We start from the raw sequence: 129,302 nt of genomic DNA on the forward strand, positions 1-129,302 counted from the left end.
TATTTTCTATATCTTTGGGATAGGAAGCTACGGCCTAATGTTGTGTTATATTCTTTGTCCTTGGGATAGGAAGGTAAGCTTAATATTGTGTTATATTCTATGTCCTGGGGATAGGAAGGTAAGGCCTTATGTTGTGTTATATTCTAGGTCCTGGGGATTGGAAGGTAAGACGTAATCTTGTGATATATTCTATGTCAGCGGGATAGAAAGGTAAGGCCTAATATTGTGTTATATTCTATGTCCTGGGGATTGGAAGGTAAGGCGTAATGTTGTGATATATTCTATGTCCTAAGGATCTGAGGGTAAGACCTAATGTTGTGTTCTATTCTATGTACTTGGGAATGGAAGGTTAGGCATAATGTTGTGATATATTCTATGTCCTTGTCCTTGGGAATGGAAGGTAAGGCCTAATGTTGTGATATATTCTATGTCCTGGGGATTGGAAGGTAAGGCGTAATGTTGTGATATATTCTATGTCCTAAGGATCTGAGGGTAAGACCTAATGTTGTGTTCTATTCTATGTACTTGGGAATGGAAGGTTAGGCATAATGTTGTGCGATATTCTATGTCCTTGGGATGGGAGGGTAAGGCCTAATATCTTGTTATATTCTATGTCCTAGGGATGGGAAGGTAAGGCCTAATATTGTGTTTTAATTCTTTGTCCTCGGGATGGGAGGGTAAGGCCTAATGTTGTGCTATATTCTATGTCTTCGGGATGGGAGGGTAAGGACTAATGTTGTGCTATATTCTATGTCATCGGGATGGGAGTGTAAGGCCAATTGTTGGGTTATATTGTATGTCTCGGGATGGGATTGTAAGGCCTTATGATTTGTTATATTCTATGTCCTAGGGATGGGAACGTAAGGCCTTATGTTGTGTTATATTCTATGTCCTTGGAATAGAAAAGTAAGGCCTAATATTGTGCTATATTCTATATCCTGATGGTGGGAAGTTAAGGCCTAATGTTGTGATATATTCTATCTCCTAGGGATAGGAAGGTAAGGCCTTATGTTGTGTTATATTCTATCTCCTAGGGATAGGAAGGTAAAGCCTTATGTTGTGTTATATTCTATCTCCTAGGGATAGGAAGGTAAGGCCTTATGTTGTGTTATATTCTATCTCCTAGGGATAGGAAGGTAAGGCCTTATGTTGTGTTATATTCTATGTCCTAGGGATAGGAAGGTAAGACCTAATGTTGTGTTATATTCTATCTCCTAGGGATAGGAAGGTAAGGCCTTATGTTGTGTTATATTCTATGTCCTGGGGATAGGAAGGTAAGGCCTTATGTTGTGTTATATTCTATGTCCTGGGGATGGGAAGGTAAGGCCTAATGTTGTGTTATATTCTATGTCCTGGGGATAGGAAGGTAAGGCCTTATGTTGTGTTATATTCTATCTCCTAGGGATAGGAAGGTAAGGCCTTATGTTGTGTTATATTCTATCTCCTAGGGATAGGAAGGTAAGGCCTTATGTTGTGTTATATTCTATCTCCTAGGGATAGGAAGGTAAGGCCTTATGTTGTGTTATATTCTATCTCCTAGGGATAGGAAGGTAAGGCGTAATCTCGTGATATATTCTATGTCCGCGGGATAGAAAGGTAAGACCTAATATGTTGTGTTATATTCTATGTCCTGGGGATAGGAAGGTAAGGCCTAATGTTGTGTTATATTCTATGTCCTGGGGATGGGAAGGTAAGGCCTAATGTTGTGCTATATTCTATGTCCTCGGGATGGAAGGTAAGGCCTAATTATTGTGTTATATTCTATGATCCTCGGGATGGGAAGGTAAGGCCTTATGATTGTGTTATATTCTATGTCCTAGGGATGGGAAGGTAAGGCCTTATGTTGTGTTATATTCTATGTCCTGGATGAAAGGTAAGGCCTAATATTGTGTTATATTCTATGTCCTGGGGATGGGAAGGTAAGGCCTAATGTTGTGTTATATTCTATTCCTAGGGATGGGAAGGTAAGGCCTTATGTTTGTGTTATATTCTATCTCCTAGGGATAGGAAGGTAAGGCCTTATGTTGTGTTATATTCTATCTCCTAGGGATAGGAAGGTAAGGCCTTATGTTGTGTTATATTCTATCTCCTAGGGATAGGGAAGGTAAGGCCTTAATGTTGTGTTATATTCTATGTCCTAGGGATAGGAAGGTAAGGCCTAATGTTGTGTTTATATTCTATGTCCTGGGATAGGAAGGTAAGGCCTAATATTGTGTTATATTCTATGTCCTAGGAATGGGAGGGTAAGGCCTAATATTGTGTTATATTCTATGTCCTTGGAATAGAAGGTAAGGCCTAATATTGTGCTATATTCTATATCCTGATGATAGGGAAGTTAAGGCCTAATGTTGTGTTATATTCTATCTCCTAGGGATAGGAAGGTAAGGCCTAATGTTGTGTTATATTCTATCTCCTAGGGATAGGAAGGTAAAGCCTTATGTTGTGTTATATTCTATCTCCTAGGGATAGGAAGGTAAGGCCTTATGTTGTGTTATATTCTATCTCCTATGGATAGGAAGGTTAAGGCCTTATGTTGTGTTATATTCTATGTCCTAAGGGATAGGAAGGTAAGGCCTTATGTTGTGTTATATTCTATCTCCTAGGGATAGGAAGGTAAGGCCTTATGTTGTGTTATATTCTATCTCCTAGGGATAGGAAGGTAAGGCCTTATGTTGTTTTATATTCTATGTCCTAGGGATGGGAAGGTAAGGCCTAATGTTGTGTTATATTCAATGTCTTATGGGACGGGAAGGTAAAGGCCTATGTTGTATATTGTGTTATAGTATCACTATTCAATGTCTTATGATATGATAGGATAGAAGGAAGGTACGAGGCCATATTCCTGTGTGTTATATTCTATTGTCCTGGGGATGGGAAGGTAAGGCCTAATGTTGTGTTATATTCTATGTCCTCGGGATGGGAAGGTAAGGCCTAATGTTGTGCTATATTCTATGTCCTCGGGATGGGAGGGTAAGGCCTAATGTTGTGTTATATTCTATGTCCTAGGGATGGTTGGGTAACGCCTAATGTTGGGTTATATTGTATGTCTTCAGGATGGGAAGGTAAGGCCTTATGATTTGTTAAATTCTGTGTCCTAGGGATGGGAAAGCAAGGCCTTATGTTGTGTTATATTCTATGTCCTAGGGATGGTTGGGTAAGGCCTAATGTTGTGTTATATTCTATGTCCTAGGGATGGGAAGGTAAGGCCTTATGTTGTGTTATATTCTATGTCCTAGGGATGGGAAAGTAAGGCCTTATGTTGTGTTATATTCTATGTCCTAGGGATGGGAAGGTAAGGCCTAATGTTGTGTTATATTCTATGTCCTAGGGATGGGAAGGTAAGGCCTTATGTTGTGTTATATTCTATGTCCTTGGGATGGGAAGGTAAGGCCTTATGTTGTTTTATATTCTATGTCCTAGGGATGGGAAGGTAAGGCCTTATGTTGTTTTATATTCTATGTCCTAGGGATGGGAAGGTAAGGCCTAATGTTGTGTTATATTCTATGTCCTAGGGATGGGAAGGTAAGGCCTAATGTTGTGTTATATTCTATGTCCTAGGGATGGGAAGGTAAGGCCTTATGTTGTGTTATATTCTATGTCCTAGGGATGGGAAGGTAAGGCCTTATGTTGTGTTATATTCTATGTCCTAGGGATGGGAAGGTAAGGCCTAATGTTGTGTTATATTCTATGTCCTAGGGATGGGAAGGTAAGGCCTTATGATTTGTTAAATTCTATGAAATAGGGATGGGAAAGCAAGGCCTTATGTTGTGTTATATTCAATGTCCTTTGGATAGGAAGGTAAGGCCTAATGTTGTGTTATATTCTATGTCCTGGAGATAGGAAGGTAAGACCTAATGTTGTGAAATATTCTATGCACTGGGGGTGGGGACGTAAGGCCTCATGTTGTAATCTATTATATGCCCTCGGGATGGGAAGTAAGGCCTTATGTTGTGTTATAATACATATCCTAGTATGGAAGGGTAAGGCCTAATGTTGTGTTATATTCTATGTCCTCGGGATAGGAGGGTAAGGGCTAACGTTGTGTTTTATTCTATGTCCTCGGGATGGGAGGGTAAGGCCTTATGTTGTGTTATATTCTATGTACTGTGGATTGGAAGGTAAAGCCAAATTTTGTGTTATATTCTTTGTCCTCGGAATTGGAAGGTAAGGCCTTATGTTGTGTTATATTCTATGTCCTAGGGATGGGAAGGTAAAGCCAAATTTTGTGTTATATTCTTTGTCCTCGGAATTGGAAGGTAAGGCCTTATGTTGTGTTATATTCTATGTCCTAGGGATGGGAAGGTAAAGCCAAATTTTGTGTTATATTCTTTGTCCTCGGGATTGGAAGGAAAGACCCAATATTGTGTTATATTCAATGTCCTCGGAATGGGAAGGTAAGTCCTCATGTTAAGTTGTATTCTATGTCCTGGGGATGGGAAGGCAAGGCCTTATGTTTTGTTATATTATATGTCCTAGAGATGGGAATGTTAGGCCTAATGTTGTGTTATATTGTATGTCATGGGGATGGGAATGTAAGGCCTAATATTGTTTTATATTCTATGTCCTAGGGATGGGAAGGTAATGCCTAATGTTGTTTTATATTCAATATCCTCGGGATGGGAAGGTAAGGCCTTATGTTGTGTTATATTCTATGTCCTTGGGATGGGAAGGTAAAGCCTAATGTTTTGTTATATTCAATATCCTTGGGATAGGAAATAAGGCCTATGTTATGGTATATTCCATGTCCTTGGGATGGAAAGGTAATGTCTTATGATATGTTATATTCAATGTCCTTGGGATGGGAAGGTTAGGCCTAAATTGTGTTATATTCAATGTCCTAATGGTGGGAAGGTAAGGCCTATTGTTGTGATATATTTTATGTTCTCGGGATAGCAAGGTAAGTCCCTATGTTATGTAATATTCTATTTTCTAGGGATAGGAAGGTAAGGCATATGATATGTTAAATTCTATGTCCTTTGGATAGGAAGGTAAGGCCTTATGTTGTGTTATATTTAATGTCCTCGGGATGGGAAGGTAAGGCCTAATGTTGTGTTATAGTCAATATCCTTGGGATAGGAGATAAGGCCTATGTTGTGGTATATTCCATGTCCTGATGATGGGAAGGTAAAGCCTAATGTTGTGTTATATTCTATATCCTTCGGATGGGAGGGTAAGGCCTAATGTTGTGTTATATTGTATGTCCTCGGGATGGGAAGGTAAGACCTTATGATTTGTTAAATTCTATGTCCTAGGGATGGGAAAGCAAGGCCTTATGTTGTGTTATATTCTATGTCCTTGGAATGGAAAGGTAATGCCTTATAATGTGTTTTATTCTATGTCCTAGGGACGGAAGGATTAGGCCTTATGTTGTGTTATATTCTATGTCTTAGGACGGGAATTTTAGGCCTAATATTATGTTATATTCAATGTCCTAGGGATGGGAAGGTAAAGCCTTTTGTTGTGTTATATTCTATGTCCTATGGATGGGAAGATAAGGCCTTATGTTGTGTTGTATTCAATGTCCTCGGGATGGGAATGTAAGGCCTAATGTTGTGTTATATTCTATATCCTTGTGATAGGAATGTAAGGCCTATGATTTGTTAAATTCTATGTCCTTTGGATAGGAAGGTAAGGCCTTATGTTGTGTTATATTTAATGTCCTCGGGATGGGAAGGTAAGGCCTTATGTTGTGTTATATTTAATGTCCTCGGGATGGGAAGGTAAGGCCTTATGTTGTGTTATATTTAATGTCCTCGGGATGGGAAGGTAAGGCCTACTGTTGTGTTATATTCAATGTCCTCGGGATGGGAAGGTAAGGCCTAATGTTGTGTTATATTCAATGTCCTCGGGATGGGAAGGTAAGGCCTACTGTTGTGTTATATTCTATATCCTTGTGATAGGAAGATAAGGCCTATTTTTTATATTCTATATCCTTGTGCTAGAAAGGTAAGGCCTATAATTTGCTATATTCTATGTCCTTTGGATAGGAAGGTAAGGCCTTATGTTGTTTTATATTCTATATCATGGGATGGAAAGGTAAGGCCTAATGTTGTGTTATATTCTATATCATGGGATGGAAAGGTAAGGCCTAATGTTGTGTTATATTCTATATCATGGGATGGAAAGGTAAGGCCTAATGTTGTGTTATATTCTATGTCCTGGAGATAGGAAGGTACGGCCTACAGTTGTGTTATATTGTATGCCATGGGGATGGGAAGGTAAAGCCTAATATTGTGTTATATTCAATATTCTTGGGATAGGAGATAAAGCCTTTGTTGTGGTATATTCCATGTCCTTGGGATGGAAAGGTAATGCCTTATGATATGTTATATTCAATGTCCTTGGGATGGGAATGTAAGGCCTAAGTTGTGTTCTATAAAAATGTCCTCAGGATAGCAAGGTAAGGCCTAATATTGTGATATATTTTATGTCCTGATGATGGGAAGGTAAAGCCTAATGTTGTGTTATATTGTATGTCCTCGGGATGGGAAGGTAAGACCTCATGATTTGTTATATTCTATGTCCTGGGGTGGGAAAGTAAGGCCTAATGTGGGGTTATATTGTATGTCCTCGGGATGGGAAGGTAAGACCTCATGATTTGTTATATTCTATGTCCTGGGGTGGGAAAGTAAGACCTTATGTTATGTGATATTCATGTCCTTGGGATTGGAAAGTAAGGCGTAATCTTGTGATATATTCTATGTCCTCGGGATAGGAAGGGAAGGCCTAATGTTGTATTATATTCTATGTCATAGGGATGGTTGGGTAAGGCCTAATGTTGTGTTATATTGTATATCAAGGGGATGGGAATGTAAGGCCTAATGTTGTTTTATATCCTATGTCCTAGGGATGGGAAGGTAAGGCCTAATGTTGATTTATATTCAATGTCCTCGGGATGGGAAGGTAAGGCTTTATGTTGTGGTATATTCCATGTCCTTGGGATGGAAAGGTAATGCCTTATGATATGTTATATTCAAAGTCCTTGGGATGGGAAGGTAAGGCCTAAGTTGTGTTATATTCAATGTCCTCCGGATGGGAAGGTAAAGCCTTTTGTTGTGTTATATTCTATGTCCTATGGATGGGAAGGTAAGGCCTTATGTTGTGTTATATTCTATATCCTTGTGATAGAAAGGTAAGGCCTATGATTTGTTATATCCTATGTCCTTTGGATAGGAAGGTAAGGCCTAATGTTGTGTTATATTCTATATCATGGGGATGGAAAGGTAAGGCCTACAGTTGTGTTATATTGTATGTCATGGGGATGGGAATGTACGGCCTACAGTTGTGTTATATTCTCGCACCTCGGTCAGGGAAATCTCACATGATACCCGGTGCTAGATTTTTCTATCTCGTCCGATCTGTCTGGTACCTTTACGCGAATTTTGGCGGAATTTTACGCCATTCATGTAACAGTCCGCGCTTGTGACGTCAAACTTTTGAACCGGTGACGTCACAAGCGTCAGATAGTCAATATTATTAGAAATATGTGCATTCAGTGATTTACCATGCATTGTTTGGTTGTTGTTTTTAATTATGAAACAGTGTGTACCGATTGATCATCGTTTGTCTTTGATATAATCGAACTATAGTTTTATGCGGAATGATTGCCAAATCGAAGCGCAAATGTAATGGTTCATCGGCTTTGAACCAGGAGGCCCATGACGGGATAGTTTTACATTCGGAACGCGTATATAGATGGGTTTTGTTATATCTTAGAGGCGCGAGAAAAAAAATCTATTACCTTTAAGTGATCGAGATCGGGTTATCTCAGTCTCGGGCTAAGATTTTGTAACATCCCAACCTCTGCTAACGCCTCGGTTGGGATTATGTTACAAAATCTTAGCCCTCGACTGAGATAACCCAATCTCGTTCACTTACAGGTAACAGATTTTATTATTCTATGCCCTGAGGATGGGAAGGTAAGACCTAATGTTGTGAAATATTCTATGTACTGGGGGTGGGGACGTAAGGCCTTATGTTGTGTTCTATTATATGCCCTCGGGATGGGAAAGTAAGGCCTTATGTTGTGTTATATTCTATATCCTTGGAATACGAAGGTAAGGTCTAATGTTGTGTTATATTCTATATCCTAGTATGGAAAAGTAAGGCCTTATGTTGTGCTTTATTCTTTGTCCTCGGGATTAAAAGGTAAGACCTAATGTTGTGTTATATTATATGTCCTAGAGATGGGAATGTAAGGCCTAATGTTGTTTTATTTTCTATGTCCTGGGGATGGGAAGGTAAGGTCAAGTGTTGTGTTATATTCTATGTCCTCGGAATAGGAAGGTAAGGCCTAATGTTGTGCTATATTCTATGTCCTAGGGATGGGAGGGTAAGGCCTAATGTTGTGCTGTATTCTATGTCCTCGGGATGGGAAGGTAAGGCCTAATGTTGCGCTATATTCTCTGTCCTAGGGATGGGAGGGTAAGGCTTAATTTTGTGTTATATAGTATGTCTTAGGGATGGGAAGGTAAGGCATTATGATGTGTTATATTCTATGTCCTCGAGATAGGAAGGAAAGGCCTAATATTGTGTTATATTCAATGTCCTGAGGTGGGAAGGAAAGGCCTAATAGTTGTGTTATATTCTATGTCCTGATGGTGGGAAGTCAAGGCCTGATGTTGTGTTATATTCAATGTCCTGATGGGGTCAAGGCGTGATGTTGTGTTATATTCTATGTCCTGATGGACAATATATATTTAACTCACATTTATACTTATCAATATATATTTAACTCACATTTATACTTATCAATATATATTTAACTCACATTTATACTTATCAATATATATTTAATCTCACATTAATACTTATCAATATATCTTAAATCTCACATTAATACTTATCAGTATATCTTAAAACTCACTTTAACTTATCAATATATCTTAAATTTCACATTAATACTTATCAGTATATCTTAAAACTCACATATACTTATCAATATATACTAAAACTCACATATACGTATCCATATATACTAAAACTCACATATACGTATCAATATATACTAAAACTCACATATACGTATCAATGTATATTTAAACTCACATATACGTATCAATTTATCTTAAAACTCACACATACTTATCAATATATTACAATCTAATACATGTACAAACACTCAAATGACTTAATTAGATAGAATGGCGATAACAAAGAAAGAAAACAAATGACTAGTTTAACGAAACGTTATTGCGACGACAAGACGTGCAGTTTGTCAATTATTGTCATGTTTCATGACATCTGCATATATATGAAATACTTTTTAACAAATAGTCTTGTTTTCCTAACTGCCTTTTGAGATGTCCATCGTCACTAATATCAAGTGGATCTATATATTGTTCCAATATTGTTAACCTGGTGTCAAATATCCCTTGAACTTTTCCATTGCGAATATTTGGTTTACATAATTTATTCAGTTTCAAGCACGAAAGCAACTTAAATGATGGGAGTCTTACAATGTCAACTTTTACCCACCTAACTACTAAGTCGGATTTCTGAGGTTCTGCAGTTGATTTTTCAAACATGAATTCAACATTAATGATATTTAATCTGGATTATATGAACTCTTGTTATATACTTTGGTAGACACATACATCCAGTATCTCTCTAAAGATAGGGTTTCAATGAGGCCGTCAGTTTTCAAACATGAAGACGACATTGACAAAGTTTGATTCTGAGTCATAGATGAGGTTGACGTTGTTGACAACGATTTTGATTTCCTCGCCGACGTCTAGGTAGTAATAAAGCGGACCTGTTTGGCTGGGAATCACCATGGCTCGTCCCAGAGTGGTTTTGTTGAAAATGAGGGTCTTTTGACTGCCGAATCTGTACAGCTTGATACCATGGTAGGCCACTAGTGGCCTGTGAGGGCGGTGACGTGCCGAGTACGAGTCAAACAAGATGGCTGAGAAAATGGAGTAGTAACCAGCCTGGTGGATTCGGATTCGGCCATTGTCGGTGAGTTCGATATTTCCGCGGATGTAGTGGTCGCGGCTTGCGTTTCTCCATCCCAGATGACCTTCTGTAACACATAAGATGCGGATTGTAGTACTCTTAGGGGTGATAGACAAGACCGTACAAGTGTTTGTGTCGGTCAAATAATACATTTAGCACACGCCTTAAAGTGATCTTGATATACATATATAAAGGTGCGGTGATTAAAATCAGACAACCTTTTTATTACTTAAATGCAGGTCAACGAGTTGAAAGATAGGTCACATGCCATCTACAACCTTATTCTAATTAGTTTGTGATTTAAAACGTAGACACATGGATTTATTTTTGTCCAAATCAACTTTAGGCGCTGTGGCGATTTTAACACGTTAGCGCAATTACGATTCCGCTCCATCGTTATATAATGGTTATATACACGACGTATAGGGTGTATAGAAAATATGTTTTATCTATTAAAATTCAGCATATTAGACACGAAATGCGCTAAATAAAACTACCCCTTAAAATACAGGTTTAAACAAGTAGAAATTCGAAACAACAACATTACGATTTTGTTTAGAAAAACATAGATGTACCTTTCCAATATGTATACATGTGCAACATTTGTTACGAACAAATTAGAGTAAATGCACTTTATTTATTAATCATGTTTCAGTCTTAAATGTTTTAGAAACTATGAAACCTACCTGTACTTTCAACAAGGTCAAGCTCAAGGAAAATGGCCGGAGTCTCACTTCGTGGAAGGTTGGAATGGTCTGTAAAAATAAAGCAATTTTCATAAGAAATGGAGGAAAATGTTTTACAATCGAAATAATAATTATACATCAATGGCTTTGTTCAGAGAGATTGCATATGTGTTCAATTTGTTTATTAAAATACGTAGTACATCGAAAACAAATGGTTTAGTAAACCCAACATCATATTGTGTCAGAGAGGAATATCAAATCTTAAATGATTATATGCTGCTTTTAGAGTAGACTTTATAGGATGAGATTGATAATTATAGAGGCGCAAAAGTTATTGGCTTACCGTTATCACTACGAATGAGTCGAATACCCTGTATTCCTCGAACTAATGATATGCCCCCTTGATGTTCGAGTTATAGGGGTTTTATTGTAATAGTTTTCATAACTGGAATGGTGAGACGGCAAACAGACAAATTAATCTTCCATGTTAACATATATTACTCAGGGAATCCTGCATTTGTTTGGTATTGTCACCTTAGGCCATCGAAATAAATTTTCTGGCGATACAAAAGAACGTTAAACTAACAAAACCAAATGTCTGAGGACCGTAGTGGGCCTTGTGACCTATGTCTATGAAGCTTTGTTTTAAAAAATGTGAACATCGCTGCCTTTAATTCTATATGTCTAGTAGTGTTTACTTCATGCAGTGAATCCATTACATAAAAAGTTATGCTCAAGTTTTGTATATTTTACGCCGAACAAAGGTTATGTGGAGGAGTGAACCGGATGAAGACAACACATTTTACTATCAAAAGGTCAAAGATTGGTAATCGACTTTGACGTACATTGTACCTTGAAACATTTTTGTCCGTCATTTTAAAATCGCCATTCCTGGTAAATGACAATGAATTTGTCTTTATTCAGAAACAAACTGACACCTTTAGGGAGACAACGTTTTATCTAGTACCAAATATACCCAGTGAACTTTTAATGAAATATTAGTGAAATGATTCGACGGCAATCAAAGGATGCTTTTTAGAAACTCTTGGACAAATAATTAACATTCTCTGTTCGGCATGTAATCAGTATCTGCATTTTTGGATAGATAAGATTTGGAATGTTTGTTCCATATTCCTTTCCTAGGTTATTTTAAAATGTTATCGTGAATATTTCTTTTCCACGTAAAAACGAGAACCTGATAATTAAAGAATCATTTGAATCATTGATGTGGAAGGCAAAACTAGTAAATCATCCTATCATTAGATGAGTGCTCATTTCATAATAATTATTGTTTAATTATTTTCATACTAAATCTTCATCGGGGTATGAAAGAAATTTTGATTGCAAACTGTGTGAATCCGCGAACCGGATTATCACAAAAAAAACACATAACATGCATTTAAACGTATTTTCCATTGACTATTAATTAAAAAATAAATTTTATTTGCAAACTTTTGCGAGAATTCGCTACGCGGATTCAGACAGTTTGCAAACAAAATTTCATTCATACTCCGATGAAGTTTAAAAAAAATAGTGACATCAATGCCTAAATAATTAATTTTTCTTTGTTTTCATACCAAATCTGACCTTTTGGTTGGCCTATTATTTTTTCATACCACTATGAAAATAAATCCGAGAATGGCGTTACAATAGAGATATCGACTTTGCGTATTGATTTGGAAAAATAACCCCTTGGGAAATCAACGGAATCGTACGAATAAACGTATTTTTATTTCATCTAGTAGTGTGAATAAAAAATGAACGTAATTATAAGTATTAATGTCACTATATTTAAATTTCACCTTAATGAGAATCTGCTATATCATTGCTAAACGAGATTTCCTGAAACGAAAATTTTATTTTTGTGAGCCTTTTCTTTTTTTTTCCTATAAACTTTTATCACTTATCTACAACAACCTACATTTCGGAGAAATCTATCAGAGATCGCCTCTTTGCCACGACTTCCTCGAATTTTGACGTCACGTCATCGTTACTTGACGTCAACCCATAAGTATACATAATATTTATATTTAGTTCCATAAGAGTTCAAAGGTGAATAGCCCACTTACCTTTTTGAAAATCGTTATTAGGTACCGTTTCGTGACGATTTGTGATTGGACTAGCCGATATCTACAACAAATACATAAACATTTGAATTATAAGTATGGTTAAATGTAATGTTGGATGTTGATTTACTTTGTTTTTTGTCTAAACAAGATGTTAATACGGTAGTCTATAGGTTTGCGTACAACAACATTGAATATACTTGTAGTAAATAATTTAATTGTTCTTGAACTGCAAATGGTTTGTTTGAGTTTGCATTCCCAAGTTTTTTGCAGACATTTTATAAATTGTCGTCATTTGCATCTATTTCCCACGATAAGGGGTTTATTCATTTTGCCTGCTACTAACATGCCTTATAGCCTAACTATAAACGTTACATGATTCCTACCAACCACTATGGTTAATGGACACTCGCGACAATATATCACATTACAATCTATATTGTAAGGTAGTCATTTAACACACTGGTGCACTGGGAAAACCCAAAGCAAATCATTGAAAAATTTAGCGACATTTCCTTACCGTATAACCTTTAACTGTGTAAGTGTTGTAATTGCGATTTACCTTTACACATATGCAGGTAGCCAGTGACAGAATTAACACTGTTAAATGCCTGTCAACATACATACTTAAGTCTGAACGTCAGGAAATCTGATATGTTGTATTAAAACAATTACATGCACTGTATTATTCTGATAAAGATGTAGGACACAGACGATATTAACCAAGTGTAATGCCCATATGAAATGATTTTGTCACCTGGATATGTGGTTTATATATATAGACGAAGTGTAGGCGTAATTCGGTAAAAATATGGATGTCGTAACCAAATTTCCATTCACACACCTTGGTATTTCGTTATAGATTGCAATATCATCAAATTCTTACGGGTCCAGTCAAGTTTGAACAAGAGAGCAATAAAACCAGCCATGCATATCTGGAGACAACCACAATACGGTCCCAATAGAGAGATGAGGCATTGTTCACATAACATTACATGTACCTAATGAATGTCTATCTAATGACACTGGAAATATAAATATATATTATCTACACGGGTAGGAATACGTTCCTAACCCCATGTATATAGCGTATGGGTATAATTAAGTATTCTACAACATCTGTAATAATGACTTTATTCTATATGTATAACGGAAAGACAAAAACATCTATTACCTTATCGGTATTTTTCATATAAATTAACATGCTTGACTGAGCAATGGACGCTTTTTTTTATTATTATTTGTTTTGGTTGCAATTTTCATACTCACGAATCAAGTAGATAATGTGTGATTCGGCAACCAAAGTTATTAACAGTTTGAGAATTACAATACAAATGTGTACTCACAATGCATAGGTTTTAATTTTACATGTACGAATATGAGCTAAAAATCATTCCTTATTCATTAATCAGTATAAACGGTCAAACCATGAAACCAGGTTGCGGTCTAAAATTTCATTTCACCAGACTTGGCCCCCGCTTTACAGACAGTAAAGTGAAGTACCTCAGGCTCTTACATGATAATGCGCCAGCACACAAGGAGTTTTTGAAGGCAGAAAAGGTCACTGTCCTCCCCCCACCCTGCATATTCACCAGACTTGGCCCCCTGTGACTTTTTCTTGTTCCCCAAACTAAAATTTCACCTGTCTGGAACAAAATATAAATCAAGAAATGCCCCTGGCTCTGCCATTTACCAGTATATTATGAGTATATCAAGAGTACGAAAACTGTTTCCAAAAGTGGATCGATCGGTTGAAACGATGCATAAATGCAGAGGGGGAGTAATTCGAGGGACAGGGCAAAGTAAAATGATCAGAATTACTTCTATCAAAGAGAAATCACCAAAGTAACAATAATTTTGGAACACCACTCGTAATTAGTAACTGTAAAGTGATTAAAAAGGTTGATTTTCATCTAAACCTAGAACCATAAATAAAATAAAAGTGAACAGTGAATAAAATTTGTTAATAAGACATCATTCACGTTTGTCTATCCATTCCAATAATGTTCACAGTTTATTCATCAAATCTTATGGTTTGCGACAGATTATTGAAGAAAAAATAACATATCAAAATTGTAGCCCAGTTGGCAAACATAACTTTAAGGTAAAAGTAAGACCCCGTTTGAACTAGTGATTTTTTGTACGTCTACATATCACTTCTTAGGTGTACTGGATCATAACTTAGTTGATATTAAGTGTCCATGCATCCGTCCTAACCTTAGATATCACTGTTGACTTATAGAGTGTTATCTTGTTTGTAAATTTTGGCAAAAATTGTGTTAACTAGTGTTTATAGTATGTAGTGGGAGCGCTGGTATGACTGGATTCAACTTTACAAAGACATACACATCGAGTCCTTTATGATCTTGTCAGGAAGATGGCGACTGTAGACTTAATATTTTACTGCAATGACCGGCACGTTGATATCAGTCAGTTTACTACGTACATGTATATTAACTGTTTCCACTGATCGGTATCACCAGACAGGATTTAGATACATACATGTAATATTACCCAAAACCTGCTAATGTGATGAATGGACAATTGGCGAAGTATCTTCATGATGGAATAACGGGATGGACATTTTGAGTAGTATCGTAATGATGGAATAAATTGATGGACATTTTGAGTAGTATCGTAATGATGGAATAAATGGATGGACATTTTGAGTATTTACGTAATGATGGAATGAATGTATTGACAGTTTGAGTGGTATCGCAATGGTGGAATAAAGTGATCGAGTTTGAGTAGTGTCTTAATGATGGAAGATTAGATTCTAATCGTCTGTTACGTCAAATACTTGATGACTTTCCGATTCGCACCCGTACATAGTCATGCACGTTGTCAGAGTGAAATTTTACAGCTTTAGCATACAAAAGGAGCAAAACACGTGACAAACACAATGATGAAGAGTTGTAATTAACTAATTAGTTAGGTTTTAGAACCTGTTTTTATATCACTTTTCGTGAAAACGGCGCTTGTAAATTATATAATGCAAATATAGGAAGTCATTTCAATCCTCACTATCATATACCTTTAGGAAAACTGAACACGAATACTAGTTTTGAGGAAAAAATGTTTAAGTAACTGCTTTTAATGAGGCAAAACACGCGGAGTTGTTGAAATGCACTTAAACTCTTAAATTAAACATTATTTCTTAAAACAATATTCCCACTATGTTCAGATGCCATTATAACATTAAATATGTACATTAGTATCAATATGGATGTCCCATATATACCATATTTGCATGTTTTAATCTACATCGCCAGCCTCCTAACAAAGTCAAAAAGGCCTTGATGTATATGCCTTTGTAAAGTTGAATCCGGTCAAATCGTCACATCATGGTAATTTGGCGAAAGAAATATATACCGAACCCCATAGACTTAAACGTACAATTCTTTGATTCATATCAATGCATGAGAAAACGGGTACCATGGTTTTCCAGGACCCGATTGGGATATTTTTGTGTCATTTTTGTTGAAACATAACTGATATCGTCTTAGTAATGGTACTTTATATAGTTGTGTATGATGATTTTAAAAGAACAAAATATCGCTTTTCAAACTTTAGTAATTATTTATGTGAAGACTTGATTTTAGCCGCTAAAGCTTAGTGGGTATAAGTTTTGTGTCGGGGAGCTTTCCATCCTTTACGTGTAGAGTAAGTAGAATATGATTTTAATGATTTTGTTTTAGACCCCTAAAACATCTAAAACTGGTCAATGGCAACTCTAGTGGGTCCATACTTTTATGTACTATAACTATTTTCAGATCTCTGTCCTAGGCGATCTCCGTAACAAATTACCAATACGACTTCAATGGAAAAAGCTACAAAATTAAAAAAAAACGAATAAAAAAAATAACCAAAAACTAGGCGATAGGTGTGTGTGTGGGATAGTGTGTGTGTATGGAATAGTGTGTGTGTATGGGATAGTGTGTGTGTGTCATGGTGATGATGATCATGATCATGATGATAAACCATGGTTGTGATGACAACTGTAAAAAGATCATGATGATAATAAACTATGATGTGATAACAACTGTAAAAAAGATCATGATGATAAACCATGATGTGATAACAACTGTAAAAGATCATGATGATATAACCATGTGTGTGATGACAACTGTAAAAGATCATTGATGATAAACCATTGTGTGATAACAACTGTAAAAGGATCATGATGATAAACCATGATGTGGAGTGACAACTATAAAAGATCATGATGATAAACCATGGTGTGATGAAAAGCTGTAAAATGATCACGATGATAAACCATGGTGTGTGATAAAATGTAAAAGGTCATGATGATAAACCATAATAAGATAACAATTGTAAAAGATCATGATGATATACAATGATGTGATAACAACTGTAAAGATCATGATGATAAACCATGGTTTGATAACAACTGGAAAAAAATCATGATGATAAACCATGGTGTGATAACAAAATTTTTAAATATCATGATGATAAAACCATGGTGTGATGACAACTGTAAAAGGTCATGATGATAAACCATGTTGTCATGACAACTGTAAAAGATCATGATAATAAAACTATGGTGTGATAACAACTGAAAAGATCATGATGATAAACCATGATGTGTTAACAACTGTAAACAGATCATGATGATAAACCATGGGTGTGATGACAACTGGAAAAGATCATGATGATAAATCATGGTGTGATAACAACTGTATAAAAAGATCATGATGATGATAAACCATGATGTGATGACAACTGTAAAAGAGCATGATGATAAACCATGATGTGATGACAACTGTAAAAGATCATGATGATGAAACAATGGTGTGATGACACTGTAAAAGATCATGATGATAAACCATGGTTGATAACAACTGTAAAAGATCATGATGATAAAACCATGACGTGATAACAACTGTAAAAGATCATGATGATAAACCATGGTGTGATGACAACTGTAAAAGATCATGATGATAAACCATGGTGTGATGACAACTGTAAAAGATCATGATGATAAACCATGTATGATAACAACTGTAAAAAAGATCATGATGATAACAACCAATCTGTAATGATCATGATGATAACATGGTGTGATGACAAATAAAAGATCATGATGATAAACCATGGTGTGATAACAACTGTAAAAGATCATGATGATAAACCATGCTATGAATAACAACTGTAAAAGATCATGATGATAAACCATGATGTGATAACAACTGTAAAAGATCATCATGATGATAAACCATGGATGTGATGACAACTGTAAAAGATCATGATGATAAACCATGGTGTGATAACAACTGTAAAAGATCATGATGATAAACCATGGTGTAATAATAACTGTAAAAGGTCATGATGATTAAACCATGTGTGATGACAACTGTAAAAGATCATGATGATAAACCATGATGTGATGAAGGTGTTAAAGATCATAATGATGAAACATGGTGTGATAATAACTGTAAAAGATCATGATGATAAACCATGGTGTGATAAACTGTAAAAGATCATGATGATAAACCATGTGTGATAAACATGATGATAAACCATGGTGTGATAACAACTGTAAAAGATCATGATGTTAAACCATGATGTGATGACAACTGTTAAAAGATCATGATGATAAACATGGTGTGATGACAACTGTAAAAGGTCATGATGATAAACCATGTTGTGATGACAACTGTAAAAGATCATGATGATAAACCATGATGTGATGAACAACTGTAAAAGATCATGATGATAAACCATGTGTGTGATGACAACTGTAAAAGAATCATGATGATAAAACCATGCTATGATAAAAACTGTTAAGGTCATGATAAAACCTTGGTATGAATGACACTGTAAAAGATCATGATGATTATAAACCATGATATGATGACAACTGGAAAAAATCATGATGATAAACCATGATGTGATGACAACTGTAAGAGATCATGATTATAAACCATGGTATGATGACAACTGTAAAAGATCATGATGATAATCCATGATGTAATAACAACTGTAAAAGATCATGATGATAAAATATGATGTGATAACAACTGTAAAATATCATGATGATAAACCATGGTGTGATAACAACTTTAAAAGGTCATGATGATAAACCATGATGTGATAACAACTGTAAAAGATCATGATGATAAACCATGATGTGATAACAACTGTAAAAGATCATGATGATAAACCATGGTGTGATAACAACTGTAAAAGATCATGATGATAAACCATGGTGTGATAACAACTGTAAAAGATCATGATGATAAACCATGGTGTGATAACAACTGTAAAAGATCATGATGATAAACCATGATGTGATAAAGGTGTTAAAGATCATAATGATAAACATGGTGTAATAATAACTGTAAAAAGATCATGATGATAAACCATGGTGTGATAACAACTGTAAAAGATCATGATGATAAACCATGATGTGATGAAACTGTAAAAGATCATGATGATAAACCATGGTGTGATAACAACTGTAAAAGATCATGATGATAAACCATGATGTGATGACAACTGTAAAAGATCATGATGATAAACCATGGTGTGATAACAACTGTAAAAGGTCATGATGATAAACCATGTTGTGATGACAACTGTAAAAGATCATGATGATAAACCATGATGTGATGAAACTGTAAAAGATCATGATGATAAACCATGATGTGATGACAACTGTAAAAGATCATGATGATAAACCATGGTGTGATGACAACTGTAAAAGATCATGATGATAAACCATGGTGTGATAACAACTGTAAAAGATCATGATGATAAACCATGATGTGATGACAACTGTAAAAAGATCATGATGATAAACCATGGTGTGATAACAACTGTAAAAGATCATGATGATAAACCATGGTGTGATAACAACTGTAAAAGATCATGATGATAAACCATGGTGTAATGACAGTGTTAAAGATACAAAAAGTCGATGATAACCATGGTGTGATGACAACTGTAAAAGATCATGATGATAAACCATGGTGTCATGATAACAACTGTAAAATATAATGATGATAAACCATGTGTGATGACAACTGTAAAAGATCATGATGATAAACCATGTTGTGATGACAACTGTAAAAGATCATGATGATAAACCATGAGTGTAATGACAACTGTAAAAGATCATGATGATAAACCATGGTGTGATGACAACTGAAAAAGATCATGATGATACACCATGGTGTTATAACAACTGTAAAATATAATGATGATGCACCATAGTGTGATAACAACTGTAAAAGATCATGATGATAAACCATGTTGTCATGACAACTGTAAAAGATCATGATGATAAACCATGTTGTCATGACAACTGTAAAAGGTTATGATGATAAACCATGGTGTGATGACAACTGTAAAAGATCATGATGATAAACCATGATTTGATGACAACCATGGTGTGATAACAACTGTAAAAGTTCATGATGATAAACCATGATGTGATGACAACTGTAAAATATCATGATGATAAACCATGGTGTAATAACAACTGTAAAAGATCAGGATGATAAACCATGATATGATAACAACTGTAAAAGATCATGATGATAAACAATAATGTGATGACAGCTGTAAAAATCAGGATGATAAACCATGATATGATGACAAGTGTTAAAGATCATAATGATGAACCATGGTGTGATGACAACTGTAACAGATCATGATGATAAACCATGGTGTGATGACAACTGGAAAAGATCATGATAATAAACCATGATGTGATAACAACTGTAAAAGATCATGATGATAAACAATAATGTGATGACAGCTGTAAAAATCAGGTGATAAACCATGGTGTGATGACAGCTTTAAAAGATCACGATGATAAACCATGGTGTCATGAAAACTGTAAAATATCATGATGATAAAACATGGTGCGATAACAACTGTAAAAGATAATGATGATAAACCATGACGTGATAACAACTGTAACAGATCATGATGATAAACCATGGTGTGATGAACAACTGTAAAAGATCATGATTATAAACCATGGTGTGATAAACTGTAAAAGATCATGATGATAAACTATGGTGTGATAACAACAGTAAACGATCATGATGATAAACCATGGTGTGATAACAACTGTAATGGATCATGATGATAAACCATGGTGTCATGACAACTGTAATGGATTATGATTATAAACCATGGTGTGATGACATCTGTAAAAGATCATGATGATAAACCATGTTGTGATGACAACTGTAAAAGATCATGATGATAAGCACTATGATGTGATAACAACTGTAAAAGATCATGATGATAAACCATGATGTGATGACAACTGTAAAAGATCATGATGATAAACCATGTTGTCATGACAGCGGTAAAAGATCTTGATGATAAACCATTGTGTGATGACAACTGTAAAAGGTCATGATGATTAACCATGATGTGATGACAACTATAAAAGATCATGATGATAAACCATGGTGTGATGAAAGCTGTAAAAGATCATTATGATAAACCATGGTGTGATAAACTGTAAAAGGTCATGCTGATAAAACATAATGTGATAACAATTGTAAAAGATCATGATGATAAACCATTGTGTGATGACAACTGTAAAAGGTCATGATGATAAACCATTGTGTGATGACAACTGTAAAAGATCATGATGATAAACCATGGTGTGATGACACCTGTAAAAGATCATGATGATAAAAAATGATGTGATGAAAGCTCTAAAAGATCACGATGATAAACCATTGTGTAATAAAATGTAAAAGGTCATGATGATAAACCATAATAAGATAACAATTGTAAAAGATCATGATGATATACATGATGTGATAACAACTGTAAAAGATCATGATGATAAACCATGGTTTGATGACAACTGGAAAAAATCGTGTGATGATAAACCATGATGATAACATGATGTGACAAATTGTTAAATATCATGATGATAAACCATGGTGTGATGACAACTGTAAAAGATCATGATGATAAACCATGTTGTCATGACAACTGTAAAAGATCATGATAATAAAATGTATGGATGACAACTGTAAAAGATCATGATGATAAACCATGATGTGATAACAACTGTAAAAGATCATGATGATAAACCATGATGTGATAACAACTGTAAAAGATCATGATGATAAACCATGGTGTGATAACAACTGTAAAAGATCATGATGATAAACCATGGTATGATAACAACTGTAAAAGATCATGATGATAAACCATGATATGATAACAACTGTAAAAGATCATGATTATAAACCATGGTATGATGACAACTGGAAAAAATCATGATGATAAACCATGATGTGATGACAACTGTAAGAGATCATGATGATAAACCATGGTGTGATAACAACTGTAAAAGATCATGATGATAAACCATGGTGGATAACAACTGTAAAAGATCATGATGATAAACCATGTGTGATAACAACTGTAAAAGATCATGATGATAAACCATGGTGTGATGACAACTGTAAAAGATCATGATGATAAACCATGGTGTGATGACAACTGTAAAAGATCATGATGATAAACCATGATGTGATAACAACTGTAAAAGATCATGATGATAAACCATGTGTGATAACAACTGTAAAAGATCATGATGATAAACCATGGTGTGATAACAACTGTAAAAGATCATGATGATAAACCATGATTGATAACAACTGTAAAAGATCATGATGATAAACCATGGTGTGATGACAACTGAAAAGATCATGATGATAAACCATGATGTGATAACAACTGTAAAAGATCATGATGATAAACCACTATGTGATGACAACTGTAAAAGATCATGATGATAAACCATGTATGATGAACAACTGTAAAAGATCATGATGATAAACCATGATGATGTGTGATGACAACTGTAAAAGATCATGATGATAAACCATGATGTGATGACAACTGTAAAAGATCATGATGATAAACCATGGTGTGATAACAACTGTAAAAGGTCATGATGATAAACCATGGTGTGATGACAACTGTAAAAGATCATGATGATAAACCATGATGTGATAACAACTGTAAAAGATCATGATGATAACATGTTGATATGTAAAAGATCATGATGATAAACCATGGTATGTGATAACAACTGTAAAAGATCATGATGAATAACCATGGTGTGATGACAAAAAAACTGTAAAAGATCATGATGATAAACCATGGTGTGTGATAACAACTGTAAAAGATCATGATGATAAACCATGGTGTGATAACAACTGTAAAAGATCATGATGATAAACCATGGTGTGATAACAACTGTAAAAGATCATGATGATAAACCATGTGTGATGACAACTGTAAAAGATCATGATGATAAACCATGGTGTGATAACAACTGTAAAAGATCATGATGATAAACCATGGTGTGATAACAACTGTAAAAGATCATGATGATAAAACCATGGTGTGATAACAACTGTAAAAGATCATGATGATTAACCATGATGTGATGACAACTGTAAAAGATCATGATGATAAACCATGGTGTGATAATAACTGTAAAAGATCATGATGATAAACCATGGTGTGATAAACTGTAAAAGATCATGATGATAAACCATGATGTGATAAACTGTAAAAGATCATGATGATAAACCATGATGTGATAAACTGTAAAAGATCATGATGATAAACCATGGTGTGATAACAACTGTAAAAGATCATGATGATAAACCATGATGTGATGAAAGGTGTTAAAGATCATGATGATAAACCATGGTGTGATAACAACTGTAAAAGGTTATGATGATAAACCATGTTGTGATGACAAATGTAAAAGATCATGATGATAAACCATGATGTGATGACAACTGTAAAAGATCATGATGATAAACCATGATGTGATGACAACTGTAAAAGATCATGATGATAAACCATGGTGTGATAAACTGTAAAAGGTCATGATGATAAAACCATGGTGTGATAACAACTGTAAAAGATCATGATGATAAAACCATGGTGTGATGACAACTGTAAAAGATCATGATGATAAACCATGATGTGATGACAACTGTAAAAGATCATGATGATAAACCATGGTGTGATAACAACTGTAAAAGATCATGATGATAAACCATGGTGTGATAACAACTGTAAAAGATCATGATGATAAACCATGGTGTGATAACAACTGTAAAAGATCATGATGATAAACCATTGTGTGATGACAAATAAAAGATCATGATGATAAACCATGATGTGATGACAACTGTAAAAGATCATGATGATAAACCATGATGTGATGACAACTGTAAAAGATCATGATGATAAACCATGGTGTGATGACAACTGTAAAAGATCATGATGATAAACCATGGTGTGATGACAACTGTAAAAGATCATGATGATAAACCATGATGTGATAACAACTGTAAAAGATCATGATGATAAACCATGGTGTGATAACAACTGTAAAAGATCATGATGATAAACCATGGTGTAATAACAACTGTAAAAGATCATGATGATAAACCATGATGTGATGACAACTGTAAAAGATCATGATGATAAACCATGATGTGATGACAACTGTAAAAGATCATGATGATAAACCATGATGTGATAACAACTGTAAAAGATCATGATGATAAACCATGGTGTGATAACAACTGTAAAAGATCATGATGATAAACCATGGTGTGATGACAACTGTAAAAGATCATGATGATAAACCATGATGTGATAACAACTGTAAAAGATCATGATGATAAAATATGATGTGATAACAACTGTAAAATATCATGATGATAAACCATGATGTGATAACAACTGTAAAAGATCATGATGATAAACCATGATGTGATGACAACTGTAAAAGATCATGATGATAAACCATGGTGTGATAACAACTGTAAAAGATCATGATGATAAACCATGGTGTGATGACAACTGTAAAAGATCATGATGATAAACCATGATGTGATGACAACTGTAAAAGATCATGATGATAAACCATGGTGTGATGACAACTGTAAAAGATCATGATGATAAACCATGGTGTGATAACAACTGTAAAAGATCATGATGATAAACCATGGTGTGATAACAACTGTAAAAGATCATGATGATAAACCATGGTGTGATAACAACTGTAAAAGATCATGATGATGATATGAAACCATGGTGTGATGACAACTGTAAAAGATCATGATGATAAACCATGATGTGATGACAACTGTAAAAGATCATGATGATAAACCATGGTGTGATAACAACTGTAAAAGATCATGATGATAAACCATGATGTGATAACAACTGTAAAAGATCATGATGATAAACCATGGTGTGATGACAACTGTAAAAGATCATGATGATAAACCATGCTATGATAACAACTGTAAAAGATCATGATGATAAACCATGCTATGATAACAACTGTAAAAGATCATGATGATAAACCATGGTGTGATGACAACTGGAAAAGATCATGATAATAAACCATGATGTGATAACAACTGTAAAAGATCATGATGATAAACAATAATGTGATGACAGCTGTAAAAATCAGGTGATAAACCATGGTGTGATGACAGCTTTAAAAGATCACGATGATAAACCATGGTGTCATGAAAACTGTAAAATATCATGATGATAAAACATGGTGCGATAACAACTGTAAAAGATAATGATGATAAACCATGACGTGATAACAACTGTAACAGATCATGATGATAAACCATGGTGTGATGACAACTGTAAAAGATCATGATTATAAACCATGGTGTGATAAACTGTAAAAGATCATGATGATAAACTATGGTGTGATAACAACAGTAAACGATCATGATGATAAACCATGGTGTGATAACAACTGTAATGGATCATGATGATAAACCATGGTGTCATGACAACTGTAATGGATTATGATTATAAACCATGGTGTGATGACATCTGTAAAAGATCATGATGATAAACCATGTTGTGATGACAACTGTAAAAGATCATGATGATAAGCACTATGATGTGATAACAACTGTAAAAGATCATGATGATAAACCATGATGTGATGACAACTGTAAAAGATCATGATGATAAACCATGTTGTCATGACAGCGGTAAAAGATCTTGATGATAAACCATTGTGTGATGACAACTGTAAAAGGTCATGATGATTAACCATGATGTGATGACAACTATAAAAGATCATGATGATAAACCATGGTGTGATGAAAGCTGTAAAAGATCATTATGATAAACCATGGTGTGATAAACTGTAAAAGGTCATGCTGATAAAACATAATGTGATAACAATTGTAAAAGATCATGATGATAAACCATTGTGTGATGACAACTGTAAAAGGTCATGATGATAAACCATTGTGTGATGACAACTGTAAAAGATCATGATGATAAACCATGGTGTGATGACACCTGTAAAAGATCATGATGATAAAAAATGATGTGATGAAAGCTCTAAAAGATCACGATGATAAACCATGGTGTAATAAAATGTAAAAGGTCATGATGATAAACCATAATAAGATAACAATTGTAAAAGATCATGATGATATACAATGATGTGATAACAACTGTAAAAGATCATGATGATAAACCATGGTTTGATAACAACTGGAAAAAATCATGATGATAAACCATGGTGTGATAACAAATTTTAAATATCATGATGATAAACCATGGTGTGATGACAACTGTAAAAGGTCATGATGATAAACCATGTTGTCATGACAACTGTAAAAGATCATGATAATAAACTATGGTGTAATAACAACTGAAAAAGATCATGATGATAAACCATGATGTGATAACAACTGTAACAGATCATGATGATAAACCATGGTGTGATGACAACTGGAAAAGATCATGATGATAAATCATGGTGTGATAACAACTGTAAAAGATCATGATGATAAACCACGATGTGATGACAACTGTAAAAGATCATGATGATAAACCATGATGTGATGACAACTGTAAAAGATCATGATGATGAACAATGGTGTGATGACACCTGTAAAAGATCATGATGATAAACCATGGTGCGATAACAACTGTAAAAGATAATGATGATAAACCATGACGTGATAACAACTGTAAAAGATCATGATTATAAACCATGGTGTGATAAACTGTAAAAGATCATGATGATAAACTATGGTGTGATAACAACAGTAAACGATCATGATGATAAACCATGGTGTGATAACAACTGTAATGGATCATGATGATAAACCATGGTGTCATGACAACTGTAATGGATTATGATTATAAACCATGGTGTGATGACATCTGTAAAAGATCATGATGATAAACCATGGTGTGATAAGAACTGTAACAAAAATCATGATGATAAACACTATGATGTGATAACAACTGTAAAAAATCATGATGATAAGCACTATGATGTGATGACAACTGTAAAAGATCATGATGATAAACCATGTTGTCATGACAGCTGTAAAAGATCTTGATGATAAACCATTGTGTGATGACAACTGTAAAAGGTCATGATGATTAACCATGATGTGATGACAACTATAAAAGATCATGATGATAAACCATGATGTGATGAAAGCTGTAAAAGATCATTATGATAAACCATGGTGTGATAAACTGTAAAAGGTCATGCTGATAAAACATAATGTGATAACAATTGTAAAAGATCATGATGATAAACCATTGTGTGATGACAACTGTAAAAGGTCATGATGATTAACCATTGTGTGATGACAACTGTAAAAGTTCATGATGATAAAACATAATGTGATAACAATTGTAATATATCATGATGATAAACCATGGTGTGATAACAACTGTAAAATATCATGATGATAAACCATTGTGTGATGACAACTGTAAAAGATCATGATGATAAACCATGGTGTGATGACAACTGTAAAAGATCATGATGATAAAAAATGATGTGATGAAAGCTCTAAAAGATCACGATGATAAACCATGGTGTAATAAAATGTAAAAGGTCATGATGATAAACCATAATAAGATAACAATTGTAAAAGATCATGATGATATACAATGATGTGATAACAACTGTAAAAGATCATGATGATAAACCATGGTTTGATAACAACTGGAAAAAATCATGATGATAAACCATGGTGTGATAACAAATTTTAAATATCATGATGATAAACCATGGTGTGATGACAACTGTAAAAGGTCATGATGATAAACCATGTTGTCATGACAACTGTAAAAGATCATGATAATAAACTATGGTGTAATAACAACTGAAAAAGATCATGATGATAAACCATGATGTGATAACAACTGTAACAGATCATGATGATAAACCATGGTGTGATGACAACTGGAAAAGATCATGATGATAAATCATGGTGTGATAACAACTGTAAAAGATCATGATGATAAACCACGATGTGATGACAACTGTAAAAGATCATGATGATAAACCATGATGTGATGACAACTGTAAAAGATAATGATGATAAATCATGATGTGATGACAACTGTAAAAGATCATGATGATGAACAATGATGTGATAACAACAGTAAACGATCATGATGATAAACCATGGTGTGATAACAACTGTAAAAGATCATGATGATAAACCATGCTATGATAACAACTGTAAAAGATCATGATGATAAACCATGGTGTCATGAAAGGTGTTGAAGATCATAATGATGAATCATGGTGTGATTAACTTTAAAAGATCATGATGATAAACCATGATGTGATAACAACTGTAAAAGATTATGATTATAAACCATGGTGTGATAATAACTGTAAAAGATCATGATGATAAACCATGGTGTGATAAGAACTGTAAAAAAATCATGATGATAAACACTATGATGTGATAACAACTGTAAAAAATCATGATGATAAGCACTATGATGTGATGACAACTGTAAAAGATCATGATGATAAACCATGTTGTCATGACAGCTGTAAAAGATCTTGATGATAAACCATTGTGTGATGACAACTGTAAAAGGTCATGATGATTAACCATGATGTGATGACAACTATAAAAGATCATGATGATAAACCATGATGTGATGAAAGCTGTAAAAGATCATTATGATAAACCATGGTGTGATAAACTGTAAAAGGTCATGCTGATAAAACATAATGTGATAACAATTGTAAAAGATCATGATGATAAACCATTGTGTGATGACAACTGTAAAAGGTCATGATGATTAACCATTGTGTGATGACAACTGTAAAAGATCATGATGATTAACCATGCTATGATAACAACTGTAATATATCATGATGATAAACCATTTTGTGATGACAACTATAAAAGATCATGATGATAAACCATTGTGTGATGACAACTGTAAAAGATCATGATGATAAAAAATGATGTGATGAAAGCTCTAAAAGATCACGATGATAAACCATGGTGTAATAAAATGTAAAAGGTCATGATGATAAACCATAATAAGATAACAATTGTAAAAGATCATGATGATATACAATGATGTGATAACAACTGTAAAAGATCATGATGATAAACCATGGTTTGATAACAACTGGAAAAAATCATGATGATAAACCATGGTGTCATGACAACTGTAAAAGGTCATGATGATAAACCATGTTGTCATGACAACTGTAAAAGATCATGATAATAAACTATGGTGTAATAACAACTGAAAAAGATCATGATGATAAACCATGATGTGATAACAACTGTAAAAGATCATGATGATAAACCATGGTGTGATAACAACTGTAAAAGATCATGATGATAAACCATGATGTGATGACAACTGTAAAAGATCATGATGATAAACCATGATGTGATGACAACTGTAAAAGATCATGATGATAAACCATGGTGTGATGACAACTGTAAAAGATCATGATGATGAACAATGGTGTGATGACACCTGTAAAAGATCATGATGATAAATCATGATGTGATGACAACTGTAAAAGATCATGATGATGAACAATGGTGTGATGACACCTGTAAAAGATCATGATGATAAACCATGGTGCGATAACAACTGTAAAAGATAATGATGATAAACCATGACGTGATAACAACTGTAAAAGATCATGATTATAAACCATGGTGTGATAAACTTTAAAAGATCATGATGATAAACTATGGTGTGATAACAACAGTAAACGATCATGATGATAAACCATGGTGTGATAACAACTGTAATGGATCATGATGATAAACCATGGTGTCATGACAACTGTAATGGATCATGATGATAAACCATGGTGTCATGACAACTGTAATGGATTATGATTATAAACCATGGTGTGATGACATCTGTAAAAGATCATGATGATAAACCATGGTGTGATAAGAACTGTAAAAAAATCATGATGATAAACACTATGATGTGATAACAACTGTAAAAAATCATGATGATAAGCACTATGATGTGATAACAATTGTAATATATCATGATGATAAACCATGATGTGATAACAACTGTAAAAAATCATGATGATAAACCATGTTGTCATGACAGCTGTAAAAGATCTTGATGATAAACCATTGTGTGATGACAACTGTAAAAGGTCATGATGATTAACCATGATGTGATGACAACTATAAAAGATCATGATGATAAACCATGATGTGATGAAAGCTGTAAAAGATCATTATGATAAACCATGGTGTGATAAACTGTAAAAGGTCATGCTGATAAAACATAATGTGATAACAATTGTAAAAGATCATGATTATAAACCATTGTGTGATGACAACTGTAAAAGGTCATGATGATTAACCATTGTGTGATGACAACTGTAAAAGTTCATGATGATAAAACATAATGTCATAACAATTGTAATATATCATGATTATAAACCATGGTGTGATAAACTGTAAAAGGTCATGCTGATAAAACATAATGTGATAACAATTGTAAAAGATCATGATGATAAACCATTGTGTGATGACAACTGTAAAAGGTCATGATGATAAACCATTGTGTGATGACAACTGTAAAAGATCATGATGATAAACCATGGTGTAATAATAACTGTAAAAGATCATGATGATAAACCATGGTGTCATGACAACTGTAAAAGATCATGATGATAAAAAATGATGTGATGAAAGCTCTAAAAGATCACGATGATAAACCATGGTGTAATAAAATGTAAAAGGTCATGATGATAAACCATAATAAGATAACAACTGTAAAAGATCATGATGATATACAATGATGTGATAACAACTGTAAAAGATCATGATGATAAACCATGGTTTGATAACAACTGGAAAAAATCATGATGATAAACCATGGTGTGATAACAAATTTTAAATATCATGATGATAAACCATGGTGTGATGACAACTGTAAAAGGTCATGATGATAAACCATGTTGTCATGACAACTGTAAAAGATCATGATAATAAACTATGGTGTAATAACAACTGAAAAAGATCATGATGATAAACCATGATGTGATAACAACTGTAACAGATCATGATGATAAACCATGGTGTGATGACAACTGGAAAAGATCATGATGATAAATCATGGTGTGATAACAACTGTAAAAGATCATGATGATAAACCACGATGTGATGACAACTGTAAAAGATCATGATGATAAACCACGATGTGATAACAATTGTAAAAGATCATGATGATAAACCATGATGTGATGACAACTGTAAAAGATCATGATGATAAACCATGATGTGATGACAACTGTAAAAGATCATGATGATGAACAATGGTGTGATGACACCTGTAAAAGATCATGATGATAAACCATGGTGTGATGACAACTGTAAAAGATCATGATGATAAACCATGGTGTGATGACAACTGTAAAAGATCATGATGATAAACCATGGTGTGATGACAACTGTAAAAGATCATGATGATAAACCATGGTGTGATGACAACTGTAAAAGATCATGATGATAAACCATGATGTGATGACAACTGTAAAAGATCATGATGATAAACCATGGTGTGATGACAACTGTAAAAGATCATGATGATAAACCATGGTGTGATGACAACTGTAAAAGATCATGATGATAAACCATGGTGTGATGACAACTGTAAAAGATCATGATGATAAACCATGATGTGATGACAACTGTAAAAGATCAAGGTGATAAACCATGGTGTGATGACAACTGTAAAAGATCATGATGATAAACCATGGTGTGATGACAACTGTAAAAGATCATGATGATAAACCATGGTGCGATAACAACTGTAAAAGATCATGATGATAAACCATGGTGTGATAACAACTGTAAAAGATCATGATGATAAACCATGGTGTGATGACAACTGTAAAAGATCATGATGATAAACCATGATGTGATGACAACTGTAAAAGATCATGATGATAAACCATGGTGTGATGACAACTGTAAAAGGTCATGATGATTAACCATGATGTGATGACAACTGTAAAAGATCATGATGATAAACCATGATGTGATGAAAGGTGTTAAAGATCATAATGATGAAACATGGTGTGATAATAACTGTAAAAGATCATGATGATAAACCATGGTGTGATAAACTGTAAAAGATCATGATGATAAACCATGATGTGATAACAACTGTAAAAGATCATGATGATTAACCATGATGTGATGACAACTGTAAAAGATCATGATGATAAACCATGGTGTGATGACAACTTTTTCCACCTAAATATACAAAAACAAATAACAAATATAAAATCTTTCGTTCTCACTTTCTCACTTAGAATATTTGATATACATAATTATTTTGATGGCGTTGGTTTCAATCAACAGTAGACAATTTCAACCAACAATATTTACATGAGTGGTATTGTAGGTATTTGTTACATGTTTGTAAAATCTTTCAAATATTTTTTTGTATTAAAAATACTGGACTCTGATTTACTAGTGATGCCAACATGACTATATTCAAAATATGTCGAATTATATTATCATTCTACGTCAATATGATATTTCTTCTTTAAATTTTTTAAATATTGAAATTATATCTTAAACTGTCGCATATATATTTTCTCTCCATATTACCTAGTAGACCTACCCAGAATTATAAATGGATTGATCAATATCAATTATCATTTGAAATAGTTGAGTTGTACATCTGAGATATTTTCAGTGCAAAGATAATATTGAATCCACATTGCTTCAACCTTGGCTACGCCTCTGATGGTATTTCGTAGATTAAATAAACTGAAAATGTCCAATTATATTCATTGTTATTGAAGAGAAACATTTAATAATTATATACAATCCATGTACATTGCTTGTATGTAGGATACTGAAATCGGCCGAGGTTTACCGAAGGAAATAAGTTCTACTAATTTAGCCGGGAGCAGCCGATCTTAGTAGGGCTATATAAGATGGTAAGACCGATTGAATCGGTAAATTTGCATTATATCATTTATAGATAAAAAGTGGAAATGACAGTTTTATGTCTTGTTAATGGTAAAACATTTCATAGTCAAACTAATATGTTTGCAATTTTAGTAATACTCTGACGTCTAAATATTTTGAAATAAATTAGTATGTCCAAACAAGAGGCCCGAGGGCCTTAACGGTCATCAGACTACCTTGGCAATAATCATATAGGAAATAAATTAGATATAGTGTCATGGTCTTCGATTTGGGATCAACCAGAGATGTAACAACACTTTGTCGGGACCATGTTAGGATCATTTCATGCAAGTTTCAGCCGAATCGCACCGGTAGAACTTGAGAAGAAGTTCAAAATGTGTTTTCAAGATGGCGGTTGTGACGGCCATCTTGGATATCGGATCGACCTGAAAAATAACAACACTTTGTCGGGATTATGTGAGGATCATTTCATGCAAGTTTCAGCCAAATCGCACCGGTCAAAATGTGTTTTCAAGATGGTGGCTCTGGCGGCCATCTTGGATTTCGTATCGACCCGAAAAATAGCAAAACTTTGTCGGGACCATGTGAGGATCATTTCATGTAAGTTTTAACTAAATCGAACAGGTAGAACTTGAGAAGAAGTTCAAAATGTGAAAAGTTCACGCACGGCGGACGGCGGACGGCGGACGACGACGGACGAAACATGACGATTATTATAGGTCATCTTGACCGGACCTAAAAATGAGAGGCAAACTATTTGCCGGATCTTAGCCGTTTGACGGAGATATTATATTCTTTTAAAATATTTTCATATCCCTATTGTATGTGTTTATTTTAACGTCGTTGTGCTCAGCGTTGTTATACACAGAGACTTGGAAATTAGAGAAATTACATGTACGTAGAACTTTACAATTTACTTTTATACTATATACAAAATATATTTGGCATGCTTTTACCAGTAACATGCTGAATATAAGGATATGCCAAAATGTTAGTGCATGCACATGTACTAATTTTCTTAAGATATTATGACATGTAGATAAGCATGCATTATCGAAATTTCTTTGGGCGAACTTCCAAAAATGTTTTTTTTTTATATCATTATTAACATTGAAGATCGAATTTCGGGCCATGCCATGAGGAAAAGAAGACTTTAAAGATGTTCTTATCTGTTAAAGACAATCTTGTTGAAAATATATAATTAATTAATTAACCTTTGTTTATCTAAAGAACTGCTAAGGTAAATATGTAGAGATTTCCGATGAAATCATGTTTTTCATTGTTTCAATAGTGAAATTTCCTAATGTTTTCATTGACGTGTGCAGGTAGGGCGTTAGAATTGTACCTGCTGCCCCTATTGTATGATCGTAAAAGGCGACTAAATTTAGGATCTTTTCTGTTCTTCCTAACTGACTTCATCTTTCCTAATGCCTCCCTTGGCACCGCCTCACTTTTAGCCTCGAGTTGAGCGTTCGCCGCCCCTATGAGGAAGGCTCTGGGTCCTGTCTCCTGGCCGAGATACACCAAAGTCTATAAAAGTGGTAGTTTTTGCTCCTGCTTAGCGCTCAGCATAGCGGGAGTGGGACGACTGATTCGCCCGTTGTCCGTATAATGTGACCGGGTGGGGTGTGTTGCTTGGTGTCTTCGCCGGCATGCTTCAGTGATATAGCACTATAAAAAAGGCAACAGTTCCATTATACAAGAAGACACAACATGAATATACCGCAGTCTCCCAGGACACCCACCTCGCACAACATACACGTAACACAACGCATACATTGGGAGGCCGTCCTTACATGACCATCGCTGTTAATAGGACGTTAATAAATCAAACAAACAAACATCATTGACCTGCAGCTTTCGAATCCCTGAGGATCTCCCTCCTCAGTTATAACACCATGGAATAGCAGATCGATCTACACATGTGAACAGTTTCATTATTCATTCCCCCTTGGCTACTTTTGATCTATCGAATTCGCCCCTGTCTGACAGTCTCTATGTCCATACCATAGTACACACTGTAATACACAGATAATATGTTGTGCATTGTTAATTACATTTGAGGTCCAAAAAAGTATCAGTAATTATAAATAGTGTCCTTTTGATGGTTTTCCATTAGGATTTCAAAGTCCTTCGTGGTTTCTGCGTTCACGACCGAATCTGGCAAACCGTTCCAGACATTACCAACCATATTTATCATCCTATTCTTGGTGAATATTGGTGTCTTTGGTGTATTATTTAATTGTTTAATTATCTTTACTATCACTAATTTATATTTCACTAAATTCAGATTTCTGTGTGACGAAATGCGGTTTGGTGTACATGTATATACATTCAATTTGATGTGTGATGATTCGTACATGTACTTCGAGGATACTTTTTCCTCTTGAAACAGTTTATGATACATGTAAATCAAGGTTTTGAGTTAACTCTCCCTACATCATATATAAGTACAAGAAAATATAATCATGTCAGCATTGTAACAAGCCAAACTATCAGGTACCTGTTTAATCCATTGTTGCCGCTATCGGTGGCGATAATTACAGAGGTTAGTAGTAGTAATCTCTAGTATCGCAAGGGTATAATACATATATAATAGAAAAAAATCAGAGTTACCGGGATTGCATTCACAGAGAAATAATATAAAATGAAAAATATCCCAACTCCACTTTGTAAGTGATGTTATAAATCCATGTTAATTTATGAATGTTCTAAACCTATTTCAATGTGTTCTGTTAAATAGTTAAACGTTAATTTGGGCAGAAATGCAAAGATATATATATATTAAAAAAATATTATTTAGAAAAATCGATTTCAGTTGCTATATATATTGAAGATCAATGTTTGATGTTATATTTCTTTTTTTCTTTCAAACACAGGTACATAATGTACCAAGGTGTAATCAAAGCTCCCCTAAACCCTGATTGGCCTTCCCGTTTGATTGCCCTGACGTAAATGTAGAGTGTTACCGCACTTACATCTACGTCTGTCTGTTTCTTTCGTTAGTGGGTGGCTCGGAGGTCCCGTACATGCTATGGCCAGGCTACTTCTCAAAGGATACACATACCAGCGATTGTTTCATTGGGTGTCCAGTTTTGGTTGTAGTATGCGTGACGAGTCGACGGTGAACTGACGACTATTGACGAGAGAGTTTGAAAGGTGATGCTAAAGTGAGTGAGTCAGTTATAAAGAGGGGATACTGGTGTGCAATGAGCCAGTGAGAGAGTGTCTGATGAGTAGGAAAATGCAGTCGTATGATGTCTAATGTATAGACTATTTTGAAAATATAACTGTTGTTAAATACTGTACAATACCTGTGTTATCAACGTTTATTTCTTTACGAATAGCTATGCTAAAGCACGAATTAAATCATTTCTGAATACACCTACAATACTAAAAGTGTCCAGATATGCAGGGACCGGAATCCAGATTTTCAGTATTAATTACGATTTTATAAACTGTCTCATTTTAAAATGTATCAAAAGCCGAGTCGTAGAAATTTGATCCGGTTTCCTACACTGTTTGCACTGTTCCGGGACAAGTTGTTTTGGAGGGGATACGACAGGAATAATATTGCATCCACATCGTTTCAATTCCTGACTGCGCCCCTGGTTTTCCTCAAGCCCTAGGTGGAGGCCTCCACCTCTGGAGATCGCGAGTTCAAATCCAGTGATCCCATGTGGGGAAGTTCCTAGGTACAGACCACTGGTCGGTGGTTTTTCTCCAGGTTCTATGACTTACCTCCAACCTCTAAACCTGACACTCGCGACACGATAGTTTCGCGTAATTACGCCAATTCTAATGGTCTTGGCTGTTAATAGAACAAATTTCAAAATCAAAAGAAACCCAATCTGTACGATGTATATTTATTAGATATTTTCATCTCTACTTTGTGTAGGTTCGTTGGAACAATAAGGCAGCATCGTGTTAATTAGCTATCACACGCCTTTGTCTGGACATTACACAGGATTATAAATATCTTGTATATACATGTACATACTTAATATGTACTAAATCCATACTGTCAACACTTGGTGTCTGTGCCACATTGTATTTACAAATTACTCACTTTGACTCTATTTTAACTCATTTTAGAGACAAGTTGCCTTAAAAACAGACATTGAATTATCAACAAACATTAAATACATGTGTCAGTATCAGAATTGAATTCATAATCATTAAAAAATTCTACTTGAATCTTAATATGAACACTTGACTGAAGACTATACTGGCATATACATCTAAATATTTTTAAATCCTAATTTTAACATATTAAACGTGTGTATCATTGTTTATACAATGTATTTAATATGTTGATCGTTATGAACTAATGCTTGTCTTATTGTACATATGTAGTAACAAGAGAAGAGGCAGTACCTCAATCTGATCTAAGATCCATATCGTCAATAGGTATATTATTATATAATTACACATTGAAGATCTAAAGATTTTTAATCAGATTGGATATACCAACTTTAATATTGTAGTTGGCATAGGATTTTTTCGTTTCCCTCAAACACGATTCTGTCGAGAGTATTCTGGTCTATGAGGAGGTCATTCTGAACTCTCAGAGTTACTTCCCTTTACTTGACACTGCAGTAAACCGAGGCGAAGTAACTCCGATAGCTCATCAGAATGTTTAGTGTAGGTTTTGACTAATGTTACGGATTGATTACAACATAACCAAGATTAAATCAATCACTGAATGTTGATCATTTTCATACCATATAAATATTGCAACCAGAGTGAACAGAAACTGGCACAAATACATTAAATAATTACTTAAAGTGAATAGTCGGGCAAAGAAAACCAGTCTAAATGCGTTCATTGGCATTCCAAAAGTTCTCACATATTAATACGACGGTCAAGTTCTGCTTAGTTTCCCAGTTCTGACCATTAAGGTAAAGAAAAGTTGAAAGCATTGAAAGCGAGGCTGCGTGGAAATGTAACCACGGACATAGTGAGCCGGGAGGACAATTTAGAATTTCCATACTTTAAATTTATTTCTTCGTACGCAGACAGAATTTGACGAGAGGTTTTATTTTTCCATTTCATAAGAAATTATACTGGATACATTCACACCATTTTTACCGACTTTAGCCATCCTTGCCCGACTGTTCACTTTGTAAAAATAATATCTACAAACTTTTATTGTAAAAGAAAAAGCTTCATCAAAAGGCATTACATATTTCACATGGATTTCACACAATAAACTTATAACAGATGGATGCTTTCAATGCATTATTTAATGAAATATAAATTTGTACTTTCACAGAAAAACATGAGACATAAAACTACCATTATTTCTATCAAAGGCCCGCTACCTGTCCGAAAAAACAACAAGAACATAAGAAAATGTATAATTTGTATATTAATGGCCTAAGATGAGGTTACGATACCAAATAAATGCAAGATTCTGTCCATAATCCATTTTAACAATGAACATTCATTTCGCTATTTTGTCGTCTAGCGCAGGTAGAGTCAACTATAATGTGGTAATTAGGACAAATGCGGGAAACATAAGATGACCTGCGTTATGAAAATAAACATTTGATTTATTTAAATTGAATTGTTCAGCAGTATCGATGATAATAATCTTATAACTTTTGTGATTCTACAAAATTATCAATCTCTTTTTACATTTCCATTTTAAAAATTAAAGCCGTTTTGAAAAGGTAGTGGCCCTTTAAGATATCCATATTAGTAAATGATTTCCAAATTTAGCCTGAAATACAAAATTCCTTTATTTAAAAGTGATGCTGAATTGTACATCATTCCCAAGATGATTAGGGGTGAGCGTTTGACTAGAGGTAACACAGGAAACCCTGCAGATGTTTGCTATAGTTCTGATAGTCTCTAACATGTCCAATTTATACATATGAAATATTTTGTTAAATGAACAAAATGGATTAAAAAAGAGCCTTCTGTAATTACTTGGTTTATGAAGCATGAGCAATGTTATATACAATTATACCAATAATAATACATAATGAATGGATGGAACTCCTTTGTGTTCAATTACAAAGTGATATATATTTAAAGAAATGTTACTGAAAATTGTATATACAATGATGGCAAAAGAAAATTATAAAATATACGTCTGAGCATGATTTGCATTTCAGGCCATCCTGACCTTTGGAATGTGTGTGTGTGTTTTTTTTTTTTATTGAATATTGCTTCTAATTATCTAATGAATAACAAAGCACCTTCAGAGAAAAAAGTACATTTTCAAAGAAATGTACAATGCATCACAATATCAAACACGTGTTGTTTTACATATATTATAATGTATTTATACCCATCACCCCTGAATTCTCAAAATGAACTGTTTCTGCCTTGGAACATGAAGAGTTTAAGTTGTTTTATGGGGGGTTAGCAGAGCTATGACTGATCTCTCAGAGTTACTTCCCTTCTTTTCCATTACTTGCCAACATAAACCGACATAATCATAAAATTGTTAAAATCAAACTACAGATAAAGCCACAATTGTCATGTAGTTTTCAATTCTTGTTGGGATTAAAAAAAATTCACATTTTCCACAAAATTTTCCTGAATCAAATCTACAGCAAGCATATATGCATTGGTCTTATGCTTGCAATTTTGATATAATTTTAAAATTTTCAATGTATATACCTGAAGATTATTTTGAGAATAATCCAAAACCTTAATTACCATATATGAAAAATATCCATTGCTTAAAGGGTAAATTTTAATTGATTCTAAATCTTTTATTAGAGTCAGTAAAGTATTTTATCTATGTACAATAATTAAAACATGAGCAATAAAGTCTCTTTTTTGTAACACGGAGACATTTTGTTCATTAAAATCACAACAATTAAAATCACATTTCATACTTATATAGTTTTACGATAACGAAAATACATAGGTATAATATAAAAAACTTCATGCAGTGAAGTATGAACTAAAAGCATTCCAACAGCAATGAAACTTCAACAATCATAAAAAAGAATGATGGAAGCTGTCAAGGCCATTATAAAAATCACTTTCTCATTAAAGGTAAGAAGGTTTAAATGACCATCATAATGAACACTTTGTATTATAACATTTACCCCTGCAATTCCAAAATGGACTATTCCAGCCTTTGAACTAGCAGAATCTAAATGCATCTTTAGGATTGAATGGGTTGGTATTCATATTCATATTGAAAGAATAATGATTTTTTTCTTGTTTTGAATTTCTAATGGTAATTTAATAGCTGCTCAGTCAATTAGATTTCAAATGTCCAAAATTTTCAAACAGTAAAAAATGAAAGAGTATTCAAAACTGGAGGCAACATCCTAATGTAAAATTGAATGACCATGTATTATTATTAGCAGCCTAGTGTTGACTTCACCACACATCGAGATACCAGTTTACATACAACGTAAATACATTCAACACTAAATATCCTCTCATCCATTGCTAAAATTCTATCACTAAAATATTTAATTTCAAATCTAAAATAAATTTTTAAATCCTACTTTATAAAAGTAGCACCTTCATAAATGTCAAATAATTTCACAATATAAGAGTGTTGTCCAGGTAATATAATGTTTTACCTGTCAACATATCAAAAGCTAACAATTTGCATTAAGCTGGTATTTAATTGGTACTGAGCACAATGGTACCCATGGACATCCCACCTCTGGCAAAATGTACTCATGGACATCCCACCTCTGTCACCAAATGTAACAAGCACAATGTAGCCATGGACATCCCACCATTGTCACCAAATGTAACAGGCATAATGTAGCCATGGACATCCCACCATTGTCACCAAATGTAACAGGCACAATGTAACCATGGACATCCCACCACTGTCACCAAATGTAACAGGCACAATGTACCTTGGACATCCCACCACTGTCACCAAATGTAACAAGCACAATGTAGCCATTGACATCCCACCACTGTCACCAAATGTAACAGGCACAATGTACCCATGGATCCCACCACTGTCACCAAATGTAACAAGCACAATGTAGCCATGGACATCCCACCACTGTCACCAAATGTAACAGGCACAATGTAGCCATGGACATCCCACCATTGTCACCAAATGTAACAAGCACAATGTACCCATGGACATCCCACCATTGTCACCAAATGTAACAAGCACAATGTACCCATGGACATCCCACCACTGTCACCAAATGTAACAGGCACAATGTACCCATGGACATCCCACCACTGTCACCAAATGTAACAGGCACAATGTACCCATGGACATCCCACCACTGTCACCAAATGTAACAGGCACAATGTACCCATGGACATCCCACCACTGTCACCAAATGTAACAAGCACAATGTAGCCATGAGCATCCCACCATTGTCACATAATGTAACAGGCACAATGTAGCCATGGACATCCCACCATTGTCACCAAATGTAACAGGCACAATGTAGCCATGGACATCCCACCATTGTCACCAAATGTAACAAGCATAATGTAGCCATGGACATCCCACCATTGTCACCAAATGTAACAGGCACAATGTACCCATGAGCATCCCACCATTGTCACCAAATGTAACAGGCACAATGTAGCCATGGACATCCCACCACTGTCACCAAATGTAACAGGCACAATGTACCCATGGACATCCCACCACTGTCACCAAATGTAACAGGCACAATGTACCCATGGACATCCCACCACTGTCACCAAATGTAACAGGCACAATGTACCCATGGACATCCCACCACTGTCACCAAATGTAACCGGCACAATGTACCCATGAGCATCCCACCATTGTCACCAAATGTAACCGGCACAATGTAACCATGGACATCCCACCACTGTCACCAAATGTAACAGGCACAATGTACCTTGGACATCCCACCACTGTCACCAAATGTAACAGGCACAATGTACCAATGGACATCCCACCATTGTAACCAAATGTAACAGGCACAATGTAGCCATGGACATCCCACCTCTGTCACCAAATGTAAAAGGCACAATGTACCATGGACATCCCATCTGTCACCAAATGTAACAGGCACAATGTACCCATGGATCCCACTGCTGTCACCCAATATAACAGGCACAATGTACCAATGGACATCCCACCTCTGTCACCAAATGTAATATGCACAATATACCCATTGACATCCCACCACAATTACCAAATGTAACAAGCACAATGTACCCATGGTTCCCACCTCTGTCACCAAATGTAACAGACACAATGTACCCATGGACATCCCACAACTGTCATCAAACGTAACAAGCACAATGTACCCATGGTTCCCACCTCTGTCACCAAATGTAACAGACACAATGTACCCATGGACATCCCACAACTGTCATCAAATGTAACAGGCACAATGTACCCATGGACATCCCACCTTTGTCACATTAAAGGTCAAACTCTTTATACAAAGCCTCTTCTTAGTTCATAGAGGATCTGACAACATTACAGTAGGGGTTCAAATTATACTACATGTACTCTCTCCATCTGACCACATAACTATGAAGAACATTTCGTCACAGCATATATAGGCATTTTGCTGCAACGTGTTCTATGGGCATAAATAACTACATGCAAGAAAAGGATTTTAACAGCTTTGTAAACCATTTCATCCTTGCTAAGAAATTCATTTAACCATTTCATCCTCGCCAAAAAATTCATTTAAAATTTGATTTGACAAACCAAAAGGTCACTAGAACGTGACCCATAATGGGATTTTGTCAGATCCCTTTAAAGGCTTTATATTGAGAGTAAGGATTTGGATGTTAATCAACAATGATGATCATCATATATGGCAGTTATAATATTGGACAAGACTACTACTGTAAATTGGGATATTTTGAATGTGGTCGTATTATGGCTTGTTTGGCGTTTGGCACCAAAGTGCCAAAATTTAACACACTAAAATTTGGCTAGGTATTTATTTGTTTTTATATAACGATCAATACATCTACATTCCATTTATTAGGCATGTGAACATGCACTCTTGGAGAAATTACTTGATCACGTGATATAAACATACATTTAAGATAAGTTAAATCTTCAGAATTTTTATCTTTCAATCATATTAAATTATACGCCAAAATTAAGATGGCATATATAGTGTGTAGGGAAAAGCCAAATTTAAATGCACCAAAATTTAACTAATCTTTTTTAATGCAAAGACACCAAAATTTATTGACGCCAAAATACAGTCAAACCTCGATGTATCGACGTTGAAGGGACCGTCAGAAAAACTTCGAAACATCAAGACTTCGAATTATTCGTGGTTGAAATTAGACCAATTTTTTTATTACCATGACCAACTGTGGTAGTTGTATACATGTCGTCTCCGTTTCGTAAACTTTATAATCATTGTACCACAAGCAAAACAAAATAAAAACAAAGTATGCAATTAATCACATGTATTGCTATCGTTAGCAATTTTAGAATCTACAAAACGTAGATTGTAGATTCTAAAAGATCGATATTCTTGGTTTGATATAGGAGAAACTAATTGCTATCGTCAGCAATACATACGTATATTATAAACAAGACTTACGTGTACTAGGCCTAACCCATGTACAAGTGTTCGTTTGGTGACTATTTAAGCGATGGTTAATATTACGCAATGAATATAAAAACGAAAACACGTTGTAAAAACGAAACTAAAAAGGAGGAACCGAAAGAGCTACAACACCTACAAAATACTTTGATTTAGAATGATCGATTTACTCCAGTATTTATGCCAAAGTTGTGCAATGTAACAGTTTTGAGTATGAGTTACTAATAATGTGGCTCGCTATTTACTGTTCCGTAAATTCTACAAACCGCTACCAATGGCGGCGGCGAACATCAAAAACGACTAACTGTATCTTTGCCATACTAATGATTTAATAACGCAGCTTGTAAAAACAAAGCACCGGGTATCGGCCTGATTAGTGATATTAATTATCTTGATGATATCAAGCTAGCAACACAAGCTGTCATAATCCCTATTGTCCGGCGAAGGGCCGTCGCGAGACAGCTAGGTGCGACAGCATGCCGCGGGGTATCGGCGAACACCTGATCTGTATAGGTAAATTTTTATTCGAATCATCGAGTGTCAGTTACCTATGATTCTATAACAAATGGTCCATGAAAAAAGTTCGATACATCGAGAAATTCGATTCATAAAACTTCGATTCATACATGGGTTAGTTAGTAATGTTATATAGTGAAGAAATTCGGGACCAGACAAAAAGTTCGATACAGCGAGAAATTCGATTCATCGAAGTTCGAATCATCGAGGTTTGACTGTATTCCAATTTACGGTATATGATAGTAATAAACTGAATCAGATGTAATTCAATAAATTGAACAAGCTACATTATATGTAGTATTTCATTAACAAGAAATTCATAATATCAATATACAATATATATATGCATATAAAAACTAAGCTTACTGATCCAGCAGAAAAATCTACAACAATCAAAAAATCTGTATAATAAGTATACAACATTAATAAAAATACAGATTTTGATACTCCTCTCCTTACTGTAAATTTGGTTTTATATATTGCTTGTATTCAGTGTTGATCTGCTCTAGTTAACAGTATAGCTAGAACACCCCCACATCCGCTGCCTCTTATAGCCATGGTAACTAACAGGTCCTCCATTATGTTTCCATGGTAACCATTATTAAACATGCAATTCGTCAAATTATAGATATCCATGACTGAACAGAATTGATCTAGAAGTTATTTGTCATTTCATAAAACCTGTGTATATACCTTGTTACCATGACAACCAAAACTTTTAGAAAAAGAAAACCTGTCATGTATATTTATACATGGTCCACTTACAAAATAACTGTGTAGTTTCATAGAAATTGACCCAGTAGTGAGGAGGTTAATTTGTTTCTACAGACAGACAAGCTGATTATAGCCACTAACGTTGGTGAGGGTGGCTGGGGTACAACAACACTGTTATCTATCAGTCAATGATCAATATCGTACTCAGACATATCTCTTTACATGGCATTTAATGAGTTGTCTCCCTTCCATCATTTGGTATAATATCTGTGTTGAGAGGAGTCTACATATTAGGTAACTTATTGACATATATTGGTGGTAAATAAGACAAGTAATATAAGTCAGCTGATGATACAAGTAACAAACATCTCTCATACTTAACTATATAAACTTTATAATTAATTCATTAAAATAAAACTCAAATACTTCAATAAAGCATATACTGTATACGTACTAATTTCAATTTTATTTTAGCGTTTTTCGCTTTGTCTTTTGAAGAGCTGATTTAGTTTAAATATATTTTATTGCCATATTAGCAACAGAATTGGACACAAGTTAATTCAAACTTACAAACACCCTCTCCTTATAACGCTAAGTAAAAGGGTATTTTGGTATTGAACCATCGAATTGCACTAATTTATATCCATGCTAAAGTAAGTACGTATAAAGTATACCAGACTAGCTATAAGCACAACTTAATCCACAGAATGATGTACATTACAATAACTTTGCAACCTTCCAAAAAACATTAAACAATGAATATCATTTGAATTTTCCAAATGAAATTCAACTTCGTTCTTTAGAATAAAACAATTTAACAAAAGCATTCAGCCAAGCCTGCTAAAATACCCTAACTAATAAATGTACACTAGTGAATGAAGCTTGGTACATAGTCTACATAGATCTTCACAGAGTATTCATTTCAAATGAAATCACATGAATGGATAATTAAGTGTTGAGAACTCCTAATGAGCAACAATGAAAACAAGTTCCGTGATATTTTCATATGGAATAAACACACAGATGTCACTACTGAAGGTAAACCAACTAATTTTCATGGCTTCTTCATGTCTATAGAATGACTTTTTTGCATCAACTTAAATTTGTGATTTCACCGTCTGTTCTACGCATTGTACCTTTGTTTGAAACTTCTTTCACATGAATATAAGTAAACAGTATATAGTAGAAATCTATCATAACCAGCAGAAACTGTAAACACTAATAAACTTCATGTAGACAGGAATTTTTAAAATCTTAACATTATGCAACATGATTATGATGACCTCAATCATATAGAACCAAATCTACAGACCAAACTGTCTTCCCTCTCGCTTTACAAGCTGTTTCTCTTTTATAATTATCTCAAGTCTAGAATGCCTATGTGTCTTTTAATCTGTTGTTGATCCACAGCGACAGTCAGTTCATTGGTCCGCCTCTGTGTCCTTGTTGTCCACAGCGACGGTCAGTTCATTGGTCCGCCTCTGTGTCATTGGTCCGCCTCTGTGTCCTTGTTGTCCACAGCGACGGTCAGTTCATTGGTCCGCCTCTGTGTCCTTGTTGTCCACAGCGACTTTCAGTTCATTGGTCCGCCTCTGTGTCCTTGTTGTCCACAGTGACGGTCAGTTCATTGGTCCGCCTCTGTGTCCTTGTTGTCCACAGCGACGGTCAGTTCATTGGTCCGCCTCTGTGTCCTTGTTGTCCACAGCGACGGTTAGTTCATTGGTCCGCCTCTGTGTCCTTGTTGTCCACGGTGATGGTCAGTTCCACACCCTTACCTGGTGGCCCAGTGCGACCAAGACATTTCTGGACCAAAGGGATGAAGTAAAGCATAAAGCCACTGACTGCTACCACTGACCCACATAACTGGAAAGATACGTCATAACTTCCTGTCGCATCATACAACCAACCTACAACAAAATCCACGATCAGCAAACTTATATAACTAACAAGAGGCCCAGAGGGCTTGTATCGGTCACCTGGTTTGTAATGCCAAGTAATGTTCTGAATACAGGTTCATTGTTTCTTTTCAGAAGGAATTTTAATATTAACCTCTAAATCCCCTATTGGGCCCCACCCTTCCCGCCCCCAGGGGGTCAGAGCCAAAATTTATACAAGTTCTGTTCCCCTTCCCCAAAGGATGTTTATGGCCAAATTTGGTCACAATCCAAGCAAAACTCTAGGACAAGAAGTGATTTATAGGATTTACCTCTATTTCCCCTATTGGGCCCCACCCGTCCTGACCTCGGGGGGCCAGAGTCAAAATTTATACAAGTTCTGTTCCCCTTCCCCCAAGGATGTTTGTGGCCAAATTTGGTTACAATCCATGCAGAACTCTATGACTAGTAGCGATTTAAAGGATTTACCTCTATTTCCCCTATTGGGCCCCGCCCCTCCTGCCCCCGGGGGGTCAGAGCCAAAATTTATACAAGTTCTGTTCCCCTTCCCCAAAGGATGCTTGTGGCCAAATTTGGTTACATTCCATTCAGAACTCTATGACTAGTAGCGATTTAAAGGATTTACCTCTATTTCCCCTATCGGGTCCCGCCCCTCCTGCCCCTGGGGGATCAGAGCCAAAATTTATACAAGTTCTGTTCCCCTTCCCCCAAGGATGTTTGTGGCCAAATTTAGTTACATTCCATTCAGAACTCTATGACTAGTAGCGATTTAAAGGATTTACCTCTATTTCCCCTATTGGGCCCCGCCCCTCCTGCCCCCGGGGGACCAGAGCCAAAATTTATACAAGGTCTGTTCCCCTTACCCCAAGGATGTTTGTGGCCAAATTTGGTTACATTCCATTCAGAACTCTGACTAGTAGCGATTTAAAGGATTTACCTCTATTTCCCTTATTGGGCCCTGCCCCTCCTGCCCCCAGGGGGTCAGAGCCAAAATTTATACAAGTTCTGTTCCCCTTCCCCAAAGGATGCTTGTGGCCAAATTTGGTTACATTCCATTCAGAACTCTATGACTAGTAGCGATTTGAAGGATTTACCTCTATTTCCCCTATTGGGCCCCGCCCCTCCTGCCCCTGGGGCATCAGAGCCAAAATTTATACAAGTTCTGTTCCCCTTCCCCCAAGGATGTTTGTGGCCAAATTTGGTTACATTCCATTCAGAACTCTATGACTAGTAGCGATTTAAAGGATTCACCTCTATTTCCCCTATTGGGCCCCGCCCCTCCTGCCCCCGGGGGACCAGAGCCAAAATTTATACAAGTTCTGTTCCCCTTCCCCCAAGGATGTTTGTGGCCAAATTTGGTTACAATTCATGTAGAACTCTATGACTAGTAGCGATTTAAAGGATTTACCTCTATTTCCCCTATTGGGCCCCGCCCCTCCTGCCCCCGGGGGACCAGAGCCAAAATTTATACAAGTTCTGTTCCCCTTCCCCAAAGGATGTTTGTGGCCAAATTTGGTTACATTCCATTCAGAGCTCTATGACAAGTAGCGATTTAAAGGATTTACCTCTATTACCCCTATTGGGCCCCGCCCCTCCTGCCCCCGGGGGGTCAGAGCCAAAATTTATACAAGTTCTGTTCCCCTTCCCCCAAGGATGTTTGTGGCCAAATTTGGTTACATTCCATTCAGAACTCTATGACTTGTAGCGATTTAAAGGATTTACCTCTATTTCCCCTGAGGGGCTCCGCCCCTCCTGCCCCCGGGGGATCAGAGCCAAAATTTATACAAGTTCTGTTCCCCTTCCCCCAAGGATGTTTGTGGCTAATTTTGGTTACAATCCATGCAGAACTCTAGGACAAGTAGCGATTTAAAGGATTTACCTCTATTACCCCTATTGGGCCCCGCCCCTCCTGCCCCTGGGGGACCAGAGCCAAAATTTATACAAGTTCTGTTTCCCCTCCCCCAAGGATGTTTGTGGTCAAATTTAGTTACAATCAATGCAGAACTCTAGGACAAGTAGTGATTTATAGGATTTACCTCTATTTCCCCTATTGGGCCCCGCCCCTCCTGCCCCGGGGGGGACAGAGCCAAAATTTATTCAAGTTCTGTTCCCCCTCCCCCAAGGATGTTTGTGGCCAAATTTGGTTACAATCCATGCAGAACTCTATGACTAGTAGCGATTTAAAGGAAATGTTGACGGACGGACGGACGGACGGACGGACGGACGACGGACGCCGCGCCATGACATAAGCTCACCGGCCCTTCGGGCCAGGTGAGCTAAAAATGTGTGAAAATGAAAGAATACAATGTTTATATTTTAGCCCACCATCTCACATAAACAATTTTTGCTACCACTATTTCTCAAATAGAAGGCCACCTTTTGGTAACATAACTTTGTACTCGTTATTTCGTTATTTCTAAAACATACCATGCACCTTCATAAAAAGATTCCTCTTAAGCCCTAGTTACGCCTTTGGCATATTCCAACTCATCCAAAATCAAGATGGCCGCTTGTTGTTTGTATATATGTGTTTTTAATGTCAGGGAAGCTTAAAGAACACCAGGCAAAAAATGTGATGGAAGGCTGGAATACCAAAAGAACAAGTTACAAGCCACTGTGTCAGTACTGTCAATATCTGGTAGACATTAAATATGACAAATTCAATCATTACATGTAAATACTTTACCAGCAATTGGTGGGCCTATCAGCGTGGCTACTCCCTGAAACATGAGCAGCAATCCAAAGGAGTTGGTTAGCTTGTCCAAGCCAAGTAAATCCACCAATACTACCGATGTAAGTCCAACGTAAACCCCTACATCAACAACAGTACACATTATAACTACACCCCTACATCAACAACAGTACACATTATAACTACACCCCTACATCAACAACAGTATACATTATAAATCATTATAACGTAACCCCTCAGTACATCAACAACAGTATACATTATAACGTACACTAGCTACTACATCAACAACAGTACACATTATAACTACACCCCTACATCAACAACAGTATACATTATAAATCATTATAACGTAACCCCTCAGTACATCAACAACAGTATACATTATAACGTACACTAGCTACTACATCAACAACAGTATACATTATAATCATTACACCCCTACATCAACAACAGTACACATTATAACTACACCCCTACATCAACAACAGTATACATTATAAATCATTATAACGTAACCCCTCAGTACATCAACAACAGTATACATTATAACGTACACTAGCTACTACATCAACAACAGTACACATTATAACTACACCCCTACATCAACAACAGTATACATTATAAATCATTATAACGTAACCCCTCAGTACATCAACAACAGTATACATTATAACGTACACTAGCTACTACATCAACAACAGTATACATTATAAATCATTATAACGTAACCCCTCAGTACATCAACAACAGTATACATTATAACGTACACTAGCTACTACATCAACAACAGTATACATGTACATTATAAATCATTATAACATTGGGTTTTTTTTCTCACAAATGTTCGGAAACTACTTAGTATCATAGAATCCTAATATTTTAAATTTCTGAGTGAAAAGAACAATAGCTGAATTACCTGACTTCCAATTACATCTACTTTAATCAAATGAGCTGCTTTTTTTTTTTTTTTTTTAAATTAAAACCTTTCAAATGTTTCTTTTTCATATCTTATGACAGAGTCACAATACATTACCCAAGGTTTACACTGACATACAGTAGATTTTATTCATAAATTTTTAAATCTATGTTTGAAAATTTCTTATTTCTTAATGTTCTATAAAAATTGTCTTTCTGCTAATCAATTTATTTGTTTTAATTCGTGCTTGTTGTTAACAATATTAAGTAAAATCAATGTTTTTCTGCTCATTTGTCCGCTAAATAAGCTACATCTTTAGTAAATGCTTTTAGAAAACTTCTTGTCTATTCAACTTATGACTATTCTTCTTAAAATTATAATATCGGAATGAATCATCAATGCATCACCATCACTCATTCACACATATAGACATATAAGTATGTAACATGAAAAGTAAGGGGCAATTTTTGACCTAACAATATCAGTGACAAGCTGGTAGCCTACATACCATATAAATCAGTCAATAAATAGTTACATTTTACAATTACAGTGGAACTGGAATGATACGAACTCGGATAATTCGACAACCAGGCTTAATACGAAGTAATTTGCTAGTCCCGGCCGAATTCCCTCTTTATCTTTGTTTAAAGAACTCGGATAATTCGAATTCGGAAAACTCGAAGAACTTGGATAATAGGAAGTAACTTTTGGGTCCGAATGACAAAAATCATACATAAAATGTTCTTATAACTCGAAATGAGATTTTTTGGACAACGAGTTCGCCGAAAATGCCGATTTTCTTTTTCATAAATGTGCTGTCGAACAGCATTTCAAAATATGTATCTCGGTTTTCTTTTTATAATTTTGCAACTACCATCGGCGATTTTGACATCTCTCTTGTTCACATCATTTTACGACATGGAACTAGTCTAGATCTACCAAGTAAAGATATCGTCAGTAGACATGAGAACTCGCTTAATTCGAACACTCGGATAACTCGAAGTTTTATCTCGGTCCCTTCGAGTTCGTATTAACCGAGTTCCACTGTATCTCTAATGTTGACCTATAGAAGTACATTAGGTCGTAATCAGTCAACACTGTTATCGCTAATAACCTCAATATTATCATATCAAATTGTCTTGACCACTCTTAGATCTAGACTTAAACCATCAGTATACATATATATATAACTATGTAACGACCATTTAGTTCTAGACTTAAACTATCACTATACATATATGTAACTATATAACGACCATTTAGTTCTCAACTTATACCATCATAACAAATGTAACAATCTTTAAGTTCTAGACTAATTAATCTTTGACTGTATCATTTATCTTTGACTGCATAATGTATTTTTGACTGTTTACTTTATCTTTGACTGTATACTTTATCTTTGACTGTATACTTTATCTTTGACTGTATACTTTATCTTTGACTGTATACTTTATCTTTAACTGTATACTTTATCTTTGACTGTATACTTTAACTTTGCCTGTAATACTTTATCTTTGACTGTATAATTTATCTTTGACTGTACACTTTATCTTTGACTGTAATATTTTATCTTTGACTGTATACTTTATCTTTGACAGTATTATTTATCTTTGACTGTATACTTTATCTTTGACAGTATTATTTATCCTTGACTATACTTTATCTTTGACAGTATTATTTATCCTTGACTGTATACTTTATCTTTGACTGTATAATTCATCTTTGATTGTATCCTTTATCTTTGACTGTAAAACTTTATCTTTGACCGTATTATTTATCCTTCACTGTATACTTTATCTTTGATAGCAATATTTATTCTTGACTGTATACTTTATCTTTGACTGTATGATTTATCTTTGACTGTATACTTTATCTTTGACTGTATACTTTATCTTTGATTGTATACTTTATCTTTGACTGTATACTTTATCTTTGACAGTATACTTTATCTTTGATTGTATACTTTATCTTTGACTGTATACTTTAACTTTGACTGCAACACTTTATCTTTGACAGTATAATTTAACTTTGACTGTATACTTTATCGTTGACAGTATTATTTATCCTTGACTGTATACTTTATCTTTGATTGTATACTTTATCTTTAACTGTATACTTTAACTTTGACTGCAATACTTTATCTTTGACAGTATAATTTAACTTTGACTGTATAATTTATCGTTGACAGTATTATTTATCCTTGACTGTATACTTTATCTTTGACTGTATACTTTAACTTTGACTGTAAAACTTTATCTTTGACAGTATAATTTAACTTTGACTGTATAATTTATCTTTGACAGTTTTATTTATCCTTGACTGTATACTTTATCTTTGACTGTATACTTTATCTTTGACAGTATTATTTATCTTTGACTGTATACTTTATTTTTGATTGTATACTTTATCTGTGATTGTATGATTTATCTTTGACTGTATACATTAACTTTGACTGTATAATTTATCTTTCACGGTTTAATTTATCTTTGACTTTATACTTTATCTTTAACTGTATAATTTATCCTTAACGTAAAATTTATCTTTAACAGTATACTTCACTTTGACTGTATACGTTATATTTGACTGTATATTTTAACTTTGACTGTATACTTTATCTTTAAGTGTATACTTTATCTTTGACTGTATCCTTTAACTTTGCCTGTATACTTTATCTTTGACTGTATAATTTATCTTTGACTGTATACTTTATCTTTGACTGTAATACCTTATCTTTGACTGTAATACTTTATCTTAGACAGTATTATTTATCCTTGATTGTATACTTTATCTTTGACTGTATAATTTATCTTTGACTGTATACTTTATCTTTGACTGTATACTTTAACTTTGACTGTAACACTTTATCTTTGACAGTATTATTTATCCTTGACTGTATACTTTATCTTTGACAAGTATTATTTATCCTTTACTCTATACTTTATCTTTGACAGTATTATTTATCCTTGACTGTATACTTTATCTTTGACAAGTATTATTTATCCTTGACTCTATACTTTATCTTTGACAGTATTATTTATCCTTGACTGTATAATTTATCTTTGACTGTATACTGTATCTTTGACTGTATGATTTATCTTTCACTGTATACTTTATCTTTGACTGTATTATTTATCTTTGACTGTATACTTTATCTTTGACTGTATTCTTTAACTTTGACTGTAATACTTTATCTTTGACATTATTATTTATCCTTGACTGTATACTTTATCTCTGACAGTATTATTTATCCTTGACTGTATACTTTATCTTTGTATAATTAATCCTTGACTGTGTAATTTATTTTTGACTGTATAGTTTATCTTTGATTGTATACTTTATCTTTGACTGTATAATTTATCTTTAACTGTATACTTTATCTTTGACTGTATACTTTAACTTTGCCTGTAATACTTTATCTTTGACTGTATAATTTATCTTTGACTGTATACTTTATCTTTGACTGTAATACTTTATCTTTGACTGTAATACTTTATCTTTGACAGTATAATCTATCTTTGACTGTATACTTTATCTTTGACAGTATTATTTATCCTTGACTGTATACTTTATCTTTGACTGTATAATTTATCTTTGACTGTATAATTATCTTTGACTGTATACTTTAACTTTGATTGTAACACTTTATCTTTGACAGTTTTATTTATCTTTGACTGTATACTTTATCTTTAACTGTATACTTTATCTTTGACAGTATAATCTATCTTTGACTGTATACTTTATCTTTGACAGTATTATTTATCCTTGACTGTATACTTTATCTTTGACAGTATTATTCATCCTTGACTGTAAACTTTATCTTTGACTGTATAATTATCTTTGACTGTATACTTTAACTTTGATTGTAACACTTTATCTTTGACAGTATTATTTATCCTTGACTGTATACTTTATCTTTGACAGTAATATTTATCCTTGATTGTATACTTTATCTTTGACTGTATACTTTATCTTTGACTGTATAATTTATCTTTGACTGTATACGTTATCTTTGACTGTATAATTTATCTTTGACTGTGTACGTTATCTTTGACTGTATACTTTAATTTGACTGTTATACTTTATCTTTGACAGTATTATTTATCCTTGGCTGTATACTTTATCTTTGACTGTATGATTTATCTTTGACTGTATACTTTATCTTTGACTGTATTATTCATCTTTGACTGTATACTTTATCTTTGACTGTATTCTTTAACTTTGACTGTAATACTTTATTTTTGACAGTATTATTTATCCTTGACTGTATACTTTATCTTTGACAGTTTTATTTATCCTTGACTGTAAACTTTATCTTTGACAGTATAATTTATCCTTGACTGTATAATTTATCTTTGACTGTATAATTTATCCTTGACTGTATAATTTATTTTTGACTGTATAATTTATCTTTGATTGTATACTTTATCTTTGACTGTATAATTTATCTTTGACTGTATACTTTATCTTTGACTGTATGATTTATCTTTGACTGTATACTTTATCTTTGACTGTATACTTTATCTTTGACTGTATACTTTAACTTTGACTGTAATACTTTATTTTTGACAGTATTATTTATCCTTGACTGTATACTTTATCTCTGACAGTAATATTTATCCTTGACTGTATACTTTATCTTTGACTGTATACTTTATCTTTGACTGTATAATTTATCTTTGACTGTATACGTTATCTTTGACTGTATAATTTATCTTTGACTGTATACGTAATCTTTGACTGTATACTTTAATTTGACTGTAATACTTTATCTTTGACAGTATTATTTATCCTTGACTGTATACTTTATCTTTGACTGTATACTTTATCTTTGACTGTATGATTTATCTTTGACTGTATACTTTATCTTTGACTGTATTATTTATCTTTGACTGTATACTTTATCTTTGACTGTATTCTTTAACTTTGACTGTAATACTTTATTTTTGACAGTATTATTTATCCTTGACTGTATACTTTATCTTTGACAGTTTTATTTATCCTTGACTGTATACTTTATCTTTGACAGTTTTATTTATCCTTGACTGTATAATTTATCTTTGACTGTATAATTTATTCTTGACTGTATAATTTATTTTTGACTGTATAATTTATCTTTGATTGTATACTTTATTTTTGACTGTATAATTTATTTTGACTGTATACTTTATCTTTGACTGTATACTTTAACTTTGACTGTAATACTTTATCTTTGACAGTATTATTTATCCTTGACTGTATACTTTATCCTTGACTGTATACTTTATCTTTGACAGTATAATTTATCTTTGACTGTATACTTTATCTTTGACTGTATGATTTATCTTTGACTGTATACTTTATCTTTGACTGTATAATTTATCTTTGACTGTATACTTTATCTTTGACTGTATACTTTAACTTTGACTGTAATACTTTATTTTTGACAGTATTATTTATCCTTGAATATATACTTTATCTTTGACTATATACTTTAACTTTGACTGTAATACTTTATCTTTGACAGTATAATTTATTCTTGACTGTATACTTTATCTTTGACAGTAATATTTATCCTTGACTGTATACTTTATCTTTGACTGTATAATTTTTCCTTGACTGTATAATTTATCTTCGACTGTATATTTTATCTTTGACTGTATACTTTAACTTTGACTGTATACTTTATCTTTGACAGTATTATTTTTCCTTGACTGTATACTTTATCTTTGACTGTATACTTTAACTTTGACTGTAATACTTTATTTTTGACAGTATAATTTATCTTTGACTGTATACTTTAACTTTGACAGTATAATTTATCTTTGACTGTATACTTTATCTTTGACAGTATTATTTATCTTTGACAGTATAATTTATCTTTGACTGTATACTTTATCTTTGACAGTATTATTTATCCTTGACTGTATACTTTATCTTTGACTGTATAATTTTTCCTTGACTGTATAATTTATCTTCGACTGTAATAATTTATCTTTGACAGTATAATTTATCTTTGACTGTATACTTTATCTTTGACAGTATTATTATTCCTTGACTGTATACTTTATCTTTGACTGTATACTTTAACTTTGACTGTAATAATTTATCTTTGACAGTATAATTTATCTTTGACTGTATACTTTATCTTTGACAGTATTATTTTTCCTTGACTGTATACTTTATCTTTGACTATATACTTTAACTTTGACTGTAATACTTTATCTTTGACAGTATAATTTATCTTTGACTATATACTTTATCTTTGACAGTATAATTTATCTTTGACTATATACTTTATCTTTGACAGTATAATTTATCTTTGACTATATACTTTATCTTTGACAGTAATATTTATCCTTGACTGTATACTTTATCTTTGACTGTATGATTTATCTTTGACTGTATACTTTATCTTTGTATGATTTATCTTTGACTGTATACTTTATCTTTGTATAATTTCTCCTTAACTGGTATATAAAAACAATTGGTAACAAAAGTCAAGAGCTTAGTCCTTATGAATATATTTATACGAGGTCAGCAACCCAGAATGATTCACAATTTCACCATACAATCATATTTGGTTATCTGCCACCAAGGAAATATTTCTTGAACACTATTTCTATTTCAGACAATGATTCTCACACTTGATAAAGGCTTTAAGAGGTTGGAATAGGGAAAACAATATGTATGATAATGAGATTTCTTTTCTTTAGTTTGGAATATATTTTATGAAACTGTAAAAAAATCAATAAACAAAACAAACCCAGCAAAATTTCTCTATTAGAAGTTTCTGGCTATTATTTTGTGCCTACAAAAGTGTCATCACTGTTAGAATTTGTAGGATTAGGTACAGTTTGATTTATAAACAGCTGTTTATGAAATACCTAGGAAATCTCTCGCCATTACCAAGAAACAACAGAGTATATCATATCAAATCAACTATGTGTAAAAAGTCAGTAGCCTGCAGGTTTGTTGCACAGGTTAGATCTTCAACACCACAGGAATTACATGATCTTAGAGATCAAATCTACAGTGACATAATTCATAGAATACCTGAGATGATGAAGACAGTCAAGTATTCTCAGAATTTGTTTTGTTTTCTTATAAACCCTCATACGGAATAAAGGGCCACTATATATATATATACAGTATTTCCAAAATAAAAATGAAAAGTTTATTGATAACAAGTATTAGAATGCCTGTATATAGATTCCATGTGTAGTCAACAGTTAAATCATATTAGGTCTAAAATGAACTGACAGTGTAGAATAAATGATAAACTATTGATTTGTGGGATGTAAACTTTACACAATTAAACTATTTAGATATGTTTCACAGTTACATCTCAAAAATCAAAAGCCAATTTAAAGTACAAAATATATGTTTAAGTAGGCATACATGTATATATGTTACCTTAAAAGATAAATAAAAAAAAAAAAAAAAAATAAGAAAAAAAGCAAATAAGATCTTGAGAGATTAAGAAGTGGATGGGAAAGCTTATACAGTGAAACTTCCCCGAACCCAACATGGTCAGTGCAAAGAATTTATCCCGTTAAGAGAGTGTTCTGTTTAGAGAAGTGAACCAAATATCGATCATTACCATTCAGATTTATTAGATGGGAAGTGGTTTTCTACACTATACTGTAATGCCTGTATGTCAAGTGTTCATTAAAACTGACTGATATTAATTGTTAATGTTATCACAAAACAGAGAATCATATTAGTTGCGTGAATGTTCCTTGGGATGTTCTCGTCTGCACTAGCCAATACATACGGCTGATCGCTTTGGGTTACGTCAGGAATCGGATTAAATATGGTCTAATTGCACAAGGATCAGTCGATGTCGGTCCTTATATGACATGGTCATTTTCTAAAACATGGCTTCCATTTCTTAATACAGATAATTTACATTATCCGACAACTAAATAAATAACCTGTGTGCGGCGCTCAAAATTTAATAAGAAACTTAATTTCTCTTTACTAGATCTGCTTGTTTTCCTACAGTAAACAAACCGTGTGCACGTAGTCACAGGGACCTGGCACAATTTTTTTTAACTAACAGTATGTTCATTTTTCTCTCGGAACACTTCTCGAGTTTAACCACAAGCACAACATTATATAATTTGCATAATGTAGTCACGATATGTAAAGTCGAGAAGCGTTCCGAGATAAAAATGAACATGGCGGTGACAGTTAAAGTAAGTGAGCTACACGATGTTTAAATGGAGTTTCTACAAAGTACGGGTCATGACACCTCCAAAGGAGATTGTGGATGAACACAGTTATGGGTACTGTTTACCACCACAAGCGTAGATTTTGTGATTTTGGCTTGGTTTTTGAGGTGCCCATTAGAGCCGAGGCCACATTTCGACCGGACAGGGAAATGTCTACCTGGCATATTTTTCGTAAATTTCCCCATTCATCAAGCCATAACTTTGTCAATACTTGGCCAATTTTGTTCATCAAGCACTCAATGGAAAGATAAATTATTTCTCTTTAAGGTAAGATATCCGTCAATGTTGTATAGAACCCATTCATTAAAATAATCACGGTTTTAAAAAAATAGGTCCGTTTCTCTCGACCGCCGAGTTCATACCCTTGATACTATAATATATATATATGTATACTATTGGTTAAAAAATTTCGTGCCAGGTCCCTGTGCACGTGGAAGACCTTCGCTAAATATCTAAACAATAGGCATGATTAAATAATTACACCACTATCTCTGGTGTAATTACTGTGAACATATACCTATAGCCTTCACACCTATATACATGACCAAAGACATGGCAATTGTACGTGACAACTATGGACACTGGTACGTGTGTATTTCACAGTTGGTTGATCAATCCTCAATGCAAACTATCGGTGTCCCTCAGGTAAGGCCAGTTTTCAGAAGTGTATGTTAGTTACATTTGATTATTCCGATCTCACAATCGGTCCAGTATTCGGAAGTGGGAGGGATCGGTTTTGGGAAGTTTTATATACTATTAATAAAGAGGAATTCATTCCGTACATGACATCCATGTTTGGTTTCTAGAGGTGATCGGTTTTGAGAAGGTTCAGTTTCGGGAAGTTACACTGTACAAATTCTTATTTTAGATGCAATGACCTTGAGTTTTCATGCCATGATATTTCACTATCTATTGATATATATCTATAATCGGATATATTTATCAAAAGTAAACAAGCTTGTGTAGAGTATATCAATACAGTTATCGCTGCTTACACGACATAATTAACATAAGTGTACCATTTTATTCAGTAATTTAAATAGCATTTTCAGCAGTTATAAATTGTGACTGACTTGTAATGATCATGATTCATTGACTATATATCGCTATGACAATTGTCTTTAAAAAACAATATCATAAATTTTCCTCAAATCCTTTTTTTCCAGCCATCTCTCATCATAATTAATCATTTTGAAATTAGGATAATCTAACATACTAATAACATACTTCTTCTTTCAAAAACCTCTTTAATCAACCATTATGTGGAAAATGTGAATTTCAGAATGTTTTCTTCAAAGCATTAAGATGAAAAAGAATCTGCCAATCAGAAAGTCTGATTTAATATGAAAACAAATCAAATCTAATTATCATAAGATGTTCAAAATTTGGTTTAATTCTCACCAGTTTGACAGACAATGACCAGTACAGCAAATGGTCACCTTGGTCATTTGAACCAGGTGACTTAAATTCAGTCCATCTCTAATATCATAAAATAAAATAAAAAAGTTTACCTATGAATGCTCCAAATATTGCTGCATAACACACGAGGAACTCAAAGCTGTTATGAAGGGGACTGAGAGCCGTGGCTACACCACAAATTGTCAGGGCCGTGTTATATAGCATCAAACGGTTCACCCACTTCTGGTCCGCCATCCACCCAAACACGACTCGACCAATCGTATTAGCTATTCCAATCACCGACACTAGTAATGCTGCATCTGTCTTTGAAATGCCTGATTCTAATGCCCTGTCTGGTAGGTAGATGTATGGCATATTGAAGCCTATACTTGTGAAGAAATTAGACACGACAAACATAAGAAAGATGGGATCCTTCAGCAGAGAGAAATCCAGCATTTGTCTAACGGCATCGCGTACTTCTGGAGACAGATTCAAACATCGGAAGATGTACCAGTCATCCTCATTGGCTACTTGTTCGGGGATGGAGAGAACACTGGTGACATAGAGATCCGGATTAGACTTATACTGAGGAATGTTGATCAAACTGCCACTGTAAAAAATGTCTTTACGAGACAACGGAGTCAGGTGGCTGGCCGACGACATGGTGGAATGTTGACGTCGGAATGTTCCTGAGCGAAGGACAACAGGAGCCACATTACTTGTGGGAGAATGCGGCGGAGACAGAGAATAATCACTGAGTTTATGAAGAGCACCATCACTTCTTACCATTTGAGCTATTCCATTCTCCTCCACTTTTAAACGGGTGAGAATTTTATTGGTATCAAATGCTACCAATGATGATGGAGAGTTTGGCTCAGTGGTTAATGTCACGGACGGAATGCGTAGGGCAGAGTTTTTCTTGCTTTCTCCATTCTCTTTCACTAGAGCCTCTGTTTCACTTTTACCATTTGCTTCAACATCATATTTTGCTTTTGATCTTTTTGAAGGTAATAAAGGCCTAAATAGAATTCCAAAAATGATACAATTAAGAATTATTCCGGCTTCAATAAGAGTAGCACCACGCCAAGTATACTCATCCAGTAGAAACTTGGACAGAGGAGCAAAAATAAACGTCCCCACTCCAGACCCACACACAGCGATTCCTGTCGCAAAGGCACGCTTCTTCTCAAAGTAGTGTCCCACACTGACGATGGCTGGTAAGTACATCAGGCCAAACCCAAGGCCTGCAACAGAATCATCATACTACTGACAGAATAGGAGAAGTAACATAGACTATCATACCCGTCCCATAATATCAACAGATATATTGACATACTGGTAATATTTATACATAGATTGACATACCAGTAATATTTATACATAGATTGACATACTGGTGATATTTATACATAGATTGACATACTGGTAATATTTATACATAGATTGACATACCGGTAATATTTATACATAGATTGAAATACTGGTAATATTTATACACAGACTGACATAACGGTAATATTTATACATAGATTGACATACCGGTAATATTTATACATAGATTGAAATACTGGAAATATTTATTGATAGATTGACATACTGGAAATATTTATATATAGATTGACATACCGGTAATATTTATACATAGATTGACATACTGGTGATATTTATACATAGATTGACATACTGGTAATATTTATACATAGATTGACATACCGGTAATATTTATACATAGATTGACATACTGGTAATATTTATACATAGATTGACATACTGGTAATATTTATACATAGATTGACATACCGGTAATATTTATACATAGATTGAAATACTGGTAATATTTATACATAGATTGACATACTGGTAATATTTATACATAGATTGACATACTGGTAATATTTATACACAGACTGACATACTGGTAATATTTATTGATAGATTGACAATCTGGAAATATTTATAGATAGAATGACATATACTGGTAGTATCTATAGATAAATTGTCATACTGGTAATATTTATACATAGATTGACATACTGTAAATTTTTGTAGATAGAATGACATATACCTGTAGTATATACTTGAAATATTTATTGATATATTGACATACTGGTAATATTTATACATAGATTGAAATACTGGTAATATTTATACATAGATTGACATAACGGTAATATTTATACATGGATTGAAATACTGGTAATATTTATACATAGATTGACATACTGGAAATATTTATTGATAGAATGACAACCCATGTAATAATTTCAATGCATAAAGACTCACCAGACATGATGCCAAATGAGAAATAGAGGTAGTAGATGTTTGGGGCGAAGAGACTTAAGATGAATCCTAGGGAAGCGAGCAAGGCACCAGCTATCGTCACCACTCGGCAACCGTAGCGATTTGTAAGGGCACTTGCTATAGGTCCTGGAATCGAGAACATTATAATGTTAATTGCTTGTGAAATACAACGTAATGTAGACAAATATTGAAACCATCTAACAATTTAAGGTTTAGTTATTATTATCTAGTTATATAGCAATAGCTAAATTGACCCCTTTTGACCCCGCTCCTCAGGCCCTCGGGGGGGTCAGCCCCATCATTTGTACAATTTTGAATCCCCACCCTATAAGGATTCTACCATTGCATTATGAGTGCTATCCCATGCTTAGTTTCAGAGAAGAAATTGTTTATTTGGAAATAGCCAAAATTGACCCTTTTTGACCCTGCCTCTCAGGCCCTCGGGAGGTCAGCCTCATCATTTGTACAACTTTGAATCTCCATCCTATAAGGATACCACCATTGCATTATGAGTGCATATATCCCATGCTCAGTTTCAGAGAAGAAGTTGTTTATATGGAAATAGCCAAATGAACCACTTTTGACCCCGTCCCTCAGGCCCCCGGTTGGTCAGCCCCATCATTTGTACAATTTTGAATCCCCATCCAATAAGGATGCTACCACTGCATTATGAGTGCTATCCCATAATTAAGTTTCAGAGAAGAAGTCGTTAATATGGAAATAGCCAAATTAACCCCTTTTGACCCCGCCCCTCAGGCCCCCAGGGGGTCAGCCCCATCATTTGTACAATTTTAAATTCACACATCCTATAAGGATGCTACCATTGCATTATGAGTGCTATCACATAATTAAGTTTCAGAGAAGAAGTTGTTTCTATTGAAATAGTCTAATTGACCCCTTTTGGCCCTGCCCCATAGGCCCCTGGGGGGTCAGCCCCATCATTTGTACAATTTTGAATCCCCATCCTATAAGGATGCTACCACTGCATTATGAGTGCTACCCCATATTAAGTTTCAGAAAAGAAGTTGTTTCTATTGAAATAGTCTAATTGACCCCTTTTGACCCTGCCCCATAGGCCCCTGGGGGGTCAGCCCCATCATTTGTACAATTTTGAATCCCCACCCTATAAGGATGCTACCATTGCATTATGAGTGTTCGCCTATGCTCAGTTGCAGAGAAGAAATTGTTTATATAGCAATAGCTAAATTGACCCCTTTTGACCCCCCCCCCTCAGGCCCTCGGGGGGTCAGCCCCATCATTACTACCATTTCATTATGAGTGATATTCCATGCTTAGTTTCAGAGAAGAAATTGTTTATATGGAAATAGCCAAATTGACCCCTTCTGACCCCGCCCCTCAGGCCCCCAGGAGGTCAGTCTCATCATTTGTACAATATTGAATCCCCACCCTATAAAGGTACTACTATTGCATTTTGAGTGCTATCCCATGCTTACTTTCAGAGAAGAAGTTGTTTATATGGAAATAGCCAAATTGACAACTTTTTACCCCGTCCTTCAGGCCCCCAGGGGATCAGCCTTATCGTTGTGGATTTTGAATCCCCATTCTACATGTATAAGGATGCTACCATTGCGTTATGGGTGCTATCCTATGCTTAGTTTCAGAGAAGAAGTCGTTTATATAGATATAGCCAAATTGACCCCTTTTGGCCCCGCCCCTCAGGCCCCTGGGGGGTCAGCCCCATCATTTGTACAATTTTCAGTCAGTTACCCATAAGGATGCTACCAATCAAATTTTGCAGAATTCTGACCAGCAGTTATTGAGAAGAAGTGGATTGTTGACCGACGGAGGCCGGAAGTCGGACGCCACGGTATGGCATAATCTAACAAATGATTTGTAAACATGGATATTAATTTTTCCTGTTTAATCAAAATATCAGTCTACTTTAGTGAATAAAAAGACAACATGTAATGTTTATAATCACATCTGAGATACAGGTGTGGCTCTGACTGATTGATCTATCTTGTAGATATATTTGCTTGTCATACATGACCTTTGAGTTTTTATCTTTAGTTAACCTACAGAGCAGTTATGGTGACATATGTTCACTGAGAAAAGCTAAGAATTCTCGTCTGACTTGATGGCAATGACAGGCCTATTGTGTGGAGGCAGCCTACGTGTAACATCAGCACATTAGGTAACATCTGTGATTGCACTGTACATCGATTGGTCACAGATCACTTCACACCAAACCTCTGAGGCCAATAAGTACATGATGCGATCAAACCCCCCCCCGGTGGTACTGATTGGACAAACATCGAAGGTGTAATGACATCTGTTAGGGTCAGACAATACAGATTTTAATTATTGTCCCCCATTTCTGTATATCTATACTTACAGGCAAGGCAGGGTATAGTATCTGTAATTTTAAAATTAATTACTGCTTGATATATTAATTGTTAATTGATACTAAGTTATCTAGAGCAGAAGTACAGGGAAACCTGTCTTAACAATCATATGTATAAAGACGATCTGTATATTAAGACCACCTGCACCTGTATATTAAGACCACCTGAATATTAAGACTACATGTTTATTTAGACCACTTGTATATTAAGACATGTGTATATTAAGACCCATGTATATTAAGACCCATGTATATTAAGAGTTTAGACCCATTATATTAAGATCCATTTATATTAAAACCCATGTATATCAAGATCACCTGTATATTAAGACCCATGTATATAAGGACCAACTTATATTAGAACCCATTTATATTAAGACCAACTTATATTAGAACCCATTTATATTAAGACCAGTGTATATTAAGACCTACTTATTAAGACTACTCGATATTAACTATATTAAGACCACCTGTATGTTAAGACCACCTGTATATTAAGACCCATTTATGTTTAGACCACCTGTATATTCAGACCACCTGTTTATTAAGACCATTTGTTTTTTAAGACCACCTGTATGTTAAGACCACCTGGGTATTAAGACCATTTGTTTTTAAGACCACCTGTATGTTAAGACCACCTGTATATTAAGACCCATGTATGTTAAGACCACTTGTAAGTTTAGACCACCTGTATATTAAGACCCATGTATGATAAGACTAATGTATTTAAGACCACCTGTAAATTAAGACTACCTGTATATTTAAAGACCAATGTAAGTTAAGACCACTTGTATATTAAGACCACCTGTACATCAAGACCCATGTATGTTATGATCCAAGCATATTAAGACCACTTTCTTAGGGTCCCAATGGTTTATTATAATACAATCTGATCTGTGTATAAAGGTCACTTAGCTACAGAGATCACTTTTCCCTTGTCCCTTTGTGGTCTTTATAGACAGGTTTGCCTTTTCTTTGGATGACTTTTATAGACAGGTTTGGCTGTCCTTTGAGTGTATAGACAGGTTTGATTTTACAGTACTTACCCACTGTGAGTGTTACTCCTGGAACAAGGGAGCCAACCCATGACGTCTCACCTTTACCACCTTTGAAATACTCCAGGAAGTCAATATAGAACACTCCGAAGGAGTAGACGATTCCATCAGCGATGATGTGGAGGGCAAAAGATCCGAGAACCACCATCCAACCCCAGCCTCCATCTGGGGGAACAGGAACCTCTTCTAGTGGCTCATGCTCTTTGTCAGGGTTCTTTCCTTTTCCCATTTTTATTTCACTTGAATCTTTTCTCAACTATTCAGAACTGTCACTTTTATAAAATACTGATTGTACTTATAAACATACAATCAGAAATTTCAGAGATTTGTTGTTGAGGAGTTTTGTATAAATCCTCCTCTTATATGGGCAGTTTATGAAATAACACTTTCACAGCTTGTGAATTTTCAAAATAACGTTGAATGAAATATCAATATAAAATATTGCCAATGTAATTTGATGAATGTTTGTTTTGATTGATTTAAATGACTAATTATAAATGCTACTTTGATTGAAAAAGAAACAAACACGTGTATAAAATGACCATAAAAATTTGACTGGACTGTAAATTGCGCCAGTTTATGATTCAACTTCCTTGTCTTTTTCTCTCCAGAGAAACAGTGTGTTTGATGACGTCAATAACAAAACAAGCTAAAACTCTATAAGCTTGTGTCACACAGAGTATTTATGCAATAGATGGCCCAGCAGGGCCCTAAGAAAACCTTGACGGATTACCCGCCAGCTAGTCGGAAATAATCGTCAGTGGTCCTTCCTATGCCACAAGACTGGATTATTATAATTCTAGGATAGCCGAGAGTTGTCATGAGTCTGCAGAGGGTAGCAAGGTATTCAGTCTTCAAAGAGTAAGAGCCCTCCTCAACCAGCTTCTAGTTCAGCTGTTCATAGTGACCACTGGTAAATGTGTCTGAAATTAATAAAATCAATACATTAATTATAGACATATTTAATTAATATCAAATTAATAAAACAATACATTGATTACAGACATATTTAATTAATATCAAATTAATAAAATCAATACATTGATTACAGACATATTTAATTAATATCAAATTAATAAAATCAATACATTAATTATGGACATATTAAATTAATATCAAATTAATAAAATCATTTGATTAATTATGGATCATGTATTTAAATTAATGTCAATATGTATGTGAAGCTTCATTAATATTTCCTGTTTGTGTTAATGTTGATATATCATCAACAGATGATTAAAAGTCCTACAAATTGTTACATAAAAATATTTATCAGATTTGTAAGCCAATATATTGCCAGCTAAAATTGCCCACAACACAACTTATATAATTATAAGACTGTGACAATAGAATGCTGCCCACACCTAATACAGTCTGTGATGCTAAATTTTTTTCGCTGCTAGTCATTTGGACTAGGAAATCCCAAAATTTTACTAGCCGATTATTTAATCGCTAGTCCAAATTAAATATACAGCCGTCTTGCTTCAGCACAGCAAATTTAAGTCATGATCCGGTGAGCTTATGTCATGGCGCGGCGTCCGTCGTACGTCCGTCGTCTGTCCGTCAACATTTTCTTTAAATTGCTACTAGTCATAGAGTTCTGCATGGATTGTAACCAAATTTGGCCACAAACATCCTTGGAGGAGGGGAACAGAACAGAACAGAACAATAGGGAAAATAAAGGTAAATCCTACAAGGACATAGTCATTCAGATCCCTCGCCAATGGAGATATCAAAGCTGAAGTAAGTTTGATTGTAGAGACTTATGTGTATGAAAACAACAGGAAAAAGGAAGTTGAGCTAAAGAAAGATGGAGTATAATTCAAGTAGAGCGGGGCTGCAATTGTTGAATCAGGTATACAGCCTTGACATTTATATTAGACTATATACACAAAGATGGGTGGAGTTTTGCAAAGTAACATTTGCCATTTACCATGATATTTTCAGCAATGTTTCCATGGTAACGGAAAAAGTGCAAAAAATGAAAACCTAAAAATAGCAAAAGGTACTACTAGACCATAAAAAGAATGTGTCTATGAAGTTTCGTGGAAATATCTCTGCTGGTTTTAGAGTTATGCTCCGGAAATGAACCTGCTACAAAAATATGATATTTTCAGCAATGTTTCTATGGTTACAGAAAAAAAAGCACAAAAAGTGAAAACCTAAAAATAGCAAAAGGCACTACTAGACCATAAGAACAATGTGTCTATGAAGTTTCATGGAAATATCTCTGCCGGTTTTAGAGTTGTGCTCCGGAAACGATTCTTACACAACAATCTGCCATTTTCAGCAATGTTTCCATGGTTACAGAAAAAAGTACGAAAAGTGAAAACCTTAAAATAGCAAAAGGCACTAATAGACCATAAGACTAATGTGCCTATGGAGTTCCGTGCGTATATCTCAACCGGTTTTCCAGTTATGCTGCGGAAACGAACCTGGTACAAAAATATGATATTTTCAGCAATGTTTTTTTCCATGGTTACGAAAAAAATGCAAAAAATGAAAACCTTAAAATAGCAAAAGGCACTACTAGACCATAAGAACAATGTGTGTATGAAGTTTCGTGGAAACATCTCTACTGGTTTTAGAGTTACGCTCCGGAAACCATTCGTACGGACGGACGGACGGACGGAACCCATTTGTATTATCCCCCGCCAACTTCGTTGGGCGGGGGATAATAAAACGCTACTTGTCCTAGAGTTCTGCATCGATTGTAACCAAATTTGGCCACAAATATCCTTGATTGAAGGGGAACAGAACTTGTATAAATTTTTGGCTCTGACCCCCTGGGGGTGCCTAATATTAAGTCTCTCAGTCACTTTGTAACCATGCAAGCCTTGCTTATGTTATCAATGGAAGAGACACTTTAGCCACTTTAAAAAGATTTAGTGGTTTTAGAAAAGAAGTCGAGATCAAGCTAAGCTAGTATATATATATTTATCACATTTGTCTGAAATCCAGTGATTTCGCCCGTGTAATATTTTTGCATATGTCACTAGTGTAATATGACCTGTAGTGATTTTCCTTGGCTAGAAATTCATTATGACGTCAGACAGAAACAATAAAATGACATAAGGAAAAAAGGCGTGACGTCAGGATAATGAGGACGGCGTGACAAAATGGCAGTCTCTGCTGTATTTTCGGAACACATTTAAGCATTGAACGTCTTTCAGTTGGTATTCATAGCCAATATGAATGCCAACTGGACAAAGGCAAATTCCATGAAGCAAGCTATGAATGACAACTTAAAGACGGTCAATGCTTATATATTTACATTTATTTGTTGACTGGCCGAGAGTGCAGGAAAACTAACCGGGGTACGGATGCAAAATATCAACCAGACATAAAAATAGGATTATAAATAGCAATCACAAATTAATAAACACCTCATGCACAATATCTTGGGTCCTGTCAGTTGGTATTTTTGACACGTGGCCCACTTTCATTGTCGTAAGTGACAGTGGGGTTGAGCCAGAGGTTTCGTCTGCTAGGCCTATTTAATTTGTTAAGTATACATGTAGTATGTTTCATTTTCAAACATCTTTGACAATTTATATAGGCCTCATGTATTTGCATTTTACCATAATTTCTGCATTGATCAGTTACATTTGTACGTTCCAAGTGTTTTATTTTGGACGCTCCATCGCCGACAGAGCATAAACAATACTCATCATTTGAACTATAATTTGTGTTTAATCGTGTATGTATATGTCTTATTATCACAAAAAAATAATATAAAATGATTTATTTTGCTTTTGGTGCATGCACAATCAGTACTTCATTTGATATGAGATATTTTTTGGGATGCAATTAATTATTTTCAACTTGCAGTAAAAGTAGCAGCTCAAAATTTTTAATGATGGTAATGGTGAACAGAAAGCAACTTTTGTAACTGAACAAACAAGAGGCCCATGGGCCTTAACGGTCATCTGACTATTAGTACAATACAACATAGTCGTTTAAAGATTTTAGCCTATTTGACCCCTATGACCTTGAATGGAGGTCAAGGTCATTTATTTGGACAAATTTGGTAGCCCTTCATCCCAGCATGCCACAGGCCTAATATCAGGTCTCTAGGCCTCTTAGTTATTCACAAGAAGTTGTTTAAAGGATTTTAGCCTATTTGACCCCTTTGACCTTGAATAATGGTCAAGGTCATTCATTTGAACAAACTTGGTAGTGCTTCATCCCAGCATGCCACAGGCCTAATATCAGGTCTCTAGGCGTCTAAGTTATTCCCATGAAGTTGTTAAAAGGATTTTAGCCTATTTGACCCCTGTGACCTTGAATGAAGGTCAAGGTCAGTTATTTGAACAAACTTGGTAGCGCTTGATCCCAGCATCCTACAAGCCCAATATCAGTACCCTGGGCCTTCTGGTTCTTGAAAAGAAGTCGTTTAAAGATTTAAGCCTTTTTGACCCCTTTGACCTTGAATGAAGGTCAAGGTCATTCATTTGAACAAACTTGGTAGCACTTCATCCCAGCATGCCACAGGCCAAATATCAGGTCTCTAGGCCTCTTAGTTATTCACAAGAAGTTGTTTAAAGGATTTTAGCTTATTTGACCCCTGTGACCTTGAATGAAGGTCAAGGTCATTTATTTGAACAAACTTGGTAGCCCTTCATCCCACCATCCTACAGGCCCAATATCAGTACCCTAGGCCTTTTGGTTCTTGAGAAGAAGTAGTTTTAAGGATTTTAGCCTATTTGACCCCTGTGACCTTGAATGAAGGTCAAGGTCATTCATTTGAACAAACTTGGTAGCCCTTCATCCCAGCAACCTACAGGCCAAATATGAGTACCCTGGGCCTTCTGGTTATTGAGAAGAAGTCGTTTGAATGAAAAGTTTACGAACGGCGGACGTGCACGGCAGACGGCGGACGGCGCACGACGACGGACGGTGCATGATGACAATAGGTCATCCTGACCCTTTGGGTCAGATGACCTAAAAATACTAATTCGTCTGCTCTTTTCTTTTTGATAGAGAAAAAATACTGTTTGTCAGCGGTGCAGTATCTTTAACATGCAATATAAATTACATACAGCATAATAAAATAATTAAATGATCAATTTATTATTTTTTTATTACTGAACACTGACTCAATAGTTAATGAATATTTTGAGTCAGACTTAAATTAAAATGATGATGATAATTTCCCAATTTTAATGTATAAAAAGTCACTAGGTATAGACTTACACTGGTAAACATGGTATAAAAAGTCAATAGCTACAGACTTACACTTGTAAACATGGTATAAAAAGTCACTACAATGTAGCTTTAGACTTAAACTTTTAAACATGCTATAAAAAGTCAATAGCTACAGACTTACTCTTGTAAACATGGTATAAAAAAACACTACAATGTAGCTATAGACTTACACTTGTAAACATGGTATAAAAAGTCAATAGCTACAGACATACATTTGTAAACATGGTATAAAAAGTCACTACAATGTAGCTATAGACTAACACTTGTAAACATGGTATAAAAAGTCAATAGCTACAGACTTACATTTGTAAAAATGGTATAAAAAGTCAATAGCTACAGACGTACACTTGTAAACATGGTATAAAAAGTCACTAGCTACAGACTAACACTTGTAAACATGGTATAAAAAGTCACTACAATGTAGCTATAGACTTACTCTTGTAAACATATGGTATAAAAAGTCACTACAATGTAGCTATAGACTTACACTTGTAAACATGGTATAAAAAGTCAATAGCTACAGACTTACATTTGTAAACATGGTATAAAAAGTCACTACAATGTAGCTATAGACTAACACTTGTAAACATGGTATAAAAAGTCAATAGCTACAGACTTACATTTGTAAACATGGTATAAAAAGTCAATAGCTACAGACTTACACTTGTAAACATGGTTTACAAGGACATAGTCATTCAGATCCCCCGCCAATGGAGATATCAAAGCTGAAGTAAGTTTGATTGTGGAGACTTTATGTGTATGAAAACAAGAGGCCCAGTGGGCCTGTATCACTCACCTGGTTTGTAATGCCAAGTAATGTTCTGAATACAGGTTCATTGTTTCTTTTCTGAAGGAATTTTAATATTAACCTCTAAATCCCCTATTGGGCCCCACCCCTCCCGCCCCCAGGGGGTCAGAGCCAAAATTTATACAAGTTCTGTTCCCCTTCCCCAAAGGATGTCTGTGGCCAAATTTGGTCACAATCCAAACAAAACTCTAGGACAAGAAGTGATTTAAAGGATTTACCTCTATTACCACTATTGGGCCCCACCCCTCCTGCCCCCGGGGGACCAGAGCCAAAATTTATACAAGTTCTGTTCCCCTTCCCCAAAGGATGTTTGTGGCCAAATTTGGTTACATTCCATTCAAAACTCTATGACTTGTAGTGATTTAAAGGATTTACCTCTATTTCCTCTATTGGGCCCCGCCCCTCCTGCCCCCAGGGGGTCAGAGCCAAAATTTATACAAGTTCTGTTCCCCTTCCCCAAAGGATGTCTGTGGCCAAATTTGGTTACATTCCATTCAGAACTCTATGACTATTAGTGATTTAAAGGATTTACCTCTATTACCCCTATTGGGCCCCGCCCCTCCTGCCCCCGGGGGACCAGAGCCAAAATTTATACAAGTTCTGTTCCCCTTCCCCAAAGGATGTTTGTGGCCAAATTTGGTTACATTTCATTCAGAACTCTATGACAAGTAGTGATTTAAAGGATTTACCTCTATTTCCCCTATTGGGCCCCGCCCCTCCTATCCCTGAGGGATCAGAGCTAAAATTTATACAAGTTCTGTTCCCCTTCCCCCAAGGATGTTTGTGGCCAAATTTGGTTACAATTCATGTAGAGCTCTAGGACAAGTAGAGATTTAAAGGATTTACCTCTATTTCCCCTATTGGGCCCACCCCTCCTGCCCCCAGGGGGTCAGAGCCAAAATTTATACAAGTTCTGTTCCCCTTCTCCCCACAACCCATGCAGAACTCTAGGACAAGTAGCGATTTATAAGATTTACCTAAGTTTCCCCTATGGGGCCCCGCCCCTCCTGCCCCAGGGGGGTCGGAGCTAAAATTTATACAAACTCTGTTCCCCTTCACCCAATGATGTTTGTGGCCAAATTTGGCTACAATCCATGCAGAGCTCTAGGACAAGTAGCGATTTATAGGATTTACCTCAAATTCCCCTGTTGGGCCCCGACCCTCCTGCCCCTGGGGGGTCAGAGTCAAAATTTACACAAGTTCTGTTCCCCTTCCCCCAAGGATGTTTGTGGCCAAATTTGGTTACATTCCATTCAAAACTCTATGACTTGTAGCGATTTAAAGGATTTACCTCTATTTCCCCTATTGGGCCCCGCCCCTCCTGCCCCCGGGGGGTCAGAGCCAAAATTTATACAAGTTCTGTTCCCCTTCCCCAAAGGATGTCTGTGGCCAAATTTGGTTACATTCCATTCAGAACTCTATGACTATTAGTGAATTAAAGGATTTACCTCTATTACCCCTATTGGGCCCCGCCCCTCCTGCCCCCGGGGGATCAGAGCAAAAATTTATACAAGTTCTGTTCCCCTTCCCCCAAGGATGTTTGTGGCCAAATTTGGTTACATTCCATTCAGAACTCTATGACTATTAGTGAATTAAAGGATTTACCTCTATTACCCCTATTGGGCCCCGCCCCTCCTGCCCCCGGGGGATCAGAGCAAAAATTTATACAAGTTCTGTTCCCCTTCCCCCAAGGATGTTTGTGGCCAAATTTGGTTACAATTCATGTAGAGCTCTAGGACAAGTAGAGAATTAAAGGATTTACCTCTATTTCCCCTATTGGGCCCCACCCCTCCTGCCCCCAGGGGGTCAGAGCCAAAATTTATACAAGTTCTGTTCCCCTTCTCCCCACAACCCATGCAGAACTCTAGGACAAGTAGTGATTTATAAGATTTACCTAAGTTTCCCCTATGGGGCCCCGCCCCTCCTGCCCCAGGGGGGTCGGAGCTAAAATTTATACAAACTCTGTTCCCCTTCACCCAATGATGTTTGTGGTCAAATTTGGCTACAATCCATGCAGAGCTCTAGGACAAGTAGCGATTTATAGGATTTACCTCAAATTCCCCTGTTGGGCCCTGCCCCTCCTATCCCTGGTGGGGTCAGAGCCAAAATTTATACAAGTTCTGTTCCCCTTCCCCCAAGGATGTTTGTGGCTAAATTTGGTTACATTCCATTCAGAACTCTATGACTTGTAGCGATTTAAAGGATTTACCTCTATTTCCCCTATTGGGCTCCGCCCCTCCTGCCCCCGGGGGATCAGAGCCAAAATTTATTCAAGTTCTGTTCCCCTTCCCCCAAGGATGTTTGTGGCTAATTTTGGTTACAATCCATGCAGAAGATTTACCTCTATTACCCCTTTTGGGGCCCGCCCCTCCTGCCCCGGGGGGGACAGAGCCAAAATTTATACAAGTTCTGTTTCCCCTCGCCCAAGGATGTTTGTGGCCAAATTTGGTTACAATCTATGCAGAACTCTATGACAAGTAGCGATTTAAAGGAAATGTTGACGGACGGACGGACGGACGACGGACGCCGCGCCATGACATAAGCTCACCGGCCCTTCGGGCCAGGTGAGCTAAAAAACAGGAAAAAGGAAGTTGAGCTAAAGAAAGATGGAGTATAATTCAAGTAGAGAGGGGCTGCAATTGTTGAATCAGGTATACAGCCTTGACATTTGTTGGCGATAATTTTCCCATTTTTTTAAAAAATGGTTTACTCCACGCAGTATTAAATTCAAGGTCTGTGTTGTCTAATGTCTTAAGATACATATATCATTCAAATTTGACAGCAGTTTTAAATTCGTATTTTCTTTCATCCACCAAATAACACTGCCACAAATATAATCCAATTTTTTTTCTTTCTTTTCTGGTAATTATATATATAAGGGCAGATACAGCAAGGTGAATAGTTTTATGAATGTGAAGCATATAGGTGAAAAACTATTAACCTGTTTATAACTAGTACAATGACAGTGTCATAAAGGGCCTAAAAAGAATGTGTCTATGAAGTTTCGTGGAAATATCTCTGCTGGTTTTAGAGTTATGCTCCGGAAATGAACCTGCTACAAAAATATGATATTTTCAGCAATGTTGCTATGGTTACAGAAAAAAGCACAAAAAGTGAAAACCTAAAAGTAGCAAAAGGCACTACTAGACCATAAGAACAAGAGGCCCAGAGGGCCTGTATTGCTCACCTGGTTTGTAATGCCAAGTAATGTTCTGAATTCTGAATACAGGTTCATTGTTTCTTTTCTGAAGGAATTTGAATATTTACCTCTAATTCCCTATTGGGCCCCGCCCCTCCTGCCCCCAGGGGAGGGGGGTGGGGGGTGGGGGGGGGGAGGGTGGTCAGAGCGAATATTTACACGAATTCTGTTCCCTTTCTCCGAAGGATGTTTGTGAAAAATTTGGTCAAAACCCATTCAGAACTCTAGGACAAGTAGCGATTTATAGGATTTACCTCAGATTCCCCTGTTGGGCCCCACCCCTCCTGCGCCAGGGGGGTCAGAGCTAAAATTTATACAAACTCTGTTCCCCTTCCCCCAATGATGTTTGTGGCCAAATTTGGCTACAATCCATGCAGAACTCTAGGACAAGTAGCGATTTATAGGATTTACCTCAAATTCCCCTGTTGGGCCCCGCCCCTCCTATCCCTGGTGGGGTCAGAGCCAAAATTTATACAAGATCTGTTCCCCATCCCCCAAGGATTATTGTGGCCAAATTTGGTCACAATCCATGCAGAACTCTAGGACAAGTAGCAATTTATAGGATTTACCTCAGATTCCCCTATTGGACCCTGCCCCTCCTGCCCCCGTGGGGTCAGAGCCAAAATTTATACAAGTTCTGTTCCCCTTCTCCCAAGGATGTTTGTGAAAAATTTGGTCACAACCCATGCAGAACTCTAGGACAAGTAGCGATTTATAGGATTTACCTCAGATTCCCCTATGGGGCCCCGCCCCTCCTGCCCCAGGGGGGTCAGAGCTAAAATTTATACAAACTCTGTTCCCCTTCACCCAATGATGTTTGTGGCCAAATTTGGCTACAATCCATGCAGAACTCTAGGACAAGTAGCGATTTATAGGATTTACCTCAAATTCCCCTGTTGGGCCCCGCCCCTCCTATCCCTGGTGGGGTCAGAGCCAAAATTTATACAAGATCTGTTCCCCGTCCCCCAAGGATGTTTGTGGCCAAATTTGGTCACAATCCATGCAGAACTCTAGGACAAGTAGCAATTTATAGGATTTACCTCAGATTCCCCTATTGGGCCCCGCCCCTCCTGCCCCCGTGGGGTCAGAGCTAAAATTTATACAAACTCTGTTCCCCTTCACCCAATGATGTTTGTGGTCAAATTTGGCTACAATCCATGCAGAACTCTAGGACAAGTAGCAATTTATAGGATTTACCTCTATTTCCCCTATTGGGCCCCGCCCCTCCTGCTCCAGGGGGGTCAGAGCCAAAATTTATACAAGTTCTGTTCCCCTTCCCCCAATGATGTTTGTGGCAAAATTTGGTCAGAATCCATGCAGAACTCTAGGACAAGTAGATTTATAGGATTTACCTCTATTTCCCCTATTGGGCCCCGCCCCTCCTGCCCCTGGGGGGTCAGAGCCAAAATTTATACAAGTTCTATTCCCCTTCCCCCAGGATGTTTGTAGCCAATTTTGGTTACAATCCATGCAGAACTCTAGGACAAGTAGCGATTTATAGGATTTACCTCTATTTCCCCTATTGGGCCCCGCCCCTTCTCCCCCTGGGGGGTCAGAGCCAAGATTTATACAAGTTCTGTTCCCCTTCCCCCAAGGATGTTTGTGGCCAAATTTGGTTACAATCCATGTGGAACTCTATGACTAGTAGCGATTTAAAGGAAATGTTGACGGACGGACGGACGACGGACGCCGCGTGAGCTAACAATGTGTCTATAAAGTTTCATGGAAATATCTCTGCTGGTTTTAGAGTTGTGCTCCGGAAACGATTCTTACACAAAAATCTGCCATTTTCAGCAATGTTTCCATGGTTACAGAAAAAAGCACAAAAAGTGAAAACCTTGAAATAGCAAAAGCCTATGGAGTTCCGTGCATATATTTCAACCGGTTTTCCAATTATGCTGCGGAAACGAACCTGGTACAAAAATATGATATTTTCAGCAATATTTCCATGGTTACGGAAAAAATGCAAAAAATGAAAACCTTAAAATAGCAAAAGGCACTACTAGACCATAAGACCAATGTGTGTATGAAGTTTCGTGGAAATATCTCTACTGGTTTTAGAGTTATGCTCCGGAAACCATTTGTACGGACCCGCCAACTTTGTTGGGCGGGGGATAAAAAAGTCACTAGCTACAGACTTACACTTGTAAACATGATATAAAATGTCAATAGCTACAGACTTACACTTGTAAACATGGTATCAAAACTCACTATCTATAGACTTACACTCGTAAACATGGTATAAAAAGTCAATAGCAACAGACGTACACTTGTAAACATGGTATAAAAAGTCAATACAATGTAGCTATAGACTAACACTTGTAAACATGGTATCAAAACTCACTATCTATAGACTTACACTTGTAAACATGGTATAAAAAGTCAATAGCTATAGACTTACACTTGTAAACATGGTACAAAAAGTCAATAGCTATAGACTTAAACTTTCAAACATGCTATAAAAAGTCAATAGCTACAGACTTACACTTTTAAACATGGTATAAAAAGGCACTACAATGTAGCTTTAGACTTCAACTTTTAAACATGCTATAAAAAGTCAATAGCTACAGACTTACTCTTGTAAACATGGTATAAAAAAAACACTACAATGTAGCTATAGACTTACACTTGTAAACATGGTATAAAAAGTCAATAGCTATAGACTTACACTTGTAAACACGGTATAAAAAGTCAATAGCTATAGACTTACACTTGTAAACATGGTATAAAAAGTCAATAGCTATAGTCTTACACTTGTAAGCATGGTATAAAAAGTCAATAGCTATAGACTTACACTTGTAAACATGGTATAAAAAGTCAATAGCTATAGACTTACACTTGTAAACATGGTATAAAAAGTCAATAGCTATAGTCTTACACTTGTAAACATGGTATAAAAAGTCAATAGCTATAGACTTACACTTGTAAACATGGTATAGAAAGTCACTAGCTTTAGACTTACACTTGTGAACATGGTATAAAAAGTCAATAGCTACAGACTTACACTTGTAAACATGGTATAAAAAGTCAATAGCTATAGACTTACACTTGTAAACATGGTATAAAAAGTCAATAGCTATAGTCTTACACTTGTAAGCATGGTATAAAAAGTCAATAGCTATAGACTTACACTTGTAAACATGGTATAAAAAGTCAATAGCTATAGACTTACACTTGTAAACATGGTATAAAAAGTCAATAGCTATAGTCTTACACTTGTAAACATGGTATAAAAAGTCAATAGCTATAGACTTACACTTGTAAACATGGTATAGAAAGTCACTAGCTTTAGACTTACACTTGTGAACATGGTATAAAAAGTCAATAGCTACAGACTTACACTTGTAAACATGGTATAAAAAGTCAATAGCTACAGACTTAAACTTGTAAACATGGTATAAAAAGTCAATAGCTATAGATTTACACCTGTAAACATGGTATAAAAAGTCAATAGCTACAGACTTACACTTGCAAACATGGTATAAAAAGTTACTAGCTATAGATTTACACTTGTAAACATGGTATAAAAAGTCAATAGCTATAGACTTACACTTGTAAACATGGTATAAAAAGTCACTAGCTATAGACTTACACTTGTAAACATGCTATAACAAGTCAATAGCTATAGACTTAAACTTTTAAACATGGTATAAAAAGTCAATAGCTACAGACTTACACTTGTAAACATGGTATAACAAGAAATCCCAGAGGGATCTTGGCGCCCACCAATGAATGATCTATGTCTGACAATGGAAAAAGGGATCTTTTCTCTGCTTTTCAAACTTTTGAAAACATACTACATATAAAATTTGAGACAGATCGCTTCAGTACTTTCTGAGAAATAGCAGTAACAAACTTCAACTATCAAAATCCAAGATGCCTCCTTGGTGGTCATCTTGTTGATCGATCGGTCCCAAATCGAAATATGCACAACTAGGGCCCTAGGGGAACCTATAAATGAAATTTGAGACAGATTCATTCAATACTTTCTGAGAAATAGCGATAACAATATTTAACTATCAAAATCTAAGATGGCAGGCTGGCGGCCATTTTGTTGACCGATCGATCCAGAAACGCATTATGCACAACTAGAAATTTGAGAAAGATCCCTTCAGTACTTTGTGAGAAATAGCGATAACAATCTTTAACTATCAAAATCCAAGATGGCTGCCTGGCGGCCATCTTGTTGACCGATCGTTTCCCAAAACGCAATATGCACAACTAGAGCCCTAGGGGAACCTACATAAGAAATTTGAGACAGATCCCTTCAGTACTTTCTGAGAAATAGTGATAACAAATTTTAAGTATCAAAATCCAAGATGGCTGCCTGGCGACCATCTTGTTGACCGATTGGTCCCAAAATGCAATATGCACAAATAGGGTCCTAGGGGAAATGTGAGACAGATCCCTTCGATACTTTCTGAGAAATAGCGATAACAAGAATTGTTTACGGACGGACGGACGGAAGGACGGACGGAAGGACGTACGACGGACCACGGACAAAAAGCGATTTGAATAGCCCACCATCTGATGATGGTGGGCTAAAAAGTCACTAGCTATAGACTTACACTTGTAAACATGGTATAAAAAGTTAAAAGCTACAGACTTACACTTGTAAACATGGTATAAAAAGTCAATAGCTACAGACTTACACTTGTAAACATGGTATAAAAAGTCAATAGCTATAGACTTACATTGTAAACATGGTATAAAAAGTCACTAGCTACAGACTTACACTTGTAAACATCACATGTATAAAAAGTCAATAGCTATAGACTTACACTTGTAAACATATGGTATAAAAAGTCACTAGCTACAGACTTACACTTGTAAACATGCTATAAAAAGTCAATAGCTATACACTTACACTTGTAAATATGTCGAGACATACATTGTATACATGTAATGTATAAAAAGTCAATAGCTACAGACTTACACTTGTAAACATGAGACATACTTCATTAAACATTTATAGTGTTATGTGTTGTAAAACACACTACATGCACAGACAGCATTCTATAAGTATGTCGAGGTTACAACAGTCCAACTGATTGATTATGCCGTGTACACTCAGCTACTAGTAAACTAAATCATAAACTTCTTTATTTCTTCTGCATTTTCATACAATTCTAAACAAGTACAGAAAATAATAAAGGAGACATATTTGAAATAAATGTGTTTTTAGTGTCACTGTTAGATATGAGGAATGATCTGCTACCAGGAAGTTGAAAGGTTTAAAGTAATTTAAAAGAAGACAGGTACATTAAGAATTTTACCTGGATTTTGAACTAATTATACCAAATGTATTTAGCAGTGTTCTTGGCCTGGTTTCATTACACAGTCACATAATTAACACATAAAACAATATACATATAGGTAACATACCTTTGTTATTCAAAGCTAAATTTATTGCTACTCTGATTATGTATTACATGACAATGTTGTTATCCTCAATTTTTTTATGTAGAAACTTTAAATTTCCCCCAATTGTTAAAAAGGAGCCATATTTCACATTTGTTTGTGATTGAGATTCTGTTACAAGTGAAACAGACAGAGTAAGTCATCAGTGGTAATAAAAGATAATGTTGAATATCAATACACATGCACTTTTAGGTTAGCAGATCTAGAAATATGTTAACATGATATTTCTATCAATACACAACTACAATATTTTTGACACAGAGAAATCTAAACAGATCGACATTGATACTAGTTTCCAAGGAAACTTGCCTATGTATTTTGAGAGGAATGCCCTTAACATTCTAACTAAATAGCTTAGTGAACATGCTCCTGAAGTGTGTCGGTGTTTTTGTCGGCATGCATCAGAAGCATGACCATTCATGTACAAGATGCATGATCAGAGTTCATGCATCAAATGCATGGCTGTAGTTGTCTCTTTTATTTTGCACCCACTAAAAATTTGCTGATGGCCTTGAGTCAGACCAGCCAACTACAGTATAATCTATCTGGCTCTAACATCCCATTTACTCCTCAGTAATAATATACACATACAGCTATCATTTAATATCCAATTAATTAAATATCAATAAATAATTAAGGTTTAAGCCAAAGTTTTAATTTCAATGAAGTACTCAGCGTTCAGAGGGCATGATGACACTGGTACACATGCAATTTTGATTGTCAATTAAATCAACTTGTAAGTCCCAGTGATTGACGTCCATTTCATACTTAAAAAGAATACATCCCCACTCAATCGTCTTATCGATAAGAATCTGCAGAAGATGAGAGAGAGCATGATATGGACACAAACTTACTGTATTGACAGAACTGACCTGGACATTAGATCTTCAAAAGGAATATCAGCTATTTAAAAGCCTCAATACATCTGCACATTTTTTCTTTTATAATTTAGAAGATTTTTTGAGAAAAAAAAATCCCTGATTGGCAATCATGCAGAAATTAAGACTTTAAAGTTGAGATGGTAGTAATGATTTGGATTCTGAGAAAACAAGAGGGCCAAAGTACCTGTATCTTTCACTAGACTTGTCAAGCCAGCAATTCAATTATATAATTATTTCCTCAATTTTAAAGGTCAAATTACATTGTGTCTTAGAAGCCAGGATTTATACAATCTCTTATATCCTTCTCTAAGGGTGTTACTTGCCACATTTAGTAAAGCAATTTAAGGTAATTATGTTTCTATTTCCTGAAAAATCTCGTTCCTCAAAGGATGTTTTTAACCAAATTTGGTTATAAATCATATGCAGAATATTATGAAAAGGATGATTTGAATTAATCAATTTTGTTTCTTCTGGATGATACTGTTCCCCTGTTAGGCAGAACTTTTTTTCTTTTTTTTTTTTATTCCATTATCAACCTTATAGCTACCATACAATATTGGTAGCAATGATTATGCTTAGGAGGTTTAAAATGCTGACAGGAGATAACTTTTATAAATAGAATTTATGACACTTCATGAAAGGAAAAGGAAATTTGCTTAGACAGTTAAAAAGGTGGCCAACAGTGCACTGTTTACATTCTGCAAGACATTGTTAGTGTAATATAATACGAGGCTACATGACTGTGTAATGTGTGTATATACCAGTACAACCACACAAACATACCTACGTGTTGTAATAGATGATGAATGTAGACAATACTTCATCAAGTAAACAAGCGAGACATTTATAAAAGGATACTGGGACTGTCTGCTACATATTAAGGCTTCCATAAAATGTAACAGGAGAGGAAAAAAGAGGAGAAAGGCCAGACTGGGGTTTGAACCCTGGACTTGCACTCCCAGGATAGTCTACCTGGGCTTAACACCTAACCTCTTAGCTTTCTCCATTGTAGTCCTGACCCAGAACACCACATCTACAGAACTTCTCAAAACTAAGTTCACATGTATTCACCCCAGAATACCACACCTAGAGAACTTAGTGTTGGGAATCGGTTGAAATGTCATGGTCGATCATCAGTTTTATTTAACCAATGAATTATTGATTAAAATTGATTATTATTTTCCTTTATGTATATACAAGTCTCATATAAAAAAATCCTTAAAAGGCTTACGATCGCAACGCCTCTTTGTGCTGTCATGTTTTCATGTCGCTTATTTTCTTCACAAAACATGCTCATCTAAACATTTAAATTACTACGTAGTGCTTACACGCTCTTCAATTCGTCTCGACTTAAAATGATATGAGTGACAACCACACACAAGGGAATGATTTTAACAAGTTGGCTATGATATTTTTGCATGTTTTAGTGATCAGCTAACTTTATCCTTTCGTTTATCATGGTGTCCGAAAATTCCGACAAACTCGATTACAGATTTCTTACTCGATTAATTGATCAAACACCTGAAACCAACGATACTCGACGAACTCGATTAATCGGAACACAACTAAGAGAACTCCTCAAAAATTCACATGTTTTCACCTCAGAACACAACATCTACAGAACTCCTCAAAAGGAAATGAGATGAGAGGGGCGGGTATTTAAGATTAAGTAATGAGACTGGTTCTGGTTCCACTGTCTAGATCTTTATAATCTACTCGTGTGATTAACATCAGTGGAATCTTAGGCTCACAACAAGTTCACGGAAGTTGAGTATTTCCATCATACTGTATCGGCTCAGTTAAGATAAAGAGCCTAAGTGATTGCAAATGGGAAAAAACTGAGAAACAGATCAAAATATTTTGGTAAGTAGCAAATAAAAAGATTGCATGGCTAACTAATGACAGATGGTTTTCATCTATATTAAGTTTGTTCAAGCCTCTGTGAATTCTGAAAGGAACTTCAGTTTACTGTTCATAATTTCATCAGCAAGAAAGATGAATGAATCTTTTAAAGTTAGCTGAGAATCAAGGACATTTCCCAACAGCTTATTCATTTTAATGAAAATGTTTGAATATGAAAAATTGAAAATTCCATCCTAATAGCTCAATAAACATAATTAAAAGTTATATATTTACATTTACTTGACAGTAAATACAGTACAGTATATAAACTAACCAAGGCAAAGTGAAGTATATGTGGGTATAACTGACACCCAAAACGTGACCATTATGACGTCACTATTGTTGACGCGGTGACGTCAACTGATCACCGTCGAAATGGCTGTTCAATCTTGTGGATTAAATCATAGTTAATAAACAGTTTTCCTGGTCTAGCTTAATAATGTTAATGCAGAAACCCTAAAATGAGTTGATAATGTAAATATAAGCTCTAAACTTTCTCCCTAAATGGCATCTATGGTCTATATAGATGCCAGAGCTTTACAGACAATCATCTCATAATGCGCGCTAGTACATTATGAAGATTGTCTACAAAGCTCTGTCAACTCTATAGACCATAGATACCATAGGAAGATATTTTAATGCTTAAAGGAATGCTTGGCATCAGAGTGTAAAGAGATAATTTGTTAAAGATGCTCCACTGCCGATGAATGGTATTTTTTCTCTATCAAAAACAGGAGCAGATGAATCAGTTTTTTTCTTCAGTATCTGATGACAAAAGTTACTTACTTCACACCATTACCACCATTGAAAAGTTTGAGATTCTAATTTTACTTTAAGATAGAAATATCAAAAATAATTTATTGCATCCTGAAAAAATTCTGTGGCACTATGTCCTATATGGCATGAAATACTGATGCATGCACCAAAAACAAAATAAATTATTTTATTAATTGCATCCTGAAAAATTTCTGTGGCACTATGTCCTAAATGGGATTAAGTATATACTGATTACGCATGCACCAAAACCAAATAAATTATTTTATATCACATTTTGTCTTAATTAGACATATATCTATGACTAAAACCAATTATTGACAAAATGATGAGTATCATTCATGTTCTGTCGGCGGTGGAGCATCTTTAACTAATACTTACAAAGTTGTATTTTCCCTTGAACTTCTACACATGATTAATTTATCTATAGTTACACTGTACATCCTCAAGTCATCCAACATTATTGCTGTAGGTATGTGTGGACATTGATACAGAACAGGTCTGACATATAGGTAGTTTTACTACAGAACAGGTCTGACCCAGTTTTACTACAGAACTGGTCTGACCCAGTTTTACTACAGAACAGGTTTGACCCAGTTTTACTACAGAACAGGTCTGACCCTGTTTTACAACAGAACAGGTTTGACCCAGTTTTACAACAGAACAGGTCTGACCCAGTTTTACAACAGAACAGGTCTGTCCCAGTTTTACTACAAAACAGGTCTGACCCAAGGTCTGACCCAGTTTTACAACAGAACAGGTCTGTCCCAGTTTTACTACAGAACAGGTCTGACCCAAGGTCTGACCCAGTTTTACAACAGAACAGGTCTGACCAAGATTTACTACAGAACAGGTCTGACCCAGTTTTACAACAGAACAGGTCTGACCCAGTTTTACTACAGAACAGGTCTGACCCAGTTACCCAGTTTTACAACAGAACAGGTCTGACCAAGATTTACAACAGAACAGGTCTGACCCAGTTTTACTATAGAACAGGTCTGACCCAGTTTTACAACAGAACAGGTCTGATCCAGATTTACAACAGAACAGGTCTGACCCAGTTTTACTACAGAACAGGTCTGACCCAGTTTTAAAACAGAACAGGTCTGACCGAGTTTTAAATCAGAACAGGTCTGACACAGCTTTATTATAGAACAGGTCTGACCCAGTTTTACAACAGAACAGGTCTGACCCAGTTTTAAATCAGAACAGGTCTGACACAGTTTTACTACAGAACAGGTCTGACCCAGTTTTACAACAGAACAGGTCTGACCAAGATTTACTACAGAACAGGTCTGATCCAGATTTACAACGGAACAGGTCTGACCGAGTTTTACTCCAGAACTGAGTGAGGTCTGACCCAGTTTTACTACAGAACAGGTCTGACCTAGTTTTACTACAGAACAGGTCTGATCCAGTTTTACAACAGAATAGGTCTGACCCAGTTTTAAAACAGAACAGGTCTGACCCAGTTTTACAACAGAACAGGTCTGACCCAGTTTTACTACAGAACAGGTCTGACCAAGATTTACTACAGAACAGGTCTGACCCAGTTTTACTACATAACTGAGTGAGGTCTGACCAAGTTTTACTACAGAACAGGTCTGACACAGTTTTACAACAGAACAGGTCTGACCAAGATTTACTACAGAACAGGTCTGACCCAGTTTTACTACAGAACAGGTCTGACATAGTTTTACAACAGAACAGGTCTGACCCAGTTTTACAACAGAACAGGTCTGACCCAGTTTTACAACAGAACAGGTCTGACCCAGTTTTACTACAGAACAGGTCTGACCCTACTACAGAACAGGTCTGACCCAGTTTTACTATAAACATTTTTATTCATTAATAATTTAAATGTCCCTTATGATATCAATACACAAATGAACAGAAGAGTTTAAAAAGAGATTTTATGAGACTGTTAATGATAGAAATAACAAAACATATTCAATGGCCATGAAATCTCAATATCTTGGTCGCACAAACCATTTCTGACAGATAGTATATGTGTTTCCTCTTTGATTTCCTCCCCTTTCTTACTATACAGTTCTTTCTAAACTCAGTACAAGTTTGTCCCTTATCTTCTTTGCTATTTTATATAATTATTGTTCTATAACTACCATATTTGACCCTAGAAGCGCTCAGGGTGGTTAAAGAAATGAAGGTGCACTTTATCGGACTAAATTTGGGCTAATATCTTTCACAAAACTTTTGCACTGCATGTAAAGAGTATTTTAAAAGTGATTAATTCATTTAAAAATGAAATCAAATAGAGGACTCTATACACTTGTAATATTTTCAGTCTGTATTTAAGTCATTATAACACAAATTGAGACCTCCAAAAGGGGGAGGGTGCTTATAGGGACCAGGACTTATTGCGTCAAATACAGTATACATGTATATTGAAACAAGCTAATTAATTCAGTGGCCATCATGTGTGCAATAAGGTTGTATTTCCCTTGCTTATAGATGAAGTCATATACAGAATACAATGCCTTAATTATAGTGCCTTAGAGAGATCATTAATAATGATAAGAGATTCTATCATAAAATTGAGGTTGAAATGGTATGTAGGTCAGATTATAGTGACTTTGGTCCACCACTCACATACCAAGTATATAAAGGTTCAAAACCCTTATAGTATAGGAGCTAGAGCCAGGACAAGGTTAGATGGACATGCAGACACACCACTGCTTAGACCCCTCGGTTCCCAGCAGGGGATTATAATAAATACCTTATATAAGCTTGTATAAATGGGATTGATCTTGCAGCCTAGTGAAGACGTCTCCATGAGTGACACCCCCATCACCTGCTTCTGTGATAAATCACTACTGGTATGAAATATGATAACAAATCTTTATCTTTTGACCTTGCAATCATCCCTCAGACATTTCAAACATGTATCCTGAATTTTCTTCACCTACATGTACATCTAGATAGAATTTAAATATTCTTCAAAAAAAATATTTTTAGTGAGTATATGTTTCTTGCCTCAGGCAAGAATCTTAATGTATTCCTAATGGTTAAAATGACATGAATGATATCCAAGATATTGTCATATTAGGTTAGTAGATATCATATTAGGTTAGTAGATATTGTATTAGTTAAGAAAATAGCATTTAGGTAAGAAGAAATTGTATTAGGTTAGTAGATATTGCAGATATCATATTAGGTAAGTAGGTAGTATATTAGGATAGTAGATATTGTATAAGGTAGCAAGATATCATATTAGGTAAGAAGATATTGTATTAGGTTAGTAGATATTGTATAAGTTTGTAGATATTGTATTAGGTAAGTAGATATCATATAGGTTAGTAGATATCATATTAGGACAGGTAAGAAGATATCGTATTAGGATAGTAGATATTGTATTAGGTTAGTAGATATCATATTAGGTAAGAAGATATCATACTGGGGTCAAACAACAGAGTTGTCACCTAACGTCATCGTAATGTTGTTAGCAACGGCCATGAAATGCTTCCTACAGATGCCACAAAGTATTTACTCTCATGACACTATCAATGTAAGGACAATTGGCTAGAACTATTTCTTAGTGATTGTTCAACAGAAATGAACCAGAATATTGTATTAGAGTATGTCATTTGATGAGGAAACTATTGCATACAATCCAAGTCATTTGATTGACTCATATAAACTGGATCATCTTCACCTATTCCAATACAAATTTGTTTTAAACACAATTTCCTTATGTATTAGGTCACTAACAAACTGTGTAACAGACAATCTACTATAAACTACAATTTTGAGTGCAAACAAATTATAATTCTTTGTCATTAACTTATTTGTTTTCTCTGTCAACAAAATAAATGTATATCTAGCTGAGTTAATTAAAATTATGAGTTTGAATATTTAGACCATGAGATAAATCACAGGTGCAATGGTGAGTAACAGATTTAACCACTGATCCATGAAAATGTATTGAACAGCATGAAATTTTATAACAAAATTCTGAATGTTTGAATTATGTATTTATGTAAAGAAGTAAGAAAATGGTGTGCATGTTTATCCAGGTCTGAATAACATTTCATTACACATGTCAAGGTTAAAAGATAATTAAAACATTTTATCAGATCAACACAATTTAATACTTCATTTTTAATCAACTTTATACAATAATTCATACATGAAAGAATTAACACCTGCGTCATGATCTACAGTTAGGTATTTTAATTAAGATATATGTATACAGTTTTGACATGAGGCTATAGATTCTGCAATGATTCAGCTAAAACATTACACCAGCAGCTGACTGGAATTAAACACATACCAGTCTATCTTAAGTTTTGTAAATCTATTTTTATTTGTTCATCAGGAATTTACAACAGCCATAAATGCAGGTTATTCAATGACTGTACATAGTTATATATAGGGTTATAAATAATCCACTTATGCAAGGCATCATATATTTCCTGTAGAAAGTTATATACTGCAACAAAACTGTGAATTTTATTACCTACTGTACATCCAAACACGACACAATGGCGGTCCTAAACATCGATCTCCAGATGTATTGATGGATTGTTTCTGAAAAATTGTAGTTTTGGAGAAGAAGTTGAAAATGTAAACTGTAAACATTAAATGCCTGATGGACAGTTTAAATACACATCAGTGACAGACATAGGTGTTTTTAACATTTGTGAGTAGACATTCATCACATGAAATGAATGATTCATTCTCACATTTTATGGTACTTGTGACTTTGGACTTTAACACAAACCTGATATATAATTCACACTTAACTCAACATGACCTTATAAAATGGATTGAGGATTACAGTTGTTACTAAAAAAAGCAACTTGTATTGTTTTTATCATAATTGGTGCCCCCCCTCAAAAAAAATGAAAAAAATATATAAGCATACCTCTTATCTTTTAGAAAAGAAGTTGAATTAAGTTATATAAATACCCCCACCCCATAAAAACTTGTACATAGTAACTATGTGATGTTTATAATGTATTCCTTTATGATATTAACTAAAATTCATCATAAAGAATGTATAACAAGTTTTATTGAAAACAATTCAGAAGTGGTGTTTGGAAAGATATAATGGCTGAGTTTTTTCGTCCACAAGTTAGAGTTCGCCTAATAAGTGTCCTCTTGATTACATGTTTAAGTACCATGGGCACTAGACTGGCCACCAGTCTCTAGATTATTAAAAAAAAATCACTAAAATTTGGCTTGATTATTTTTGTCTCTACTACATGCCTGATTATAAACAGGTACATTTGTATCTCTCATACCTACAGGTGTAATACTGACCGTGTCGCCCGAGGCTGTATCACACAGCCCACAGGGATCTGAGAAATTACCCTAACTTTTTAACTAGGGGGAGATAATCTAGTAAAGAACTCTGCTGAGAAAGTCTTATCAACAACTTAGGGTCTGGTGGCCAGTCTACCTGGGCACTTGTGATTATGGTTTTATTAAGTTATAAAACCGCTACGCTCATCAATTATCCCAATAGAACATTTACCTTTCAGAAAAACAAAAAATCATTTATGTGTTAATTCTAATCATCACTTATGTACCAAACAGAAAATCTATGATACATATCCTGATCTCCAGTATTAGTGAACATCCGTTTTAGACATTAGTGATAGACTGCGACTACAATATACACCACTAAGACAGAATCTAACACTAATACAGGCGTCCCATGTGTAAATACACTTCATTTATGTATTACTGTATTACTACCACACCCAATCTCATTCCCTCGCTCTATATGGATAACTTCCATTATAGTTCAACATTTACTTACCGATTGTATCAATTATAGTTTTCCAAAGATTTAAATCTTCATATTTTATGTTAAATTTTCTTTATCAATATTCTTTACAAATCTGGCACATCTCTAATAAACAATCTAGACGTAAAAACAAACAATTAGTATTTAAAAATTGAGGACTTATTGTCACTGTATGGGCTTGCATTACCAGGATTTTGTCCACATTTTGTTTGGCCAGGATTTCACACCTACTCAGCTCAGTGTATTACAAACTTCTGATTAAATGAAGTGTTATTACCCTACAGTAATTGAGTGACAGAAGGCCCTCAGCCACGATCATTTATCGGTCAAACATTACCATGTAAATATAGAGACAATCACATTGTCAATGGCCTCAGGATACAAAACAGGATTGTCTTTGGTACTTTTTCTGATTACATCAGCTATTTATGATTCTACAAGGTTTAATTTGTATTCACTAACATGTCTTGTCAACACCAGTGTCTGATCAAGGTTAATTGATTAGTATAGATAACAGTTCTGGCAAACACCGCCTACTTTCTCTAAAGATAATGGTGCTAATGGTGCTGACATATCACCGTCTAGTTTCTCTACAGACAAGAGGCCCGTGGGCCTTAACGGTCATCTGACTATTAGTACAATACAACATCACAACATAGTCGTTTGAAGATTTTAGTCTATTTGACCCCTGTGACCTTGATTGAAGGTCAAGGTTATTCATTTGAACAAACTTGGTAGCCCTTCATCCCAGCATGCTACATGCTCAAAATCAGAACCCTGGGCCTTCTGGTTCTTGAGAAGAAGTCATTTAAAGATTTTAGCTTATTTGCCGCCCGTGACCTTAAATGAAGATCAAGATCATTCATTTGAATAAACTTGATAGCCCTTCATCCAAGCATGCTACATGCCAATATCAGTACCCTTGGTCTTCTGGTTATTGAGAAGAAGTCATTTAAAGATTTAAGCCTATTTGACCCCCGTGACCTTGAATGAAGGTCAAGGTCATTCATTTGAACAAACTTGGTAGCCCTTCATCCAAGCATGCTACATGCCCAATATCAGTACCCTGAGCCTTCTGGTTCTTGAAAAGAATTCGTTTAAATTTTTTAGCCTTTTTGACTCCAGTGACCTTGAATGAAGATCAAAATTTGAACAAACTTGATAGCCCTTCATCTCAGCATGTCTCAGGCCCAATATCGGGTCATATGCCCTAATAATAATGGTGCTGACATATCACAGTCTACTTTCTCTATAGATAATGTTGCTAACATATCACCGTCTTCTTTCTCTACAGATAATGGTGCTAACTTATCACCCTCATGGTCCTGACACATTACTGTCTACTTTCTCTATAGATAATGGTGCTGACATATCACTGTCTACTTTCTCTATAGATAATGTTGCTAACATATCACCGTCTTCTTTCTCTACAGATAATGGTGCTGAAATATCACTATCTACTTTCTCTATAGATAACGGTCCTGACATATGACTATCTACTTTCTCTACAGATAATGGTGCTGACATATCACTGTCTACTTTCTCTATAGATAATGGTCCTGACATATCACTGTCTACTTTCTCTATAGATAATGGCGCTGACATATCACTGTCTACTTTCTCTATAGATAATGGTCCTGGCATATCACTGTCTACTTTCTCTATAGATAATGGTGCTGACATATCACTGTCTACTTTCTCTATAGATAATGGTCCTGGCATATCACTGTCTACTTTCTCTATAGATAATGGTGCTGACATATCACTGTCTTCTTTCTCTACAGATAATGGTGCTGACATATCATGTCTTCTTTCTCTACAGATAATGGTGCTGACATATCACTGTCTACTTTCTCTATAGATAATGGTCCTGGCATATCACTGTCTACTTTCTCTATAGATAATGGTGCTGACATATCACTGTCTTCTTTCTCTACAGATAATGGTGCTGACATATCACTGTCTACTTTCTCTTTAGATAATAGTCCTGACATATCACTGTCTACTTTCTCTTTAGATAATGGTGCTGACATATCACTGTCTACTTTCTCTATAGATAATGGTGCTGACATATCACTGTCTACTTTCTCTACAGATAATGGTGCTGACATATCACTGTCTACTTTCTCTTTAGATAATGATCCTGGCATATCACTGTCTACTTTCTCTACAGATAATGGTGCTGACATATCACTGTCTACTTTCTCTATAGATAATGGTGCTGACATATCACTGTCTACTTTCTCTTTAGATAATGGTCCTGACATATCACTGTCTACTTTCTCTATAGATAATGGTCCTGACATATCACTGTCTACTTTCTCTTTAGATAATGGTCCTGACATATCACTGTCTACTTTCTCTTTAGATAATGGTCCTGACATATCACTGTCTTCTTTCTCTACAGATAATGGTGCTGACAAATCACCATCTACTTCCTCTTTAGATAATGGTCCTGACAAATCACTGTCTTCTTTCTCTACAGATAATGGTGCTGACATATCACTGTCTACTTTCTCTTTAGATAATGGTCCTGACATATCACTGTCTACTTTCTCTATAGATAATGGTGCTGACATATCACTGTCTACTTTCTCTATAGATAATGTTGCTAACATATCACCGTCTTCTTTCTCTACAGATAATGGTGCTGAAATATCACTATCTACTTTCTCTATAGATAACGGTCCTGACATATGACTATCTACTTTCTCTACAGATAATGGTGCTGACATATCACTGTCTACTTTCTCTATAGATAATGGTCCTGACATATCACTGTCTACTTTCTCTATAGATAATGGCGCTGACATATCACTGTCTACTTTCTCTATAGATAATGGTCCTGGCATATCACTGTCTACTTTCTCTATAGATAATGGTGCTGACATATCACTGTCTACTTTCTCTATAGATAATGGTCCTGGCATATCACTGTCTACTTTCTCTATAGATAATGGTGCTGACATATCACTGTCTTCTTTCTCTACAGATAATGGTGCTGACATATCACTGTCTACTTTCTCTATAGATAATGGTCCTGGCATATCACTGTCTACTTTCTCTATAGATAATGGTGCTGACATATCACTGTCTTCTTTCTCTACAGATAATGGTGCTGACATATCACTGTCTACTTTCTCTTTAGATAATAGTCCTGACATATCACTGTCTACTTTCTCTTTAGATAATGGTGCTGACATATCACTGTCTACTTTCTCTATAGATAATGGTGCTGACATATCACTGTCTACTTTCTCTACAGATAATGGTGCTGACATATCACTGTCTACTTTCTCTTTAGATAATGATCCTGGCATATCACTGTCTACTTTCTCTACAGATAATGGTGCTGACATATCACTGTCTACTTTCTCTATAGATAATGGTGCTGACATATCACTGTCTACTTTCTCTTTAGATAATGGTCCTGACATATCACTGTCTACTTTCTCTATAGATAATGGTCCTGACATATCACTGTCTACTTTCTCTTTAGATAATGGTCCTGACATATCACTGTCTACTTTCTCTTTAGATAATGGTCCTGACATATCACTGTCTTCTTTCTCTACAGATAATGGTGCTGACAAATCACCATCTACTTCCTCTTTAGATAATGGTCCTGACAAATCACTGTCTTCTTTCTCTACAGATAATGGTGCTGACATATCACTGTCTACTTTCTCTTTAGATAATGGTCCTGACATATCACTGTCTACTTTCTCTATAGATAATGGTGCTGGCATATCACCATCTACTTTCTCTATAGATAATGGTGCTGACATATCACCGTCTTCTCTCTCTACAGATAATGGTGCTGACATATCACCGTCTACTTTCTCTATAGATAATAGTGCTAATATATAACCATCTACTTTCTCTTCAGATTATGGATCTTACATGAGTGGCCATATGTGATATGAAACTTATTAAACTCATTAAATAATCTGATATTAAAAGCCTTGTGGCATATCAAATTATTGAACTTGTTTGATAAATTTTAATTTCACATAGCCACTCATGTAAGATCCTCTATTTACTATATGCATGTATTAATTGTGTTTGTCAAGAAAAGTAAAGACTTACACAACAGCCTAGATAGAATTCATATGTTCTCAACTGCACCAAAATGTTTTATTTAGCCTGCACATCACACTTGGAAACACCATTTGATAATACATAGTGTCACATGCAGCCAAACTTTCAAGACAACAAATTCAGACTTCACAATTATTTTATCTTCTCCTTTTTTGAAAATGTATATTAATAGACTCTTGTCATCGGTTTGTTTGTATAAGAAATCAATGTCTGTTAGATGAAAACATGAAATGGTCATACAATGTGATCATAGAATGTGATCATACAATGTGATCGTACCTTTTGATTCCTCCATTTTAGTTAGCTGTCTTCAAACATGAAATGGCCAAGCAACACCCAACTGAATAATATGCACCCCATGAACCAAGGTAAATCATGTTACTAAAACTTCCATATCTCAGTGTTGTGATCAGATTAAAGCAGAAATCATTGGGAAGGTTCACAGGACGTAAATAACAACAAAGATTTTTCAATCCAAGGCCATTGAACCAAAGACTGGCTGTGTATTTATTTTTCAATGAACACCACTGCTCGTCACAACAATAGATTAGTGTTTACAATTACCTAGACTGGAAAGTACCTTATGAATTGTTATAACTTGTTCTGTAACTGTAGAACTATTTGATATTGTACTATTTATATACTTGACCTTGTATCTATATCCTTAAAGGTCACTGAGTCTTTACAAATCTAGACCAGATGTAATAGCTTTAATCAGCTGTACAAACAAACGAAAAATGTTTCTACCAGTCCAGAGTTCTTACATTGTCACTAAACTCAGCAGAAACTCTTTGGGGATAACTATCAGAATACTTAATTCCAAACTTACATAATTAATGTATGTAATATTATCAGTCTCTACACTCAAAAGGATAATGATTCATAATATATATATATATAGGTATCATAGACTATGTCGTCATGTGAAAATTAGGCCACATAAACTTGACTTTAATTGTAAGATAAAACATTGTATATATACTGGTAGCCTTTCATCTTGAGGTAATGCTTCGGTGAGCAAACATGGAAAGGTGGAGCAATTCAGTTAACCATATCTGATATGACACTTAAATATCCTATAGAGATAAAGATAAAATCACTTGTTGTTGATACACAAATTGAATTCTCTATCCCTGCTGTGGATGTGATTAAGAAAATCTCAATCCTAAATCCTTGACCACCCTCAGGTGAATGACCTTCACCTGTCATTGTCCTTTATCACCAGAATGACCACCAAAGGTATCAAAATGAAATGCATGAATCATAAATGTAGCAGAAAGGATTTAAATGTCTGGAATGACTGGTGTTCACAAAACTTTTTAAATCCTCAACAGGTGGACCCCTTATGGGAGGGGTACCTCGGTACATTTTAGTGTACATTTCTTTCCTTATGGGAGGGGTACCTCGGTACATTTTAGTGTACATTTCTTTCCTTATGGGAGGGGTACCTCGGTACATTTTAGTGTACATCCCTTTTCTTATGGGAGGGGTACCTCGGTACATTTTAGTGTACATCCCTTTCCCTTATGGGAGGGGTACCTCGGTACATTTTAGTGTACATCCCTTTTCTTATGGGAGGGGTACCTCGGTACATTTTAGTGTACATCCCTTTCCTTATGGGAGGCGTACCTCGGTACATTTTAGTGTACATCCCTTTCCTTATGGGAGGCGTACCTCGGTACATTTTAGTGTACATCCCTTTCCTTATGGGAGGGGTACCTCGGTACATTTAAGTGTACATACTTTATTTTATGGGAGGGGTACCTCGGTACATCCCTTTCCTTATGGGAGGGGTACCTCAGTACTTCCCTTTCCTTATGGGAGGGGTACCTCAGGACATTTAAGTGTACATCCCTTTCCTTATGTGATGTCAGTTCTCTGTATTGGAAATTATCATTGAAAATTTGACATTGTATGTAAAGAACGATGATACTCATAGCTATAGATACTAAAAAGGCACACAGAGTTTTTAATTATAACTCAATATCATTTTATCCATTCATAAAAAAACACATATATACATGTATAACACTACTCTACGTCAATACCATGAAAAAACTATGAAATACACATGAAAATGCCATGAAATTTCATAAATACCATGAATCTGGCCATGAAATTTTTTTTTTTCATGTGTACTCCTGAATGGTTTTAAATGCCATGAAAAATCCATATCATGGCCATGAATTAATTGAATATCCCATGACTATTGACAGTGGTTCTATTAATTAATAGTCAACTGTCTAAAATGTACCGAGATACCCCTCATATAAGGGGTATCTTATTTTCTGATTATTAGGTCATTTTCTCTCAATATTAGGCCTGTTTTGAAAATTAGGGCAATTTCTGTCAAAATTAGGCCTTTATGGTCTTCCAGTGTAATAATCAATGAAATTATCATTGAAAGAAATCAATCAAAGTTAATGGCCATGAATTTCTGTAATGATCACTTTTTCATGTGAGATTCATGGCCATTGATTTGTCAGTGATGACAATGAATTTTAGATTGGATGATTGATGAAAATGATGACCATGAATTAATAGAAGAGATAAAGTGGAAAGTATTCCATGGCCATGTTTTTTTTAGGTTGATAATAAAAATAAAATAACTGATGATTCATGGCCATGAAAATTTACAATTATGAAAATTAACCTTAATTAGAAATTAGCTAATTAAGATACTCACTAGTAATTTCATATCCTTGCCTTGATTAAGATGAGTTTTGTTTGTCAAAAGTCAATAATTAAAGTCAAATGACTCCCTTTTTTCTAAAACTTGAGACACATGACTTCTATATTTTAATACTTGAGTCACATGACTTGAATATTCCCGCCTAAACAGAAGAAATCAAAAATGGCTGCTGTGTCTATTGATGTATGACCAGGAACAGAATTTTCATGCTCACTTATCTGTTATACAATCTGTAGACAAGTGCTGAATTTAATCCTGAGTTCCTAAAGGTACAGTAAACAAGTTTAGATAAGATGTGATTCCTTACAATTAATGAAATTGCATACACTGGGCGGCATTGCCAAATTCTCACTATCAACTACATGACAGTGTACAAATTTATTTGACATGTGCCTGCATGTTGAATGTTTTATATGTTTTGTTAATGCTAATTTAACTTTCAAACTGAAGATTGTTTTTTTCATTGTATTTCTTTATTTTAAAATAAATTAAAGCAGAGAGTTTTTGATGACAGATTTAGGAAAACTGATCATATCATGCCGAATGTAATATTTGTACTTAATTCCTTTATCATAAAATTCATGGCCATAAATCATAAGTATGCATTCTAATGTCAATTTCATGAAAATCAAAACTATGTGATTGTATTGGTTCCATGGCCATGAAAATGGTTAAATCACATCAGACAAGCAATTCTCATGGGTTGAAAATTCATGGCCATGGATTATGTTCCTTTTAAGGGGAATTTCATGGCCATGATGCAAGGATAGTTCTAATTCATTGGATAATCATGGGTATGAAAATCCCCATAAATTATTCCTAGGTTTCATGGCCATGAAATTGAATGATGACATAATTCAATTTCAAGGTCAAAATTTAACATGCATTCATGGCATTTTCATGCTTCTTTATTCAAATTCATGGCCATGAATAATGATCCTTTTAAGAGTTTTTTTCATGTCAAAGTTTCATGGAATTTTCATGCATTATTTTCATGGGTAACTGTTCATGGCAAATTCATGTGCTGGCATGCAATAGTGTAAGGCAAAAACAAAATATGCCCCTAGGGGAACAGAGCCAAATCAAGCCAAATTTGGCTACATTCCTTGCAGAACTCTATGATAAGTAGCGATATAAAGGATTTACCTCTATTTCTCTTATTGAGCCCCGCACCTCCTGCTCCCTGGGTGTCAGAGCCAAAATTTATACAAACTCTGTTTCCCTTCCCCCATGGATGTTTCTGGCCAAATTTGGTTACATTCCATGCAGAACTCTATGACAAATAGCGATGTAAAGGATTAACCCCTATTGGACCCCGCCCCTCCTGCCCCCGAGGGGTCAGAGCCAAAATCTATACCAAACCCGTTCCCCTTCCCCCAAGGATTTTTCTGGCCAAATTTGGTTATATTCCATGCAGAACTCTATGACAAGTAACGATTTAAAGAATTTACCTCTATATCCCTTATTGAGCCCTGCCCCGCCCCTCCTGCCCCTGGGGAGGTCAGATCCAAAATGTATACAAACTATGTTCCCCTTCCTCAAAGGATGATTCTGGTCAAATTTGATTACAGTCCATGCAGAACGCTATGACTAGAGGCGATTTAAAGAAGTAACTTTTTTTTCCCATATTGGGCCCCGCCCCTCCTGCCCCCGGGAGGGGGGGGGGGCCCAATCTGTCATATAATAGCTATAGTCGTGGTCTAAAGTATGTACGAGTTACGTCCCTTGTATCGTAGTCTGTGTTATGTAACATGTATTGCTTACGTCATCAATAAAGGGGTTCTAAGAAATGGCTGCCTCAGTTATCCGTTAATAGCACATGGTGTCAGAAGAAACTACAAAAGATGGACAGGTTAAAGCCGCCCACTGAACTCCAATTTACGGGTAATGTGTCAGAAAACTGGCGAAGGTTCAAACAAGCCTATGATATATACGAGGTTGCCGCTAAAATTGATAAGGAGGATCAAAAGGTACGCGCTTTCAATTTTCTCCACGTGGCTGGCCCAGCAGCGCACGACGTATATAAAACGTTCGTCTTTGAACAAGAAGGAGATGATGCAAAATTAGGCAAAATATGTCAACAATTTGAATCTTATTGTAATCCTAGAAAGAACATTACATATGAAAGGCACGTATTCTTCACTAGAAACATGAGAGAAGGGGAAAAGATCGATGCTTATGTCACTGACCTAAAAACTAAAGCAGCTACTTGTGAATTTTCAACTCTTCAGGATAGCCTGATTAGAGATAGAATTATTTGTGGAATTAGAAACGTCCATTTGCGCGAAAGATTACTTCGAGAAAAGGACTTAACACTTGAGAAATGTGTAGAATTTTGTCGGGCATCAGAGGCAAGCAGTATGCAATTAAAAGAACTGGGAGAAACACAGGGGTCATCTAAAAGTATACATGGCATAAAGAATAAGCAAATATCTACAAAAAAGAGTCAGAAAGAACAGAAACCCCAACATTCTACTCAATCTAGTCAGAAAAGGGAACCAGACAAGCCAAAGAAAAGATTTAAATGTAAAAAATGTGGTCTTTCACATGCACCCAGAAACTGTCCGGCATATGGGAAATCATGCTTAAACTGTAATGGGATGAACCATTTCGCGAAAATGTGCAAAAAGCAAGTACATGCGCTAGATGAAGAAAGTGATGATGAATACCAAAATACACAGTTTGTAGGTATGGTACACAAAACCTGTAGTGAACCGGATACACAGACCAAAGACACAGAGTGGCATGTCAAAGTATGGATCAATGATCAAAAGGTAACACTTAAGATAGACACAGGAGCAACATGCAACGTCATTCCTGTAAACCTTGCACAACAGCTGAATATAAAGGGCATCAGAACAACAAGGACAAAACTTGTGTCTTATTCTGGGCATAGCATTAAAACCGTAGGAAAGAAGGACATTGCTATGGAGTACAAAGGTAAATTCCATGTGGCAACATTCAACATTGTCAGGTCAAGATTCATGCCAGTCCTAGGTCTAGAAACTTGTGTAGAGATGGGTCTCATACAACGACTAAATGCTATACAAACTAGTAGAGACAACAATGAAGTCACAAACAACAATCAACAAACACCTGTTGAAAAGTACAAACATTTATTCTCAGGACTAGGTTGTCTACCTGGAGAATACAAGATTAAGGTTGATGAGAGCATCCCAGCTGTAGTACATCCTCCAAGGAAGATTCCGCACATGCTTTCACAACAAGTAAAACAAGAGCTTCAACGGATGGAAGAACAAGGTGTAATAACAAAAGTAACAAAACCTACAAAGTGGGTGAACTCTATTGTTGTTGTTAGGAAGCCCAACGGCTCTGTAAGATTGTGTTTAGACCCACGAGACTTAAACAAAGCGGTGAAACGCGAGCACTTCCCTATGAAGACTGTCGAGGAGGTGGCCGCTAAGCTAGGAGATGCTAAGTTGTTCACTAAACTTGATGCATCACAAGGATTTTTCCATATAAAGCTGGCAGAAGAAAGCACGTGGTTAACGACGTTTAATACCCCATTTGGGCGTTACAAATTTGAACGTTTACCTTTCGGCATCAACGCAGCCAGTGAGGTATTCCAGAGAGAAACAAGTCAGATTTTTGAAGATATTCCAGGATGTGACGTCATAGTAGATGACATTTTGCTTTGGGGAAAGAACGAAGATGAGTTAAACAAAACACTCGAAGTTGTTCTCCAAAGGGCCGATGAGGTAAATCTAAGATTTAATGAAGAGAAGTGCAAGTTCAATCAAACTGAAATAGACTACGTCGGTCATACGTTTGGAGCAGATGGTCTGAAACCAAATAAAGACAGAATTGAGGCGATACTCAACATGCCCGAGCCAACAGATGTGAAGAGTCTACAGAGACTGCTGGGAATGGTGAATTATCTACAAAAGTTTATACCAGATTTGGCAACTGTTAATACTCCATTCCATGAACTACTCAAGAAAGATGTGTGTTGGCACTGGGATCATAAGCACCACCAAGCGCTTGAACACTTGAAAAGACTCATTTCCCAAGCCCCTGTGCTACAGTACTATAATCAGGATGAGGAAATTACAATATCTGTTGACGCATCTTCCACAGGATTGGGAGGTTGTCTGATGCAGGGAGGCAAACCAATAGCATTCGCATCAAGATCCCTCAGTTCAGCAGAAAGGAATTACGCTCAGATAGAAAAGGAAATGCTTGCCATTGTATTTGGAGCAACCAAGTTCCATCAATACATCTACGGTAAAGAGACTATATATGTACAAACAGACCATAAGCCATTGGAGAGTCTGTTCAAGAAACCTCTTATCCAGGCTCCACAAAGGATACAGAGAATGATGCTCAAGCTCCAAAAATACAACCAAAGTGTGTATTACGTACCTGGGAAAGAGCTACACATAGCTGACGCGTTAAGTCGCGCACCGTTAAGGGATCAGCCAGATACAGAAGAATTCCAAATACATACATTTGTTAGTATATCAACAGAGAAAACAGATGAATTTGTGGAAGAAGTAGATAAGGATCCAATATTGTCAAGAGTAAAGCACCACGTGACATATGGATGGCCGGAAACCAAGGCAGATGTTTCCAAGATCTGGATGTGTATTGGAATATCGTGATGAGCTCAATTTATGTGATGGTCTCCTCATGAAAGGTGATAGGATAGTGACTCCAAAGTCACTAATTAGTGAAATGATGAATAAGGTCCACTCTGGACACATGGGAATCACAAAGTGTCTAGAGTTAGCAAAGTCCAGTCTTTTCTGGGTAGGAATGTCAAAGGACATTCAGAGCAAAGTTGAAAATTGTGAAATATGTCAGAAACACAGAAATTATCAGCAAAAGGAACCAATTGTGCAGGATGAAATTCCTGATAGGCCATGGGAAAAGTTAGCAAGTGATATATTCTATCTTGGCAGTGATAAATACATGATTTTGGCTGATTACTACTCAAAGTATTTTGAGGTGTCCAATATTCCTAATGTTACAAGTTGTACAGTGATACAATACATGAAGTCACACTTTGCGCGCCATGGCATTCCTGAAATTCTGAGGACGGACAATGGTCCAGAATATTCATCAGGTGAATTCCAAGCATTCATGAATGAGTACAATATCAAACATGTTACCTCTTCACCAAGATATCCGCAGAGCAATGGATTTGCGGAGAGAACCGTTCAAACTGCAAAAAGGCTTATAAAAAAGGCAAGGGAGGATAATCGTGATCCTGAAATAGCTTTATTAGAACTGAGAAACACACCGGTCTCTGGTGTAGGACTCTCACCAGTCGAAATACTGATGGGACGGAAAACAAAATCTACTATTCCTATCAAAAGATCTTTGCTGAAGCCAAAAGACAAATCTCACAAGATGATACAAAGAAACCTGGAAGAAAACCAACAAAAACAGAAGAAGAATTACAACATTGGTGTCAAAGAAATGTCTAGAATTCAACCCAACGAGCATGTAAGGATGCATACAGGGAGGACGTGGACACCAGCCAAGTGTATAGGGTATGATAACACACCAAGGTCATACATTCTAAAGAGTGAAGGTCGAACCTATAGGAGGAACAGGAGAGACATTCTGAAAACTCGCGAGAACTTTTGTGATGAACAATTTTACCAACATCCGTACGCGTACACACACATTCCTGAAGCACCAACTCCATCTTCAGTGCTTAACGAGACATTACCAAGAGAACGCGAAACCAATCAACAGGAACCACTTCCAATGAAAACTAAAGTAACAAACAAAGACACTTCGCGATCGCTTACTATGGATACATCGATATCCAAGGAACTAACACCAAATGACAAAGGTGAACAAAAAACAAGTCGAGTGAGTGGTAGGGCAATAATCAAACCAAAACGCTATGAGAACTAGATAATGCCCATGACTTGTGCCAAATTCGTGTTCGAACATTTGTTTAAGTGTTTGATATTGTTCGTGAAATATATGTCAGACAATGGTTAATTGGTACAGTGTAATCAAACCAAAACGCTATGAGAACTAGATAATGCCCATGACTTGTGCCAAATTCGTGTTCGAACATTTGTTTAAGTGTTTGATATTGTTCGTGAAATATATGTCAGACAATGGTTAATTGGTACAGTGTATTTCAAATTTCAAGTATTTTCTATATTTGACTGTTTAAAGTATTTTAATGGTTAACAAGAGATCCCAGAGGGATCTTGGCGCCCACCAAAGAATGATCTATGTCTGACAATAGAAAGACGGATCTTTTCTCTGCTTTTCAACTTTTTACTACATATTACTACATATGAAATTTGAGAAAGATCCTTTCAGTACTTTCTGAGATATATAACACTGACAAACTTCAATAATCAAAATCAAAGATGTTGTTGACCGATCAGTCACAATATGCAATATGCAGGTCCTAGGAGTACCTACATATAAAATTTGAGACAGATCACTTCAGTACTTTCTGAGAAATAGCGGTAACAAACTTCAATTATCAAAATTCAAAATGGTGGCCTGTCGGCCATCTTGTTGACCGTTCGGACCCAAAATGTAATTAGGGACCTAAGGGAACCTGCACATGAAATTTGAGACATATCCCTTCAGTTGTTGACCGATCGGTCCCAAAATTAAATATGCACAACAAGGGCCCTAGGGGAACCTACATGTGAAATTTGGGAGAGATCCCTTCAGTACTTTCTGAGAAATAGCGGTAACAAACTTTAACAATCAAAATCCAAGATGGCGGCCAGGCGGCCATTTTGTTAACCGATCGGTCCTAAAATGCAATATGCACAACTAGGGCCCTAGGGGAACCTACATGTGAAATTTGAGAGAGATCCCTTCAGTACTTTCTGAGAAATAGCGGTAACAAACTTTAACTATCAAAATCCAAGATGGCGGCCTGGCGGCCATCTTGTTAACCGATCGGTCCTAAAATGCAATATGCACAACTAGGGCCCTAGGGGAACCTACATGTGAAATTTGAGAGAGATCCCTTCAGTACTTTCTGAGAAATAGCGGTAACAATCTTTAACAATCAAAATCCAAGATGGCGGCCTGGCGGCCATTTTGTTAACCGATCGGTCCTAAAATGCAATATGCACAACTAGGGCCCTAGGGGAACCTACATGTGAAATTTGAGAGAGATCCCTTCAATACTTTCTGAGAAATAGCGGTAACAAACTTTAACTATCAAAATCCAAGATGGCGGCCTGGCGGCCATTTTGTAAACCGATCGGTCCTAAAATGCAATATGCACAACTAGGGCCCTAGGGGAACCTACATGTGAAATTTGAGAGAGATCCCTTCAATACTTTCTGAGAAATAGCGGTAACAATCTTTAACAATCAAAATCCAAGATGGCGGCCTGGCGGCCATCTTGTTAACCGATCGGTCCTAAAATGCAATATGCACAACTAGGGCCCTAGGGGAACCTACATATGAAATTTGAGAAAGATCCCTTCAGTACTTTCTGAGAAATAGCGGTAACAAGAAATGTTAACGGACGGAAGGACGGACGGACGGAAGGACGGACGGACGGACGGACGGACGGAAGGACGGACGGAAGGACGGACGACGGACCACGGACAAAAAGCGATTTGAATAGCCCACCATCTGACGATGGTGGGCTAAAAATAAAAAACAAGGTAATTTGCAGTATACTAACAAGATTTATTCCATAATTTCAAATATGAAGTAATTATATAATAAGCAAACTACTATATTGATGATCTGCAGAAGTAATACATTCATTTTTCAACATTTGATATATAAGGTAAATTTGGAAGGGAGATGTCATATAATAGCTATAGTCGTGGTCTAAAGTATGTACGAGTTACGTCCCTTGTATCGTAGTCTGTGTTATGTAACATGTATTGCTTACGTCATCAATAAAGGGGTTCTAAGAAATGGCTGCCTCAGTTATCCGTTAATAGCACACAATCAAAATAGTTCATAAGTTAAGTAACTCACAGGGCTATCACTTGTTATTGATTAACATACATAAAGCCAATTGTCACCTGCTACATCAGCTGCCTCTGAGAGGCGAAACAAATAGGATCATCAATCACAGAGCTTCAGAAGTGTTAATGAGCACGGCAAAAACAGGTGAGATTTAGATTACCTAATATACGACCTTCAAAACACCGCCAAGGTCAGTTTGTGGCTCAGGAGAAATGCTAGGTCCCACAATTAACCGAATATGTCTTAAAACACATTGTTTATGCATCTTTATAATAGATAATCTTTGTTGTGTTCCTAATGTAACAGAACAAGAGGCCCAGAGGGCCCAGGCTAAGTGAGATACAAAATGTACAGCCAAACCTGTCTAAAACAACCACCCAAGTGACAGTCAAACCTGTCTATAAAGACCACAAAAGGGACAGTCAAACCTGTCTATAAAAACCAACCAAGTGACAGTCAAACCTGTCTATAAACAAGAGGCCCATGGGCCTTAACGTTCATCTGACTCTTAGCATAATAAGGGCGCAGCACTTCTAAGGTAACAGATATGCGAAAATATAAGAAAAAAACACAATCTTCAAAATTCAATCCTACACACTGACAGCTTCAGTTTGCGGCTGCCATTTTTTCATTCATATGGGGAGGTTGTGCGTTGCTCCGGTACTGCTCTCTCCAGTACATATATATTTAACTAATGCAAATGCATAACAGTAGTAATTAAACATTTTTATTATTTTTTAAATAATAATGACAACTCTTTGAAAATTAAAAGCTATAGTCAATGCAGTCAAAATATCCACCAAGGCGAAGATGAGCACAAGGAATCGTTACGTCACATACATGTAACGTCAACAAATGGAGCGAAATCATAGGATTCACATACGTGGCAAGCAATGCCTTGAATGGACATGGAGAAATCCAAATCTTATTATATCATTTACTTCTATAGTTTAAGTGCGTCCGTTTATTTCTAAAATTATGTCTTCTGCACATGAAAATAAAAAATAAAATAAACAAGTAGAGCTTTGCTCTGATTCCTATGCCGTCCATGATTCATATTAAAACTTCTGGCTGCGTCCTTTAAGGCCTTGCCTTCAGTTATATTACAACATAGTCATTTAAAGATTTCAGCCTATTTGACCCCTGTGAATGAAGATCAAGGTCATTTTAAAAAAAACAAAAATGGTAGCCCTTTTTTATTTGAATGAACTTGGTAGCTCTACATCCAAGCATGTCACACGCCCAATATTGGGTCTTTAGGCTTCAAGTTATTCTCAAGAAATTATTTCAAGGTTTTAACCTATTTGAACCCTGTGACCTTAAATGAAGGTCAAGGACATTCATTTGAATACACTTGGTAGTCTGGTTCCATCCCAGCATGCTGCAGACCTCATATCAGTACCCTGGGCCTTCTGGTTCTTGAGAAGAAGTCATTTAAAGATTTAGCCTTTTGACCCCTGTGACCTTGAATGAATGTCAAGGTCATTCATTTGAACAAACATGGTAGCCCTTTATCCAAGCATGCTACAGGCCCAATATCAGTACCCTTAGGGCCTCCTGGTTCTTGATAAGAAGTTGTTCAAAGATTTTAGCCTTTTTGACCCTTGTGACCTTGAATGAAGATCAAGGTCATTAATTTGAACAAACTTGATAGCCCTTCATCCCAGCATGTCACGGGCTCAATATCAGGTCTCTCGGCCTCTTAATTATTCACAAGAAGTTGTTTAAAGGATTTAAGCCTATTTGAACCTGGTGACCTTGAATGAAGGTCAAGGTCATTCATTTGAACAAACATGGTAACCCTTTATCCAAGCATGCTACAGGCCCAATATCAGTACCCTGGGCCTTCTGGTTCTTGAGAAGAATTTGTTTAAAGGATTTCAGCCTATTTAACACCGGTGACCTTGAATGAAGATCAAGGTCATTAATTTGAACAAACTTGATAGCCCTTCATCCCAGCATGCAACGGACCAAACATCAGGTCTCTCGGCCTCTTAATTATTCACAAGAAGTTGTTTAAAGGATTTTAGCTTATTTGACCCTGATGACCTTAAATGAAGGTCAAGGTCATTCATTTGAACAAACATGTTAGCCCTTTATCCAAGCATACTACAGGCTCTATATCAGTACCCTGGGCTTCCTGGTTTTTGATAAGAAGTTTTTCAAAGATTTTAGCATTTTTGACCCCTGTGACCTTGAATGAAGATCAAGGTCATTCATTTGAACAAACTTAATAGCTATAGCCCATCATCCCAGCATGTCACGGGCTAAATATCAGGTCTCTAGGCCTCTTAATTATTCACAAGAAGATGTTTAAAGGATTTTAGCCTATTAAACACCAGTGACCTTAAATGAAGGTCAAGGTCATTCATTTGAACAATCATAGCCCTTCATCCAAGCATGCTACAGGCTCAATATCAGTACCCTGGGCCTTCTGGTTATTGAGGAGAAGTCTGTAAAGATTTAAGCCTTTTTGACCCCTGTGACCTTTAATGAAAGTCAAGGTCATTCATTTGATCCAACTTGGTAGCCCTTCATCCCAGCATGCTGCAGGCCCAATATGGGTATACTTGGTCTTTCGGTTCTTGAGAAGAAGTTGTTTTAAAATTTTAGCCTTTTTGACCCCTGTGACCTTGAATGAAGATCAAGGTCATTCATTTGAATAAACTTGGTAGCCCTTCATCCAAGCATGCTACATGCCCAATATCAGTACCCGGAGCCTTCTGGTTCTTGAGAAGAATTTGTTTAAAGATTTTAGCCTTTTTGACTCCTGTGACCTTGAATGAAGATCAAAATTTGAACAAACTTGATAGCCCTTCATCCCAGCATGTCACGGGCTCAATATCAGGTCTCTAGGCCTCTTATATATAGTTATTCAACAAGAAGTTGTTTAAAGATTTTAGCCTATTTGCCCACTGTGAACTTGAATGAAGGTCAAGGTCATTCATTTGAACAAACTTTGTAGCCCATCATCCCAGCACGTGCAAGCCCTCTATGGGTAACATGGGCCTTCTTGTTCTTGAGAAGAAGTTGTTGAAAGATTTTAGCCTTTTGGACCCCTGTGACCTTGAATGAAGATCAAGGTTATTCATTTGAACAAACTTGATAGCCCTTCATCCCAGCATGTCATAGGCCCAATATCAGTACCCTGGGCCTCCTGGTTCTTGAGAAGCAGTTGTTTAAAGATTTTGGCTTTTTTGACCCCTGTGACCTTGAATGAAGATCAAGGTCATTCATTTGAACAAACTTGATAGCTATAGCCCATCATCCCAGCATGTCACAGGGCCCAATATCAGGTCTCTAGGCCTCTTAATTATTCACAAGAATTTGTTTAAAGGAATTTAGCCTATTAAACACCAGTGACCTTAAATGAAGGTCAAAGTCATTCATTTGAACAAACTTGGTAGCCCTTCATCCAAGCATGCTACAGTCCCAATATCAGTATCCTGGGCCTTCTGGTTATTGAGGAGTCGTTTAAAGATTTAAGCCTTTTTGACACCTGTGACCTTGAATGAAAGTCAAGGTCATTCATTTGATCCAACTTGGTAGCCCTTCATCCCAGCATGCTGCAGGCCCAATATGGGTATACTTGGTCTTTCGGTTCTTGAGAAGAAGTTGTTTTAAAATTTTAGCCTTTTTGACCCCTGTGACCTTGAATGAAGATCAAGGTCATTCATTTGAATAAACTTGGTAGCCCTTCATCCAAGCATGCTACATGCCCAATATCAGTACCCGGAGCCTTCTGGTTCTTGAGAAGAATTTGTTTAAAGATTTTAGCCTTTTTGACTCCTGTGACCTTGAATGAAGATCAAAATTTGAACAAACTTGATAGCCCTTCATCCCAGCATGTCACGGGCTCAATATCAGGTCTCTAGGCCTCTTATATATAGTTATTCACAAGAAGTTGTTTAAAGATTTTAGCCTATTTGCCCACTGTGAACTTGAAAGAAGGTCAAGGTCATTCATTTGAACAAACTTTGTAGCCCATCATCCCAGCACGTGCAAGCCCTCTATGGGTAACATGGGCCTTCTTGTTCTTGAGAAGAAGTTGTTGAAAGATTTTAGCCTTTTGGACCCCTGTGACCTTGAATGAAGATCAAGGTTATTCATTTGAACAAACTTGATAGCCCTTCATCCCAGCATGTCATAGGCCCAATATCAGTACCCTGGGCCTTCTGGTTCTTGAGAAGCAGTTGTTTAAAGATTTTGGCTTTTTTGACCCCTGTGACCTTGAATGAAGATCAAGGTCATTCATTTGAACAAACTTGATAGCTATAGCCCATCATCCCAGCATGTCGTAGGGCCCAATATCAGGTCTCTAGGCCTCTTAATTATTCACAAGAATTTGTTTAAAGGAATTTAGCCTATTAAACACCAGTGACCTTAAATGAAGGTCAAAGTCATTTATTTGAACAAACTTGGTAGCCCTTCATCCAAGATGCTGGCCCAATATCAGTACCCTTGGCCTTTCAGTTCTTGAGAAGAAGTTGTTTAAAGATTTTAGCCTATTTGCCCACTGTGAACTTGAATGAAGGTCAAGGTCATTCATTTGAACAAACTTGTAGCCCATCATCCCAGCACGTGCAAGCCCTCTATGGGTAACATGGGCCTTCTTGTTCTTGAGAAGAAGTTGTTGAAAGATTTTAGCCTTTTGGACCCCTGTGACCTTGAATGAAGATCAAGGTTATTCATTTGAACAAACTTGATAGCCCTTCATCCCAGCATGTCATAGGCCCAATATCAGTACCCTGGGCCTTCTGGTTCTTGAGAAGCAGTTGTTTAAAGATTTTGGCTTTTTTGACCCCTGTGACCTTGAATGAAGATCAAGGTCATTCATTTGAACAAACTTGATAGCTATAGCCCATCATCCCAGCATGTCACAGGGCCCAATATCAGGTCTCTAGGCCTCTTAATTATTCACAAGAATTTGTTTAAAGGAATTTAGCCTATTAAACACCAGTGACCTTAAATGAAGGTCAAAGTCATTCATTTGAACAAACTTGGTAGCCCTTCATCCAAGCATGCTACAGTCCCAATATCAGTATCCTGGGCCTTCTGGTTATTGAGAAGTCGTTTAAAGATTTAAGCCTTTTTGACACCTGTGACCTTGAATGAAAGTCAAGGTCATTCATTTGATCCAACTTGGTAGCCCTTCATCCCAGCATGCTGCAGGCCCAATATGGGTATACTTGGTCTTTCAGTTCTTGAGAAGAAGTCGTTTTAAAATTTTAGCCTTTTTGACCCCTGTGACCTTGAATGAAGATCAAGGTCATTCATTTGAACAAAGCTTGGTAGCCCTTCATCCAAGCATGCTACATGCCCAATATCAGTACCCGGAGCCTTCTGGTTCTTGAGAAGAATTTGTTTAAAGATTTTAGCCTTTTTGACTCCTGTGACCTTGAATGAAGATCAAAATTTGAACAAACTTGATAGCCCTTCATCCCAGCATGTCACGGGCTCAATATCAGGTCTCTAGGCCTCTTATATATAGTTATTCACAAGAAGTTGTTTAAAGATTTTAGCCTATTTGCCCACTGTGAACTTGAAAGAAGGTCAAGGTCATTCATTTGAACAAACTTTGTAGCCCATCATCCCAGCACGTGCAAGCCCTCTATGGGTAACATGGGCCTTCTTGTTCTTGAGAAGAAGTTGTTGAAAGATTTTAGCCTTTTGGACCCCTGTGACCTTGAATGAAGATCAAGGTTATTCATTTGAACAAACTTGATAGCCCTTCATCCCAGCATGTCATAGGCCCAATATCAGTACCCTGGGCCTCCTGGTTCTTGAGAAGCAGTTGTTTAAAGATTTTGGCTTTTTTGACCCCTGTGACCTTGAATGAAGATCAAGGTCATTCATTTGAACAAACTTGATAGCTATAGCCCATCATCCCAGCATGTCACAGGGCCCAATATCAGGTCTCTAGGCCTCTTAATTATTCACAAGAATTTGTTTAAAGGAATTTAGCCTATTAAACACCAGTGACCTTAAATGAAGGTCAAAGTCATTTATTTGAACAAACTTGGTAGCCCTTCATCCAAGATGCTGGCCCAATATCAGTACCCTTGGCCTTTCAGTTCTTGAGAAGAAGTCATTCAAAGATTTTAGCCTTTTTGACCCCTGTGACCTTGAATGAAGATCAAGGTCATTCATTTGAACAAACTTGGTAGCCCTTCATCCAAGCATGCTACATGCCCAATATCAGTACCCTGTGCCTTCTGGTTCTTGAGAAGAATTACTAAATACCTGGACACCAATGATTAACCCGGTTAGTTCTGCTATATCACTCATTATATATCATTTCACTCTTGTCACAGGAGGCCAACTCAATGACAAGAGCCCAGAGGACCTGTATCGCTCACCTGTTTTTTTTTAGTAATTATCACAAAGACTCTGACAATTAGAAAAATTAGCAAAATTGACTTCCAAAGTTTAATTTTGTATCACAACCATACAATGATGCTATTGATACCATACAAATATGCTATCCAATACAAAAGTTCAGAGACAAAGTAATTTATATGAAAATAGTAGCCTAATTGACCTTTTTGACCCCGGATCTATTGCCGTCTAAGGCCCCTGGGGTCAGCCCTATCATTTGTACAATTTCAAATCCCAACCCTATAAGGATGCTACCATTGCATTATGAGTGCTCTTCCATGCTTAGTTGCAGAGAAGAAGTCGTTTATATGGAAATAGCTAAATTGACCCCTTTTGACCCCACCCTTCAGGCCCCAGGGGGGGGGGGGGGGGGGGGGGGGGGGGGGGGGGGGGTCAGCCCCATCATTTGCAAAATTTTGAATCTAAACCCTATAAAGATGTAACCATTGCATTATGAACGTAATCCCATGTTAAGTTGCAGAGGAAAATTAAGTCATTTATATGGAAATTGATCACTTTTGACCACACCCCTCAGGCCCCCGGGGGGTCAGTCCTATCATTTGCACAAATTGGAATCCTCACCCCATAAGGATGCTACCATTGCATTATGGGTGCTATCCTATGCTTAGTTGCATAGAAGAAGTCATTTATATGGAAATAGCCAAATTGACTCCTTTTGACCCCACCCTTCAGGCCCCCAGGGGGTCAGCTTCATCATTTGTACAATTTAGAATCCCCACCCTATAAGGATGCTACCATTGCATTATGGGTGCTATCCCATGCTTGGTTTCAGAGAAGAAGTCGTTTAAATGGAAATAGCCAAATTGACCTCTTTTGACCCCGCCCCTCCAGTCCCCGGGGGGGGGGGGGGGGGGGGGGGGGGGGGGGGGGGGGGGTCAGCCCTATCATTAGTACAATTTTGAATCCCCTCCCTATAACACTACTACCATTGCATTATGAGTGCTGTCACATGCTTGGTTTCAGACAAGAAGTCGTTTATGTGGAAATAGCCAAATTGACCCCTTTTGACCCCACCCCTCAGGCCCCCGGGGGGTCAGCCCCATTTTTTGTACAATTTTGAATCCCCATCCTATAACGATGCTACCATTGCATTATGGGTGCTATCCTATGCTTAGTTGCATAGAAGAAGTCATTTATATGGAAATAGCCAAATTGACTCCTTTTGACCCCACCCTTCAGGCCCCCAGGGGGTCAGCTTCATCATTTGTACAATTTAGAATCCCCACCCTATAAGGATGCTACCATTGCATTATGGGTGCTATCTCATGCTTGGTTTCAAAGAAGAAGTTGTTTATATGAAAATAGCCAAATTGACCCCTTTTGACCCCGCCCCTCAGACCCCCAGGGGGTCAGTCCTATCATTTGTACAATTTTGAATCCCCATCCTATAACGATGCTACCATTGCATTATGAGTGCTGTCACATGCTTGGTTTCAGACAAGAAGTCGTTTATGTGGAAATAGCCAAATTGACCCCTTTTGACCCCACCCCTCAGGCCCCCGGGGGGTCAGCCCCATTTTTTGTACAATTTTGAATCCCCACCCTATAAGGTTATGGAGAAGAAGTCGATTGTTGACGGACGACGGACGCTGGACGCTGCGGTATCCCATAAGCTCACCTTGGTCCTTCAGACCAGGTGAGCTAATAAATTGATAGAAGCTCAGTCAGTGAGTATCTCATGAAAGTTGCAAGAGATTGAAAAATGCACTGAAGATATGTAAGTTAGTGTTTATGTACATAAGAGTAAGTTTAGTTGTTTAGTAGTTCAGAATTGTTCTTTACCACATTCAGAAAACCAGGAAAAACATTTTATTACAATGAAAATAATATCAGTTATGCCACCAATCAATGATTGCCAAAGATATTCTGTGACCTAATTAATCTCCAAAGGATATTCTATGACCCATTCTCCAAAGAATATTCTGAGACTTAATTAATCTCCAAAGCATATTCTGTGACCTAATTAATCTCCCAAGGATATTCTGTGACCAAATTAATCTCCCAAGGATATTTTGTGACCTAATTAAACTCCCAAGGATATTTGTTACCTAATTAATCTCCCAAGGATATTCTGTGACCTAATTAATCTCCAAAGGATATTTTGAGACTTAATTAATCTCCCAAGGATATTCTGTGACCTAATTAATCTCCAAAGCATATTCTGTGACCTATTTAATTTTCAAAGCATTTTCTGTGACGTAATTAACCTCCCAAGGATATTCTGTAGCCTAATTAATCTCCCAAGGATATTCTGAGACTATTTAATCTCAAAAGCATTCTCTTTGACCTAATTAATCTCCCAAGGATATTCTGTGATCTCATTAATCTCCCAGTGATATCCTGAGACTTAATTAATAACTCAAGGATATTCTGTAACCTAATTAATCTCCAAAGAATATTCTGAGACTTAATTAATCTCCAAAGCATATTCTGTGACCTAATTAATCTCCCGAGGATATTCTGTGACCTAATTAACCTCCCAAGGATATTCTGTGACCTAATTAACCTAAAAAGGATATTCTGTGACCTAATTAACCTCCCAAGGATATTTTGAGACTTAATTAATCTCAAAAGCATATTTTGTGACCTAACTAATATCCCAGTGATAATCTGTGACCTAATTAATCTCACATTTATATTCTATGACCTAATTAATCTACCAGGGATAATTTGTGACCTAATTAATCTCCCAAGGATATTCTGTGATCTCATTAATCTCCCAGTGATATCCTGAAATTTAATTAATAACCCAAGGATATTCTGTAACCTAATTAATCGCCAAAGGATATTCTGTGACCTGATTAATCTTTGAAATCAAAGCATATTCTGTGACCTGATTAATCTTTAAAATCAAAGCAGATTTTGTGACCTAATTAACCTCCCAAGGATATTCTGTGACCTAATTATTCTCCCAAGGATATTCTGAGACTGAATTAATCTCAAAAGCATATTCTGTGACCTAAGTAATATACCAGTGATATTTTGTGACCTTATTAATCTCAGTTATATTCTATGACCTAATTAATCTACCAGGGATAATTTGTGCCCTAAATAATCTCCCAAGGATATTTTGTGACCTAATTAATCTCCCAAAGATATGTTATGACCTAATTAATCTAATAGAGCTGGGTACCACGGAAAAAAAAAGTACTGCGGTATACCGCGGTATTTCATCAAATACCACGGTATGTACCGCGGTATACCACGGATATCATGGATCATAACTGAAATCACAATAACAATTGATAATAATGCAGATTTTTAATCATATATATTTTTCAGATGAACAGACATTAAAATTAACAAACTCAGTAGACAAAAGGCAAGATATCAACAATGACAACTACATATGAGTATTTTTAGGATTGACTAGTAATTAATAATAATTATGACTAGAGTACCAACGTCAGTTTCGACATAACTCTTGCCACAATATATATGTCATATTGTCAGTTTGACTATACTTGAGTCTACAACAAACCATTACTTAAAAAACAATTAACTTTCTGAAAGGCTCATATTCAAAAAGTCTTCCTTATCCTGATAACGTGCATCAAGATCCATAATTGATGATGCCGACGCACGTGGGACACCAGATTAGATGTCCCACCGCCGGTACATTTCACACTGACATCACAAGTTCGGCAAACAGCAACCGACTCCTTGATTAAGCCATCACATTTCCTTTTTTTGAGCGCAAAATGGCGCCAGATGTCGGACTTAGCACGACGATTTGATATCAGTTCATATGGCCTTTCTGTTGCGTCCGCCATCTTTAATTATTCACTGCGGGACAAGCCCGTTTCTATAGTAACATGCTTACAAGTTACGAGACGGCGATCGAGAATGGGATATATGACTGGTTGGTCAGCGAAACTATATGAAATTAACATTTATTTTTTTAGTTTGCGATGGTATTAGTTGGAATTACAAACACTTAATTTCCTTTGGACGGAAACTGCCAAAGTTTACCGAAGTACCAGTACAGTACAAGTGTACCGCAGTACGTACCTCGTCAGGTTTTACCGCGGTTTCCTGGTATGCCGGTAATACCCCCCACCATTACTAGGGATATCTATGACCTAATTGATATCCTAAGTTATTCTGTGACGTAATTAATCTCCAAAGCATATTCTGTGACCTAATTCATCTCCCACGGATATTCTGTGACCTAATTAACCTCCCAAGGATATTCTGTGACCTAATTAACCTCCCATGGATATTCTGTGACCTAATTAATCTCCCAAGGATATTCTGTGACCTAATTCTTCTCCCAAGGATATTCTGTGACCTAATTCATCTCCCAAGGATATTCTGTGACCTAATTAACCTCCTAAGGATACTCTGTAAAACTAATTAATCTCCCAAACCACAGTAAAAGCTAACAAGGTAACTGATATTCGGGAAAATGTTGACAATAGTGATATATTAGCATTATTTCTCTGGGAAAAATGGATCTTATTTTGTCCACCTGTCTCTGTCTAGACTGTCACTGCCCACCTGTCTAGACTGTCACTGTCCACCTGTCTATACTGACACTGTCCACCTGTCTATACTGACACCATCCATCTGTCTATACTGACACTGTCCACCTTTCTATACTGACATTGACTGTCCACCTGTCTATACTGACACTGTCCACCTGTCTAAACTGACACTGACCACCTGTTTATACTGATACTGACCACCTGTCTAGACTGTCACTGTCCACCTGTCTATACTGACACCACCCACCTGTCTATACTGACACCACCCACCTGTCTATACTGACACCACCCACCTGTCTATACTGACACTGACCACCTGTCTATACTGATACTGACCACCTGTCTATACTGATACTGACCACCTGTCTAGACTGTCACTGTCCATCTGTCTATACTGACACCACCCACCTGTCTATACTGTCACTGTCCACTGTCTATACTGACAATTTCCACCTGTCTATACTGACACTGTCCACCTGTCCATACTGACACTGACCACCTGTCTATACTGACACTGACCACCTGTCTATACTGACACTGTCCAGCCGTCTATACTGACCCTGTCCACCTGTCTATACTGACACAACCAACCTGTCTATAAAGACAAGGTCAACCTTTTGTACTATATAAATACTACCTGCATTAGAGGGTGAGCATAGCACGGTCTGATGTCTTGTGTACAACTATTTCCAGGACATTTGATGAAGGCAATCAGCGATATTCCCTAAACTCAGGTATCTGATTACTAATTATCATCTATGGTTGTCAGGTATCACCAGTCGTCATCTACAATTAAAATCGCTATTAACAGGTGGGTATATACATGTATGTGATCACATGTACATGTTTACTCCATGCTCATGTATCTGTTACTATCGTGTTAATCTAGACCTAGCTACATTTGTACCTGACGCTACATCGATAAAACGATTATTGGATTATTGATGCGTCCAGAAAGTCGATAAATCATTACTCTGTTTACAGTGTCCAGTTAGATCAATAGATGGTCAAAGAAAGAGGGATGTGAATTATATATATATATATGTTAAATCAATACTGTACACTCATGTCCGAACACCGACTGAAGGAGACAAATAAAGACCATGTGTCGTGCCGCGCGTGGGATCACGCCCCTTTGCCTGAGATCACGAGGCCCATGCCAGCATCCACGCTTTTCACTGCTGGTTTCAGAGCGATTATTTGTGTGGCGACATCGTTCGATTTAAGTCATGTGTATAAATCGAAAGAAAATGGATACAAAGAGGTTATACATGTGTACACTCACCTGCCGTCTGTCTGTGTCCAGCCTCCTTGTAACGTCTATTCTCGTGTGTCTTTCTCGATAAAATAAGTAACGTCTCGTCTGCTCGCCATCATATATATATATATACAATATCAAAAAAGCACGTGACCAAAGTAGCGGAACAAAGCATCAGCTGATCAAAACAACACCATTCTGTGTAAACCAGACGAAATCCGTCAGTGTTTAGCCTATCTTCAGCATTCACATATGGTCCAGAGTATAGGCCAAACTGAATTTCACGATAAATACCTCAGAATTAATGATATCGTAAAAGTTTACTGTATTTTTCCCGACGTCATCGCCAGCTGACCTAATTTGGGTTCAAGGGTCAAGTAATGGGGCCAAAAGGGGGTAATTGAAACAGGCCTACATGTAAATATTGGTCTGTTGCTTACCGCGTAGACCAATACAAAAGTCTTTTTTATTTGTATGATTGACTATGTACATGTATATATATTCGTTCAATATCGATAGTTATAGGCCAAGTTAAACGCCGATTTGATTTCATACCAATGATTGTTTTCAGTTTCTGTGTACACATGTTTGTGTTGCGTAGGGTGACGCAACATTACTCAGTTGAATACGTTATGACTATAAATCATTAATAACAGATTCGTTACAACTATAAACATTCGTGCCCTAGTGTCTTTTTATTGACTTTTAATTACAGAAATATTTACTTCCGTTCACCCATACACTATTTGATGTAGCTGGATATCTATATATACATGTACTACTGTGTATACAATACATGTACATTCATAAGCATGTAAACATGTATACATTATCAACGTTTTATAGCGCTTCATTTATCTTGTAATGTAACCTACATGTAGCTTTTAATTCGTATTTTTATTCCAATTAAGATAAGTAATTCTGTGTAGGGATCGTCCGAAACACATTCATACTTTTCCCGCCAATCTATTACGATTATATTTGATGATAATTTTTTATCGTGATAAAACGTTGATATTTGTATTTTTGATAGAATCAGTTTATGCTTAAAAGTGTTTCGTAAGCCTTATAAGGCTGAATGTTGATATTAGTTTTATGGCTTTATATATTATATACTTGATCGTTTTATATATATACATTTATATATTATATACTTGATCGTTTTATATATATACATGTATACATGTCCATGTATATTAACATGTGACGTATATATATACATATAAATGAAATATTATTAATTGATTGATTGATTTACAAATAGGAATGATGATAAAGTTTATCCCTATGGTCACTCAATCCGTCATTCAAGATGTCAAAATTAATCAGGCTAGTATAAATACATTTGTAGGTAATATAGCCAACTATAATATACACGCCCCTTATAACAATTATAACATTTTGACGAAGTTGATTCTTTTTTTAACCTGAATAAACCAATCGGGTTTTTTTTAAGTTGATATATTTTCTTAATAGATAAATCGACCAGTTCCGATGTCACACGATAATAAAACATGTTATACATTTTGCAAAATAAATACACACGTGTATAATTCAAATATATTTAATGCTATTTTACGAAAATAAATCCTATTCTCAATGGCCATTTCATTGATATGGGACTGGTTGTACTGATGTCTTACTTAAAAATCGTTCAAATTAAAAATTTACAGAATTAAAAAATAATGAAGGTTTTCCTTTATTTTCTGTGAAAAAGCGGAGGGAAGGAGAAACTTCTCTCTTAAAACCATACCCGTACCAGAGACATAGATAATTTAATTTAATTACTTTTTAAATCTCTGCCCGTACACACTATATTTCTTGTGTCAAAACTTTAACTAATGTATTCAGCATGTAATGTTGTTATCGCAACATTCAACACAAAAGACCTTATAAAGTTCTCACTGGCCCGGTCTACTTACAAGATGGCCCAGACTATTCAATGTATAATACAAGGTATTGACCAGCCGTAAGTATTCATTTTAAACAACCCATTTATTACATATCTTAGATATTTATTTCAAACCTTTTGATTCGGTTAATTTAAAAGGTGTACTATATATAAAAACCCAAGGCCACACTGATAGCCAAGCCTTTGTAGATAGGTAGGAGCTGCAGCTTAACGATGATGATATTTGTATTTCCTATTTAGGTCTATGTGAACACCTACACATTCCTCTGTTGACCAGATCGGCGTCGGAATTTACACACACAGACGCACATTCAAAATAGTAAGGTATTCGTTTTCAAAGAAATGTATCCGCACTCCACGGAAATGTATTTGACCTCACGAAAATGTATCTGTTACCACGAAAATGTATCGATTACCACGAAAATATATATCCGACCCATAGAAATGTATTACCGGCTTCGCGAAAATGTATTCGACCTTATAAAAATCCTCTTCGATACTCCAGGAATTGCAGACGTTATATCCACACCTGGACAACATTTTAGTGAAACTGAAGGCAGTCCAGGAAAAAATAATAATAAAAAGATCAATAACATGTCTGCTGAGACCTCTTTTGAAAGCCAACCACAGTACCGTTATTCGATTACTTTGATGTACATCAAAGGGCCAACATTACCTGAGGCCGCAGTGGTCGAGTGGTCAAGAATGGTATTTCATAAATTAAGGACTGAAATGTAATAATTGTAAAAATCATAGATGCTCCACAGCTGACAAAAATTGCAGGAATTAATGTTTTTTTCCTTGGTTACAAAAAATAGTTACCACCATTGAAAAGTTTGAGCTTCTAATTTAATTATTTCAAGTTAAAATATAAAAATGATTAATTGCGCTCGGACGACAAAAATCCATGGCGCTATGTCATAACTGGAATAAAATACTGATTGCGATTGTACAAAAAGCAAAACAAATTGTTTTGTATTATCTTTGTGTTTTGAGACAAATACATATACTAGAGTGAATATACGTACCCGGCCTACTATACCTTTCGGCCGGGTACGAATTGGTCCCTATGTGTCGTAGTGAATAGGCCATGGGCTAGGAGGGTCCCACATGCACCCCCAAACCTCCGAACCAATATTTTTCTTAACCCTTATGACCCACTGATCACAAATCAAAATGTAAACATTGCATAAGTTGGGATGAACTTCCGGTTATGACGTCATCAAGATGGCCGCCATCTCAAATTTTACAAAAAAAAAAAATGAAAAATAGTCATAACATTGACATTTTTCAACCGAAATAGACAAATGAGTTATCAAAATGATCACAATAGAACAACAAATACATATCAGGACCATATAATCCAATATATGTAGTGATTTTTACGCAGGAAATGAAAAAATAGGATTTTAAGCTCAAAAATGGTGATTTTTCAGCTAATTTTTCATATTTTGCTTGACGCAGCAAAAATGTTTTCCAACAGCAAACTATTATTGCTAAACAGTTTTTTGTCCACTTATGAATCAGTTTAAACAACAACAGCAAAAACACCAATGTTAACATTGTATAAGTTCCGGTTATGACGTCATCAAGATGGCCGCCATCTCGAATTTCACTGAAAAATGAAAAATAGTCATAACATTGCCATTTTTGAACTGAAGTAGACAAATGAGGTATCAAAATGACCACAATTGAACAAAAAATACACATCAGGACCGAATAATCCAATACATGTAACGATTTGTACATAGGATATGAAAAAAAAACGATTTTAAGCTAAAAAATGATAACTTTTCAACAAATTTTTCATATTTGTCTCCAAGCAGCAAAAGTGTTTCCCAACAATATTTATTGGTCGTAATCAGTTTTTTTTTATCTCTTTTCAATCAGTAAAAAAACAATAAAAATATATAGAAATGCAAAAGAGAATTATTGTTATTCCATCATTTGGTTTACAAAACATCACCGTTTGCGTATACAGGGCATATGAATGTTATTTTTTCCAAACCGCCGACACTACAGTTTCCTGGTGCCTTAGAATTTCCTGAATATAACATCGGCTATTGGAAATTGATATCTACACAAATTTGAATTTAAAGTTGGCTGAATATTTAAGTGGGACTTCAAAATAATTCATTTTCATGTTTGAAATATTGTAGACTAGTAGCGTCTCAAACTGAATTATTACAGCAAAACGCCAACTAATAGCTATATGGTATCAAATTAAAACTGAGGTAATTCTGTCATTCCGTAAATACCATGACACTTTCCGAAACGTTTTGTGCCTTTTAGAATGAGCACATCCAGTGTTATTTCCTGTGTATAACGTAGGAAATGTCAGATGGTTACTTAACAGTGACAAATATTTCTTTCACTGGTTCTTTGTCTTCGATGGCGATGAGCTGATGAGCTGATGTGATACTACATTACCGGGTTGCCATCGTGGTTGTAACATGTCAACCGTCCATGGCCAGAGTTAACATAAGAAACATCGATTTCAGGGATGTGGCAGCTCTTCCTGTTTCCAACCTAGTGATTCACATATCGTATATGATGTTCCAGACTTCCCCGCAGATCACCAGATCCACATTCTGCAAAGGTTTGAGCTGGTTCTCCTGGATTCGTATGAAGCACAATTCCTCATTCTTGTGAACCTTCAGTGACCATAGATGGATGACACAGGTGGATTCTTTGAGGTCATAAATGAGGTCTGCAGTGAAGTTCTACTATTTGACAAGTCTGGAAAGCACTGTAGAGAACTTTTTTTCTGGAGAGTCTTCAATGGTATCTTTACGCATACACCATATGTGACACAACCAGCACCTTCAAAGGAGTGGGAAGAGTCAAACCAATGAAAAACATTTACATTTATGGCCTCATTAATGACCTCGATGATATCACCTGTGCCATTTATGGTCGCACGAGGGTCAACGAGATTGATGAATGGTTCTAAGGAGAACCAATTCCACCATTCGAATAATGTGGATCTGGAGTAGTTTCTATTATGCCGGAGAAGTCTGAAACAACATATACGAAATGTTGGAATCTGAGGGATATCCCACATCTCTGAACCTGTTGTTCCTGATATGAACTCTGACCATGGATGGGTCATGAAAGATGACAGGCTAGAACAACACTGGTAATGTAGTGTCACATCAGCTCATCGACATTGAAGACGACGCTCTTGCTTTCGACGAATTTGATACTGATATCTCGATTATTCCTGATGACTTGGACTACCAGCTACCAAACATGCCGAGTCTTTTCAGTGGATGGAGCAGCAAGGCGAGAAAGCACGCACAATGATAATGGTTATCTGACACTGTAGTAACCATTTATTATTTTGCTTATGCTATGCATAGCAAATAAACAATGAATGTTCTCATTTTCAAAGACACAAACGTTCTGGAAACTGTTAATGATATAAACGGAATCACAGGCTCAGGTTACATTTGTTACTCTATGAGTAGGTGTTGTGCTGTAAAAAATATTTTTGAGACGCTGGTTTGGAGTTCGAAAAAATAGCATATGCCCATTATACGCATCTGGTGATGTTTTGTAAACCTAATGAGGGTATAACAATAATTGTCTTTTGCATCTCTATATATTTTTGTTGTTTTGTTTTACTGATTGAAAAGAGATCAAATAACTGATTACGATCAATAATAATTGTTGGGAAACATTTTTGCTGCTTGGAGACAAATATGAAAAATTTGTTGAAAAGTTATCATTTTTTAGCTTAATTTGTTTTTCATTTCCTACGTACAAATCGCTACATGTATTGGATTATTTGGTCCTGATGTGTATTTGTTGTTCAATTGTGGTCATTTTGATACCTCATTTGTCTACTTCAGTTCAAAAATGGCAATGTTATGACTATTTCTCATTTTTAGTGAAATTCGAGATGGCGTCATAACCGGAAGTCCATCCCAACTTATGCAATGTTAACATTTTGCCCCCCCCCCCCCCCCGCATGTGGGACCCTCCTAGCCCATGGCCTAGGAGCACTGCTTCCGAAAATCACTCGGACATAATTTTCTTTTCCTTTTTGTAGGTTTCCAATTATTTTATGCGTTTTCATGCATTTACATATTATTTTTATCCAAAACAATCATAACTATCATTCTTAATATCTACCGTACCGCTCACAAGACGTCAAATTCACAATTTGTGGACTTGCCGTATAAATGTATTGTGAAAAAAAAATAATGCCTCGATGAGAATTTGATATTTTATGTGGTTCAGTTTTATTACCTAGTAGGTAAGTGATAACAAACAAGTACGATAAAAATGCAAACAAATGTTTTATAATGGTTTGCATAATCATTACTTTGCTCCATTAGCAGTAATAGGCACCAATTGTAGCTCTAAAGACGACACTATTTTCTGTCAAAAAGTATTTTGAGCTACAATATTGCAGCTATATACATATATGAGTAAACACCAATTATCGTTGATGACGAGAATCTTTTATGCTCTGTCGGCGGTGGAACACCATATTACCTAATTACAAATAATCTGCTCACTTTGATCGGTTGGTCAAAATAATTTATACTTGTATGTAGCTAGGATACCAGTACCTGCAATATTGTAGAAGAAAATATTATCACATGTCACCGATTCTAACGAGCCAAACTATGAATCTGTTTCATCCACTGTCATTGTCTATCATCGGTACACCGGAAATAGCTACATGTATACTCGAAGCGACAGCTCAAAAATACAGCATGACAGGGGATGATTCAGCCATTGTTTTTAACTATACAGCACAATAATGCGGACTGTATCCTGGTCTCGTCGTTTCAGAAAACATTCGAATTAAATTAAATGTAAAACTTGGGGAATTTTAATGCGTCTTTATTGAATAATCTGTGAAGATATATGGTGTGTACATGATAAAAATTTATGTTACTCACATATTTTCGTTTATTTTGAAATGATTATATGGTTTTAACCCAAATCACCTTTCTTACACGAAATGATATACATATATGTTCATTAATACAAAATGTTGGTAACCTGGGTTTCTTCAATGATTTGTAGATATTCGTTTTATAAGGAGACATCAGTGTACGGAGTATAGCTAAAATTCTTATTGTGGTGTACGGAGTATAGCGTAATAGTATCAATGATTTAATGTATATTTACCTCATTCAATTGATTATTTCGATTTGTTTGCTTCATATTGACGATCCTGTTTACACATGTGTCTGCAACTTCGCTAGCCAAGGGTATTTAGTCTGATTATCTTCCTACAAATGGAAATCAGCTAAATACCCTTGACTAGCGAAGTTGATGTGTCCAGTAAAACGACAAAATCAGCCAGTAACTATTGAAAAGCAGTCAAAACTGTTAATACGGCACCCGTAATAGAAAATTAATTTAAAACAGAGTTTGAGTTTAAGGTTATCACTTAAATATAAAACATGTTTTTTTTTAAATTAATAGTTTTTGAACTATGGTATGCAGAAGTGAAACGATTGACTTTGGTATAACGTATTTACTTACGCGATCTTGTAATTTCCCAGTACGTATATGTGTTACAGTGGATATATTTTCTGATAATGATAGTACAGTGTAATTGTATTTTTATTATCAAAAGAGGTATGAAGGAACCAGTCATGTGATGGTATACATGTTGTTCTGACGATAGTATTACGTTTTCCCTGTTTTACTTTTAACGTTATCCTGAACGTTTGTCGTTTCAACACAAGACGAACAAGCAAACTCCTTCATTCTCTTTGCTGACGGCAGAGGGACCATCGAGTTATAGGCATACTTTCCCTAAGCTAACTACTTTTTAGTGTATTTGTGCATAAATATAAAGTTTAAACATTATGCCATGGTCTGATATGACTAGTTATTCCAAATCAATATGATTAATATTAATATGATTGTTGAAAGTATGAAAATAAGTTATTTTACAAGGTTTGTCCAAAACCTGACATTAAAAACCGACAGTGCATTTTCATTTATTGGTGTATAAGTTAACAGAATTTTATTATCCTACTGCATCTAACTATTTAAGAGTGTATTTCAAAAACCCAGGAGGCATACATAGGTACATCTGCCGATCGTAAAAATGGCGAAGTTGCCAAGTTCTCTAATATCATATTATAAGACTTTTTCAAATGTGGATATGAAGGATAGGAATATTATGCCACGACTGAAAGTCAATTTTCCATATATGAAAAGTACGTGATATTTTCAGCACAAATTACATTGTTTGCATCTTTCATAGTAAAACCAGTCAAGTTTGTGAAAAAATGTTTAAATTTTACCGAGGAAATAGAAATTTTGTTGACGCCGTGACGTCACGAGGCTTTATTGCATGGGAAACCATGCAATACAGCCTCAGGCGACATGTAACCCGTGGGTATGAAAGAAATATATATATGTTTCTGGTATGGGGCAATGTATACAAAGGGTGGACTAATTCCCGTGCGCCTGAGAGATGCCATGACAGAAGCGATTTGGTTATATTGCTATAAACGGCTATGAAAGTTACTCATGGATATTGCTATTTTTTGTATGTTTGTTTGTTTGATTATTTTAACGTCCTTTTAATAGCCAGGGTCATGTAAGGACGGCCTCCCGTGTATGCAGTGCATATCGTGTGTGAAGTGCGATGTGCGTGTTTTGGGAGACTGCGGTATGTTCGTGTATACGGGAGGGAACTTAAAATTTCCCATAGGGTTATTGGAATACATGGCACTGTTGTGCCTTATTATAAGTCAGATAAATGTTGAATAAACCGTAGGAGCAAAACAGGTTATCTTAGAGAGCGGATTTCAGAAAATGTAACAGACAAATGGGCGGATAAATTAAAATTGCACGTAATACCCCTGTTTCGGTGAAAGCGGGGATAATTAAAAGTTAAAAACTTTGTAAATGTCATATATTGTTTCGATGCTTTATTTGTGATTGTAAATTCAACTATGATTATTTTTTTAAAGATGCTCCACCGCTGACAAATGATATTTTTTCATTATCAAAAAAAGAAGCAGACGATTTAGTATTTTTCTTCAGTTACAAAAGTTACTAACTTTACACCATTACCACCGTTGAAAAGGTTTAGCTTCTAATTTTACTTCAAGTTAAAAATATGAAAAATAATTAATTGCATCCCGAAAAGATTCCGTGGCACTATATCCTATATGGAATGAAGTACTGATTGCACATGCACTAAAGGCGAAATAAATTATTACATAATATTTTTTGTGTTAATTAGGCATATATATACACGATTGAACACCAATTATTGCTCAAATAATGAATATCATTTATACTCTGTCGGCGGTGGAGCATCTTTAAAGATAGCAAATTCCTAACAACGAACACGATTAAAATTTGTTTTAAACTTGCTATACTCCGTACACATGTTATTTTGAAATGACTATACTCCGTACACAAGACGACTAAATTACGTATTGAAAACGGCATTTATAGTACAAATCATGTTGTTCTATCGGTCTCATTGCAATATTATAGCAATTATACATATTGCTGATATACAATTAAAATCATCCAAGCCGAATATTTGCAATAAAATAGAACTATTTTCAGATTTCAACATCTCGCCGAAAGTACGCGCCATGTACACCATACATATTGTCAAATAATTTTATAGTGACTCCTTCAATTTACATAGTTTATACCTTTAACGAATCTAGAATAGTTTGTGTAACACCTAAACCAGGAAATGATTAGCAATATTACTTTTATATAGCTAAAAACATTGATTTAATTATCGGTGTTTTGTGCTGTCGCTTCGAGTGTAGCTATTTCCGATGTATCGTGATATCTAGACGATGGTAGTAGCATAGGTATTTAGCACGCTGATAAGTCAAAGACCCACTATATAGAGAAAGGTAAGGAACTCCTCTGTGACGCAAAATTGGGTAATTTAGTTCAAAGTGTTGTAAAAAAATATCCAGACCAGATATTTCAACGACTTTGGTCTTAATTGAAAGTTAAGATGTTACACTTCACGATGATAACAAGAAATCCTACTGAACTTATCTACTTTTTTCACAAACAGCCTCGAAACTTGAAAAATTGACGAATTTCCGTTAGTCGGACACGATCGAGAACATTTTTGCAAACGAAAATGTCTATTCGCTACACTGAAAACACGGCAGCCTACAATAACAGGCTTTGACATAAACAAACAACAGGTGAAAACAAATGTATTTACTTGTTTGACAGTTCGTTCAAATCCCCCTTTCGTGGTCCTTATGTCGTTTTTCAGCGTTAATAGTTATCCGGGTCAGGTTGACTGCCATTTTGCCACTATCTTGAAAGTTATGTATAGCCTAATCTCATTGGTCGGTTGGTTTTAGCTTAGCCAATGAGATTAGGCTATACATAACTTTCAAGATAGTGGCAAAATGGCAGTCAACCTGACCCGGATAACTATTAACGCTGAAAAACGACATAAGGACCACGAAAGGGGGATTTGAACGAACCGTCAAACAAGTAAATACATTTGTTTTCACCTGTTGTTAGTTTATGTCAAAGCCTGTTATTGTAGGCTGCCGCGTTTTCAGTGTAGCGAATAGACATTTTCGTTTGCAAAAATGTTCTCGATCGTGTCCGACTAACGGAAATTCGTCAATTTTCAAGTTTCGAGGCTGTTTGTGAAAAAAAGTAGATAAGTTCAGTAGGATTTCTTGTTATCATCGTGAAGTGTAACATCTTAACTATCAATTAAGACCATAGTCGTTGAAATATCTGGTCTGGATATTTTTTTTACAACACTTTGAACTAAATTACCCAATTTTGCGTCACGGAGGAGTTCCTTACCTTTCTCTATATATTAGTCTATAGTGGGTCTTTGACTTATCAGCGTGCTAAATACCTATCACAAGGGTATACATATATGATAGAAAGAAATCAGAGTTACCGGGATTGTCTTCACAGAGAAATAATATAAAATGAAAAATATCCCAACTCCACTTTGTAAGTAATAATATAAATCCACGTTAATTTATGAATGTTATAAACCTACTTCATAGTATTCTGTTAAAAAGTTAAACTTTAATTTGATTATGGTCAGAAATGCAAAGATATATGATTTATATTAATATTTAAAAAGATTTATTTTAGTTGTTATATTAAATTAAGTTCAATTCTGGAGGCATGTTTCTTTTTTCTTTCAAACACAGATGCATAATGTACCTTGGTGTAATAAAAGTCCCTAAACCCTGATTGGCTTTCCCGAATACCTACATGTACGTATGTCTGTTCCTTTTGTTGGTGGGTGGATCGGAGGTCCCATATACATATCGTCCGGAACTATATGGATATTATTCTCGTGATAATATTCTATGAGTTCAGGATGATATACATATATGCTATGGATAGGTGACCCCTTAAAGGATACACATACCAGTCGTTTGACGACTGAGCTTGAAACTACAAAGAGAGGGGAGTAATGGTGTGGAATGAGGCAGAGAGAAAGTGTCTGATGGGTAGAAAAATGCATTCGTATGATGTGTAATGTATATAGACTATTTTGAAAATATCGCTGTATTTATCATCACCGTTGTTAAATATTGTACAATGCTTGTGTTATCAACATTTATTACTTTACGAATAGTTACGCTAAGTCACGAATTAAATTATGTTCTCAATACACCTATAATACTAAAAGTGTCCAGAAATGCAGGGACGGGAATCCTGATTTACAGTATTAATTTGGATTTTATAAACTGTCTCATTTTAAAATAGGCCTATATAAAAAGCTGAGTCGTAGAAATCTGATCCGGTTTCCTGGATTGTTTACACTGTTCCGGGACAAGCTGTTTTGGAGGGACTTTGCATCTACATTGATTCAGCATTGAATTCATCCATGAAGATATCCCCTAAAAAGAGCCCTCTGCCTCTAGGTCGCAGGTTCCAAGACCAAATTGCCAGGTTTTGACCGTTGGACGGTGGTTTTACTCAGGATACTCCAGTTTTCCTCAAACCTAACACGTCCTTACATGCGACTAGGACGTAAAACATGACAGGGGTAGAATAACGACAGTGGTAGTAACCCCTGTCTGGAGCATCGAGGATGCATGGACATGGATATAATGCCTCATGTAATTTAATAGATCTAAAATATTCGACCTGAAGTAAATGAATTTGACCTAAAGAAAAGTGGTGGTTTTTTTTTTCAATTTCACAGAAAACTGTACCTATGTGTATCTACATGTATAGTCAGATCCAAGTATAATACGCGAGCGTTCTACGGGAGGTAACTCTTATGATGAAGAAGGAATAACGTTAACTCTATGCTCCCTTTATCCTATTTTTATTATGAAATTTTCGGTAGGATTTTAAATAACCGATGCGCAAACACTAACATTAACAAATCAGCCAATGTTCCTCCTTAATTTACTGGTAGATTTTCATGCTATTGTTTTGTTGTTATTGATTTTTTTAGTAAGAAGCGTCTAAACACTTGCATAAGGGACTTGAAATCTGCATGTGTACGAGTGCTAAAACCGAGAATTTCGGAATCATTTCTGTCCATCTGTTTCTGTGTGTGAATGTTTGTCTGTCCGTCCCTACACTAAAACCTTCGTTTGCCCGTCTCTCCGCTCACCAGACTGACTTCGAACGGAATGACGCATGTGTCATCACTTGTTCGATTTCGTACTCAGTTGGTTATCAAGGTTTGGGGGAAAGGGTTCGGTAATATAAGCTGTGTCGGGGTGGACGTACCTTCAAGGTTCTATTTATGACCATGGACTATGACTGATACAGAGTTTCAAGGTTGCTTTGATATACTGTCATGATCTATAAATGTATTTATAGCTTGTTCTACTGCCATTATACATAAATGTATCTACAACTTATTATACCGTCTTTATCTTTATATCTATAAATGTATTTATAACTTGTTCTAATGCCATTATATATAAATGTATCTACAACTTAGT

At 35.9% G+C, this 129,302-nt stretch overlaps 2 protein-coding genes across 6 annotated transcripts; both read right to left on the minus strand.

Annotated features, from left to right (window-relative positions):
* Positions 1-8,802: 8,802 nt before the first annotated feature.
* On the minus strand, positions 8,803-13,480 carry LOC138307509 (uncharacterized). Its single transcript, XM_069248296.1, has 4 exons — positions 13,272-13,480; positions 12,713-12,773; positions 10,644-10,712; positions 8,803-10,024 (listed from the first exon to the last, which is right to left on the minus strand). Exons 1-4 carry the CDS (start codon positions 13,332-13,334, stop codon positions 9,636-9,638), a joined length of 582 nt encoding a protein of 193 aa, XP_069104397.1. The 5' UTR covers positions 13,335-13,480; the 3' UTR covers positions 8,803-9,635.
* A 32,780-nt stretch (positions 13,481-46,260) lies between these two features.
* Positions 46,261-116,778, minus strand: LOC138307503 (monocarboxylate transporter 12-like). Of its 5 annotated transcripts, none has more exons than XM_069248288.1 (7): positions 116,487-116,778; positions 115,839-115,987; positions 65,598-66,529; positions 62,169-62,312; positions 59,999-61,129; positions 49,350-49,475; positions 46,261-46,675 (listed from the first exon to the last, which is right to left on the minus strand). In XM_069248288.1, the coding sequence occupies exons 3-7, from the start codon at positions 65,833-65,835 to the stop codon at positions 46,485-46,487; spliced, it is 1,830 nt and encodes a 609-aa protein (XP_069104389.1). In that variant the 5' UTR covers positions 65,836-66,529; positions 115,839-115,987; positions 116,487-116,778; the 3' UTR covers positions 46,261-46,484. The 5 variants fall into 5 exon arrangements, with proteins under 5 accessions (XP_069104389.1, XP_069104392.1, XP_069104388.1 ...); XM_069248291.1 differs by lacking the exons at positions 115,839-115,987; positions 116,487-116,778 and adding exons at positions 88,277-88,347; positions 93,953-94,145; XM_069248287.1 differs by lacking the exon at positions 115,839-115,987.
* Between the last annotated feature and the right edge of the window lie 12,524 nt (positions 116,779-129,302).

The sequence above is a fragment of the Argopecten irradians genome, chromosome 14 (assembly GCF_041381155.1).
Source record: "Argopecten irradians isolate NY chromosome 14, Ai_NY, whole genome shotgun sequence".
In the NCBI taxonomy this organism is placed as follows: Eukaryota; Metazoa; Mollusca; class Bivalvia; order Pectinida; family Pectinidae; genus Argopecten; species Argopecten irradians.

What these genes read in the sequence shown, in the direction of transcription:
- LOC138307509 (XM_069248296.1), bottom strand. Translation starts at nt 13,334, where the DNA reads ATGTATGTTGACAGGCATTTAACAGTGTTAATTCTGTCACTGGCTACC. An exon ending in TAATAACGATTTTCAAAAAG is followed by an intron (nt 10,713 to 12,712) that starts GTAAGTGGGCTA and finishes TTATTTTTACAG; the next exon opens with ACCATTCCAACCTTCCACGA. An exon ending in TGACCTTGTTGAAAGTACAG is followed by an intron (nt 10,025 to 10,643) that starts GTAGGTTTCATA and finishes TATGTGTTACAG; the next exon opens with AAGGTCATCTGGGATGGAGA.
- LOC138307503 (XM_069248287.1), bottom strand. Translation starts at nt 65,835, where the DNA reads ATGGGAAAAGGAAAGAACCCTGACAAAGAGCATGAGCCACTAGAAGAG. An exon ending in AATATTTGGAGCATTCATAG is followed by an intron (nt 49,476 to 59,998) that starts GTAAACTTTTTT and finishes TTGTTGATGTAG; the next exon opens with GGGTTTACGTTGGACTTACA. An exon ending in GATAGGCCCACCAATTGCTG is followed by an intron (nt 46,676 to 49,349) that starts GTAAAGTATTTA and finishes ATTTTGTTGTAG; the next exon opens with GTTGGTTGTATGATGCGACA.